Source organism: Peromyscus eremicus, chromosome 5 (genome assembly GCF_949786415.1).
Source record: "Peromyscus eremicus chromosome 5, PerEre_H2_v1, whole genome shotgun sequence".
NCBI lineage: Eukaryota > Metazoa > Chordata > Mammalia > Rodentia > Cricetidae > Peromyscus > Peromyscus eremicus.
Window position 1 is genome coordinate 119,547,800 of NC_081420.1, and position 144,179 is coordinate 119,691,978.

At 44.4% G+C, this 144,179-nt stretch overlaps 1 protein-coding gene and 2 pseudogenes across 4 annotated transcripts; 1 reads left to right on the plus strand and 2 right to left on the minus strand.

Annotated features, from left to right (window-relative positions):
• Positions 1-38,770: 38,770 nt before the first annotated feature.
• On the minus strand, positions 38,771-102,094 carry Smad1 (SMAD family member 1). Of its 4 annotated transcripts, none has more exons than XM_059264304.1 (7): positions 101,994-102,094; positions 76,820-77,401; positions 57,469-57,726; positions 54,784-54,900; positions 51,090-51,311; positions 45,392-45,648; positions 38,771-40,159 (listed from the first exon to the last, which is right to left on the minus strand). In XM_059264304.1, the coding sequence occupies exons 2-7, from the start codon at positions 77,217-77,219 to the stop codon at positions 40,016-40,018; spliced, it is 1,398 nt and encodes a 465-aa protein (XP_059120287.1). In that variant the 5' UTR covers positions 77,220-77,401; positions 101,994-102,094; the 3' UTR covers positions 38,771-40,015. The 4 variants fall into 4 exon arrangements, with proteins under 4 accessions (XP_059120287.1, XP_059120288.1, XP_059120285.1 ...); XM_059264305.1 differs by lacking the exon at positions 101,994-102,094 and adding an exon at positions 101,730-101,807 and having other exon boundaries at positions 54,784-54,897; XM_059264302.1 differs by lacking the exon at positions 101,994-102,094 and adding an exon at positions 101,730-101,807.
• On the minus strand, positions 61,059-61,918 carry LOC131911891 (mitochondrial import inner membrane translocase subunit TIM16-like; annotated as a pseudogene).
• Positions 102,095-142,696: 40,602 nt separating the features above from the next.
• On the plus strand, positions 142,697-143,018 carry LOC131910759 (large ribosomal subunit protein eL42-like; annotated as a pseudogene).
• Positions 143,019-144,179: the final 1,161 nt, after the last annotated feature.

The window sequence follows — 144,179 nt, forward strand, 5'->3', positions numbered from 1 at the left end:
TTCTATTCTCTAATAAAACAAGATCAAAATTAATACAAATGATTAAACGGGATGGCGGTGGTGGTGAACCAATCATTTGGAAATGTGGGGGGATGAATTACTCCATGTCTTAAGACAACACTAAAAAAAAATCAAAAGTATAATTGTAGATCTTGTAGGGTGGTAAAAGAATATGAAATAACCTAATGGAATGTACACAGATGAACCAAAATCCAAATCATTTATTTAAGTATTTCCATTGTATAAAAAAGAAATTGGATGACATATTCAACTCAAAAATTAGAAAAATAACTTTCTCCTTAAAAAAAAAAAATTACCAGAAAAGAAATACTCTCTCCCCACCAAGTCGTGAAAAAAGTAAGTACAGAAGTTGTTGAATTAAGTCTACGTGCAGTGATACATCCTAGCCCTCCATGAGAGATTTAAGGCAGGAGGGCCCTAGTCCATGGCAGCCTGCTGTATGTAACAGGTATCTCAGAAGAAGAACAGCAATGGAAACGTAGGAAACATGAAATCAAAGCCATTGGTGAGAAAGTAGACTTAAGAGTTGTGCCTTTGTAGAAAAGATAATACAAAAGCACTCTGGAGGAAGCATACACACCCTAATACTAACACCAAGATATTTGAAGAGTGAGAAGGGATAGAAATTGCATGTTTTTATTATTATTATTATTATTATTATTATTATTATTATTATTTTATAAAGGAGATTACCATTCAAACAATATGGCAGGCAGGCTAGATTACTCAGACCAGCTATTCCCAAGGGGGTGTGGGGAGGTGAGCACAACTTATAAATGATGGGCAGGTAGCACATCAAAGTTTTTGAAGAAATAAGGACCCAGTGAGACAGTAGCAGTACCAACAAAGCCTAAATGGAGAAGGGACACCAGCAGCAAATTACTGTTGTTCGGGGAACATTTGCTGAACCAGGTAAGCCCTGGCTTTATCCTTGTGGAGGGTCCACAACCGAAATTACAGCCCAGGGCTAATCCAAGGCAAAGACCCAAAAGGTGAATCTTCTGCCACCAAACCAAGTTCATGAGGGTGATTTGCTCAGGGTGAGATTGAGTGGGGAGCACTGGGAGATAAAAACCAACTTGGAGAAACTGTTTCCTTATGGATATTCGGGAGCTTGCATGTGTGCAGCACTAAGGTGGTCTGAGATACCCGGAACCTCACCCTAAGCCTGCGTTGAAGGCATTTCTCAGTTGCTGGAGTGTCTGCACCAGGCAGAAGAAGAGGCATGTCTGCTTTGGCCCTTAGTGGTTCTCAGAAATACTTTGCCAAGGAAACCCAAAAGCAGCTCATGAAAGTGAGCATGCCACAGGGGAGCAAGTCGTGGAGAACCAGGAGAGTAGCAAACAGCAAAACCAAATCTTAAAACACAACCAAAAAACCCTGAGATATGAGAATATTTCAATTACTAGTACCAAGTTTGTGTATTGTAACAAAAAGTAAAGTGCAGGAACTAGGAAATCACAGAAAGCACACCAGCATAACTGTAAGAACTAACAAAACTTCTTGAGATGTGAAACAATGAAAATCCAAGCCTCAGCTTTACCAACACACAGGAAACAGCTGAAAAGAGAGTTACAGCGTTCGAAGACAGACAAGAGGAAATTATTCAGAACGTGGAGACACGGACAGGTAAATACAAACGAGTTTATGTAATGTGGAATTTAGAATAACAAGACTTGCCGGGCGGTGGTGGCGCACGCCTTTAATCCCAGCACTCGGGAGGCAGAGCCAGGCGGATTTCTGTGAGTTCGAGGCCAGCCTGGGCTACCAAGTGAGTTCCAGGAGAGGCACAAAACTACACAGAGAAACCCTGTCTCGAAAAACCAAAAAAAAAAAAGAATAACAAGACTTACCTTACATCTACTTAGAGTTCCAGTTGAAAGGGAAAGAGATGAGTATGAGACAGAGACAATGGGCTGAGAGAATTTCCCAAAATTAGTGAAAAGCACCCAAAATAAACCACCCAGATGCATTCTGTACCTGCGGAAAAGGAGATGTAAGAGAGGTGGTAACCCTGATTGTCTGTTCTTGCACAGCTCCAGGCACTGAACTGATTGTGGAGGCAGGGGAATGAAGAGAAGACAAATGTACAGACACACAGAAACATTGGGATTGGGCCAGCCGGACTCTCAGGAGACATCCCAGCACCGAGGAAGTGCAGCATGTTTATTACATATGGCTGAACAAGGGGGCAGGCCAGGCACTGCCTACAGACTGGGAATAATGGTCTACCAGTCTGGATGACGGCTTCCGGACCTGTTCTACCAAAATTAAACCACACGAAATAGAGATAAGAAAACACACCTTTAATCTCAGCACTTGGGAGGCAGAGGCAAGCAGATCTCTCTGTGAGTCCGAGGCCAGCCTGATCTACAGTAGTTCCAGGGTAGCTAGAGCTATGCAGAGAAATTGTGAAGAAGAATGATCAAGCCAAAACTTGGGTCTTTGAAAGGACTGGTCAGTTCACACATCTATGGTGAGTAGAATCATAAACAGACATGGCACAAATTATCAACGTGAAGAATTAGAATATACCAGGGATGTGGCTCAGTGGTAAAGTGCTTGTCTAGCATGCACCAGAGCCTGGGTTTAATCTCTGAAAAACAAATGAATAAAAACTGGAATATAAAGGATTAAAAATATTACACAAGAGGATATTACATAGTTATTCCCATAAGAAAATAAATTATTTGATTCCAGATGTGATTTTCACCAATGACTCCACTGAAGAAGGGGGAGAAATCTATTTTGCATGAACACACCCAGAGACTAGTAAGAGGTTTTATGCATAAATCCTAATTAAATATGAACATATCAAAATGTGTTTAGAATACATTAAAATGTATAAATGCATAAAATATAGTCATTCAAGACCAGTTGAGGGTTTCCAAGAATGAATAGTTCAGTTAAAAATAATAATAAATTCACACTAGTAAATAACACTAAATACCAACACAAAACTTGTAGCTTGTCCTAGAGATATGACAATATTTTGGTTTTGACCTAGCGTAAGAAAAACAATTTTGATAATGTTAGGGTGATGTGTTTCTTGCTCACAAGGTTTTACTTAAGCAGGAATGGGTGACAGGCATGGTGCTATGTTTCTGTGGTCTGGGATACCTGGGATACTGAGACGGGAGAATTACCGGAATGCAGAAGTCAGAGGCCGTCCTGTGTACCATAGTAAGTCACCATCTAGAAATAAATATTTTATAAAGTAGTAAATTGTATCTAATATCTTTCCTCTTATCCCCCATATACCTGTAGGCGAGCACTCTACACTGAGATCAATCCTCTGCTTCAGATGCCTTCCCTTGCTGATAACCAAATAGTCAGATGGTTTTTTCAGTCATGTGATTTAATGTTTATAAGATTTATAAGATAGTTGAATGTATTCAATGCATACATGTTGAACAGAAGGATCAAATTTCTTATTTCTTTTAATAAAAGATTTTAGTGTGTATCATGCACATGTGTGTCAGCACAGCAAGCACAGAGGTCGAAGGGCAACTGTAGGGTCAGTCATTTCCAAACACCTTACATGTGTTCTGGGGACCAAACTCAGGTCGCCAGGCTTGCATGGCCAGACCTGTACCTGCTGAGTCATCTTACTGACTGTTTTAGTTTCTTGAGAGTATTGTTGTTTAACAAGAAATCTTGTTTTGGAACTATTAGAATGAGGATGGGAAGTTTTCAGACCCCCTTTGGTGATGGGGTTAATCAACTGTAACACTGTTCTTAATTAAGTCAGACAAGATTTGCGTGTCCCTTCCTAGACTATCCCGTGAAAGATTCCGGCGAGGTGATTGTGTTTATTTCCACTACAATTGCTTGAATAATCTCCTGGTAGTCTAAGTGTGTGTCTCTCAACGACCAGATTCCAGTCCCTAAGTAAGACCGGGCCGAAGAACAGGTAGCAGATTTTAAGTCTAAACAGGTGTGTGTGTGTGTGTGTGTGTGTGTGTGTGTGTGTGTGTGTGTGACCAGAGATTGAACCCAGGCCTCGCACACGCTAAGCAAGTGCAAGTGCCCTACCACAACAGTATGTCTAGGCCACTGACAACCTTAAACAGAATGTTCATTCAGGAGGTCAAACACAAAGCAAATTAGTAAACACCAATAATATTCCTTTAAACAGCAAAATCAGTTCGAAATCGCAGTACAGTGCACCTGGTTCGCAGACCAATAAAAAGCTCATGAGAATGGTGGAACCACAAGTCGTGGGAACGGGGCATCACTTAAGCTGTCCTGGAAGACTGGTTCCCGCCGAGGTGGGGAGCAGCAGCGCAGCACCCTTGGGCTGGGATGTTGTCACCGTGCCTCCCTCCGGAGAGCCTTGGTCAAAACAACACGGAGGCCAATCCGAGAGCATTTCAAGTCTTTCAATAGTGTGTGGTCCCTAGGTTGACATCTGATTTTACTTATTTAGAAGTAGAAAGGAAACACACAACGTTAGCTGGAACTGTTTCCCAGTCTCCTAGTTTAGTTAAGCAGACAAGAACACTCTTAATTTTTTGAACAAAAAGTTCACATTGGGACGTGTTCGGATGGACAGCTCTGCAAGTGTGAGGGGCGTTTCTAAGGTCATTACATTCGTTTTCTTGCTGTTGTGCCCAAACACTGACAAGAAACGACTGGAGAAAAATGGTTTACTTCTGCTCACAGTTCCTCATGGAGGAGAGACATAGTGGTAGATGTGGAACCAGAGTGGATAGAGAGTGGGACTGGGGTGGTAACCCTCAAACCCCTCTGTAAGTGACCATCTTCTTCCAGCAAGCTCCACCTCCTAAGGGCTCCACAGCATTCGGAAACAGCACCACCAGGTGGGGATCAGGTGTTAAAATGTACCAGTCTATGGGGGACATTCTCATTCCAACAACAGTCGTCAAAGCAAGGCTAAGACCCCCACGACCTCTCCCACAGCAGTACCACTGCTTGACAAAATCAACATGGATCCACACACCAAGAATATACTTATGGGATGCATGTAACCACACACACAACCATACTAATCTATGTATGTGTAAAATGGGAAAGTTACAAGCACTCATTGGGACTGCTCCTCACCTGTCCAGTGTGCTTTGGAGTGAGAAGCAGAAGAAAAGCCTTGAACACACTTTTTACAGAATGATATGCACTTGCAGACATGAAGAAATGTAGTTAACAAATACAGATGAAAATTAGCATTTAAAAGTGGTAGCAGGTGGGTGTGAGTGACTCACTAAGTAGAGGCACTTGTCCCCCAGCCTGGTGACAGAATTTCAATCCTGGGACCTACATGGTAGAAGGAGAGAACTCACTCTCAGAATTTGTACTCTGATCTCCACATACAAACAAGTAAATTCAACAATCATTAAAATCAGTACAAAGACGGAGTCTGCATAGCCTTGTTTTTTGCTGGTCCCGCTGAAGACAACTGTGACATTTGATTAAGAGGCAAGATACAATCCAAGACAAACACTGAATGTGGGAATTGTATGAGGACTGATTTCAGATCCCAGGATACTCTAACACCTTCATTCAGTCATGACAGCCTATGTTTCTAAGGAGCATCAATAAAACAGTAAGCAAACTAAGAAATTTTGAGTAAAAATATAGAACTTAATTAGAAGTTTCAGATGCTACAAAAACACAGGCTGTCTATGCAACATTTGGGACATATTTGTACTAAAGGAGTTTTTGTTTTTTTATCTGACATCATGCTTAACTAAGCATCTTGTATTTGTTGGCAATGTAATCTAAATCTAAATGCATTCTGAATTTCTAGTACTCTGCTGATTACCTTAAGATAGTGGTTTATATAATCTTGAACTAGGGAGCAAGAATGTAAGAAGGAGAAGTGGGTATCAGTATTTCTTAAAACATTTTTGCATCAGGGTTGGGAGGTTGGAGGGCAGCAGAAGACTGCTTCTCTCCTTTGACCATGGGTGGGTCTCAGGGATCCAGCTCAGATGTCACCCCTCAGAGATGGCTCAGAGCTGTGAAAGCACAAGGATGTGAGTTCAGATCCTCAGTACCCAAGGAAAAGCTGGGTGTGACTACACATGCCAGACCCGCCCTGGGAAACAGATAGGTGGACCCCAGGGACTTGCTGGACAGCCAGCCTAGCCAGAATAGCAAGCTCTGGTTCTCAAAAACAGGATGGAAAGTGACTGAAGAAGACACCATCACCCACCTCTGCCTCCTCCAGAAACTGGTGGGCAAAATGATCACCACAGTCTAACCCAGTCTTTACCAGGCTGTCATGAATCAACCGTAGTTACTTGTAGCATTCCAGGACATGTGACCACAACATATTGTAGGCAGCCTGTGTTTTCAAAACCATGTTTCTTTGAAAATGTTCAGACTGTTTTCAGGAGGAAAACTACTTACTCCACGTTCAGAGACAAAACCACACAAAAGTTCTTCCCCAAGCTGAGGCAAAAAGCAATATGATATATTTTAAAAATCGTATGTAGTGATGGACTTTAATTTCAAAGAGAGCAATACATTTTTTAAAGATCACATTAATAGTCTAAGCTGTTACCTTAAAGGAGAATTCAATATTTATCCAATTCTTTGTGCATTTTTGCTGAACTTGGAAGAGAAGCTTTGGTGTCAGGTAACTATCATTCACTGGCCTGTGACAAATATTCTTTGTGCCTTTGTCTTGTTTTGTTTCTTTTCAGTTTCACAAGAAAAGGAGACAGGACTGGCGTGCTGGCTTTTTTTTTTTTATTGATCTCAGGCACTGTTTCAGCTTTTGGAATAAATGAGAAATGCCTGTTGGTTTAATTAAAAGAACCCCATTGGCTGTGCTCGCCTGCCCTCCTTCCGATGCCCAAGCAAGTGCATTTATAAAGAGATCAAACGTTGCACGGTCCATTGTCCCAGATTTTTCTAGTCTATCTTGACAGCTTTTGAGAAGATGAGTCAATTTCTCTAAAATGGTTTATTGTAAGCCTTGCAATACTCAATTCCTGCCTGATGCCGTAAATCATTATTTTCTCCCTAGTGAGATATTCCTGGTGAGCTATCTCCAAAATATCTCCTTCTTTTCCCTTAACTCAAATAGCTTATTGGGAAGAGGCTAGCGGTCTCCTGGGGGATGCTGGCTGGCCTCCACCAAGGGGGTGCTGGAGCTACTAGTACCCGGGGAAAAATGCACCACCTCAGTGCAGACTCAGGTCCTGTTCACAGGCTCACAGCTCAGGAAAGACTGCTGCCAGTCACAGAGACCAGTGAGTGTGATCAGAAAGCCCACGGCTCAGCCTTGTCAGTCATTCTATGGGCAAATCCCCACTAAGGCCAAACTTCAGGAGAAGAGCGAGGAGAATGAGCGCCCTGAGCTGTCCATCTGTAACACCCGCTCACCAGCACATCTCCATGGCCAATGACAGTTCTCATGACTATAAACCTGCAAGCATGTGATTAAACAGTCAAGTGATATTGGGTAAGCGTACATTTGTTTTTCTAAAAATTCCTGTTATTATTTATTTATGTATATGTGTGTTGTTGGTGTATATGTATGCCACATGTGTGTGAGACCTGAGGAGGCTGAAGAGGGAGCCAGATCCCCTGGAGCTGCAGTTAAAGTCGGTAGCGTGATGTAGGTCCTAGGATTCAAACTTGGGTCATCTAGAAAGATGGCAAGTGCCCTTTTTTGTTCGTTTGTTTGTTTTGGGACAGGGTAGCCCTGGCTATCCTGGAACTAGCTCTGTAGACCAGGCTGGTCTCGAACTCACAGAGATCCACCTGGCTCTGCCTCTCCAGTGCTGGGATTAAAGGCGTGCGCTTGGCGTCAGCAAGTGCTCTTAACTACTGAACCTCTTCTCCCACCCTGCTGGTGTTCCATTTGTGTCTGTGTGTGTTGTGGCAGGGGGGGGGGGGATGATGTGTGTGTGTGGTGCCTTTGGTACACACACATATGCACATGCACAAAGAGGTCAGAGAAGGGCACCTGGTGTCTTCTCTATTGCTGTCTGTGTTGCTGCCTCGAGGCAGCGTCTCTTACAGAATGGAAAGCTGTGTTTTCAGCTAGACTGAATGGCCAGCAGTCTCTTGGGCTCTTCCTGGCCTTCCCCCCAGCTTCTCCCCTCTGCTGGGGATTGAACTCAGGTCCTCAGGCTTGCAGGGCAAGTACTTTACCTACTGAGCCATCTCCCCAGCCCACCTATGATGTTCTTTAGAAGTGATTTTCAATGGCCCAGGATCCAGTTATATTTTCCTCTTTTGTGTTCTGGGAAAGAAATCTCACCTCTAGAATAAAAGCAATATGGGAACAAAAATCCTGTCTGCCTGATTCACGGGGCCTAGAACTCTGCCTGTCACAGAGTGGGAACAAAATACAGACAAAATTTTCACACAAAGAATAGAAAAAAAAAAAAAAAAAAAAAAGAACAACCTATGCCCAGGCATAGGGGTACTGCCTGCCTGTCATTAGGGAAGACCAGGTTGGTACTTAGAGAGTTGTCCCGGAGTTCCAGGGGCAGACCTCACCGCTCACCGAGGGTGCCTTGCCCTGTGAGTTTACGCACACATCCTTTCTTACCTTCCCTGGCATCTTCTTGTTCTTAGGTCTTGGACAATTGGTGTTGATGGTTGGCAACTTATTGGTGTTTCTGAAGTTCTATTATATGCCCCTAGAAGGCAGCAACTGTATCTGGTTTGTACACTCTGCATCAACAGCACCCTTCACGCTGTGGCCTTCATATTAACACTGACTTGAGGCCTGTGGATGATGGAGAACTTCAGAGGATAGGCAGGCGCTCTGACATCCCAAAGTTCTTCCCTCCGGGGATAAATGTGCATCATTGTCGCTCCAGGCTAGAGCAGGGGCCAGGGGGAAGGTTGTGGTTTCGTTCATGCCTGCTCTGTACATTTGAAGTTCTGCTTTGTAAGAATGCAGTCACCTACTTAATAATTACCGTGTTCCCAAAAGATGTTCAACTCAGCTAAGAGCTAACGGGGTGCTTTGCTTTAACTACTAAACGTTATGTATTTAAATGCCATTTACATCTAACCTTACATTTTGCATTGTGTGTTATGACAGCCAATTCACAGCACTAAATCAGTGACTTGAAAGTTTGCAAGTCATGATGGAAATTACAATATAAATAAGAAAACAATGGGAATGTGGGCAGAGAACAGAAGTCTGATGCAAATTTGGACTACCTGGCTGGGTTCACTGGAATGAATACTTGAAAATGGAACTGCATCAGAGTAGCCATCAAAATGCCTGCTGTCTATTACTTTGGTGAAACTTTGCCAAAGAGTGGCAAGAAGCCCCGGACCCTCTCGTCCTTTCCAGAGCACCCGGGCCTTTCTGACAAGCCAACTGAATTTTCCCTGAACTATCACAAAATAGTGCTTCCACACAGGAAGTTGTTAAGTTGTGTCATTTAAAGGAGGAGAAGGACACAGAAACGAAAGCAAGATGATTCCAAACAGGGCACCCCAAAAATGCAGAAGTCACAATGTGGCCCGCGATGCTCAGGAGAGACACATTAGATCCTGGGCACTCCTTGATCCGGACGGACCGCTGTGTGTACATTAGACAGTGTTGATAGCACGGAGCACAGTGTGCAGGGCTGTGTGACTGCTGACCCTCCTTCCCTCCTTCCTCCCCTCCTTCCCTCCTTCCTTCCCCCTCCCTCCCTTCCTTCCCCCTCCCTCCCTTTCTTCCTCCCTCCCTCCATCACTCCCTTCTTCCTTTCTTTCAGACAGGCAGTTTTATCTAGTGGCACATGGCTTGCCTTGGTCTGTCGTGTCAGAGTTCAAGCTTTGTCATTTTTATGACTGTAGTTATTAGGATTTCTTCTGAAAACAAGAGCATGGTATAGCTACTTAGCAAGTTTGATTTCCACACTCAATTTACTTTTTTTTCATTCACCAGAGAAATCAATGACAAGATGCAGCAGTATTCACATTTTAAAAGAGACACCAGTAAAAGGAAATCCAGATGATGCTCTCACACCTCTTCAAAGCCGCGTGGAAAAAGGGTGGAGTAGGACTCTCTTGATCACCCTCTCCGAGGGAGACACAGAACATCCCGTGTATTTCAATTATTTATTTATATGTGTGTGTGCAGATATGCACACCTGAGCGTGCCTAGAGGTCAGAAGGGAGCATCGTGTGTCCCTCTCTGTCACTCTTGTCTTATTCCTTCGAGCCAGGGTCTGTCCGTCAACCTGAGACTCTTGTGTTCTTGGTTGGGCTGGGAGCCAGCAGGCCCCAGCAAACTTCCGGCCCATTGAAGCTGGGGGTATAAGTGTATACGGGATCCAGACAGGGGTTCTCATGATAGTGCAAGAAGTGCTCTTAACTGCTGAGCCATCTTTCCAGCTAGTCCATAACACTACAGAAAAAAATAAGAATCCTACCACATACAGTGAGGTCATGTTGGGACCATGCAGCTAGAAAAGGACCCACGTCAGAGCCAGTCTATGCCTGAACAGCTTCATCTTTGACATTGTTACAAGAACTCTGGGGAAAGGTTACACATAGGACCATGCTTCCCCTATAAGAAATTATTATAACTTTTGACTGTGATTGGATTTATTACAATTATTGTGAACAAAAATGTTACATTTTAAATGAACACCAGGGAAATTATGATAAGTGAATTAAGCCAGGAGCAAAAGGACAATACACACTGCCTGATTCACTTTATATGAGGTGCTAAAATAGTAAATTCACAGAGAAAAGAAGTAAAACAGAAGCTTCTCGAGTTAGCGGGTCCACAGCGTCTTTTGGAACAACGAGGAAGTTACAGATGTGGACTGGCGGTGACAGTACCTGTCTACACACACTCCTGAAAGAGGTGAAAAGAGTACACTTCAGTATGCATGGTTTAGCACTATAAAATTGTCTTACTACTATTTTAAAATTATAACACAACTGCGTTTACATACACCCTAAATTGTTACTCTTGGGAGGGCCAAACCCCCAGGGCCTGGTCTGTGGAGGCCGGAAGCCAGCTCTGGACGTTCTTGGTTTTAGAAAGTGTTGTTTCTGCAGGATGGAGCAAGTGAGAGCAGACGGGAAAAGAGGGAGGGGCCGGATGACCCTGAAGTAGATGCCGAAGCTCCTCCATGCTGGCTGTGGACACTTCTGAGAGGCCTGCTAGCCCCACATGTACTTACTTACACGTGGCCTTGCTGCACACTGCTCTGTGCAGTGGACCTCCCTCCTGTCTGCAGAGCCTGTGACAATGCTCAACAAAGGGCTCTAGTACCCTCCTCACTGAGGAGAGGCCTGTGACAGACCTGGCTGGCTGCTCTTTGGGGCATTTGTGCTGCACTTTACTTCAGTGAGGACCTTGATGTGAGAGTCTGGGTGCAGAGTTTCTTGTGTAAGTAAGGTGCGGGGCCCACAAAGGTTCCTAGTGAGGTCTGAGCTTGCTTTACCCAGCAGAGCTGCATTAGAGGATTGCTTGACCATGTGCATGGTTACAAAGTGATTGGAAGGGTCTACACTTGGCTGAGCCAGGGGGAGGTCTTTGCTCCACCGCTTGGCATTTCTATAAAAAGCCCTTTAGAAGAGACAGGCCCTCCTGTGGCTACCCTGTGTTTCTATCTGTTTTTCTCCCCTCTATCCTTCTATCTAAATATTTCTCACTTCACCCTCCTCAAGAGTATCCTGGGGAAAAGTGAAAGGAGGCTTCCCACAGTAAGGTAGTCAAGACAAGATGCCTTTGCAACTGATTGCCAAGGTAGAGGATCTCCATGGACCTTACCTGAAGATCGCATTTCCTACGGTTCCACCAAAATGGGGTCTGTGGTTAAGTAACTACTGCAACAATTTCCACTGTGGAACTTTTCAGAATATATTTTAGACTGGCAAAGGGGTTTAGAATCCTATCTATCAGTGTTCCTGGAGAAGGATGTTAAGAATCCAAACTAGGGCCTTGTACGTGACAGTGAGATCTTCACCCAAGCCACTTCCCCATCTCATCCCATAAGTGTGAACTGTTTGGGGGAAACACATTTTGGAAAAGGTTGACTTGTATTGTTACAAGTGTCTCGTCATCTAGCTTTTCTGTGATCTCTGCAAATGCTAGAGGCTCTGCTATGGTCAGGTCATCTAAAACAGGGAGACTGATACTTTGTATATTATTCTGAAAGCAATGAAACCTTGAAGAACATAGGTGACAAAGATCTGCAAAGAGTGAAATAACGTGCCCACGACTCACCCCCTACCGAGAGGCGGTCACCGTTAGCCACAGTAGCTACCAATTCATCTCTCCTTTTGCTAAATGTTTGTACACACCAGTGCCACCGTTCGGTGCACACTGTTCCAGCCTGAATTTTAAGTTATCTGTCCCCATAAACTTCTCCCTGCATTAACAGTATAATGTGTTTGTTTCCTTTAAGCCAAAGTCTTGCTATGCCGCCCTGGCTACGTGGCCTGGAACTTGCTGTGTAGACCAGGCTAGCTTTGAACTTGCAGCCATCCTATTAGCTCTTCTTTCCAAGTGCTAGGTTTACAGGTCTGTGGCACCATGCCTAGCCACAGTGTTTTTAATGTTAAAATTTGTATATTTAAAAGCAAACATAACTTTAACATGCAGAGCTGACTGTCTGCTCAGATTCACAGGTTCAGGAAATGCACAAATGTCTATTCACCCTCACCGTGTTGCTCCTGCATGTATATTTCATGAGAGGATCTCATCAACCCTTCCCATCCCTCCATGACTGTATCTTTGCTAATTATATGTGGCCACAGCTGATGGATGCTATACATAGTGATAACACATTGGCTTGTCTTTTTAGTAAGATTTATTCATTTTTATTTTATGTGTATGAGAATTTTGCCTACTTGTATGTCTGTGCATCCCATGTATGCAATAACCTCAGAGGCCAGAGTAAGACATCAGATCTCCTGGAACTGGAATTACATGTGGTTGTGAGCCACCACATGGGCCCTGGGAACTGAACCCAGGTCCTCTAGAAGAGCAGCCAGTGCTCTTAACTGCTGAGCTATCTCTCCAGCCCCACACCTTGGCTTTATAAAATATTTCTTTGAGAAATACTTGAAAAAGACTCATTTGTGAGACATCTCCTAGCAGTTTACATGACTGTATTCAAGCAGATCATTGTCTCATTGTACACTGAACTGCAAATGCTAACTGGCAGCTGTCTTGGTTTGGGTTTCCATTGCTGTGAAGAGACACCATGACCACAGCAACTCGTATACAGAAAACATTTAATTGGGGCTCACTTACAGTTTCAGAGGTTCAGTCCATTATCATCATGTCAGGGAGCATAGCAGTGTGCAGGCAGATGTGGTGCTGGAGTATTAGCTAAAGAATTCTACATCTTGCAGGCAACAGGAAGTCAACTGAGACACTGGGTGGTATCCTGAGCATAGGAAACCTCAAAACCCACCCCTACAGTGACACACTTTCTCCAACAAGGCCATACCCACTTCAGCAAGGCTATATGTCCTAATTGTGCCACTCTCTGTGAGATTATGGGGGCCAATTACATTCAAACTGCCACATCAGCTGACATGCAAAGCTCAAGACAAGGAATTGGAAAAAAAACAAGACACACATTGTAGTGGTTGGGATGAGAATGCCCCCCATAGGCTCAGACATTTGAATACTTGGTCTTCAGTTGGTGGTACTGTCCGGGGAGGTTTAGGTGGTGCATCTTGCTGAAGGAAGTACATTATTGGGGGTGGACTTTGAGATTAAAAGCCTGGAAGCACTTCCAGTGTGCTCTCTCTGTTCAGCACTTATGGTCGAGGGTGTGGACACTCAGCTTCCTGCTCCTGCTGTGGTCGAGGGTGTGGACCCTCAGCTTCCTGCTCCTGCTGTGGTCGAGGGTGTGGACACTCAGCTTCCTGCTCCTGCTGTGGTCGAGGGTGTGAACACTCAGCTTCCTGCTCCTGCTGTGGTCGAGGGTGTGGACCCTCAGCTTCCTGCTCCTTGTGGTCAAGGGTATGGACACTCAGCTTCCTGCTCTTGCTGTGGTCGAGGGTGTGGACACTCAGCTTCCTGCTCCTGTTGTGGTCAAGGGTGTGGACACTCAGCTTCCTGCTCCTGCTGTGGTCGAGGGTGTGGACACTCAGCTTCCTGCTGTGGTCGAGGGTGTGGACACTCAGCTTCCTGCTCCTTGTGGTCGAGGGTGTGGACACTCAGCTTCCTGCTCCTGCTGTGGTCGAGGGTGTGGACACTCAGCTTCCTGCTCCTTGTGGTTGAGGGTGTGGACACTCAGTTTCCTGTTCCTGCTGTGGTCGAGGGTGTGGACACTCAGTTTCCTGTTCCTGCTGTGGTCGAGGGTGTGGACACTCAGCTTCCTGCTCCTGCCACCGCTCTTGCTACTTGCTACTCGCTTCCCTGCCACGATGGACTCACCCATCTAGAACCATGAGCTCAAATAAACCCTTCCTTCTGTAGCTGCCTTAGTCATGGTGTTTCATCATAGCAACAGAAAAGTAACTAATGCACACCAAGGAACTGGGCCTCTAAATTGAGATGTGCAAAGAGCACCATTTTCTAAGGATCATCTTATCTAAATACTTCCATGTACACTTCAAACTCCATTTGCAATTCTGCTCACATGTCAAATGTCCCTGGGAGAGCCAAAGAGATAAAGGACCTCCCTCTACTAGAGGAGCCATTGCTTCCCAGGCAGGAAGGAATGTGGGCTGTAAGAGAGGGAACATCCAGCCCTTGTTCCAGGGCTTGTCCCAGCCACCCCTCAGGGGTGTTTCATCTTTGTTTTCTGCCTCGAAGCCACTTAAAGGAACCAGCAGTCACATCTATGGACTTCTGCTAAAGCACAACGGGTTGTGACAGGTCAGTCGGCCTTGCTGCTTGGGGGAAACAATGGACTCACTTAAAATACATGGCCATGTGAGTCACTAACTTGAAACTCCTGAAGAGAGAGGGTTTAGTACCAGTGAGGAATTAAATTATGAGGGGCTAGGAGCACAGCATTGTGGCAGAATGCTGGCCTAGTAGGCAAGAGGCCCTGGGCTTGATCCCAGTACCACAAATAAAATATTAAGAAAAAACCAAAAGTATGGATATAACCAAAGGCATCTTGAGAATATCTAAGAAGACAAAAGTGCATATCTTCACTTAAAAGTACATGGACAATTAATCTATTCAAAGCTCTGTCTCCAAATGGTGCATATTACTAATGCAGGGTGAGGAAAAAAATTTTTTTTCACTCTTTACTCTTTTGGGGAGCTTGTTACCCAGCTCCCAAATAAATACACACAGAGGTTTATTCTTTCTTATAAATGGCCAACCTTAGCTTGGCTTATTTCTAGCCAGCTTTCCTTAACTTAAATGATCCAGTCTACCTTTTGCCTCTGGGCTTTTACCTTTCTCTTGCTTCTGTAAGTCTTACTTTCACTCTTACTATGTGGCTGGCTGTGTGTTTGGGTAGCTGGCCCCTAGCATCCTCCTCTCCTGTTTTCTTCTTCTTTCTTCTTTCTTCTCCTCCCAGATTTCCCCTTCTATTTATTCTCTCTGCCTTCTAGTCCTGCCTATCCTTTCTTTTGCCTCACTATGGGCTGTTCAGCTCTTTGTTAGACCAATCGGGTGTTTTAGACCAGCACAGTAACACAGCTTCACAGAGTTAAACAAATGCAACATAAAGGAATGCAACACATCTTTGCATCATTAAACAACTATTCCACAGCACAAACATGTGACACATCTTAAAACAATATTCACAACATTTCCCCCTTTTGTCTAAAAAAAGAGAAAGGTTTTAACTTTAACATAGTAAAACTATACACAACAAAAACAGTTATCAAGTAAGAATTACATTTACAATATTCAGTCCATTTGTATTCAGCATATTCAGAGAAAATAATGCATTATCTATCCTATCTTAGTGAATCCAAAGTTTTACACCCAATTTACTTTTTATCATATTTAAGGAGAACTACAACTATAACTATCTAGTCGTCAACTCCATCAAAGACCCTCAGAAGGATGTAATATTACCTAAGTAAACAGGAAGTACATTGTAAGCAACTTCCAATACTCTAGAAATGACAGACATATCTGACTGCCTGGACACTCACCCAAAGTTCCTTTGCAACATTGGGGCATCCATCTTCAGCCTACAGCTCTAGAGTATCTGTCAGACATGTCAGTGAAACAGGAAATTTGAAGGACTGTCCCACCTTGTATTGGCAAAGTTCATCAATCACTTTGCTGTGTGTCCTACATGTCCAGTCTGCACAGCACATTGTCAACAGTCAAAGGCAAGAGCAGTTCCTTTGCCCAAGGATAACCTTGCCACAATGAAAGCAAACCCCATAAGGAGGTTCTTCAGTGCCCATCATCATCTCTGAAGTAAATTGGTGCTGCCAGGAACAGATGTGTTACCTTAGGTTAACAAAACATTTTAAATGTCATATTCTCTAGGTCTTTGAAGTTAGATTATCTTGAAAACATGCCTAATATATCTACAAATTTGATTGTTATAGATGACTAACTACTAACCTATGTTTCTTGGTTATCCTAAATAGTTTATAATAATAGCTTTAAAAAACTAGAATTTTACCTTACATTTTAAAATGAACTGTATCAAACAAGAGTAGAAACATATATATAGTATAACAAAAATAACTTTAAATACATCCATAACTCACCAAATAACCAACAGCCTCCCACACCCCTCTAGGGAATGTGGGCATTGTGTTCTCCAAACTGCTTCCTGCTGTCTGTGAGCGAAAGCATTTTTAGGGGTTCCTGAGAAAAATGGAGATAATGGCCAAGTCCTGAGGAGACCAGCTATAATCTTTGTTGATATATATCACCTGTCAAGATTCAAGAGGTCTCCACCAATCAATCAAACATAATCCATATTAATCTGGAAGGAAACCACAGCCTCTCATTTCCTGTGAAAACAAAAGCAAAACCTCTTCTCCAAAGCAATGAATCTTTTAAGTTCCATTTTACAGATACATTTTTTGACTTCTTCTTTAAAGTTAAGGCATTCCTAAAGTATATAGGCTGGTTTATTTCAATAGTCCCTCTTTCAATTCCATGTCTCTTAGCAGCTGTCCTTTGCTTATCAGCAATCAAAAAATTCAAAATCAACACAGCAACATACAGGCTCCAGACTCCCTGTGTATTTCCCATCATATGTGGCTTTTGTCTTTTATATTAATTTTATTCTGTTTAAAGACTTTATTTTATTATTTTTAAACTACTTATTTCTTTCTACAACTGCCTATATCCATTTTCTTTTCTTTCTTAAGCCTACACACATTGTAAAACACATTGGAACCTGTTTAGAGTTTTTTTTCCATCTGGATGTCATTTACTGCACATCTCTAATCTTTTTTGTCTGCTGAGTGGTGAGGCCAGGACCTTCCCCTTGCTAGATCAAAGCATACTGCACAGCCAAGTGCAGATCCTTCCACACACCTGTTAACCACACTGTGGTCAAATCATCCCCTTATACAGCCTTGCTGGGTAAAGCAAGCTCAGATTCTCAGATCCTGAGTAAGTTCTCACTAGGAAGCCTCTGTGGGTCTCACAGCTGCCCTGCTGGCTGAGCAGCAGCACCTCTTAAAGGAGCCACGTCCTTTCACTTTTTATTTTTTGTCAGCTTTCTCAGGCTCTACATGGAAATTTAAGTGCCTCATGTGAATATGCCAAAATGTAGTTGTTGTTTTTTTTTTCTCTTTACTTTTTTGGGGAGCCCGCCACCCAGCTACCAAATAAATACACACACAGAGGCTATTTTTTCTTATAAATGCCTGGCCTTAGCTTGGCTTATTTCTAGCCTGCTTTCTTTAGCTTAAATTATCCAATCTACCTTTTGCCTCTGGGCTTTTACCTTTCTCTTACTTCTGTAAATCTTACTTTCACTCTTACTCCGTGACTGGCTGTGTGGCTGTGTGGCTGTGTGGCTATGTGGCTATGTGGCTGTGTGGCTGGCCCTTAGTGTCCTCCTCTCCTTGTTCTTACTCCTTGACCCTCTTTCTCTCTTTTTCTCCTCCTATTTATCCTCTCTGTCTGCCAGCCCCACCTGTCCTTTCTCCTGCCTTGCTATTGGCTGTTCAGTTCTTTATTAGACCATCAGGTGTTTTAGACAGGCAAAGTAACATGGCTTCACAGAGTTAAACAAATGCAACATAAAAGAATGCAACACATCTTTGCATCATTAAACAAATGTTCCACAGCATAAACAAATGTAACACATCTTAAAATAATATTCCACAGCAGAAGACCCACCAAAGAACAAAGGGTTAAAAATCATACAGCTGGTCCAGTTCTACAAGTGGATTTTTGTGTTGTTGATTTTGCAGCTCTAGGGTTCAAACCCAGGGTCTGATGCTCCACCTCAGCTTTTGTTGCAGTCTCTTGATCAAGACAAATTTCTTCTTTCAATTTGTCAGATCATCTGGACAACCTAAGTCACCATTTCTGAGGACTGAACAGAAAATCATCTTGTAATTCCCAAAGAGTCTTTTTGTTGCTAAAAGCAGCATGTGCAGACTCATCCAGCAATGTTTCCACAGCAAGAGTTAGCACTGCCATCTTAATATGTTAGACATTTTCAAGTTTGGAATAACCCAGGATCCCAAGTCCTGTGGGAACATTTCATGCTAAACACTAATCAAAATGACTTCTAGAAAGAATGAAATATGTGTTTGCTCGTGTCAAGTCATTTTAAGTGAAAAGGGAAATTATTTTTATTTTATATGTACATGCTTAACTGTTCTCTCTCTTCCCATCTGTGTATAAGGAAATGTGTATACATATGATTAAATAATGGTCAAAATATTTTTCAGAGAAACTGTATTTTAGAACAGAAAGTACATGTATGTGTGTAAACATGGATATATATATATATATATATATATATATATATATATATATATATATATATATATATATACAGAGAGAGAGAGAGAGAGTGCAAATTTGACTTTTAATGCACACATACATATTTTGAAAGGTAGCTTTAAATCTGAAAATTACCTAACAGATCATTCACCCAGCTTCTTTATTTTACAGAAAAAAATAAAAATAAATAAAATACTCCTCCCACCTCTCCAAGGAGCTGAGTGGAACTGCCTGGGGTCACATGGGCTTGGTGTTCAGAGCTGACTGAAAAGACCACCAACCTCCAGGCTTCCTGATTGTGCCTCTGGTATACTCCTGATCAGGCCTACCTTGTGCAACAATGACATGTACACACACATAAAATATACAATAGCATTAATTGATACTATGCTCTTCTTTAGTCCAGTCACACAGATACATTCTTCTCCACTTGAGTCTGGGGAGGCACTCCCTCTCACCCCAGGCTCCTGCAAAGCACTGACCAGTGATGCTATTTTCCAGAGGTTCCTGTGATTGCAGGAGGAGGTACAGGGAATCTGTCTGTTTGCTTTAGAAAATAACGTAAGTGGGTTCCAGAGAACAGGTATAGAAGGCCCAGAAGGTCAGAAACCAAAGGTGCTCTACAGGGGTAGAGGGAAAATGCATCCGGTAAGGTTCACAAAGAAAGAAAGGAACCAATAGGAGATGATGAAAGACTGGGATGGCAAATAGAAAACCAGAAGATAAGTAGACAGACGACAGTCAGACAGACAGATAATAGAGGACAGACACATAAGAATAAGGTAGAAGACCAATGATTGACAGACAGACAGACAGGTTTAAGGCCTGTCTTCAAGAATGGAAACTCATGGCCAGTGAGAAATGACGACACACGCTGGAGCCACTGTTCACAGATGTCCTCTTGTCTCTTAGAGAAGCTTACACTCTTTCTTAAAGGATTGAGTCAGTTTCCTTTATTTAGAATCAGTTGACTAGAGACTTCACAGGCAAAGTCTCTTTGTGTCTGAATAACTGAGGACTCTATATTAGCCAAGTTGACAAATCAAAAGAGCCATCATATGAGAGAGAGAAAGAAAGGGAATCGGAAACTGAGTGTAGTGGCATGCCCTTATAATTCTAGCATTATGGAACCTGAAGCAGAAGGCTTGTGAGTTTGAGGTCAGCCTGGATTACCTACTGAGACTGTCCGAAGCAAACAAAGGAAATGAATTAAAAAAGGAATCTAGAACTGCATGGGGAATCCCATCATCAGTAAGTTACAGTTTATTGATGTTTCATCTAATTTAATAATAAAATTAATTTTATTACATTTATTTGTGTCTCTGTGTTTAAGCATGTGCATGTGTGCACACATGCACTCTACAGTACACATGTGAAGGTTAGGGGATGACTTACAGGGGTCAGTCCCCCTTTCCACTTTGTGGGTCTTTAGGAATTAAAAGCAGGTTGTCAGGCTTGGTGGCAAGCACCCTTACTGAGCCATTTTGCCAGTAGGTTGTGTTTGAGGCAGGGTCTTAAGTAGCCCAGGCCATCTTCCAACTTACTATATAGTCAAAACCAACCTTTGTTGTAGAATATTATTTTCAGATGTGTTACATTTGTTTATGCTGTGGAACATTTGTTTAATGATGCAAAGATGTGTTGCATTCTTTTATGTTGCATTTGTTTAACTCTGTGAAGCTCTGATTCTTTGCCTGCCTAAAACACCTGATGGTCTAACAAGGAGCTGAATGGCCAATAGCAAGGCTAGAGAGAGAAATAGGTGGAGCTGGTAGGCAGAGAGGATAAATAGGAGGAGAAAGAGAGAGAGAAAGGAATCGAGGAGTGAGAAAAGGAGGAAGACTCCAGGGGCCAACCACCCAGCTACTCAGCAAGATGTGGAGTAAGAAGTAAAGAAAGGTATACAGAAATAGAGAAAGGTAAAAGTCCAGAGGCAAAAGATAGAAGGGATAATTTAAGTTAAGAAAAGCTGGCTAGAAATAAGCCAAGCTAAGGCTGGGCATTCATAAGTAAGAATAAGCCTCTGTGTGTGTATTTATTTGGTAGCTGGGTGGTGGGCCCCTCCAAAAGAGCAAAGAGCCAAAAAAGTAAAATAATAGTAATAATAATAATAATAATAATAATAATAATAATAAAATAACCAACAGACCTTGAACTCCAGATCCTCTTGCCTCCACTCTGAAGTGCTAGGGTTACAGGTGTGTCCCTGTCGGGCATTGTGGTCTGAATACAGACTAAACTGAAATGACAATATGAAAAAGTATTTGAACTCAGCTTTGGAAACATTTTCCACTAAAGGGTTCAGTGGGTGGGTCTTGGAGCCAGAGAGGAGAAGGGAGAGTTACCTGGAGCTCACTGCCTGGCCCGATGGGCATTTGACATAACTACGATAACATAAATATTATTTTTTGCCTTGGGAGTCTTAGCGTCCACCTGTGGACAAATAACTGAGAATTGGCGTGATAAAAGGAAGGTGGAGAAAATGCCATCAGCCTGGATACCACTCATGTGGAAGTCCTGGTTCCCGGGCCAGGCGTGAACTTTGTATCTTCGTTGACAGTGGGGCCAGGTAAAAGAAGCCACGTGCAGTGGGTGGTAGGGAAAGGGTGCATTACAGTTGGAAGACAGGAAGGGCAGGAAGGGAAGGAGAATCAAGGAGCAAGCAGGAAGAGGATGTGGGGGAAGTCAGCTAAGTCCCCTGTCACAGAAGGAAATCAGTAAATAAGGGCTGCAGTTAGTAAACCAGAAATAGATAGAGAAGCTTATTATCTAGAGCCGAGGAGTTAGAAACCCAGAGGAAAACAATAACAAGGCTGGCCATGGCTCACCCTTGGGAAGCAAAGTTTAAAGAGGGGGCAATGGAGCCCAGGATTGTACAGAATAATGTCTTTCTGTAATACTTAGTTGCTAATTAGTCAAACGAATGTCACTCCAATACAATTTTTAAATAAATGTATTTTAAAAACTAAAAAGTACTAAACAAAACCAGAGCCACTCGTGATGTGTCAAGGACGAAACGAGGCACAAGAGCAAGCACGTGGGACGATTATCTGATTACCAAGGACGTCCGTGGTGGTCATTCAGCTTCCTTCCTCCTCACTACATCTGCAGCTAACTCCCAAGGGTCGTGCCTGGAGACGGTGGAGCAGGTCAGTCCGGCATGACACGGCAGGCCTGGACCCTGGGAAGGATGCTGGCCAGCTATGCAAGGATCAGGCGACAATAAAAAAGCATTTGACCCCGAGTCGGGGCCTATCTGTGCCCTTCACCACTTCCCCTACAGCTTGACAGATGTGTGAGGAACCCTGAGTGAATGGGATCATTTTACCAGGGACCCTGCTTCTGAATATGACCACACACTGCAGGTGACCGAGGCTTTTGCTGGACTTCTTCCAGGCTTTACTCCCTCCCTGTAATTTCCTGGCAGGCCTGCTCCAACGTTAAATGAAACCTTTCCTCTTGGCAGGGGGTCTTGGTATGGGTGTATCGAAGAAACACTTGTACGTCCAAGAGATAAGGAGAAGAGGCCTCTTCTCATCCTCCCAGGCTTCCCATATCCTCAACCCCCACCCCATTCCCTCCTCCCCCATTTCTTCTGGGTTGGGGTTTTGCCTGACCCTCCCTGGCCAAGTCCTCTGCTCTCTTCTGCATTTGCAATTTGCATGTATTTGTCCCTTATGTATGTATAATGCTAATGTTTTATTTTACCACATTTGCATAATGCTCAGATCCATTTTTCTTCTGGCTTTTGTTTCTTCAAAATCTTTTGCATAAAGAATTCTTGAGAAGGGGAATGAATGCCTCCTCCCCCTGCCCCGGCTCTTTCATAATAACAGAACTCTTTCCCTCCTGCCCCTCGACTTCTTCATAATAACAGAACTCTTCCTCCCCGCCCCCGCCCCCGACCCCTGGCTTTTCATAATAACAGAACTCTTTAGAAGTTGAGCACTTTGTCTCCCTCCCTTGCCCTGTCTGAGTAAGTTTTCAGCAATAAAGCCGGCTGTGAGTAGAACTGAGGCAGGCTGGCCAGAATCACAACATGACCACTCAAACACTGAAAATCAAGACTACCAACCAGCTGGGACCAACAATGCCCCATGAAGATGATCCACAGTGAAATGTTCTTTGCTCCACACTCAGGGCATCTCCATGTTGTCAGAACTGGCCATTTCCATCATGCATCTGAGGCCACAATTACCCAAAAACCCTACACAGGGACAGAGAGGAAAACAAGCTCTGTTCTGTACAGATTTGACTCTTCCCAGAATTCCTCAACCTGTCCTCACTTTAGTTCATAAATAATCCTCTCATCATTAAGACTGCCTGTGAGATAGACGCTCCATTTCCCAGGGAGGGCTACTTTCTCTTAGAATGCCAAATTTTGCCGTCAGCAGACGTACAGCTCTTTTGCAGTTCCACGGTCTCATAGAAGAAAGAATTAAAGAATGGATTCTGAGAAGAACTGAAGGATTTCCTTGGGGGCTGGGGAGAGAAATCAGCAGCACAAGCTGGAGATTCCAGCAGCTTCCTGGATAAGAGAGATGGCAAAGGGAGAGAAAGAAAGCTCTCCGAGCTGGCGGGTACATGAATAAAGTCTGTGAGTCTCACTGCAAGGTGAGACAGCCTTTGGAGGGGGTGAGAGACCCCAGCATGCCAGGAAGCCTCAGGCGAGCAGGCACAGGATATTGGCTAGTGTCAGGAGAAGGGAACAAGGAGGAGGAGAAACGCTTCTAAGCTAGAACTCAGAATTTGAGGTTTCGAAGTCGATTTGCTTGTGATGGCTTGGGGGGGGGCGGTGCTTCTGGAGTGTATAAACCCGTACCTACTTAAGGGGTTACTTTCGCATCCTGTTTTCTTGTCACGTCTGCAGGTGCATCATGTTTCTTTCCAAATTCTGGCTCTAAGCTGGTCATAGGTTGTAAAACAGGATTTGTTTCTTACCAAAAGTCTGGCCAAGGGAAGCACCTGCTGCCCACATCAAAAGGGTATTCTCAGGCCACTAACCAAGCCATTTGGAAAGGGGTTTTCTGATCATCCACTAGGCTATTCAAGCCAGAGGATGTTGATGTTCTACTGTCCCCAAGGGGCCCCAATGTGGGAGGCACTTGCTGCCTACATCAGGAAGGATGTTAACAGCCATGGTTCATGCTGTTTGTACCAGAGGGAGCTGACGTAGATACTCGTGTGTCCCAAATGGTGCTGGGAAGCAGCCGGCTGCAAACGGCCTTCTCATGCTCCTCTCCCTGCCTACGATTCTCTATTGCACTTTCACTCTGATGAAACTTCCTCCCAATTCCTTACTTTGTTTCTGAATTCTTTCTTTGGCAACAGCCTAAAATCTTAGGCAAATATCTCAATCTGAACTACCCCCTCTCTCTCTGTTCCTCCCCCAGCTTTTAGAACAGGCCACAGCTTCACTGTAGAGAGGTGCATACCCTGGGAAGCACTTTCTATTATCCTACAGTATTATTCAAAAGCAAAAGAAATAGGGCGGAGGGATGGTTCAGTCAGGAAAGTGCTTGCTGCATAGCCTGAGGACCTGAGCTCAGATCTCCAGTACCCATGTAAGGAGTTAGGTACTACAGTGCTTGCTTGCAATCCCAGCCCTGGGCAGATGAGGAAGGAAGCTTTGTGGGACTTAGTGGCCAACTGGTCCTGTCAAATCAATAAACAATGAGTTCCAGGTTAAGTGGGGAAACCCGGCACAGGGGGAGGGGGCTGAAAAATTCAAGAAGTTACTGAGAAAGGCATGCAATGTCAACCTCTAGCCTCCACACAATGCATGCACATACACACCAACACATACACACATAAATAAATGCCATGAAGACAGATCATTGGATGGTGGGCCATGTTAGTCACGCTCTTCAGCAAGTGTACCAAGTCATGGCACTAAACAGACCACATTCATCATCAACATAATCACACAGCTTCCTCTTTTCTGTATTAGACTAAAATACAGGACACTTTTATTCCCAAACATAAACATGGGACACTGCAACAAGAATCTTCCAAGAACTTTGGATTGTCATTTTCTACCATGCAAACCAATAATAAAATGCATAGACCCTTTAGGAGTTAAAATGGCTTGGCTGGTGCATAAATAAAGCAAGTCATATTTATTTTGGAAACTAAGAGCCTATGAAACTATGATTTTAAAAGCTCAAACACAGCCCAGTAATTTCATTACGCATTTTGCATTTTGACAATGTAAATGGAATTGGAAAGAGTACCCACAGTATTGTGGGGGAAGAAAAATCAAAGTATTATAGTGCAGTTACATTATCTGGTGTGAAATGGGCATCAAATGTAATAAGCATACTGTTTGCCCCTGTTTTAAATATTATATTTAATTTAAGATACATAGAACATGGCCAACAATTTATGAAGTCGTTGTGATTTGAATATAAACTGTCCTCCACATGATTCATGTGTTTAATGACTTGTCTCCAGCTAGTGGCACTGTTTTTGGAAGTTGTGGAATCGTTGGGAAGTGGGGACCTATCTGGAGGAAGTGAGTCTCTGGGGGTAGAGTCTTAAGATTTACAGCCCCACTCTCTCTGTTGAGATCTAGAAATGCAGCCACGTTCCTGCCACTGCAGCCCCAGCTGCTTCTGCCACACCATCCACTTTCCCTTCATGACAGGCTGCACCCTCCAAGCTGAGCCAATAGAATCCTTCCCACTCACTGTAAGTGCTTTGTCAGGTACATGGTTGCAATGATAGGAAAGTAGCAAACAGAGAATACTAGCACTGAGAAATAGGGCTGTTTCTATGATATGCTGACCATGTTCTACTCAGACCTTTAGAACTAGCTTATGGGAGGAATATGGAACAGTTTGAGGTGTTGTCTTACAGAACGCTATCAGCAAAGCTGAACAGCCAAACCATGGGAATGTGGAAAACCAGACTGCCTATGGTATGTGGATAGTGTCATAGAATATTATTTTAAGGTGTGTTACTTTTATTTATGTTGCATTTGTTTAACTCTGTGAAGCTGTGTTACTGTGCCTGTCTAAAACACCTGATGGTCTAATAAAGAACTGAATGGCCAATTGTAGCTGGAGTTTTCCTGCCTGGCCCACAGTCAGGACAAATCTCTCTCACTTGCCAGTCCCACAGCCACTCAGACCCGACCATGTAAACACAGAGACTTATATTGGTTACAAACTGTATGGCCGTGGCAGGCTTCTTGCTAACTGTTCTTACAACTTAAATTAATCCATTTCCATTAATCTATACCTTGCCACATGGCTCGTGGCTTACCGGCATCTTCACAAGCTGTTTCTCATCGTGGTGGCTGGCAGTGTCTCTCTGACTCAAACTTCCACTTCCCAGCTTTATTCTCCTCCTTGTCCCGCCTACACTTCCTGCCTAGCCAACGGCCAATCAGTGTTTTATTGACTAATCAGCAACACATTTGCCATACAGAACATCCCACAGCACTTCCCCCCCCCTTTTTTTTTTTTCAAAAAGGAAGGTTTTAACCTTAACAAAGTAAAATTACATATAATTTGGGAATTTGGGCATAGCTTCTCTTACTACTTCCTGCTGGAGGGGGGCGCTGTATCTTATGGGGATACAAAGAAAATTTTAGGATTATGGAATAGTCCATGAGGCTGTATCGTCTGAGCCAGTTGCCTTCAAATTGTTCTGGATGTTGGATCATCTGGGCCATGGTGTCATCGGAGACCTTTCAGGGGGTCTTGGCTGGTCAAACCTGACGTATCTTAATCTGGAACAAATCCACAGCCTCTGGATTTCTGTGGAAACAAAAGCAGAGACTCTTTTCCAAAGCAACATATCCTTATATCCAAATTTTGAAGTCAAGGTACCTTTAAAATATACATTTTGGCATAACTCAACAGCTTTTATAATCAAATGTTTTTCTGCAGTTAAAAATCCCAAAGACAACACAATCCAGATTCTCTGTGTAATATTCATCTTTATGTGGCTTATTTTTTATATTAATTTTACTGTCTCTTTAAAGACTTTATTTTTTAAAACTATGTATTTGTTTCTATAACTGTATATATCACCTTTTTTGTCTCTTTCAAGCCTACGTATATTTTACACACATTGTAAATTATTACATCTGAATCTGTCTTATTGTGAATCTATTGCTTTAACCTGCAGCAGCTGTGGCTGCTGGCTCCGCCCACCTCAGCTTTTCAACATGGCGGTGGTCCATGTTTCCACCAGCTCTGGGAGCTATCGTGGGTCTATGCTTTTATCCAAGCAGCGTGTAGCCCAGAAACCTCTTTTTTTTTTTTTTTTTTTTGCTCTGCACCAGCAAAGGCTAAATCCATCATGCAGCTCAAAGTGCCACTTGCAAAGGCCTCATTCCCGCCATACTGCAGGTTGAGCGCGCACGGCTAGGAACCCACCAGTAGCTCAAACTGGCAGCTGCCACTCGTTTGAGAGAGACAATTAGGAAGCTGTTTTTAGCTCCGTTTTATAATCTTTTTTCTCAGTTTTTAGGTGGAAACTCTTGCCACCACGTTGGATGCCAGCCAATGCAAGGCAGGAGAGAGAGATAGGTAGGGCTGGCAGGCAGAGAGAATATATAGAAGGAGAAATCTGGGAGGAAAAAAAAGAAGTAACCAAAGAGGGAGGAGAGGCCAGCCACCCATCTGCACAGCAAGTCATGGAATAAGATTTACAGGAAAAGCCCAGAGGTAGATGGGATGAGTTAAGCTAAGGAAAGCTGGAAAGAAACAAGCCAAGCTAAGGCTGGGCATTTATAATTAAGAATAAGCCTTCATGTGTGATTATTTGGGAGCTGGGTGGCAGGACTCCCAAAAGAGTAAAAAAGAGAAAAAATCCAACAACAGGATAGTAAGCAGGGGACTCATGAGGCTTCAGAGTGAACAGAGCTAGCCGTTCCGTTACTTTCCACTCACATCTTACTAGTGTCCTGAGAACTGTAGTGAGGTTGAATCAGCAGTGACAGACTAATTTGTTTAGCAGAGTAAATTTCCAGACAGCATAGCAAGCAGGCTCTGGCATGGTTGTTTGTCACAGCCTCTAGTCGGTTTTACATATGGATTCTAAGCAGAAAGTAGAGCACAGAAACAGCACAAAAAGATACAAATGTGGTGGGTGAGGCCAGGAGCAGGAGCAGCTTAAAGTTACAGAGAAGATGCTGAGCACAAGGCACCTGTCACTGAAGGGTAATCAACTCACACAAGTGCTGAGGTACTCTGGGGCTCAGGCAAGCACCCTGATTGGTTAATTACATTTGTCCACTAAGGAAGAGGACAACTGTTAGGACAGAGTGTGAGCTTTTCCCAGTCGTAGATGGTTTTGAGAGTCTAATGAAAGCAAGGGGCCCATCTGCCCCACCTTTTCGGGGAAATGCACATTGGTACTTACACAAAACATTGTATAGTCAACTTCTGAGTTGGCTAACACTGCCTGTAGACTATCCAAGGACTGACAGGATGCATCATCTGCCTGGTCCCCCAAGCTTTCCTGTGCCCAAAGCTGAGCTGTCTCAGCTTAATTGTGAACCAGGTGGGGCAACCGCATTACAATTGTATGTTCACAGTTATCTTCAATAAAATCTTGCTGTTTTTAATTGCATGCTCTTCACCTGCCTTCACATCTCCGCGGTTTTATCAGATAGCACTCTGAAGAGGTAGAGCCCAATGATCCAAAGGAAGGATAAAGCTGTGTGTTCAAGCTGCATAAGCCCTCTCTGTGGAAAAGGGAGTAATGCTCATCTTTACAAACAGGCCAGAAGAAGGCACCAGATCCAGGAGCTGGACATCCACGGGGTTATGAACTTCCTGACATATGTTGGTGCTAGGAACTGAACTTGGGTCCTCTGGAAGAGCAGTAAAGCACCCTTAACCACTGAGCCATCTCTCTAGTTCCATGGTCAACTTCTAAAAGATAAAAGACCAACCAGTCTTAAAGTAGTAATGTTCAATTGTCATAGATATTTTCCTCAATGCTATGGCCAAATTCCTGACAAGGAGCAACGTAGGGAAAGAAGGGTCATTGGGCTCCGGCTTTGCAGCTGAAGTTCCCTGTGGCTGGGAAGCAGGGCAGCAGGAACGGTTACAGCCAGCAAGCAGGAGATCGAGGCAGCTGCTCACACTGCTCACAGGTAGGAGGAAGAGTGATGGACGCTGGTGCTCAGCCCCTCCTTTGCTTTTTGCTTTTTCCTTTGGCTGCCCATAGTTTGGGGCTATTCATATTCAGGGAGGGACTTCGTGTCTCAGTTGAACCTCTGGAAATCCCCTCACAGGCTCATCTACAGTTGCATTTTGTAGGGTAGGTGATTCCAAGTCCAGCCGAGCTGACAGAAAGATTAACCATCACAGTGAGTTCCTCTGTGGAAAGCACTGTTAAGCACTGGCGGGTTCATTTGTCTGTTCACACAAGCATTTATGGAGAGGACTTGTCATCTTCAGGCTCTGGATCCCTGATGGGAGTGAGATATGGTCTTTCATTCAAACTATAACTAGTAGAGTTGGGGGCTGGGACTAGGAAATCACACTAGGCATATTTATTTCCTGAGATAGTGTTATGTTCTGTAATGATTAATGTTGGCTGTGACTTGATTGGATCAACTAAGAGATGCACCTCTGGGTGGGTCGGGAAGGGTATGTCCTGGAAGGGTTAACTGAGCGAAGACTCTCCTCCAGAGATGGGGGACACCTTCTAATGAAGGCATAGATATAAAGAGGTCCAAGGCAAAAGCTATTGGTTTTTGCTTGCCTCCCTTTTCTCCCTACTGGTGAGTGCTACTACTCTGCTGCTGATGCTGTCAGTTTCTCTGGCCTTCCAACATGTACTAAAGACCCACAGTTCTCCAGGAATCCTCTTAGGGTTTCTCACCAGATTGAGAATGCTAAGCCATCCGGCCTCATGGACTGAACAGATAACAAGTTTCCCATCTCTCTCCAGCATATGATCAGCCATTTAGGGAGAACCAGTGAGTGTGTGTGTGTGTGTGTGTGTGTGTGTGTGTGTGTGTGTGTGTGTGGAGAGAGAGAGAGAGAGAGAGAGAGAGAGAGAGAGAGAGAGAGAGTGTGTTTGTGTGTGTATATGCATTTTGATAGTGAACAAGACAGTTTGTGGCTTCTGTAAAGGAGGAGTGATTTTCTGAAATGGAAACTACACAGAGTTTAGAACAAAACTAAGTATATCTATTTCTACATGGTCACAGTATTTGAATCCCTGAAGATCCTATGTTAGTGCCTTTGCTATAAAACACTGAGCAGGGCCCAGGCTTTCCCAATGATCAACAGGCAGAAGAGAGGGTCGTCCTGCAGGTGAGGACAACACTCACTCAGCATTCTTTACTGTGCCTGCTAAATGCTAGGAGCACACCTGTCCCCCCCACCCCCCATCTCAATCATGATCCTCCTAGGAAATGCTCCCTAAGATTTTGTTCTCTTCCTAGGAATGAGAAGCTCTGGGGGGAGGCTCTATGCACCTTAGGAAAGAGTCTGAAATTTTGTTCTAAGTGCCCTGGAAAGCCACAGAAAGTTTTTCTTCTGGAAAGCAAAATAGATGATTCGCTTCCCTTTTCTTCACTTTCATGTGTGTGTGTGTGTGTGTGTGTGTGTGTGTGTGTGTGTGTGTGTAGTATGTATGTGTGTATATGTGTGTACACGTATGTGTGTGTTTATGTGTGTGTATATATGTATGTATGTATGTGTAGCAGGCTTTTCCTTTTGGGCCATCAACCAGCTCCCAAATCATGACATGGAGACTTATTCATGGTTATGAATGCTTGGCCTTAGCTTAGGCTCGTTTCTGGCTAGCTCTTTTAACTTGACCTGTTTCTCTTCATCTACATATTTGCCTCAGGGCTTTTTACCTTTCTTTCCTTCTCTGTGTCCTACTTTTCCTGCTTCTCGTGTCTGGCTGGAGGCTGCCTGGCTTCTGGCCCTACGTGTGTCCCTCTCCCCCCCCCTCCTCTCGAGCCTAGATTTCTCCTCCTTAGTCTTTCTGTCCACTAGCCCTGCCTATCCTTTCTCTTCCTAGCTATTGGCTGCTTGGCTTTTTATTAGACTAATCAGGTGCCTTAGGCAGGCAAGGTGAAACAAATGCAACACATCTTTACATAATTAAACACATATTCTTACATTGTTAAATGCAGCAAAACAAACATAACACAGCTTTAGACAGTTAAAGTACTATTCTGCAGCATAAACAAATATAACACATCTTTGCCTAGTCATAGTAATATTCCACATGTGTGTATGTGTACATGTGTATGTTTGTGTGTGTGTATACATGTGTTTGTGTGTGTATGTATATGGTGTGTATGTGATGTGTGTGCACATGTGTGTGTACATTCTCAGTGACCAGAAGCTGACATTTACTCTGAATCACCTCTGAATCTTTTCCATCTCCTTATCAAACTCAAAGCTCACCAAAACACTGATCTCACTAGCTAGCTTGTTTTAGGGAGCCCTTGTCTTCCTACACTGAAGATTCTGGCCAGCTACCTCACACACCCAGCACTGTTATGGGATTGGAGGACATGAACTTCCATCCACACTTTAGAGCTGTAATCACTGCTGAGCCATCCCCAAGCCCCAATTAACACTGTCACATTGCCCAGGAGATTATGTAAAGAGTTTGTTTGTTTTGAGACAGGGTCTTACTGTGTAGCTCTGACTGTCCTGGAATTCACTCTGTAGACCAGGCTGGCCTTGAACTCAGAGATCCGCCTGCCTCTGTGTCCTGAGTGCTGCATTAAAAGTGTGCACCACACACTGGTTTCATGTGAAGATTTAAGTGTAGTTGAGGGAAGCGCACAGGGAGGCAGCCTAGATTCCAGTGAAGATCAGGCCAGGCTTTCAACTGTTCTGTCTACATCCTTAGCACCTGAGAAATTGTCATGGTCCTCTAGGTAAGCAGGTATATGAACTAAGGCCTGCAAATCAAATATTTACTGATAAAAGAAATTCATTTTAAAACCATTCTTCAGTGTCCCTATTTTTACTGTTTATTGATGACAAAAGCAAATTTGCATACTAATGAGAAATGTGCTTATTTATTTTTACATAAAGAATTAAATCTGGCAGAATGTTCGATATTGTTGGGTGTGGAACATCTTCAAAGGTTTTCAATTTTGCTTTTATAATAGCCAAGTCTGGGAACCACTTTGTATATATACGTAGTACAAGATAGAGGAATATATTTAGAGCATTCTGGAATTTGTACATCCTGTCATAATCTCAAGCCAAAATTTATTGAACAATTATTTCTATGGAACTTAGCATCTCAAACAGCCATGTTTAAAATCAAACATTCTTATACAACACACACACACACACACACACACACACACACACACACACACACACTTGTTCAATACTTACATTGGAATGCCAATAGGAAAATGTTTAGTGCTTGTTTTCTGTAATTAAACCATTATGTTTCTCTAAGAGCAGAAAACTGTAGAGTGAAAGCAATGTTAATTAATGACACTGCACAATCGTCTTGAATCTGAGCTTAGGTGTTTCGGGTAGGGTCTGTTGGCAGCAGCACCATGGCATGTACTGTGCGAAGAGTGAGTGTTTTGTGGTCTGAACCAAGAGTGCAGTGAAGTTACACGATGCAGCAGGGGTGAGCATCACCAGAAACGCCTCGGACTCATTACGCATTCCACTTTGAACTAAGTTTTGGTCATTGCACATTTACAAACCCTTTATCGACGCCAATTTTTTGTAACCTCCCCATTCAGTCATGTGACTACCTCTATGGTAGAGACCCACAATTTAAGAAGCTACGGCGGGGGTGCAAGATGCCGCCACCTTTGCCAGGGTGGGAGAGGTAGATCTGAAAAGAAATGGAGGCACTGAGGATGGGTTAAGGGTGGAGGCAGAGGGACTTTCTGATGGTTTTGATGTGGGATGAGTTCCTATATCAACTGGGTAAATGACACTGATTAATAGTGACCGGGAAAGGGAAGATCACGCTGTGGGTGGCAGAGTGATATGGGACTCAAGACTTCACAGTACTCAAGGTAAGTTTGAGGTGACATAGGTCAGGAGAGAAACGTCAAGTTAGAGCTACGAGTTCCTGAAAGGTGCCTGGCTGGAGACGCCGCCAGGGAGCAGCAGTACATGGGAGGCGTTGCAAGCCCCGGGACTGATTGAAGATTACAGGTCACATTGGGAGAGCGGGTGGATGGAGTAGAGAAGGGCAGTCAGGACAGAGCCTTGGGGACCCTGTAATATTAAACAAAGCACTTCTCTATTAATTATTCCATTAAGAGGAACACTGACATTTCACACATTAATTTTAATGGGAATATTTAATGATTGATGACACTAGTTTTGGCTTATGGGTAAAAACTTTGGAACTAATTATACTCATTTATCAAAGCACGAGGATGTATTCCTTTATGTATTTCCAAGTACTTCCCAACGCAGAGTATGGATATCATAATAATAGTATGCTATAAAAGTAGTAATTAATGTTTGCATTAAGGGCAGACTGCAGAAAGGCGGTCTTGGGCTCATGTTCTCCTGAAAAGTGGCAGTTGAGGTTCAGTAATCAATATTTATCGGTCACTTGCAGCACAGGACTGGAGTTTCTCAATTTAAAAGTCACTTTCATATTTTCTAAGGAATTTGATGGATTCCATTTCGTAAGTCAGAGAAAATCCACAAACTTAAATTTAAGTATAACTTCCACACTGTAACACAACCTTAATATCCGAACTTGAAAGCAATTATAGTAAATTTCCAAACACACACACACACACACACACACACACACACAGAGAGAGAGAGAGAGAGAGAGAGAGAGAGAGAGAGAGAGAGAGAGAATCTTTTACCACACCAGCATAACCAAACATAGTAATATAGCTACTATTTAATAGCTATTGAGCAGGTACTAGGCATGGTCAACAGGATTTAATTATTCCTAATCTCTACAACATTCATGAAGGGTAGCTGCCCCCTTCATATAGAAAACACAGCTGCAATAGATCTGGAGAACTTTCCAGACGGTACTCAGGAAGCAGGAGCCGGGATCTGATGCAGGTCTCAGTCCTCAAGCCTTTTCTCCTCCCTTACACATTCTGCTCAGTCTCCTAAGAGATGGAAGCTGGAGTCTGGAATAAATATAGAGCCTTCCCCCACTCTGAAGATAGATTAATGCCACAATTCATTGATACTAGAGTCATGCTGGTTTGAACTTTAAAGCACTTTACTGTCATACACAGATTAGCTTTAAAGAAATGTCTGAGTGATGTTACACTTACTGCTTACACTAAAGTAGAATTACACAGCCTATAAACGTTAAATCCACTTACGTTGTCTCCTTCCTCCGAGAAAGCATGACCTACGCTGACTTAAGTTTCTAACTCTGTTTCCTACGCTGACTTAAGTTTCTAACTCTGTTTAGGCAAGAGCCACATCCACGATGGGATACGAGCATTGGTAGGGACAAGTTAATGGATCTCACTAGGTACACGTGGTTATTTATATATGATGACCGGTGACAGTAGAGTGTGCTGTGTATTTAGGCGCTCACCCATGGCAAAGCGGCTGCCAGATCACCTAGTTACGGATCATACACTTCCAGGAGAAGACTTCCACTTCCTGACCAGAGGAGGTCGGACTGCACAACCAAAATAAACCCTTGCCTACAAAGGGAGAGTGAGAACTTGGGCCGCAGACCTGCAGGGGAATGAATGGCTTAAGGAATGGTGGAGGTGATACACAGGCTGTAAACTGCAAGTCCAGTGAGGCGAGGAAATGCGTGGGAGCCCAAGAGGCTTCGGTTCTGTGAGCGTGGCTGGTTGGCTCTGAAGCTGATAGCGAGGGTTGCGAGTGCAGGATCTAGTGGAGTGCCCACCAAGACGGCACACAGCCCAGGAATCCTCCCCAGCATTCATGAGGCCAGACTTTCATCCCCCAAACCATAAAACAGGGAATTGTGGCACACATCCGTAACCCCAGCATTTGGAAGGTGGAGGAGACAGGAGGATCGGAAGTTCAAGGTCATCTTTAGCCACACAGTGAGTTTGTGGCCAGCCTTCTGCAATATATAACTCACTGTTTAAAAAAAAATTATTTTGGGAGTTGTTAATACTTAATCTTTACTTTCAACTTAATGAGATTTAGAATCACCATGGCAACAAATCTCTGTGCATGCCTGTGAAGGAAGTAGGAAGTCCCACCCTAAACGTGGACAGCAGCATTCCATGGGCTGCAGTCCTCAACTGAACAAGGAGAAAGCCAGCAGAGCTCCGGCATTCATGGCTCTCTGCTTTCTGACGGCAGTGTGAGCAGCCGCCTCAGGGTCCCGCCGCCACACCTCCCATACCACACCGTGGTAGACTCCCGTGGCTGTGTAGATGAGGTCACTCTACCTCAGTTAGCCTTCCACACTCTATCCCTACTCAAGCAGTAACCAAGACCACATGCAACTTGGGCAGAATTGCCTATAGCTGGGAGGAGTGGCTAGATTCTCAGGAGAGGCTCTGAGGACTCTTCACTCCCTAGGAGAGAACAGCACAGACCTGACTTTGAGAGTTTTTTGCAGGCAATCTGGGCTGTTCTGCTTAAGGTGATAACAGCTGTTACCCGACAGCATTTCAGAATGGTCACTTAGTGGTCTATTGTGTCAAAGGCTTAGCTTGCAGAATGGTGCTATCAGGAGATGGGGAGGTCTCTGAGAGGTGGGAATTAGTTGGAGGTCTTTGGGCCATTGGGGCATGCTTTCAAAGGGGATAGTGGGAGACACCAACCTCACATCCCCCTTGCTGCTCAGCCATGAGGTGAGCAGTTAGTTCATTTCTGTCCCATGCTCCTGTAATGATGCACTGCCCCCCTTTGTCCCTTACAGAGGTCTGAAAGCAATGGGTCTGCCTCGCCAAGTCTCGAATTACCTCCACACTGTGAGCTAAGAATAAACTGTTTCTCTTTATACACGGCCATCTCAATCATTTATTTCAGCAAGGGATAACAAGAGCTGGGGATGGAGTAGCGTCTCCTATGTTGTTGTGAGGAAGAGAGAAATGATGTGGGGAAGCCGCTGGCTTGGTGCCTATGGCAGAGACCTGGGCATTCACAAACCACCAGCACCCTGCCTCAGTCCACAAGCTTCTGTGGACAGGATCTGACCGCTTATGCCTTTGAAAGCAAGAGTCTTCTCCAAATGCAGCTGAATCAAAGCCCTGTCCCAGGAAGACTTAACCAGATTTAACCATTTACCGAGGAGTTCTATGTGCTTTGCATCTCTAGATGACCCCTTGAGGTTAGCTTTACCATCTCCATTTCACAGACAAGGGGGCATGTGCAAGAAACGTAGGGAATTTGCTGGTGAGGTCAGGGCTAGAGTTCCAGTTCTGTCAAACGCCAGAGGGTAGGGCCAGGACTCTCCATTTCTAGTCATCCAGCTACTGTCTCAGACAACAGTCCACATCCCCTTTGCCATTTTCTTGAGCTTCGTTTGTTTTCTTGTTATCTAGACAAATAGTTGCTTTGGTTTTTCTCATTCCTTTAACAGAATGGTCCCCAAAGACTTGCTCATTAACCTCCCATAGCAGATGAGAATGCGTTTTCATTAATATTTTACTAGAATCCATATAATTGCCCTTAAGCACAAAAGGCCTTTTTACACACCACGTGGCACACCCCAGGGACTCCATCTAGTAGGTCTCAATGGGTGGGATGATCTTTGTGTTTTATCTAGCACATCTCCAAGGCATTAATAGCGCAATACCCAACTTGCTAACTGCCCAGCAACCAACGAAGAACTCAAGAACAGCAAAAGCGGTTTTCCACCAGGAAAGGGGAGAACGACTGACCTGAGCTTTTTATTTTTAGACAATCTCCAGTTATACGTTATTCTTAATGGTAATTTTATTTATTCCCATTTCCATGGGTGTATGGTGTGTGTGTGTGTGTGTGTGTGTGTGTGTGTGTGTGTGTGTGTGTGTGTGATGAATGCGGAGGCCCAAGGTTGATGTCAGGAATCATTTTTTGATGGCTCCTCTCCCTTATTCTTTGAGGCAGGTTCTCTCAGTCAAACCTAGAGCTCATGTATATGGCTGGTCTCCATAGCCAATGTGCTCAGGGCAATCCTGTCTCTTCTACCTTCTCAGGCTGGAATTGCAGGTGGGCTCCCACACTTATGTGGGTTGTAGGGTGTAAACTCTGATCTCCACACTCACCCTTTACCTGCTGCGCCCTCTCCCCACTCCAGTTTTAGTAATAATAATAAAAACAAACCAAAAAACCTGTCTTACCTGTCACCCACTGATCCTGCTCACTGGCACGAGGAATGATACAGGCTGATGGAAACACGGACTACAGAAGGTTCAAGAAAGGCGGCTCCTGTATCTGTGACACATTTCTAGGGCATTCAAAACCTTAGCTGAATGATCCCCGACAAGTGTGCGAAGACGTCATCTCCACTTACTCAATGAGCATGGAGAGGTCCACGGACTCTAAGTGGCCCAGCAAAGATGGACAGGAGACTGTCACAGTGAAGGTCTCCTGACCCAGGCTTTCTTTGCTGGCCACTGATGTTTCTGGAGGCAACAATACGCAGAAATTTGGGCCTGGTCACTGTTTATATGGGGATACATTTTGTAGTTTCAGTGGGTGGCGAGTAAGACATTGTTTTCTTTTAAAGTGGATTTCAAGTGGTGGGGGGCCGTAGATCCTTAAATTTTGTGGTTGTGTGTAGACAGACGTTTCTCCGGTCCCACCCAGCCCCACGGTCCTGCAGCCACTTGTAAAATAATCAGAGGCTTAATATTAATTGCAAATTCTATAGCCTATCAGGTTTCTTACTAGCTAGCTCTTACAACTTAATTCAGCCCATTTCTACTAATCTATGCATTGCCATGTGGCCACGTGGCTTCGTGGCTTCCCGGTACTTTCACATCTTGGTTCTCCTGGTGGTGGCTCACAGGTCTGCCCCACTCTCCTTTCTTCTCCTCTCTCTCCAGATGGAATGTCCTTCCTAACCTTCTTCTGCCTCACCATTGGCCAAACAGCTTTATTTATCAACCAATGAGAGCAATACATGTTCACAGTGTACACAAAGACATCCCACAGCAGCTGTGTGCCAAGTCCAGGAAAGAATATGAGGCAAAACAGTGGCATTTATGATGACCTCAAATTGTTTCTTTTTCAAACAAATTTTAAAAAATCCCTTGGTGGGAGAGGAGAGATCATCCCCATCCCAATAAAACCCACACAATGGTCATCATTTCCTCCTGGGCGGTCTCAGGTCTCGGCCCACATTGGCTACATTCTCCCATGGTTACCCTATGCATGCAACTTCAGTTTGGGAATCTACGCTTCCGGTTAACTACGGCCATCCACCGGTAACTATGCTGCCAAAGTTCCTCACAGTAAAACGTCTCCGCATCTGAGGGCCAGCGAGATGGCTCAGTGGATAACGGTGCTTGCCGCCAAGCCCGATGACCTGTTTGATCTTGGAAACTCACATCATGGAGGGACCAGCTCCACCAGCGAACCTCTGACCTGTACAGGTACACCATGGTACACGCTCCTCCCTCAAAAAATTGTTTAAGTTTACACATTTAAATTTTACTTTTTTGGCCAGGCAGCGGTGGCACACACCTTTAATCCCAGCACTTGGGAGGCAGAGCCAAGTGGATCTCTATGAGTTCAAGGCCAGCCTGGTCTACAGTGAGATCCAGTACAGGCACCAAAACTACACAGAGAAACCCTGTCTTGAAAAGTCAAAACAAACAAATAAACAAACAAACAACAAACCCTATTTTTTTCTTAATTTCTCCCCCAAGTTTTATGGATCCTTTCTCTTCTGATTTTAAATCACTCTGTTCTTTTAGCAAGTCAGGTTCCATGTCTTCGTTTTACTAATTGAGCTTTTTGTATCTGGTAGAGAGTACTCAAAAGAGCACCATATCTTACTGATCCAAAATTTTAACATGCAAAGAAAGAAAATGACACATTTTTAATCAAAGTAAGCAATGATGACAGGTTTATTTAAAATTTTCCAGTAGAGAAAACCTGCTAGTGTTGGAATAAAAGTACTCAATATATAAGAGCAGAGGAGAATAGAAAAAATTAACAGAAGAAAATAAAAACAAACAGTACAAAAAAACAAAACAAAATAAAAATGTTTGAATGGAGTCCAATCGGGATCTTCTTTAAACCTGTGAACGATGGGCAGAGCTACTAGGTGTGGCAAACAATTTATTTGGAAATTAAAGCCTGTGTCTGTATTGTAAACTCCATAAAAACTGCTCATGAAATTCAAGCTTTCCATATGCTGGGTACTGAAACACAAAGCCAGTCGATTTGCAAGTAAGAGGAATTATTCATTTGCTCTCACAGTTACAGGAATTAACCAGCTGCTTAACTGCCTTGTAGAGTGGATGAGATAGAAGAAAAGAAAGGAAAAAAGTCAGATAAAACTCTAAAAAACTGAAACACAGCAAATTCAGACACCAGCTTGTTCACTTAAGGCAGCAAACTGAACTTTATGGTATAGTCTACGTTAGCGGTTTTCATCTCCTTCCCCCCACCCCACCCCTCAGATACTTCCTAGATCCACTAGCCAGTTAGACTATTCATAACCTCCAAATATTCTGTATATACATATTTAGCAAAGAGCATATGCCTGACATCATTCTGACAGCAGTACAGTCAGCATACAGTTTTAGAAAGATTACTATGTATGTCATAAAGATTAACCTTTACTTTGAAAACAAACAAAAAACCCCATTCATTTCTAAACGAATAGTTTAAAATATTTGAACACCCATGAGAAGATGATTCAGTGTGGGCTCGGAACCTGATGAGAAGCACACTCGGAAAGACTGTTAACGTAACACTCTGCCAGACACTCCAGGCAAAAGGATTGCTTAGGATCGTTCTTTTTCTTTTTTTCTTCTTCTTCTTCTAATAGATAATTTGTCTCTGGCTTGGCCATCTCTTTTTTTAACTATACACAAAAGTCCTGCTAAAAGTCAGCATTTTAGTTGATTATACAACAGAATGTCACAATGTAAACTAAACAGGTTCTTGATATCAACAGCATGTTACCAAGGTTTGTCAATTTCTCAATCCAACAGTTGGTCACAGAGGTCAAGTATTATCAAGACTCCTTTGTCAGACCTCATCTTGTCTGACACATCCATCCTTCAAGTACATGCAAGGCTCAACGGTGTGCAAGAGACCGAAGCCTGGCCCTTTAAGACACCGATGAAATAGGATTGTGGGGAGAACCCATCTGGGTAAGGACTTTATCCAGCCACTGCAGCGGGCCATGCAGATGTATCTCAATCCAGCAGGGGGTGCTAGTAACATCCTGCCTGTGGTACTCAGCTCCCCAGCCCTAGGAAAAAGAAAAAATGGAGTCATTTAATGCCCTCATCTCAGGGACTCAGCCTCCTAAATGAAAAGATCATACCATCAGTTCACATAGTTGTTTGGACTCGTGGCTATGTCCAAACATAGAAAACAAACACACTACAATGCATGGGTAATTTGGTGGGTAACTTTTGGGGATGGACACTGGTCACTGAAAGTCCATCCAAGGACCCCAGATCACCCATTTTGTCCGGTGTGGTGGTACACGTCTTTAATCCTAGCATTTGGGAGGGCAGGAGCAGGCACAATTGTGTGAGTTCCAGGCCAGTAGGTACAGAATGAGACCTTGTTTCAAATAAATAAAAATTACTAGTCTTGGATAATTAAAGTTTTAAAATACATTCAATAGTTGTTTGAATAAAGATATTTTAAATATTCATTTCCTTTTACATTATTGTTATGTTAAAACTTTATTTACATTTTATTTTTTAAGACATCTTCTTACTATGTAGTCCTGGCTGGCCTGAACTCCCTATTTAGACCAAACTAGCCTTGAACTCAGAGCTTACCCGTCTTATCCCTGAACACTGGAATTAAAAGCATGTGCCATCAAGCCTAGCTTTATTTATTTTTTAATATTTTATTTTTAAAAATCATGTATATATGTATGTGTTTGAGTATGGATTTATCTATGAATGTTATGCCTGTAAAGTCTTGAAGGTGTTGGGTCCTGGAGCTGGAGTTACAAGGCTGTTGTGAGCCACCCCAGCTGGATGCTGGGAACTGAACCCAGGACCTCTGTAAGAGCACTAAACCCTTAACTGAGCAATCCCTTGCCCTTTATCTGTGTGCCCATGCCTGGGGAGGACACAGATCAACACTGGCTGTCTTCTTCAATCACACTCCACTGTATTCTTTGAGATGAGGTCTCTTGCTGAACCTGGGGCTTTTTGCCAATCAGGCTAGACTGGCCAGCCAGCAGGCCTAAGGGATCCCACTTGTCCCCAGTCAGGCTAGACTGGCCAGCCAGCAGGCCTAAGGGATCCCACCTGTCCCTATGCAGGAATTACACACAGCACTGTGCCCAGCATTTTGTTGCTGTTGCATTTTTGTGTGTGCATGCATCACAATGTGCATGTGGAGCTCAGAGAACAGCTCTGTGAAGTCAGTTTTCTCTTTTCACCTTTACACATGTTGTGTAGCAATTTCTTCAAAGATAAAACCTTCCATCTTAGAGGGAAGCTCCTTAATTGCCAAATGTTCTATAGGGAGGTGAAACATTCCACCCTATAGGCAAACTTTTTAAAACTCAGGAAGCAAACAACTCAAAAGCTTTAGGAAGTCCCTGAAACTGACAAGATTCACTAGTTCCCTTCCCCCACAAGCTATGATAAGAGCAGTAAGGACAGCTGAGACACTAGACCAGCTAGGCTGCCTGGAAGACAGGCAAGGCAAGCTGCCTAGAAGAGGCTCAGACTGACTGAGCTGGGAAAAGCCATGCTCCAGCCTGTTAAGCTGCCTGCGTATTACGTAATGAGCTCCAGGTTCTCAGCTTCTGTGAGCTGCCATCTGTGCTGGGGTAGGCTTTTGGGGACACAGAGCTGTCTTTGAGTCATTTCTGTTCCTCTAAGTAACCCCAATAAAGCTCAATGGTTCACCAAGCTGGACTTCAGTGGTATCCACACTCTGGTCTGTCACTGGTTCCCTATCTGGGGTGAGTAGACATTTGTCCATGTCGCCCCAAGTACAGTGTCATACAGCATGCCTCACAGGGACTGAACCTGGATTGCCAGGCTGTGCAGTAAGAGCCTTTACCCACTCACTAGCCCTCTTGGCATTTTTTTTTTCCCTATGGAATGGGTACTGGGGATCCAAATTCAGGTCCTTACAGATGCACAGGAGGCATTTCACTGAACAATCTCCTCAGCCCCTGTTTTTTTTTTTTTTATTTTCAGACAGGGTTTTACTCTGTAGCCCAGCTGGCCTGAAATTCACTACATAGTCCCATTTGGCTGCAAAGCTGTGGTAATCCTCTGGCCTCAACCTTCCATGTACTGGGATTACAGGTGTGGGTTATGCTTGCTTCCCTTCTCCCCATTTCTGTGACACTGGGAATGAAACCCAAGGCCTCTCACATGCAAAGCAACACACTCCACCACTGAGTGACATCCCAGCCCTGTTAAAGCTATCTTCAAATTCTCCCTTTCCCCTCAGTAAATACAGTAAAGGTGATGTCAGACGGACTGACATTCTCCTACCCATCAACAACACAGATCTCTTGATCTTTCGGTCTCACGTGAAGCTGACAGGAGAAGAGTTACACATTCTCAAAGTTCTTCCTGACACCTAGTCACTGCCTTGAAAAAATAGGTTCCATCATTCATCAGGCCAAGACGGTGGTTTGCTAGATGGCTTCAGAATGACCAGTTAGGACAACGATGCTTCACAGAAGTCACCATGAAAGCCAGGTGGTAGTATATACCTGTAATCTCAGCACTAGTGGGAGGCTGAGGCAGGAGGATGATGACGACTTCAAGGTCAGTCTGTGCTACACTGAGTTTGAGACTAACCTGGGATATTCAACAGACAGGTTTGTCTCTTTAGACAGTGAGTTCTTTGAAGCTGGAGGCCTAACACCTGACCTCCAGCATCCAGGATGGTCACCAGCATGAGGCAGCAGCTCTAGAAAAACTTTCTGGGCCAAATTTAGGTTTTTCAGATAGGGAAGATTTGTTTTTTTACATTCATAAATTTTATATTAACACCAAAAATCATCTCAAAAATAACACAAGATTGCCTTTTAATGTCAGTAAGATGACCTGTGTCGTTCCTCCGAGACACTGAGGAGGACAGATAAACCGAGGCTCCCTCACAGCAGACAACATTGCTACATTAAGTGTGCAAAACTTTTGTTGCCAAAACGTGACTTCTTGTGTGATGATTGTTATGTTACAGTCACTGAGCTTTAAAAAAGATTTATTATTATGTGTACATGTGTGCATCTATGTGCTTGTGTGTGCAGGTACTCATGGAGGACAAAAGAAGGTGTCAGATTTTGGGGACAGAGTTACAGGCAATTATGACCTGCCCTGTGGGTGCTGAAAACGGATTCCGGTCCTCTGTAAGAGCAGCAAACGCTCTTAACCGCTGAGCCGTCTCTCCAGCCCACCACTTTTCTAGCAGGTTTTGTCTATCCTAAATCCCCAGCCACATCCATCACACCTTGACTAGCCCTCCATGCCAGTGCTTGTTAAATTTTTTATGCTGTGTTAATATTAAACTCATCGGGAGCCACATGCATCTTGAAGCTAGAGACTTTAGATGCATTTTTTTTTCTCTTGTATTGTCTTTTGGAATAGTGGTAAAGTATTTGCTGAAAGAATGATGTCAATACATTGTGAATGTGGCTTGGGGCTGGAGAGATGGCTTATTGGTTAGGAGTACCTGCTGCTGTTCCAGAGGTCCTGAGTTTGGTTCTAGGAACCCACAAGTGCTCACAACTGCTTGTAAATCCTGCTACAAGAGAGCTGACACCCTCTTCTGGCCTCCATGGGCACACACACACACACACACACACACAGACAAGAGTAAAAGAATAAATCTTTAAATACCTTATATTAAAGTGAAGGTTGTTTTTAGCTATACAAAAGTAACAGTTACCTGTTAGTTGTATAATCAATAGGGAACAAAGCGAGGAGAAAGCTTACTGGAGCACAGAGTCAAAGCTGCTCAAAAATCAATAATCACAGCCCCATCAGGGAGCTCGAATTATCAAGGTCCCAATTCCACCTGGCCCCATTTTACAGACCAAGAGCAGAAGGTCTGAGAAAGTCCCTGTACCTCAACCAGTCAACAGCCACTCAGGAGATGTTCTTCCTTCCAAACAAAAAGCACTTGGGCAAGTTGCTGGCCTCATTTTGAAAATTGTCTGAGCCCAAATGCTAAGTCAAAAATTAAATGGCACTTGTGAATAATGAACAAGAAGAAACTCTGTGGTCACATTTGCACACAACAGACAGGCCAACTTCTTTAAGAGGTAAAGAAAGGCCTCCCTTAGTGCTGAAGAGGGGCCACATTCGGCCACAAGGAGGGAAGATACCTTTGATCTGGACGATGATGAACAAGGCTCTGGAATCAGCCCAGTGATGAACACATCACTAAACAGGCCTAACGAGAAGTCAGACATGAAAGATGACTGCCTCACCCAGGTGTGTAATTAGTGCTCTTCCTCAAGGTAAAGCGGGATAGAGAGTTATCTTCGAGACTTCAGAGACAAGCCAGTTACTAGACTGTGCTGTCCCAGATACACATTTAAAAAGTTATTTTTCAAAGGTATCTTCAACACTTTCATTGCTTAGCGGCAGAGGAAGACAGAGATGAGCAACGACTTGGATGTTCTCCCTTCTTTGATACTACAGAACGCTCCGAGAGAACAGCAAAGGCCTTGCTGACTTTTGAATTATACACCGGCACAAGATAGAAATACTTAAAAAAAAATCTAACCAACTAGAAATAATTTCCAGTGTGATTAACTTTTCCACTTACTTATTTTGTTACATTTATCCCCTCCCTTCCCTGTGTGTGACTGTGTATATACACATGGGAGGCAAAGGACAACTTGAGAGACTTGGTTCTGTCTTTCTATCACATGGGTCCCACTGAGCTACCCCACACCCTAAAAGATCATCCAAGGACTGCGGAACTATAACTGACACGTGCTGGCATCTTGACCACACTGAAAATAAAGGAGAAGGACAAAGATGCATTTATTCAGCTCATCTCAGGATGACGATGTATTTAAGCTACATTTAAATACATACCATGTTCTATGGCATTATGGTAGCTACAGGGCCGGGGACAGCGCAGTGGGTGGGACAGTGGCCTAACACACTAGAGACCCTACGAAGGGGTAGTGGAGGCAAATGTAGAGCCGACGCATCAGGATTTCAAGCTCGTCCTCAGCCGGCCAGAGGCCCGACTGGACTGCACTAGACCCTCAGTTTGAGCAGGAACAGCAAGATGGCTCGGGGTGGCAGGGAATAAAGGCATCTGCCACAAGCTGGAGACCTGAGTTCCATCTCTGGGACCTGCACGGTGGGAGGAGAGGACTATAGTCTATGTTCCCATGACAACCTCTTGGACACTGACACCTTTGTTAGATGCTGACAGGAATATATGCCAGGAAGGCACAACTTTACACACTGTGAGAAAGCAGGGGGGTGGGTCTAGCCCGAATGAGATGGTGGGCGTGGCTCACCTTCACGAAGCTCATTCGAATAGTGCACATTTTGGTGAGTTCGTACACTGTCTCGAAACCATGGTTCACAGACTGTGCCAGGAGCTGAGCAAACTCTTGGTTGTTGAAGATTTTCAAGCTGCACCCGCTGGGGATCTTGCAGACAGTGGTGGGGTGGAACCCGTGATGGTAGTTGCAGTTCCGACTCTGCACGAAGATGCTGCTGTCACTGAGGCATTCGGCATACACCTCTCCTCCAACGTAATAAAGGTGGACTCCTGTAGAGGGCAGACCGCGTCAGTCACAGGCGGAGTCAAGGTGGGATACTTACACAGGCCTTCGGACAAACACCTAGGTAACCATGTCACCCCTGTGTCAACCACTACGTTCAGGAAATAACAAAGTCTCTCAAAAATAATAAAGCATAACACTTTCATTTTGGTAAGTATTTAATGTCCCACTTGGCCAGAGTTGAAAGTATATCTGCACTCCAAAAATGGAGTGCAATAAAACCTGTAGTTTACTGGGGTAGCCTCCAGTCTCAAGTCTTCTGCATGTATGCCAGGGCTAAATTGTTCAGAAAACTTCAGAGAGAGAGAAGGGATGACCAATAAACACAGAGGAATGAAAGCCGGGGTGAAGAATTACTGTTGGGAACTGTAAGACATGAGGTCCAGTTAAAAACAAAAGCCTTTTAAATAGGAAAAAAAATGTACTGTGAAATAAGAGCTCGCCAAAATAGCTACTAAAGATAATAATTGAAAACTTCTTATAACTTAGAATGCTTGGAGTCTAGGCAACGCCCTGACTTCACAGGCAGAAGGGGGCAGACCTGGATGCCCTCCTAGTAAAGCTGAAGGAGGAGAGAATCAATTCTGCAAAGCTATCTTCTCATGCCCCGCTATCCACCACAAAATAAACAAAGAGAGAAGGAGGACCCTCTGGCCAAGCCTCACAAGGTGGTAACAAGCGCCCAGCAAACAGGCAGGTGGTGCAGCTTCAAGCCCTGCAGGTGACCCTGGCACGTGACTGTCTGAGGAAACACCATGTGGCATTTCTACAGACACCTAGGGCTAAGGCTCCAGTACCAGCTCTACCCACTAGGACAGAAATCCATTTTGTTTAGAGATATAGAGAAATATATTTACGAGAAAAAATATAGAGAAAACTGTAAGAGGGAAAAACAACAACAAACCCTTTCCCTAATAATAAAAATGATGACTTTTCATTTTAGAAAATTAAGGCAATATATGAAAATATAAAGATGTGGAAAATATTATACCATTTCTTCAGTGATAGAGGAAAACGCTTGTTAATTAATAGTGTGCAGCACTGTGCCTGCTTCCCCAATCATAAAGCTTCGGGTGCACACTTTCACATTTCTGTATGACTGCTGCTGTAACTGTTTAACCAGGCTCCCTCAGCGGACAGTGTTGACACTAATTTTCTATTATTGCATTCATGACAAATGTCACTGAACGGTTTTTACTAATATCCCTAAGAGAGATTCCTGGAACTTAAATGGCTGGATCGAAGGCCTTTGAATCACTTTGCCAAACGACTTTCCAGAATGCTTGCGCTGGTTCACACCCACATCAGCACTGTGTGAGTGCCGTGAGGATCTGACCCACACCAGCCCTGATCCTGAGCTTGAACAAAAGCAGTGTTCACTGCTGGAAAAGAACAGAATTGCTGTAACTAGTACATGGAGCTGGGCAAACGCTCGCGTTAGTGGCCGTCCGGGTGTCTCTTGTGCACTCACTGTCTTGAGGACTCATTCATTTATCGCACTGACTGGATTGTAGGGTTTTAATCATTTTTTATGAGTTGTGCATTTAGGGGTAGATATAAATAATTTATTCTGTATTTTCCAGTTACTCCTTTATCTTTCAATTTTAGTCATTTTATATGTGTATGTGTAGATAGATACACAGATAAACAGATTTAGATATGATTCAACCTAGAGAAGTTTGTATGTGTAGACAGACAGATACACAGACAGACAGATTAATAGATTTAGATGTATGTTTCAACCTAGAGAAGTTTAAAATACTTAACTTCTTATGAATTTTGAATTTCTTATGAATTTTGTTGAGGTAGAAAACTACCTTTCAGATCAAATATATTTTCATCCATCTTTTAAACTGTTTGCTTTTTACGGATACTCACACGTGTGCCGTACACTCAGGCCCTTTAGGAGGAGCTACTGACCTGTTGCCGCCACGAAACTACCCTCTCACGCCAGTAGAGCATGAGTAATTTTACTTCACTGTTTTGTCTACACACTGACTGATTTGCTTGTAGTTTTATAATATCTTTTTAGCCCTGATGTCACAATTTTTTCTTTACTCGTCCATTAAAGTTTTTAACTCTTCTTATTCACCCTTTCAAGTAATACTGGCATCACACTGTACAGCTTCCACCAAACATCACACTGTAACCTAACTTGTTCTAAGTCACAAAATAATACAGAAGGACTTAGTGTCCACTTGAAATGTTTTCACAAAATTATAGGAAGAGTTACCATCTGCTTGAAATGTTCCCACAGAATCAAGGCATCCCTTTAATGAGCAAAAGCTGCCTGTATGTACAATTTTTCTCTCTCTCTCAGTATAGCCCTGTGGAAGGAAATGTCACTAGAGGTGGGCTTTGAGAGTCTAAAGTCCTGAGCCATTACTAGTTCACTCTCTCTGTTTTGTCCTTGTGGTTCAAGGTGTGAGCCCGGCTTCTGCCCCTGCCACCATGCCCCCGCTGCCGCCACGCTGCCCTGCCATGATGGAACCATGAGCAAAAATAAACTCTTTCTTCTTTGAGTTGTTTTGCTTGTGGTGTTTTGTCACAATAACAGGTCAGGGGAAGTGGTTATACAGACGTCTAGGTAAACAGAACGACCTGACAGACGTGAAGTCCATCCATGAGCTGTCCAGAGTGAGGGGAAACAGCACACGTCTGTGTCTAGCGGGAGGTACAAGTTAATAGGAACTTTCTCAAAAGTACGTGACCAAGACTTTCTGACCTACTAGCTTAATTCTGAATATTATCAATTGGTCATGATGTCTCCACGCCGCCTTAGCTTCCTTCACGAGAATCTTGGCTTCTTCATCATCTCTAATTCAACATGGTCCACTAGTCAGGCATCTGGGGCGACTTCAAGTGCTCCCTTCCCTCCTAACTTCTTAAAGAGGAAATTCTAACATTTGGCTTTTTACTACTTTGGGGGAGTGTCCCATTAAAATGTAATGAAATACACACTTCTCCATCCTAAATGTATCGACAGAAAACGTCAGTGGTCTACAGGTGCAGGAACACGCCCATCTGTGCTAGGAACCTAAGTCCATTTCACCTTAGGTTGTCATTTCTATCTTTTCTTGCTTTGGTCATACTAAGAAATGCTTGCTGAGTTCGACAGTTATTAGGTTTCCTCTTTGAATCTAAGAATCTTAAAAATCTTAAATCTTAAAAATCTTTTCAAATCTCTCTCTCTCTCTCTCTCTCTCTCTCTCTCTCTCTCTCTCTCTCTCTCTCTCTCTCTCTCTCTCTGTTTCTCTGTGTAGTTCTGGTGCCTGTCCTAGAACTCACTCTGTAGCCCAGGCTGGCCTCACAGAGATCCTCCTGGCTCTGCCTCTCGTGTGCTGGGATTTAAAGGCGTGTGCCACCACCGCCCGGCTTCAAATGTCTCTTAAGCACCTATTAAAAACTGTTTTACCTGATCCACTGCTGTAGATGTTGATTCTTTTATTTTTATTTTATTTATTTGTTTAGAGACAGGGTCTCATTATGTAGTCCTAGCTGGTCTGGAACTCAAGAGATCTGCCTGCCTCTGCTTCCCCAGCATATGCTATCCACACACCTCTCACTAGTGATGTCAAGATGGGGACTGATAAACTTACTGACCATGCAGACTTATCCACTGTATAATTAATTTTTATTCTGCAACTAATTTTTATTTGCAATTAAAATAGTTTGTGGAGAAACACTTTAAAACATGTAAACACCTCGATTCTCATAAAATCTTTCTTTGTATTTTGCACACATCAATGGTCCTTTGTTTTTATTACATTTACTTGTTCTATGTGTGTGCATGATGGGTGTGTGAGGCGTGTGTGTGTGTGTGTGTGTGTGTGTGTGCGCGCGCGCGCGCGTCAGAGGATAATGTGTAAGAGCTGGCTTTCTCCTACCATGCGGTCCTGGGGATTGAACTAAGCTCATTAGGCATGGTGCAAGCCCCTTTACCCCCTGAGCCATCTCACCAGCCCTAAACAGATGACTCTTATGTGATCCTTACTACAACAGTTACGCAGTGATGACGTCTGTACTTGAGCACTGTCTGTTTAGCTACTGGACTTCCCAATTAACTCATTTCTCTATTAGTATGGCTGTATCACTTAGAATCTACTTATTGGACAGAATCTCACTACGCATGTAGTCCACCCTGGCTGTGCATTCTTGATTTTCTGCTCCAGGCCTCCCCAGTGACGGCATTCCAGGTAATGCTCACCCACACCCAGCAGTATCTTAAGATCCACTACTGCAGTTAATTACAGTTGCTCTTCATTATCTCTGGATCTGGAATCCAGTTTCAACTGTGCACAGATCAAAAATGAGTTTTTAATAGCACCAACATTAACATGCACAGGTTTGCCTTCTCGGGCGTCACTCAACAGTACAACTATTTACATGACGCGGACTCTGCAGAGTGTGACTCAAAGAGCACCTGAAAGGTGAGGTGTGTGAGTTACACGATACACTACAGTTTTAGATGAGGAAACTGAGCACCCACGGATTTTAGTTCCCACCATGGACAGCTGGACTTCGGTACTTAAACTGTCCAGAGCTGTGTGGTGGGAGCTGGATTCTGAGAAACACTGCCACTTCCAGCTTTTCTTGACTTTCGGTCACGTGAGATGCGCCAGGCTCAGCCCGTCCCAGCTTTGGAGGCAGCCACAGTTTCCCTCACTGGAGATAGACAGCAGCAATGATCTGGACACTAGATATGTGTATTGTTATTTTGTCTCTTTGCCTTTTCAGTATGCAGTCTGAGGGTGCATAGATAGGCTTGCATAAGGACATATGCACAAGAGCACATCAACACACGTCATGTCATCAAATTATGATTTTATACTGACATTTTCCAAGGAATGCCATACCCCTTCTTGGTGGCATGTTCCTTACTCCACAGGGAAAACTCAGCTCTGAGCACTTTTAGTCACTGACTTAATCATATAATAAATACATGCAAATGTTACAGAACTGTTTTAATCTACCACTAACAAATAGCTAAGTCTATTAAGAAAGATATTTGGGCCGGCGAGCTGGCTCAGTGGGTAAAGGTGCTTGCCACCAAGCCTGAAGACCTGGGTTTGATTCCTAGTATCCACATGGTGGAAGGCGAGAACTGACTCCCACAAGCTGTCCTCTGATCAAGGTACTTATGCACACATGTGTGCATGAACAAGCATGTAATAAATAACTGTAAAAATTGTTTTAAAAGATATTTCACTTATAACAAAATTTAAGATAGCGTAGTGCCCTACAATAACAAGTCAATGTCAGCTGGTTCCTATCAATATCATGAGAATTGGAAAACCACTAAGATCATCAATTGGAACAATTTCCAGACAGCAGCATCTGAACATTTGGCGTTTGCCACAGGAATGACGGAGTCACTTATGGAGGAACAAGAGATGAACGTTTGCAAGAGGGGTAGAGAGAGGCTCACCTTTCCCAATATGTCGCCTGGTGTTTTCAATCGTGGAGTTCCGGTTAACGTTGGAGAGCAGCCCAAGGCAGAAGCGGTTCTTATTGTTGGAAGGATCGGTGAAACCGTCCACCAACACGCTTGTGGAGGAGGCGTGGAACGCTTCGCCCACGCGGTTGTTGAGCTCATAGTACACAATAGAGCACCAGTGTTTTGGTTCCTCGTAAGCAACAGCTTGCACATCTGTGAGAGGGGGAAAAAAGGTTCTGTTGGCTCACGGGTTGCGCCTGGAGCACCCCCAACCCGAAACCGCATTGTAAACTGGCTGAGCACTGGGGAATGAAGACAGGCAGGGGCAGCTACAGTGATCACGTGGATCACCTTCTGTGAGATCGGAAGTACTTCTTGGTAAGGGTGGCATTCCCCTTTAATTGGGGAGCAGTCTTCTCCAGTGACTGGCAGAAATCCGGAATACCAGCTCAGCAAGCCCAGCAATAGCATTTGCTGAATACTAATGACCTATTACTGGCTCATTAACATACAGAAATAATAGAAATCACTCCTGCTGGCACACTACCTACAAGAAATACAAGTGACCAGTGAAAAAGCAAGTGGTACAGGAACAAGAGGGGCCTGGAGATGTGCCGATGGGGCCGGTGAAGAAAGGAACCGCTTTTGGCAAAGCCTTGGCAGACCTCTGCTTTCTCAAAGCACTGAAAACTAGCTTCTCCCTATCGTGAAGAAGCTGCTTGGCTCCACAGGAGCCAGTGCTGGCCGCAGCTCCAGTTTTGCTATAGCTCAGGAAGAAATCGTGCCAGCTGGCCATTCCCCCCGAATGAATCATATCTCTCTCATCCAGACTCCACGCTAACTTCCTTATATTTGCTTCAAGCGAGCAGGTGTGTTTGTCTCTCCCTTCCCAGAATGGGCCAACAATGGAAACTACCCAGCTTTACTGACAGGATGCAGCTTGTTAGGCCCAATCTCTTAAGACTGATGAATCTCCAAACAGAAAACGCTTCTCAACACTTTCAACCAAAAGGCTGGGAAATGAGCCCTCTGCAGCAAAACCTCTGAGAGCATGCCTTTGAGACCCCAGGGATACAAATCACACCATCGCCAACTTAATTATTACTGAGCTGAGCCTCACGGGGCCTCGGTGTACAAATGTGAGAAATGGAAAGAAAATCCACCAGGCTTGGTGAGGGGAGAAGGACTTTGATGCTCTTAGCATAACCGCCCACTATTTGCTTGACATACTGAAGCAGGCTGGCTGAAAATACACTACTACTTCTCTTGTCTTCTAGACAAGCCTTCCCTGTCACCCCTCTGCTGTTCTTCAAGGAGCAAAACTTCAGTCATTCACAAGCGCCAAATCCCAAAGAAGGCTGTGCCATCGGTCACAGAGGCCTTTCATCAGCCATCAGTGTTGTTAAAAATGCTATTCATCTAGCTTACATGTGGACACGTTCTTTTCCTATAAAAGGCCAGAAAGATTTTGTGGGACATACGGTCTTTATCACAACTATTCCACTCTACCTTTGTAACAACAGAAACAAACAAACAAAAAACCCAGCCATAGACCATATGTAACAAATGGGCACAATTGTGTTCTAATAAAGCTTTATTTACAAAAACAGACAGTGGGCTGATCTGTCTGTGGGTTGTAATTTGCTGACCCATGCTCTGGGAAAACCACCACAGGTAACAACAGGAGAAAAGCCAACATTTTTTTCCTTTGAAAATACTAGGTGGTTTTTAAATTGGCTCTAACGGGAAACATTTTTAAGGCTATTTAAAAAGAAGGAGATCTTAAAAGTAAGTCATGGAGCTAATCTCATCAGTACCATTACAGGGTCCACACAGGGTATCTTGCTCCCCAAATAAAAATTCCAAAAATGGGTCAGATGGGGCTGTTCTCTCAATCAGACGCCTCTACTTTTTGACTCCCAGCATCTAACGATGACCAAGACCCGTAAAATATAGAGAGCCTATAAAGAAAACTCCAAAACAAAATCACTGATTTAAAAGTTATATGTTCTAATTTACCTAATCGTACAACTAAGTTTCTTTTAGATTATTATCATCATTTTTAAAATTTATTTTTGGAGCAGTTAGGGTCACGCAGGGACTTCCCATATGCCCTCTCACCACCGAGATCCCCATCAGAGTGGTACATTCAGTATAACTCAAGAGCTGCTACATCATCACCCCAAGCCCAGAGTCCGCACTAGGGCTTGTTCTTGCTGTACAGTCACAGGTGAGCAGGGCCTGCTGCTGTCGTTATTAACTGGCAGACAGGCAGCATCACAGTGAAATCCTTACAAGCATCAGCAGCTCTGACAACGTCTGAGCTACCGCCCATTCGCTAAAGATGGGGTTAAGAACAAAATAAGACAAATTCAGCAGGCACACTGCTTTTTAATTTCAATTGCTTCGCACCCAGGCTGAGCACTTGGAGGAGGCCTCCTCCAGAAGTTACTGACCAGGAGCCTATCTTGCCAGAGCAGCATGGCACTGTACGGCAGGGCTAGTGTGTGTTTGGTGGTGGGGTGTCAGTATCTGATTCTCTGCTCCCTTAAGCCGACTCAGCTTGCCACTGTGGCCCTGGGAAGCAGGTGGAGTCATCCACACACCAAGTCACTCCCAGGCTGAATGGGCCCGACGGTGAAGACCAGCTCCTCCTCCTCCTCCCCAGAGAGGGAACATGAACTTCAGTTCTATTTGTAAGCTCTTGGAGGGAAGGGAGGTAAAATTTCATCCTTTAATTTTCTTTTTTTTCTTTTCTTTTTTTGTAATGAAGTTAGGCACAAGTCCAGAAAGAAGAAAACAAATGTCATTACTTGTTTCAGTGACAGATAAGGACCATAAAACAGACAAGGCATATGCGAGTCTACTCTGACCCAAAGGTGCTGTTGGGAACCCTTGCTGTACGGATCACCCACGGGAGTCAGCTTTGCACTTCTATAGACGGCCTGCTCCTCTTGGCCCATTTAAAGACACTTCTTGCAGCACGGATCTCAAGTTATTAATTACTGAAGACCTGAACACATGACCATCTAAATAACAGACATATTTGTTATGTAAAACAGGACTCAACTGTCTCCTCCCCACCATCTCTGCATGCTCAAGAGATCTCTACAACCTCATGGATACACAGGAAGTGGAACAGCTATACAAACCCACACTTATGGGTAATGAGTCATAGATAAATGCATTTTAAACAGTTATTTGATATGTATGTATAAATGTATATATGATAATATATATCAGTTAGCCATTTACTGAAGGTGAAAGTGAATTAGCATGCTAATGACATAGACATGCTTGTTTATTTTTACATAAACAAGTCTTGTCTGAATACTCAACATACAGCATCTCCCATTGTCCTCAGAGTTGACTGACAGTTCAGTTTCCTAACCACTAAAGCTGAGGTTAACTTCCCCTAACTAAGAATGCTGCTTAAGGCCATTTCAGAGACCAGTGAAAATCTGAGACCTCCACATTCATTCTGAGATCTCATATGGAATTGTGACAGAGTTTAAGTAAAAAGATGGGTTCTAGAGAATTCTTTCCATTAAGCTTAAAACAACAACAGAAAACCTGTTTTCCATGTTTCTCAAATAACGACCTTTTTAAGGTCTATGTGAGTGAAAGTCACATTTGGACATACGGACAACAAACTAAAAAGGGAGTGAGCAGCAACTTCTCTTACCTCCTCTGTTGACTTCCGAGGGCAGCGAAGGTGCCATCAGATTCGTGTCCATTGGCTGAGAGCCATCCTGGGCCATGGGGTCTTCAGGAGGCAGGTAAGCAGGTGGGGGGGTGTCTGCTACAAAGTTTGAAAAAGAAAATGACATGCTTGGAAATATAAACAGGTGTATGCGTATACCTGTGCACGTATATGCGGATGCATGTGTGTGCACATGTGTGTAGGGGTCAGAGCATAGCTTAGGGAGTTAGGTCTCTCCACCATGTGGGTTCCAGAGACTGACTTCAGGTTTCCACGATGGCAGCAAGTGCCTCTGCCCACTGAGCCATCTGGCCAGCCCTCACTTTTTGGGGGTGGGGTGGGGGAAGCAAGGTCTCTCATGGCCTGCAGCTCTACAGGCAGTCTAGGCTGCCTGGCCAGTGAGCCCCAGGGATCGCCCTGTCCCTGCCTCCCTGTGCTGAGATTACTAATCACTCACGTTGAAGACACCTCCTTACCTCTAGGGTGCACCTGCCTGCTATCCTAGTAGCTAGGAAATGGAGGCAGGAAGATGCAGAGGTCAAGGCCAACCTTGGCTACATCAGGCCCTGCCTCACAAAAAAGGCTAGATGCTAAAGACACTGGACTTAGGGTATAGTTTCTTAAAACAATCGTATCCCCAAACTTTGTTTCCAGTGACATTTTAGTGAGAAGAAAAAAACGTAAGTTGGTCGCAGGAGTCCCCTGCCTACCTAGGAACAGGTCACTTTAGATCCACGAGAAGAGCATGGAGCACACTGTCATGAGCAGACTCTGAGAACCTGGAAGCTTGGTTTCACTGGTGTGAAACTGGCTGACAGGATCGGTGAGGAGAAGCTCTCTCAGGCCCCGGCAGCAAACTACGGGCAGGAATTTGCTCTCTGGGCTTGCTACAACCTACTGATTGTGACTTGGTTTCCCATGGCTTTAAGCAGTCTCTGCCCCAACCATTTGAGCAATAGCTAGCTCAAAAACCCCCAATAACAGAATCCTAGGCACTAAATCAGCTTATCTCAGCTGTCTTCTGTTTCACAATTTACATAGGACTCTTCCGAACAGTTTCCAGCAAATAATATGATTACTTAAACCACACAGACGAATGCAAGCCTGGCATTTTCTTACTGTGAAACACAGGGCATTCGTTTTCCTGCTCTCAAAAACCAAGTTCCTCATTGGCTTGTGAGCCCACCCAGCGTGTACAGCAGAGCCTGGAGAACACAATTTTACCACAGGGAGCCATGAATGCTTGGGTAAATACTCAGAAGCAACCATGGAACCCAAATAACAAACTCTGCTCCTTCAGGCCTCCCTGGCGACTCCTCCCACCTCCGACCCAGCCGAGAGCCAGCGGGCCTCCTGGGACCCTCTCAGACTGTCCCGCCTCACTCCAGCTTCTTGCTGCCGCAGTGAAGTTAACTCTGCTGGCCTGGAGCCAGCAGTGAGGCGTAGCCTCTTCTCAGCAGAACCCACTGAATTTACACCAACAGGCTGGTGAAAATCTCACTAGCAACCCGTGGCACCACCAGGGCTCCCCCGGGCAGATCGTAGCTGATGGTGCTCTGCCATCCCTGCAGAGCACAGCCCTTCTGTTCTCCTCTCCTGGGCTTGTACTTTAATCCCGGGCAGTCAAGGACAAGACAGAATTCGAGTGACAGTCTTTGATTTTTTTACTGGGGTTGCCCCTATCAAAAGTCCTCTGAAACGGACCTTTTCCCTACTAACCCGTCCAGTCCACCAGACCCAATGGGGTTGCCAGGGAATGGGTGGATAGGAAACCACCAAATGTTATTAGTTTGGCTACTCAAATAATCTATCTCCCATCTTTATCCCAAACACAAAAAAATGCAAAATAAACCGGCTGAAAAACAAGTGTTTAAAAAGAAAGGAGAAGAAGCAATAAAGCATGGATCACTTTCCAATTTCTGAAGGTTCAACATGGATGTTGAAGTAAAATTTAATTAAAAGTACTTTCAAGTGGCTCTGTAAACATGCCTGCCCAGTCTTTTCCCTAACAAAAATATTCATAGATTTCATGATGTTTTGTTTATCGTGTCCTTCTTGATGTCAACTAGCATGAGCTCTGGCTTGTTTACTAACCTGTAATTTGAAAAATATAATCTTCTAATTAATCACTTATTTTGATAACTATTACACCATCCGTTATGACTAAGACAGGAAAATAACTGGTTTTTGTCTTTGCTCAGTTCAACAAGCAGATGGTCTCCAGCACCTTCTGTTGCAATTCCTTGTTGTTAAAAGTACATTTCTTGGGATCACATCACGGGCTAACTGCATCTAATTAAATGGGGGTGTGATCCCTCGGGAAGTAACTCTTCTGTGGCCGCAGCGACAGCAAGGAAGATCTTCAACGTCGGAAATGCTGGCCGAAGCCACAGAACAGCACTGTGTGACATGACATTTCCCTTTCAGAGACTGGGACAACCATGCCACTCCCAGAAGGATGCAGCTGTTTCAAAACTTTTGAAAACAAGGGGAAAACATAGCGGGAATCACACAGGCCATCCTCTTCTCCGGCTGCATGACTCCCCCCATACGCTGTTATTCTGAAGCACTGGCTCATAGGGGCTTGTCCAGGGCTCAACCCCCGATCCCCCCGCAGGCCACGCCCACCCACCGCCCCAAGGCAGGGCCCAGAATGCCCCCTCCTACCTGGCATCTGGAAAGGGCTGCCTGGGTCTGAGCTGGTTGGGGAGTGAGGGTAGGTGCTGCTGCTGCTGCCTGGAGAGTTGGGGTAGCTGCTGTTGGGCGAGTGGGGAAATGGGTGGCTGCTGGGCTGCTGGAAGGAATCTGGAAACGTGGCGTTCAGCGGCATGTGAGGCTCGTTTTGTCCCAGGTTGCGGAACTGCGCCAGAAGGCTGTGCTGAGGGTTATACTCGCTGTGCCGGGGCACCAGCACTGGAGGAAGGACTGGGCACGGGAAGAGAACAGAGACAAGTGAGAGAAGTGAAAACCAGTAATTACCTCACGGTAGGTGAGGGCAAATGACCTGACCTCCACTCTGCTGTCCGAGGAAGGTGACTCTCCGCTCCAGAGTACAGCCTAGATCACAGGACCCCAGCCTAAAGGCAGCGCCACTGGGAAGCCTCAAGACAGTTTCAGATTAAAATTAGTTGCTTTATTCCACTTTTAATTTTCCTATTCACAAAAAAGCTAAAGCATAATTAACAATATATATCACCAGCTAGCCAGATGGCTTCATGGGTAAAAGGGTCTGTCATACAGTAAGAGACCGAATTTGATCCCTGGAACTCACGTAAAGGTGGAAGGACAGGACCGATTCCACAGGGTTGGTCTCTGACCTCCACATGTGCACTGTGGCATGTGTACCCCTTCAAACACACACACACACACACACACACACACACATACACACACACACACACACACTGGCGTACACTCACGATCCCAGTACTCAGGAGGGAGGCTAAGGCAAAGGGATCCAAGGTTGGAGTCCAGCCTGGGCCACTCTGTTTACATATGTACATATCGACACTGATACTCTCACGTAACAGTCTGCTCAAATCTGAGTTGATGTGTATTAAATGGTATTATTTAATCGACACATTAACTCCTTTTAAAATAAAAAGCAGTAAACAATGAGCATGTGACACCGAAGCCCAGGGAAGGCAGTCAGTTACACAGCCTCTGAGGTTCGGGGATGTCCTGGCAGCCATACTTAGAAGCATCCTTTCTGTGAGGACTTGGATGAGTGCACCCACTTCTCCGTGGTCCTCAACACCACACAACAGGGCCAAGGAGGATGCAGAAGGTATAGTTACATTTGCCAGCTGAAAACCCAAGACTAAGAGGTCCGTACCTAGACAAAAGCAAAAAGCTGTCTCCGGAAAGCTAAGAGCTTGGGTGATGAAATTAGCCCGGCTAACCGCAGAAAATCCTGACAGAGCCATCACCATATGGCAGGCACCCTAGGAGGGATGGCTGCCTAATGTTGACTTATAGAACCCTACCCTGGGCAATGCCACCAGACCCCAAGGTGTCCTCCAGGGTCACGGGGTGGCTCCGCTTAGTGACAAAGACCTTCGGAAGCCCTCCTGTTCTTGTGGTCTCCAAACGGTAGAGAAAAGCAACATGTGTTAAAACTGCATGAGAGAAGGAAGGGGATTTTAAATTGGTTACTGTGAATGGTGGCCAGGACCCCCGATGCACTTCCCTAAAGGAACGTTTGGTGACATTAGACGTGGAGTTGGCTCTCCAGGAACCTGGTTCCTGCTCTACAGTGCTTCTACTGGAAGGCATGCACAACACATGGGCTGTCACTGACTTAGCTGCCAACTTGGTAAAATAGTTTGGGAAAGTACTAAAATTCCTCACACTACATCTCATTTGTCAATTATTATAAAGTGATAACACTTGTGGATTTCCCTTGCTATTTGAGTATAATAAATATAATTTATTTCTAGTGTAGTGATGGAATCTGCACAAAGCAAGAATTATTTTCTATTTCTACCTTCCAACAGTTAGCTGAGGTGGACACTATGTCAAAGAAACCCCTGGTAAAGGCCGCCTACTGCCAGCAGAGACTCATCTCATACAGCCTAGTATCTTGAATTACTGATGGACACACGAACATTCTTTGTCTTTCAGCTGCTGCAGCCTGAGTTAGCACTTCTGAATTGGCCACCCCAATCACTTGTTCCTTCTCTTCTTTTCTCGCTTTTTCTTTCCTTTGGTGACGAGGCCTCATGGAGCCTGTGCTGCCCTTGAACGAGCTAGGCAGCTGAGAACAACCTGCCAGGTGCTGGGACCCTCCCCGCCTGCCTGGCTTTCCCAGCCTGCCTTTCCTGGCCATCAGCTGGAGGTGATGACTACTTGCAACAAATGCAACATTAGCAGGCTCCCCTTACATTAAGCAGACTCTTCTTCCTAAGGCACCTGTTTTGGCAGCTCTCATTGCCTAACAGCTTCAGGACGGGGAACTTAACTGCTCCTACTGCCAGCAGGTGGCGGTGGCCATGGGGGGTAAAATGGACTTCATGACAGGAAAGGGCACTGTACTTCCGTACCCCAAGCTCCGCACAGTCCTGCTGCCATCTTGTTTGGTGGTGATCGGCATCAAGGCACAGTGCTGAGACAGACCCAGTACATCACAGAGATCAGTGTTTAGATGACTGTGGACATGAACTATCAAGCACAGCGAAGACGCTCTAGATCGATGAATGTGACAAGTGGCCTTTTTCTCATCTCTGACTGTTTTATGTTTTCATGGTGCTGTGGGTCAAACTTGGTGCCTTGTACACTAAGCATGGACATTACCATTGAACTACACTTTAAGAGACTCTGCCTCTGCTGATGGAGGCCCAGGTACCTCTAGTAAACTAAGCTATTCTAAATCTATAGTAAGATGCACAAATCTTCAAATAAATAGATTGTTATAACCGTCTGACTCATCTTTGGCTCAACACTATACTTGTGAGATTCACTTAGTTTTATGAATTATTCTATGTGTCTTTAATTTATCTGATGACACAGTTTTACTTACAGATGACCTGGGATGTTTCTGGGAAGGGATCATTGTATTAAAGCTCTGTGATCATTCTTTTCAGTCACTTCTTATTTTAACATAAACTCCCATAGTAGTTAACTCTAGTATATCCCCTGTAGCCAGATTCACCCACTTTTATTTTTCTCTTTTACCTTTAAAGCTTATCATTATCACCATCATTATGATGATGATTGTGTGTGTGTGTGTGTGTGTGTGTGTGTGTGTGTGTGTGTGTGTGTGCTGTGTGCAGAGCGTGTGGAGGTCACAGGACTTCATGGAGTCAGTTCTGACCTTCTACCTTTACATGGGTTCTGGGGTTGAACTCAGGTCTCCAAGTCTGAACGGCAAGCCCCATTACCCAATGAGCCATCTCACCTGCCTGATCCCCCCATTTTAAGTTTGCCACATTTACTAAGTCATTTACTCTCTTCCCTTCTGCTCCAAACACTTCCCACCCACCCCAAATACTCTGAGAGCAGGTAATGTACACTGTCTGCTCCTTGACTCCACAACAGTCAAGAGTAACTGGTACACAGTCGGACTGACTTCTACACACACCTGAGCCATTACTGACACAGTAACCACTGATGTATTTATCAGTGATTTTACAGACTGCCTTTCAACATGGGTTCCTCTGACAGTTCTTTATAATTAAACCCCGTGGTTCTAGGCTACCATACTATGCAGGTGATGTTACGCCCTCTGTCATAGGTACATACCCAGAAGCCAATCATTTGCTTGGTTAGACTACTGCCCAGTTCACCTACCATCCACAGCTACTGCGTCTTTTTGTAATTACCAGTCGGCAGACCCTCCAGACTGAGTAAACTTTCCGTTTCTCATCAGACTTCATCAACCCTAAATGTAGATTTTTGCTTGAGTCAACCTTTGCTCAGATGGTTGTGACATGACTTTTCTTTCATTCCGTTATCCTTATTTTGGAGTCAGAATTCTACCACGAGGAGGGGCTTCCCCATCTCCTGCCTCTTGCTCATCTCTAATAGCTACTGGCATGCATTTGTGAATTCTTGATAAATGGGCTGAAATGTTCCTATTCTTGTCTATTTTTGTGGATCACTGTGTCCTACAATTGGCTGCTGCTTGCTCTTTATGCCTTCTAAAACATGCTACCACTCTTTAAGCATCCCTGATTTTTTTTTTTTAACATGAAAAAGACATTTATTACCAAGCTATAAATGGGTGGGGTGGGAGTGACCAGCAGTCACGTTTTGGGCATCTGCCCTTTCTCTCTGTCTTCCTGGGCTTGTATTCGGAGTTCCTCATCTAGACGTTCCTTCACATGAGCAACCTGACTCAAGCAGAAAGAGCCTCCCACGGGCGTACCGTTCACCTTAAATAGGTGTTCATAATTCTTCTGGACCCGCTCAGGGTTCAGCTTGGAGATGCTGAGAATCTGCTGAGCCTCTTGAAGGCTGAGGCCAGAGAGGTTGGATGCAGCTGCAGACTGGTGCCCAGCACGACCCCGAGCACCGGCGGCTGCCTGGCTTGCTGCAAACTCCTGCCTCAGGGCCCGGGCAAAGGCTCGCCCACCACCTGCACACCCATCACGATGATCTGGGCCAGGTACTTGGCCATGGCAGCCGCTGGGCCTCAGGGGCACGGGGTCAGCATCTCTCTGATTTTCAAAACCCAGTGCTTCTGGCTTCTGCCTCACTTCCTCCTCTTCATCTCTGGGTCCTTGGTTCCTTTTAATTAGGAACATCATAGACTCTGAAGTCACAACTCTAAGCTGTATGTGTGCACATTGGGGTATGTGCAGAAGCACTTTGTATGCAATGCTTTCCCCAAGTCCAACCCAGCTCATCTACACTGTATTTCCCTTCCTTCATTATTATGTAGTTAATCGTTTGGAACTTTTGAGCGTGTCTCATGTAGACCAGGTTAGCCTCAAACTTGTAGCCAAGGATGACTTTGAACTCGTGATCCTCCTGCCTCCACTTCCCGCACACAGGGATTATTATAGGCATGGGTCAACATGCCTGGCCCAGTTTCAATACATTTATGAATTCCCTTAAATACACTATTTTCTTCAAAACTACTATATTCATACCAGCTTATAAACTACACCTAGTAGAATTTGTTTTCTTTTCAAATTTATTTTTATGTGCAAAATACTTGGGTTCATTTTCATTTGCTCCAAGTTTGTTTGGGTATGACTCCCACCTTCAGTATTAAGCTTACCGGCACAATTTATTGTCAGTCCTCACTCCATTCCCCCATTCCCAAATCCAGAAAACACTAACATGGTTCCGAAGGTCAGAACAATACATCTCCCATCTCTTCTGTTCAGTTCCCTCTTCTAACCTCCTCACAGGGTAGCTGTCCAGCTTCCTGTTTGGTCATCCTTCTTGTGTTGCGTGCATGAGTGCGTGCGTGCGTGAGTGTGTATGTGTGTTAGGAATTTGAAGTTATAAAATCTTGTATGCCCATGCTGAATGGAAGAATTCATCCCTGTACCCTTCTGGGACATGCAGAGTTTCTCGATTTATTTAGGTTTCTGATCCACTGGTTTTATTTGTGGTATGAGGGATGCATCTAATTTTACCTTTTTTCTGAATGGTTAGCCAGCCACCTTAAATGCCACTGATTAAGAGGCTATCTCTGTCCTGGAGACTGAGCTGCTAACTTTCCATAATGTCCTGTGTCTGTTCTGTTTTCAGACATTTCATTCTGCTCTAGTCTGTGGCCACGCCACTGTTTTTGTTGTTGGTGGTGGTTTTTAATTACTTTTGGTTAACTATATGTGTGTGCATTTGGTTTTTCAAGACAGGGTTTCTCTGTGTAACCTTGGCTGTCCTGGAAGTCACTCTGTAGGCCAGGCTGGCCGTGAACTCACAGAGATGCTCCTGCCTCTGCCTCCTGAGTGCTGGGATTACAGGCACGCGCCACCCCCGCCCGGCCCACACCACCGTATTAATAAAGGGTTTCAATGCCTGACAGGCCAGCCCCTGTTGGTTTTCCTCCTGTGTTTAGCTGCACGCTTCTCTTTCCAAAGAGCTTTAGTTACCACCCTAGGCCTTCTGGAAACAAAACAGTTCTTGAGTCTTTATTGAGATGCCATCACATTCACAAGTTAACAGTAAAGATCAGTATCTTGGTGCAGAAATGCCTTCTTTAGAATGAGGAAGAGCTGAACAAGAGGTGGAGGCAGGAGGCTGTTGAGTGCAAAGCTAGTCTGGGCTACAGGATGAGTGCTAGGCCAACTTGGGCAACTCAGTGAGACTTCAACAACAAAAGAAGAGGCTGGAGAGACAGCCCAGTGGTCAGGAGTGCACACTGCTCTTCCAGTTCCTACACTCACATGGATAACTCCAGCTCCAAGCGATCCTTCTCCTGCACTCTGGTCTCCTGCATGCAAGTGCACAGTTAAAGGGGAAGCCATGAGTACAGCTTAGCATGCATGAGAGCCAGCTTCATCCCCAGGATTGGAAAACAAACAAAAGCACTATGAAGGTCTGTTCACGTCGATGGTGGCTTTGTGATCTGTAGACACTGTCTGTATTAGTTTCCTAGGGAGGCTGTAATAAAATCCCAGAGTGGTGACTGAAATAACAGAAATTCATTTTCCTGTGGTCCCTGGGGGGTAAACATCCAAGATGAAGGTAGTGGTGAGCTCGCTTCGGCTGAGACCTCTGTTCTTAGCTCCTAACGGCCTTCTTTCCCAGTGTATCTCGGCACAGCCTAAGCCTGTCTTGTAAGGATGTTAGCACACTACATTAGCACTCCCCACAATGCCTTCATCTCAGTTTATCTTTTCCTTAAAGGCCCTGTCTCTAAAACTCACATTCCGTGGTACTTGGGGTAAACATTCCAACTTGAATTTAGGGACACACAACCTGGTCCATGCAGGTGCAGGTGCATGGGTGCCTTCGGAGTCTCGGATCCCTAACTTCACTTCAGGGCAGCATGCCTGGTTGGGAACTGCTGCAATCCTTGCACTTCTTTCTGCAAGACACCTCTGAGAAGCCAGATTCCAAACTTGCTTCCTAAACATTATCAGTAACCTGTTCTTTTTGCTTCGGCCCTGAGGTTTATCCTTGGATGTGGAGCCGGATGGATTTCCTAAGCTTCGTCTCAAAGCTGATCGGGTCGTGTGTTCTGAGAACTAACACCCTGACCTGCTTGAGCTCTGGGCCCCTCCTGAAACAGGGGCCTGGCTGAGCGGGACTTTTCTCACCTAGCTGACAACCGCCTGAGTGAGTGAGTGAGTGAATGTGTGTGTGTGTGTGGGGGGGGGGGTGTAGGTTCATGTAAACATGTATGTGGAGACCAGAGGTTGACATCAGCGGTTTTCCTCAATCACTTTCCCACTTTACCTTTTGAGACGAGGTCTTACTCAGCCTGGAGCTCACCCATTTGGCTGGACTGGCTGGATCTCAAGCTATAGGAATCTTCCTCGCTCTACCTGCCCAGCGCTGGGGTTCCAGGCACATGCTGCCTGGGAACTCTGCTTTGTGTGGGAGTACTGGGGACCTAAATTCAGGGCTGCAGGCTTGTGCAGGAAGTACTTTGCCATCTCTCTGCCAAGTCTTTAAAGACACAGACGATTTACTTTACGGTTATGTGTGTATCTGTGAACACACCTGTACATGTATGTTAGCGCTGGTGCCCTCTGAGGCCAGAGGCATCAGATCCTCTGAAGCTGGAATTACAGGCAGTCATAAGCCGCCCCATATGGGTGCTGGGAATTGTACGTGGATCCTCTGTAAGAGCAGTGTGTGCTCTTAGCCAATGAACCCTCTCTCCAGCCCCCTGGCCTAAGTCTTAGGATGCTCTCCTCTTGACCTTTTGGAAGGACCGAGTCAGATTCTTCCTTTCCTCACCACTGTTGACTCTGCTTTCCAAACTCTGCATCTCCTTCCATGAAAAATGAAAATCCCTTTCCGCCAACAGGAAACCAAACTAAGGCTAAAGCTGCAGTATGCTGAAGTCTGAAGAGACGTGTGGGATTCTGCCGTGGACTCTGCTTTTCTGTGTCGCCAAGGCACATGGGAAAGGGACAACCAGGAACAGCTAAAATTATACCGCAGCACTCAACAGCATTCCTGTTCACTCCAGACTGCAGCTTTGTCCAGACGCAGGCATGGCCTGAAATTCTACACTGAATGGTCAGTGGCAAAGTGTTCTGGTCTACCCTGACAAGTCTTCAGCTGTGCTGACCCTCCACATGTTCTCCAAAAGGCAGCTGGTTTCTGCTGTAATACACAAGAGAGTTCTCACGATGAGGCTGCTTTGTCTGGGTGTCCACGAAGACAGACTGGCAATCAAGCTACCTAAATGCTTCCTGCTTGGTTCTGCAAGTGCAGGAGGTGTTCAGCTAAGTGACCTGAGCAGAGTGACTACCTTTGGGGCTCTGAGCAAACCGCCAGACTTCTCGGGGTTTCACACTCGTCACCTCCCATAAAAAGGGCACTCTCTGCTCGGGCACCTCCACTCCAGATGCTGTCCGTCTGTGGCCCTGACCTGTGGACACCTAACTCTAGTTCAGCAGTATGCCGTGCAAAGCTCCATCCAGGTAACATCTCAGGACACTGCTCTGGGGTTGCCTAAGAGCAGAGAGGTGGCCCAACCCGCCCTTACCAAAAGTTCTTACCAAAAGGGCAAGTTGTCAGAGCAGCTGCCTAAGACAGATGTCCCTGATAGAGTACACTGGATGACCTTGTGGGCAGAAACCTTTCATGTAAGGGGGGGAGGTGCAAGATAGTTTTTCAAGTTAATAGTATGTATGCTTATAAAATAAAATTCCTTACTTCAAGATATGTCTTGGGGACTGAAGAAATGGTTCTCTAAATCTTAATCAAGGTTAAATTTTAACAGCAATAAACAATAGCGAAAACCCCTTTGTCTCTCTGTTTGCTCACTGGTGGTGAGATGAGGGTGGGCAGGGCTTGAAATAACAGAGAAGGTCCCCTGAGCCGGGCAATAAAAGTCAACGGAGGGCAGGCTCCACCACAGGGCGTTTCCACACCCATTCTTCACATCTGCGATCTGTCTTGCGCAGGTTAGCAGACTCAGCCTGGCTAAGTAGATCACTCTGGACCTAGCGTCTGATCAAAGAGGGGCCACGGTTTGAGTCAAAGCCTGTTCACAGCCAGGTTTGTGGAAGTCGCTTCAAAAATTCTCTTTCCAGTTGTGTGTGTGCACGTGCGTGCGTGCGTGCGTGCGTGCATGCGTGTGTGTAAAAGGGAGAGAAAGACTGGGTCGTTTCCCTCAATTGTTTCTCTATTTTTTTGAGACAGGCTCTTTCACAACCTTCACTGTTTTGGCTAGACTGGCTGGACCAGCGGGCCCCCATGCTTGCCTGTCCCCGCCCCCATCCCCGTCCCCGGTCCCCGCCCCCGTCCCCGGTCCCCGCCCCCATGCTTGCCTGTCCCCGCCCCCGTCCCCGGTCCCCGCCCCCATGCTTGCCTGTCCCCACCTCCGCCCCCACCCCGCCCCCATGCTTGCCTGTCCCCGCCCCCGCCCCGCCCCCATGCTTGCCTGTCCCCGCCCCCATTCTTGCCTGTCCCCGCCCCTGCCCCCCCCCCCCCCCCCCCCGTCCCCATCCCCATGCTTGCCTGTCCCCGCCTCCGCCCCCGCCCCGCCTCCCCAGTACTGGGATTATAGCCATGTGCCATCACGCCAGGTTTTTTCTGTGTGCTGAGGACTGAACTCAGGTCTTCATGTCTGTGCAGCAAACACTTTACTGAACCATCTCTCCACACTCATGGTTTTGAGAACCACATTTTCACCAGACTGTTTTAACCAAGGAAGACACTGTAGCGTTTACCTGTAGGAATGCAGCAATCACTCTGAAGAAGTATATTCACGGAGGGCAAAAATGCAAACACAATTCCAGCACAACTAAAGAAATAAACTGTATTCAATACCAGTATCAAGCTTTAAAAAAAATAAAAATAAAAGCCAAACATTCAATTTACTTTAAAAATGGCCTAAATATAACTGCTGAAAACTCAACTTCCTGGAGAATGGCAGGCCAGTGATTTCTGGCCCACCACTGATGATCCTATGAAATGTGTCTCCACGAGACTGTGCCCACAGATGCTGGCTATGACTGGAGGCCTGAGGTCCCCGCTCTGACCTGTCTTTGGGGTAAGCTCACCCTCTCCACAGAGCTGTCCCAGGCTTCTGCAGTCTCCCAGTTAATTCCACTCCTCTCTCCCTGCTCGCCCTCCACCCCAGCAGGAACCCCTTCCTCCCAGTGCCCCACTGTGGCCACACAGGCTTTCCTGGTGACAACTGCCATGCTTTACTGCTCATCTGACACCCCTACCTGGTAGAGCATCATGCCCCTGAGGGTGGAACTCTTGTCCCTTCTTGTGTATCACCTAGAGTCTGACATACAGAAAGGTCCTTAATGTGTTTTCAGTGAATATGCTTGAGCTTTATTTCAATTCCTGCCCTGTTTAAGTCGATGACTAGAGTGCAGCCTTCTCCAAATGTGCTGCTCCTCCGACTCTTCTCCCTGCTCTTAGCCCAGTGCCCTTTCCTTTTGCTAAACATCTGTTTGCTTCAATTCCACAGACAACAGGTGCTAGGTTATAAGCGACTACAGAGGTGTCTGTGGTAGAAAAAAAATCTTAGTGTACAAGCTAAAACTAACATAGCAGTTAAAAAAAAAAAACCACTGTGGGCAATGCATGAGAGATAACAATATGGTGTTCGTTTTTGATTTCCAAAACTTAGGATTTTGCTTAACTATTTATCAGAACAAGTATCAGGGGCGGTTTGCTTATTAAACCTTCTTTCCTTTTAACAGTGAAACTGGAACAAGGGCACTTCTCTCCGCCACACAGGACATGCTGACACTGTACCATGTGTTAACTCATCAAATCCCCCAACAACTCCGCCCTTCTTACACATTACCATGTTACCCCTGCCTCACAGAAAGGAAAACTGAGGGGCTGGAGAGCTGGCTCAGCAGTTAAGAGTGTGGACTGTCCTTGCAGAAGACTGGAGTTTGGCTCCCAAGCCTCATCTGGTGGCTCACCTAGGGGAGATCCAATGCATTTGGCCTCCGGGGGCATCTGCACTCATATGCACATGCAGACACACATCTGCATACAGGGCATTCCAAAAAGGGTAAAAATAAATCTTAAGATAGCGGAAATGGAGAGACAGGGAGAGTAAGTAACTTGCCTAAGAACCAACATCCAATGGAGTTAGGTTACCTATGGTTATATAGCTAAGATCCAGTGGGTCAGGGTTCAAGCCTGGGCAACCTGGCTCCACAGTGAAGCTCTGGACCACCTTAGTCTTAAGGAAGTTTCTGAGCAGTTGGCTCAGCTACCTAACAGCCCACTGACATGTTCACAACGACCCCCAAATGGCTTTGCTTGATGAACAACCACAGTTCACTTAACTATATTCAGCTTATTCTGAGTTCAAATCGGAGCCCAGCAAATATGCTGTGAAGCTGACACACCGTTTTCTAATGATGAGTACTGATGGATGGGAACTAAACACAGACACAACTTCCTAAGCACCCAAGCTGCCGCTGCAGGTGCCCATGCTCCCAACTCTCCTCTTTCAGCCAATCCACAGGCTGGCTGCCCATGGGCATTTCAGATCACATGCTCTAATGCTTGTAACTGGGTGTGTGGCTCCTTCATTAAAGAGAAGTCAACTGCTTCCTGGTTCATGGGAAGCAGTCCCACACAGTGCTCAGTGGCGGATTTGAACTTGGATTCTAGTTCTCCAGTTTCAGGTTGTTCATTACTCCATCTCAGCAGCCCTTGGCACCTGCTCCTCAGGTCAGCAGTAAAGGAGAATACATGTGTGGTGGTAAACACTGTCATGCAAAATGTGGCTACTGAGAGTCACTGTCACTATTTTTATTGTACTAATTACCACCAGTTTTCTGGGGCATTTGCTTCATGAAGACTTGTTCACATCAAAAATTTCATGTTATTCTACGATGATATGGAGGTTTCTCCTCATCTCACATAGGCGCATTGTTCTCAAGAATGTGCTAATGCAGACGCCTCGTCACACACTGTGATTAAAAACATCATCACACAACCCTGAAGAGATGGTCAATCTCAACCCTCAGGGAAGTCATGAGAGTGGTCCTCGGAAGACGACAAGCCAGTGGCCCATGGCCAAACTGCCCAAGCTGGAAGCCTAAATCTGATCATCCCCTGTCGTGTTTTCACATCCTTACTAAAGGAAATTCGTATCTCTTTACATGGCCTTTTCTGTCCTAATTCCTAAGGGATTCCACTCTACCGTCTACCTGGGCCGATACCCTCTCACTGAAATTACATGTGAGCTTTGAGGATTTCTGACCCCTCACCGCCAACAGTTTACAATCTATTTCTGTTTTAAGGACTTTCTTGATCAAATGGCCTCAAATCTGGGGCAGCTTCTTGTTTCTGCTGTCATGTGGTGTATGCAAGCTTCCGACCAGTTCTCCTAGCTCGCCATGGCACTCCTGGGATTACAGACATGGGCTTTTTATGGCACTCCTGGGATTACAGACATGGGCTTTTTATGGCACTCCTGGGATTACAGACATGGGCTTTTCATGGCACTCCTGGGATTATAGACATGGGCTTTTTTAAGGGCTTCCTGAAGGCATTTGGCTTTAAAGAAGAAACAAAACAAAACAAAACTAAACCCATGGGTTCCAGCTGCAGAAACCATAAGGAAGACTATGACTCAAAAGCAAGGTGGAAGGAGAGAACTAACTCCTGAGATGTCACCCTGACCTCTGCATGGATGCTGGGACATGTGCCAACCCCTCACATTCTCTTCCTATGCCTCCTTCTGACCGAACCTTTCAGAGGCGGGGTGTAGCGGGAGGTCTGTAGGTCATCTCATGGTTTGTTGGGCTTCTTCTGCTAACACAAACTTCACAGAAAATCAGCTGAAAAGGGGGATATTTCTACTTACTTATTTGGGCTCACGGTGTTCGGCGGTTTTAGGTTGGCTGGCTTGGCTCTGCGGGCCTGTGATGACACAGCACGCCACAGCTGGAGCACAGAGCGGAGCTGTGTGTCGGCAGGAACCAGCAAGGAAGGGTGTCAGTCAGTCCCACCACCCTTCAAGAGCACACCTCAGTGACCTGCCTTCCATTAGGCACCACCAGCAGGGGCACAGGGTGCTGTCATCCCCCAGACTGACACAGAGTGCATCTGTGTGACAGACAGCAAGGCCCACAGAGAACACGTTCACTCGTTTCCCTGCTCTTAGCCAATCCTTTACCTTGTTCCCCTTGGCCTGCTTCATTATAACAGTCATTTACTTTATTCTCTCTACCTAAAAACTGACTACAGTCCTTTGTCCAGGGCTGGGAGATCGTTCTGTTGGTAAAAAGTGTGGCTTGCAAGCACGTAGACCTGAATTCCATCCCTAGAATCCACGTAATGCCAGGCACAATGACTCGTACTTATAATCCCCCTCTGGGCACTGGGGAGGAAGGGACAGGAGGAGCCCTGAAGCTCACAGGACAGACAGACAGTCAAGCTGGCGATTATCAGCCTTGGTGAGAGACTGTTACAAAGGAAGTGGACTGTGTTCCTGAGAATGGCAGCCAAGGTGGAGCTCTGGCCTCCAAATGCACAGATACACATAAAAAAGTCCTCGGGACACCAGACACACGTGAACATCTCCGCATCGCACCATGGGCCAGCGTTACTAGAACACGGTGTCCAGGTGTGTCACAATTGAGGAAGTCTTGTCAGTGCTATTCTGAGGTTTATGAGTTATTCAGTTTAGCATACACTACTATAATTACATACCAGTCTTTTTGATGGGCACAGTTCCTGTAGAGCCAGCCCTGTGTTTATTATAAATGTCAGAAGGAAGAGAAATTTAGGTGTACTGGAACACAGTGCATGCTCTCTTAATTTTTACTGTTAGTCTAGTTAATTTACCTCCAATTTTCAAAATCTTTGTAATGAACACATCTTGGTATCTGCCTTATAACCGCAAAACCTTCAAGCAAAGTCAATGCTTGCCCCCAACCCAGCAAACCTACTATACAGGCACTCGGGGATTTAATCATGGGATTACATCCCAATAAACACTGAGGTCCAAACACTCTACGTTGAAATGCACTCTCGCCTAAGCTACCTACCCTAAAGCTCACCCTGCAGCACCCTGGGGATGTCAGCTCCCTTTGCAATGTCAACAGATGGTGTGTCTGACTGGAAGTGGCACTCCAGACTTCCCCCACCATCCCTAGCGCCCACTGCACACTGCTGGCCAGGAAAGAGTCACTAGGTGCAAATCATTTCCACACCATCACATAGGGTCTGGGGATGTCTTAGGGCGGAGCACTAGAGTAACTGAGTTGTGAGACACACTGATGATCTTTCACAGAACACTTTTACTTGTCTGGTTGGATTTTTTGCTTATTTGTTTGTTTTTCGAGACAGGGTTTCTCTGCATAGCCTGGCTGTCCAGGAACTCACTTTGTAGACCAGGTTGGCCTTGAACTCACAGAGCTCTGCCTGCCTCTGCCTCTGGAGTGTTGGGATTAAAGGCATATGCCACCACCGCCTCACTCACAGGACACTTTTTAAGTTGAGATTATTACAGATTCATACGCAGCTTTATGTGACCACCGGAGTCTGACACCAATACTGGCAAATATCCTCAGGAGCCCTGGTTTGCTGCCTTCCTTCCTGTATCCATTCCCCGCCCTATTCCTGCTGGGCAACAACGAATCTTTCTCCAGTTCTATAACGTTTGAAATGTCCTCTTCCAGGTAAAATTTACCAAGCCACAAATTACAGGATGAACAGACAGCTGGGGTTGGAGCCCATATTCAGCCAACAGGTGGGGAAGATTTCCAGCATATTTCAATTTTAAGCAGCCAGCAACATTCTTTAACAGACTTCACTTGTTCAGGGGGTCTTAAGAGACAGGCTGTTACTGTGGCCCCAAACTCTCAACTCCCTGCCTCAGCCTGAGTGCTGGGAATACAGGTATGTGCCGGCACACCTGGCAATCCCAGAATTTTAAGCTCAGGTTTGATAAAGACTTCCATGGTGAAGTTCAAAGTGCAAAAAAATAATTTTAAAGAACCATGTGAGGGAAAAAAAGAGGCCAGCAGCCAGGAAACCCCCAGCAAGGCACATTGGGAGCAGCGGACAGCAGCCGAATGGTCTTCTCAATACCACAATTAGGTGACTTACTCAGCCTCAGTCAGCACTTACTTTGGGAAAAGAAAAAGAGAAGCAATATTGAATCTGACCACTAATAAGCAGATTCGACTCCAAAGGCTAGTAAAGTCCGAGCAAACAGTCAGACTGCTACGTCAGCAGTAAGCTCAGGGTCTCAGATCTCTGAGAACTTTCTGCTTCCTGCAAGTGTCTCCATGTGTGGGGGAGAAAAAGCCAACATGTTCTTGCAAGATGTATGTTTCAATAATGGCCGGAGTACAGCCTTTCCACAGAAAGGTTTCTGCCTCACAGGTGCCACCAAAGCTGTGGGGAACATGGAGTTAATGTTTCTGAAGTGCTGGGGTTTCCCTGCCCCCGTTTTCACACTATTTTATCTGTAACAAAATACATAACACAGGTCAACAAGAAACAGTAGTTACTTAAATTGATGAAATTATTTTGGGGCAAAGAAATAGAAAACAAAGACAGTCAAAGGAATAATGACAAAAACTGCACTGAGCCAAATGAAAACAGAATCAACTGTCTTTCTCTCAATAACCTTGATGACTTCCTGAAGGAAAAATCTAGAAAGAGCAGGCCAATTTTCTATCTGTATCAGAACAAGAAAACTTCCAAATGCTGAATGACTTGAAAGACTAATCCACTAGCACTTTGTGAATGGAGAACCTCACCAGGACAGTGGGCCTCGACCGGCCTGGATATTCAACCAGGGTCAGCAATCTTAGCATGAATATCAATCAGAGTCCCAGCAACACATGGCTGTCACGTGATCACACACGGACTCTGAGAGGACACAATACCACTTCACAGCATGAAAGACAAGCGTCAAAACTCTGGTATATTTAGACCACATATATCTCAGCCTTGCCCTCAAGGGAGCTCCAGAACTGTCCCGTGGATGCCTCGTAAGATTCTTGGCTGAAGAGGAGAAAGAACATGAAGCTTGGAGTCATACTTCGCCTCTCCACCTTATCAAACCTTTACGTTAGAACTGCACTGGGAATGGCGTCCCTTTCATCTTACATCAGCAAGGAAATGACCAAAGAGGGGAAGACGGTTTTCAAAGGCTTCAGACACGCTGAAAATTCATTGCTAGAGAGCAGATGGCCATATGAATAAACTCGCTAGTCACAGCATTTTCAGTGATCAGCAATAATCCCTGTCGTGTGGTAGCTGCCGAGACAGAGATGTTAGATGTAGGGTGCCTGCCCTACACTTTCTTCCCTCAGAGATTAGCTGGACAGCACCTGACTGTGAAGCACATTATGAAGAAGCTCGAGTTGCTATGGGAAATCTCTCTGGGGTAGGAAAAAGGTGGGATTGAGGATGAGTCCCAACTACACAGATCTCTAAGTTTAGACTTGAAGTAGAAAGAGAAGTGAGCTGGACCATGGGAGAGGAGGTGGGAGTTACAGAGGAAAAGGCCTTGAGTGCCTGCAGAGAACTCAAGCACAGAGCCATGGAGAAAATGAAAAAGGAAGTGGGAAAAGCGCCAGAGCTCTACTAATGAGCAACGAACGGACCTTTCTATCAGGGACACATTTAACAGGTCACGAGCTGTAGAGGTCACAGCACCCACCAGACGGGGGCTGCAGCAGCGCAGGGCAAATGCTGGCCGCCTGGGGCAGAGGGAGAGCGAGGTGGCTGGAAAGGACACATACCCACAGCATCTGAACAGTGGTCTCAGGTGTGAGAGCAGTTCTCATGTTCAAACCCTCTGCTTTCCAGATGTCTGACACCTAAGTCCCTTGACACGGAGGAGTTGCTTTCATTACCTGAGTGACATTAAAACTTTCCCTGTGGACTGAAACATATGTACCCAGAGTCTAATTTGAATGTATTTCTTGCACAGTTCTTTTCATTCTCTGAGACTCCCATCTCCATTTCTGTTTCGGGCTAAAAGAAAACCATGTGTCTGTATATGAGCTGTTCCTAAAAGTAAAGAACAACAAAAACCTACAAACAGTAAAGAATGTTAATACTGAAGCTAGTAAGAACCCAGCAAGGTCGCTAGGGAAAGGGGAAAATGTAGTCTTAGCCCAGAGCAACCTGTGACAGCGTCCTTTTCAAAGGGGCCAATAAAAAGTCACCTAGAAATAAAGCCGTGTAAGACGTGTACAGTGAAAACTTATAGAATACTAAATAATACGTGTGATGGCCTAATTCTACCCATCCTTCCCAAATGAAATTCCAACAGAGAGGGCCCTTCACAGCACTAGACAAGGGAATCATAAAAATGTACATTCTAGAATCACACAGCATGATACGGAATGAACATGACAATCGGGTCCAGGAAAATCTAATGTCATTACACAATATTTGAAAATACACAAAATGATATGTATTCTTATGGACAAATGTATTAGTATAAAATATGCATGGAGATAAATGTCAAATTCAGAATGGTGGTTACGAACAGAAATGTAATCAGAAGGAAACACATGATTTTAGTTTATATGCTCTCTTTCTTAAATTAGGCAGTGGACACTAATATTAGCAAATTATTACCTAGTCTTTACTTTTTACTTGACTTGAATATTCCACAAATATACAAAATGCCTTTGGCAACAAAAACGTTACTGCATGTCAAGCTGGAAGTTTGCCCTCACTGAAACAACACCTCTACCCCCGGGGCCTGAAGTTCCTGAGGGAGGAGGATCACCTGGCCATCCAGGAGCAGGGACAGGGAGGGAGAGAAGCCACGTGAAACTGACACCATCCGTATTTGGGGACCCTCAGAAACCACCAGCTAAGTGAACCAATCCACCAGCAAAATCATCCTGAACCACAGTGCCGCATTTCATGCTTCAATACAGAAACACCTGCCAATTGATCAGCCTGTCCAGACGTGGAGTCAAACTCAAGGGCAAACTATGTAAATTCAAAATGGAGTGGTTTATATCCACGGAAGACTGGCACTAGAGCTCCCTTGGACGCCCTCATCTGCAGATGTTCAAGTCCTTATATAACATGGCACGGGACTTGTGTGGGGCCTGTATCTGTCTGTCCTCCACTTTAAATCCGCTCTGAACGATGCCTAACATGATAGAAATGCTGTGCAGACAGTCACTCGGTTGCTCAGAGAATGAGAGGCTTCTGTCTTCCGCTAGCTGCTGTCACCGAGCCTAGGCACCTGCCATGGTTAGTCACGTGGGCTGCACTGCTCCAGGTTCCTGATCAAGAGGATAAGTGGCCATACAGCACCTCGCCCAGTCACCTCTCAAGGCCCTCGACTCCTTCCAGCACAATGGGCGGATTCACCTCGAGACTATGGGAGTGGAGCCCATTACTGAGGCAGAGCTATGGTGGCCACAAAGCTGAGATCAGGCCAACGCAAGCCGACCTGTCTGAGGACCTCAGCATCTCTACGTGGTGGCCCTCGTATGTAGTCAGAGGCCTGGGGTGGTGAAGAGGAAGCAGATCCACCCCACCAAGAGCTGCTGAACCTTGAGCCCCAGGAAGAATGGAGTCCAAAGAGAAAGTATCAGGAAGGAAGAGTCGGTCTGCTCAAAAGAGACAGAGTTCCTTTTCTAAATATTTTCATCGGCAGCTGATTCTATGTATGGATGCAGAATCCACAGATGTGAGAGGCCGGTTACAGCCTCTCCCACAGCCCAAGACTGTACACATAAAGACAGATATCTAAAGTAACAGCATCAAGTCCTCCCACGGCAGAACCAAGTCCCACGGGAACACAGCACAGCACACTTGAACACAGGTGACAAAAGGCGCTGCCGTGAAGCATGAAGTGGCACTATTCGCGGCTGCCCCCCCCACGCAAGAGCCTGTACATCAGCTGTCCGCTGACGCACTGCACAACTAAACTTGCTGGAAAGATATACAGAACCAATGTGGACCGTACGAAGCAAAGTCAGACACAAAACTCGATCTTCAGAAGCCAATTCTAAGAAATAAGGTCACTCAGAGAGGGAGACTGTTAACATGTATGAAATACTCCAGGGCTGCTGAAATTTGGACCGGAATGCACCCCCAAACGTTCAGGTGCCTAGTGGGCAGTTTCCCAGTGACTGGAGGGGACAGTGGGGCCCCAGCTCCGCCACCACTGCACCCCAGGATGCTGAGGTGCCACGGGACAGAGGACTGACACTTTCAAAATCATAACCAAAGGAAACCTTTCTCTTTATCAAGTGACTGCTACAGGTACTTGTGACAGTGAGCAAAGGCTGACCAACACACAAGTGTTCCTATGCTTTTTCTCTTTACACACGCATGTACGAACACACACAAAATTCCCCCAAATATTTGGAATTACAGCCCACGACAGAAAGGTGTTTTGTTCTGATCTCACAGGACTCACGGGCATACCAAGTGCACCTCCACTCACCAGGGCTCTCCACTCGCTTATAGTGGTAGGGGTTGATGCAGACCTCCTTCTGCTTGGAGCCGAAAGGAAACTCACAACACTCCAGAGGCTTCAGTTCATGGTGGCTCTGCAGGTCGGGCCAGCGCCACACGCGGCAATAAATGACATGAGGCAATCCCTTCCGGTGGGACACCTGCAGCCGGCCATCCAGGGAGCGGGGGATGGTGACACAGTTACTCGGCTGCCCCGGGCAGCTCAGGGCCTTCTCCAGCTCCTCCATGGCCCCTTTCTTTTTCTTCAGCTTTTTCACCAAAGCGTCCACGGCTTTCTCTGCCCATTTCTCTTCTTCGTCGCCCTGTTTCCACCCTAGCAGTCTCTTCACAGCTGGACTTGTGAAGGAAAACAAACTGGTCACATTCATAGTGACTGCCGTAGTTCTTCTTCACACTCCTCAGACACAGTGCGGTGGTGAGGTCGTCTCCAGAGAGGGCGAGGCCAGAAGATCTCAGCTTATTTACATAGATTCTCTTGAGTTCCTCGGTCAGTTCTGAAAAGTAGAAAACACTGTTCCTCCTGTTCCAAACGGGGACCCAAAGTTAGCACCTGCAAAAGAAAGGAGAGGGAACTGGCTTCACAATCACCTCTAGACACGTCACAGTGAACTAATTATTAGGTGCCAGGCACTAATCACTTAAGTCTTTCTCTGTACAGGTGGTCCCGACTCACACTGTTCTGCTTCACAATCCCGTGGCTTTGACAGATGCAAGCCTTTGCGGCTAAGCTCCTGAGTCTTTGTACTCTAGGATGTCAACCGAACTGTTCTCCTAAAACCCATACATTAAAGCCGAAGTGCCCATGGAGACCCTCTGCACTCCGGCTTGGAGCCGCTAAGGAACTCACTAGGGCTAAATTAGATTATGAGGGTGGGGCCTTAAGGCAACAGGATTGGCGGTTTTACAGGAGGAAGAGAACCAGCTGCTAGAGCAGCACCATGCCCTGGACAAAGGTCATGTCAGTGTTTCGGGCACAGCCATCCACTCAGGCAATCTGCATATCGCCACCTCAAATGTATATGCTCATGTTGAGTGACAAGCCTCAACAGACACGAGCAGAAAACTGCCGAGAAGCAAAGCAAGGATTCCAAGCCACAACCCTGGCGGGAGACGGCCACGTTAACTGGTAAGTAAGAGCGGACAGATTCAAAGTGTGAAAGTGTGACCCAACTCACAGGAAAACCAGCCTGGAAAGGGGTACAGTACAGTCCCTGGGAATTTGAGATACTTGGGGCAAAGGCACTGGCTGAATGCCTAAAGGACCTGCCTTGCAGAAGCCAGAGGCCTGTGCTCAGAGCCCACACTCAAAGCCAGGAGTGGTGGTGCATGCTTTTAACCCCAGCCCCAGGAGGGGACGGGTGGGTCTCTGAACTTGCTGCCTGGCCAGCCTAGACCAGCTGGCGAGCTCCACGTCTCGAAAATGAACAAAACAAGCAAGGTGGACAGCACTTGACGGCCGCAGTGCTTGCGCACAACCACACGCACAACCACACGCAACGACAATGGTTAAGATCTCTGTCTTAGTATAGCTAAGACATCAACAATAATTTGTGATTAGAAATAACCACATTTTAGCCACGAGTCATGAAGAAATTACAGAGGAGACCAAGTATTTTTTAACTACATGATTATAAAAATATGACATCAAAAATAGTAAGATGTAGCTGGGCAGTGGTGTCACACACCTTTAATCCCAGGCAGAAGGAGGCAAATCTCTGAGTTCGAGGCCAGCCTGGTCTACAGAGGATAGCCAGGGTTACACAGAGAAACCCTGCCTTGAAAAACCAAAAATAAATAAATAAAACGTAAGACGTGACAAGCCGTAATCATATGGAAATTTATAGCTAAAATGCACTTACTGGGAGAAAAAAAAGTCTGGGTAGGTGGACAATGATTTAAGCCCAAAGAAATACAAGGAATTGAGAAATTATTTTTTAAAGTATACTAGAGAAAACATATATAATCAAAACACTAATAAAATTGGATAATCTCTCAGCAAGACTAATCAGTAAACTAGAAAAGGCACAAATGACCAATAGGAATAAATTGGGGACAATCTTCCTGATCATCAATCTTAAAATAAAAATGATTATGAATGGTTACTGTAGCAAACTGGGATAATCTGAATTTCCGTCTTCCTGACTAGAGGAGATGATCTGGCCACTCCATCACAGAATGTTTGTGTCTTTGGAGCATAGCATGGTACCTGGTACAGACAGATTCTCATGTTTGATGACTGGGCTCCAGAAGGACTTACACTAAGATGAAAAGACTGTGCACTCCCCAAGTTCCTCCCAGGGTAAAGGCTCAGCTTCACTCAACAGAGAGCTATTTGTCCTTTCAGAAGGAGCTTCACCCTAATTTACTAGTTATTTTGAAGTTTTCACTTAAGAGAATAGAAAAGAGAAAACAAAGTTAAGCCATTACCAGAAGTCACACTTGCTTAGCACGCACCTATTGATATGGTAATTCACTCTTCTTTTCCCCCCAGAACTGGAAAGACTGCTTCCTTCCAGACCCCCAGAAGCAAATTAGAGCGGCCCTGAGTTTCTTCCAGCCCTTTTCTTTTACCCCCAAAATACCTTTTTAATATTTTAACCACTGACTTTCAAATAGGAGGGCTTATTTATCTCAAAATCAGTTGAGGGTTATTTTCTGATGAGGGTTACCATAGGGAGTGAGTGTGTTGGGGTGGAAGGCAATGCCTAAGAACCAGGATTCTGGATCTTTATTCCCCTCAAAACAGCTATCCCAAGTGCCTGGAACCAGGGCATTGGGGTGGGGGTGACCAGCACCCTGAAGGGAAGAACCAGGGTGCAAACATCCAAGTTGCTCCATGGAGCAGATGGCTAACCCAATGCCAGCCCCCCAGGACTGGCTGTCCTCTTCTGCTACTCCAGGGCCTTATCCAGAGGAATGCTGACCAAGTCCCAAGGATAACAGTGTGGTGACTGTTGTCAAACACACAGAAGCAAGGGTACAGGCTGGTACTTGCCTGTGTGTCCCCAAAGTCTCACATTGAAACCCCAACTCCTTATAGTATTAGGTGTGGCCCCTGGGAGGGGTTGGTCACGGGAACGAAGGTTCCCTACCTTCTCCCTTCTTGGGGTGCTGTGGGAAGATGCTGCACTGGAGGAAGCCCCCCAAACGTCAGGCTTGGTCTTGGGGTATCACTGGCTACAGTACTGCATGGTACACATGCTGTGGGATGGTCTGTATGTCAAATTGCTCTGATTGGTCAATAAATAAAACACTGATTGGCCAGTGGCCAGGCAGGAAGTATAGGCGGGACTAACAGAGAGGAGAATTGAGAGGACAGGAAGGCGGAGGGAGACACTGCCAGCTGCCGCCATGACAAACAGCATGTGAAGATGCCGGTAAGCCACGAGCAACGTGGCAAGGTATAGATTTATAGAAATGGACTAATTTAAGATGTAAGAACTAGATAGCTAGAAGCCTGAGCCATTAGGCCAAACAGTTTAAACAATATAAGTCTCTGTGTTTACTTGGTTGGGTCTGAGCTGCTGTGGGACTGGCAGGTGACAGAGATTTGTCCTGACTGTGGGCCAGGCAGGAAAACTCTAGTTACATACACACGCTTGAATAGAGTCAAATACCAATACAGAGTAGAAAAGGCAAAAAGAAGTGAAGGGTTAACTCCAGGGATTTCAGGAAGCTTTTCCAGAGTACGCCTTAGACAGCCCCTGACGGATATGTGGAACTGGCAAAAACAGACGTTCTGAGCACTTCCTATCACCCAGTTTAATCTTACCAACGAACTCTGAAAAGGGCTTCCATTTTCTTCACTTTAGACACGAGAAGGCAGAGCTGTGAAAAGTTAAATGTCTTGTTCCACTCCATGTCTGTGAGAGGCAGAGCCAAGGTCGGAACCCCTTCCCTGACTCTACTGCAGACTGTTAAAGCAGGGTCCTAAACGGCTGTACGCAGACACGGGACAGGAATCCGGAAGGTCAACCCACGTGGAGGTGACAACAGCCACAGCAGCAGTGGAGACAGGGCGGGACAGCACCGCCTGCCTCTTCTCGGCCGTGGACTGCGGGAGGCTGAACGGAAGGAAGCAAAGCCCTTCATGACCGCAGGGCCTCTGCACACACCATGGGGGCAACAGTGGGCATGGGCAGTCTAGGTCTGGATGACACTCACGATAATTAAACCAAAAAGATCACAAGCCTTGGGATATAAGGATAAGAGCCATAAAAAATACAGACTGACAACTGACATTTGCCTCCGAGAGTAGAGGCTTTTCCAGGTGCTCGTCAGAAAGGGAACCCACCTCACGTGAGGAACTCAAAAATGAGTCCCACAGACTCAGCAACACAACCAAATTTTTTTCTGTCCCTTTTTGTACTTCCTGCCTTAGTTTATGTCAGAAGCTAAGTGGCTTTATCAATTTTAAATGCAACATAAAAACATGAGTCAGCATACAGATTCCCTTCCCTCCTGTGCAAATACAAACATTTCACACTGACCAAAAAAAAAAAAAAAAAAAAAAAAATCATCCAGTGAGGAACACCCCCAGTCAGCCGCTCAGCCACCTCATCAGAAGTTTAAATTTACTTGCATAGAATATTCCTAAGCTGGAAAGGAAAAAAAGTTCACACCAAGATTTTCATCAGAATTATTTATAATAGGAAAATAATTAACTATACACACATCCACTGTGTGGACTGTATCAGCTCTGAAGCTATGCTCACAAACCCCTGCTGAGAAACAGACACTATGAGGGCAAGAGGGGTCCAGAGCGCACACTGTGTGAGTGTGTGTGCCCAACAGTAACAGCAGCAGCCGTCGGGGTTACAGACTAGAAATGTCCCCCTTCCCCAAGCTTTCCAAGCAGTCTCTACTGAAAAAATTATAAACAAAAAGGGCTTGAAACTTCACTGTGCAAATATTTGCCAATTAAACAATGATAGACACCACGCACACGCACACGTACACACACGCACACGCACACGCACACACGCACACGCACACGCACACGCACACGCACACGCACACACCAGGAGCTGATGATGCCTGCATTATGTACTCAGAAGTCAGATGATGTGAGGGGCAGGAAACAGCTCAGCAGTTAAGAGCTGGTACCATTTTTGCAGAACCCAGAGTTCGGTTCCCAACACCCACATTCAGTGGTTCACAACTGACAACTCCAGTTCCAGGGGATCCAATGTCTCTAGCCTCAAGCCTCTGTGGGTACCCGTAATACATGCATCCCCACACACATAACTGGACTGACAGTGTGACCCAGCTCCAGAAATAATAAAAGGATAATTTAAAAATGGTTCTCAATTCATACCTTCTCTTACAAACTCTCAGTCACAGGACTTCCAATTCAGACATTAGCATATTCAACTTTAAATGGCTAACTCTGAAATTTATGGGGTATTCTTTATCATTAAAGGGGTGAAATTTAAGCTGCTCTTAACTGCTGCATAATTTGCTTTGTATTAGAGGAAACAGAACCAGCCGATTGTACGATGAACAGTTCCTTTATCTCCACCTCACCTAGTAAAGAAACACATCATTACCCAAATGTGTAAATATCGGCAAACTAGTCTCTGTGTTCAATGCCCCGAATTCCTTCAGAAAGTTTTAACAGTCATACTGGCTTATATCTGAAGTCACAGTTAATCCTCCACATCTCTGAGTTCTGTATCTGTGAACTCAGCCAACAGCTGATGTTTGAAGAAAATGGATCTTGGGCAGGCAAGATAGCCCACAATCCTGGCAATCCGTCCTCTGACCTACACACACACACACACACACACACAAACACACTCATCCTTAAAACGCACCGGCGTGTATCATTTACACTCTCCTTAAACCTCAGGGCAGAACTCTTTTCTAAGCAGCCCCACTGAGTTGGGCGCTGCAGGTACCCCAAGACTGAGCAGCACCGGAAGAAGACATGTAGCTTATGGAGGTCCGCAGGTTTCCTCAGAGCCCCGGAGTCCATCTCCACAGGAAGGAAGGCCTGATGGACTTTTAATGAGAGGAAGAGAAATGAGACACTCAGCCTTGGCTTGGACAGTTCTAACCCTGGAAACCAGTGGACTAGATGGAAAGCATGACTCCACATGTACTGAGGGACAACTGTATTTCCTAGTAAGAATGTTTCAGAAAATGACTGAGGAAATTGGAGGCTCACACTACCTTTAAAGAGTAACCGACAGGTAAGTGCTCAGCTATGCAGGAGGCAGACCGCCCATCTCTGACCCATTCCTTAACTAATGGCACACTATCAGGGCCTAGCGATCAGGAGGACTGGGCTGAACAAAAAGCACAGGGTATTAATTAACTTTACTTTGAAACTGCATAACAGCTGAGCAGGTTATTCATGAAAAAAACTTCACAAAGATGTTGTTTGAGCCATACCTTTTTTGTTGTTGTTGTTGTTTTTGTTTTTCGAGACAGGGTTTCTCTGTGTAGTTTTGGTGCCTGTCCTGGAACTCACTCTGTAGACCAGGCTGGCCTCGAACTCACAGAGATCCGCCTGCCTCTGCTGGGATTAAAGGCATGCGCCACCACTGCCTGGCTTGATCTAATAACTCAATAAATCAACTGGGGCCTGTTTCCAGACTACACCATGGCCACTGTTTTACACAGATGGACAGATCCTGTGGACACAGGGAATAAGCAAAATCTGCGGAGAGGCTGGTAGGCCTGCGTCGTTTGTTATTTTTAGTATAGAAAACTATCTTGCCATAGACCCTGGACGTCACAGCAGCATACGTGACCGGTGGCTCTCAGCCTTCCTAATGCTGTGACCCTCTAACACAGTTCCTCACGTGTGGTGACACCAACCATAAAGCTACTTCGCTGCTACTTCATAGCTGTCATTTTGCTACTGTTATGAATTGTAATGCAAATATGTGTTTTCTGGTGGTCTCCTGTGAAAGGGTCATTCGCCCCGGGGTCCTGACCCACAGGCTGAGAACCACTGGTCTGGGGTCAACAGTGGAGTTCTGAATCGGCATCAGAGAAAGGCACAGCTAGCCTACCCCAGCATCCAATTCACCAGCCCAGGAGGAGAATTCTTGCCTCCTCCGAAATATGTAAACTGGAACATCCAGAAGGAAACAAAGAGGAGCATACCAGGGCCTCTGATCTAACTTCCATTACTCTAAGATGGATTTACAAATATTTAATTCCTCAAACTTCACGGAGACAATGTGCTAACAAAAGACTAGATGCTGCGGAGTCGAAGGACAATTTCTCCTTCACAAGCTTACTGACAGTAATATCTTACAAAACAAAAAATCCTGTAATTCAGTAAAGAAGTACAATGAGGTTTTTTTGGGGGTTTTTTTTGTTTGTTTGTTTGTTTGTTTGTTTTGGTAAGAGTAAGATGGGGAAGTAAAAAAAAATGGGTACAAAAAAAACCCATCGTTATAATCATTAGGTCTACGTGAAATTAGGCTACTGGATTAACCAGGACTTCTGAAGGCCAAGAGCTCAAACCTTTCAATAAAGTCAGCCAGACAGCAGACTTCTCAATTTTCATGGAATGGCCCCGCACAGGGGTTCCCAGAAATGGCTACCCCCCCATAGCCTGACAGACACCGGCTTTGGTAAATTAATCTTGTCAACGTGATTGGGTTAAGAAGTACCTAAATTAGTTACCCACACCTCTGGGCCTATCTGTCAGGGAGTTTTCCAGGGAAGATAAACTGAGCCCTGTCCTGATTGTGGGCAGCCCTTCCTATAGGTTGGGGCCCAAGACAGATCAAAAGGGTGAGGGGAATGGCTAGGCAGAGTGATGTACCGCTTTCACCTCAGCACTCTGGTAGGCCGGAAGTGTGTGAATCTCTGAGTTCGAAGCAGCCTAATCTACATACTGAGTTTGAACTAAGGCTACATATTATCTCAAACAAGGGGTGGAGTCTATTAAGTCTGGCGTATTTGTCCCCTCCCCCAACAAGCAGAAGAAAGCTGTCGGGTGGGGAAAGTTAGTACTCTCCTTAAGGAAAACGGTAAGGCAGGAGAAAGGACAAGTTAAAACTGCTATACAACTCAAGGTCATTACACGAACTTGAAAATGAAGGTGGGCCTCACTGTTCTCAAAAAATACCTTCTAACTGAAATGCTGTGACCTGGTCCACGTGATCGGAGGGTCCGTTCTGCGGGCAGAAACAGGTGAACTACCTGCTCACTGCTCTGACTTTAATCAGCAATCAGCTCTCAGCATTCCCCATCAATGGTGAGGGGAAAACAGGGGTAAGTCAGACTTCCTGTCATCCAAAATGAGAAAGAAAAATCCTAGAACAGGAGGAAACTGGAGGTTATACAACCTCCCAATAGTCTTCTATTTTTTGAAGTTACATTTATTTGTTGTACACACACACACACACACACACGCACGCACGCACGCACGCACGCACGCGCCACCTTGCTCATGCAGAGGTCAGAGTCAGACCCTCCTTTCAGAAGTCAGTTCCCTCCTTCCACCATGGGCTGGGACTCTGGCGGTCGGGCTTGGCGGCCAGCACTTCTACCTACTGGCCCCCGATCCATATTAAAAAGACTTTATTTCATTGCTAGAAAGTTAGGCTAAAATGAACTTGTAGTCAAGTCCCAGGGAAAAATATTTTTATAAAATTCCTATGTAAGAAAACAATATGAAGATGCTCAGAGATCACAGGACTCTCCGCTGGTCCGGGTCACTCATGGACTGATGAGGTAGAGTATCTAGTTTGCCTTGTTTTCATTAAAAAATAAAAAATAAAAAAATGCACCTTTCCAGAGTTTGGATTTTCCCGAGTGGGGGAGGGGAAGCAGGCGACGAAAGAAGAGGGAGCCCAGGAGGGAGAGAGAGCTCAGCTGGACCCGGAGCCTTTGAGGGGCGAGCATCAACGCCCTTTCCAGTGTGACAGGCTGGGGCGCTGGCTGCCATATGGTCCCTGAGGAGTGCTGATTAGGTGGGAGACCTGGAGGTCAGCAGGGTGTGAATCCCAGATCGCCACTTACAAGCCTACGAGGGCCACGACACTGCAGATGTCGTCAAAAGTAACGTCCCCTTGATGAAAAGGAACCAAAGAATTGGTCACAGCGACAGGGTCTTGCGGGATGCAGCTGCAGTTTAGACACTTAGGTGCTCAGGTATGTGTCTCGGGGTGGCTCGTCTGTGTTAGAAAACAGCTCCTCCTCCTGTGCACACACAAATCCTCTTCCCGACGGGGCGCTGGGTCGTGTCAATAGACTCCCTGAGGAACTGCAAGTTTCAGGATTTTTTTTTTCTTAGATAATTACTCCTTTGGTTGAGGAAATTATCCCAATTCAAAGTTTCCTTACTGTCCCCAACTTCAACCACCAGACTTGGAATTTCTTTATCTCCTTAACATTTCCCCGAAACTCTACTGGGTTCTTTAATCAGCATAAAGGGATGCTGGGCAGATCCAGGTCCCCACAACCTCCTGAAAAAGCCCACCAGGGTCCTCACTCCTGAAATACAGGAGAGCCTTAGTCATCTCAACAACAACAAAAAAATAAAAATAATAAAAATAAAACACTATTCTCTTTGAATTGTTATCTTGAACAGCAATTTTACATAGTGAGACCCTGTCTCAAGAAACAAAACAAAAAAGCGCAAGAAAGGGGGAAAAAAGTTTATGAATCAGGTTTTTAAAAAACAAGTAATCCAAACAGCAAACCCCCAGATGCAGTGGGATTTGAGCCCAGGAGGAAAAGCCATCCCCTCCCCTCCAACTCCCGCTGCCTAGCAGCGTTCGGAACGGGCTCGGCTGTTTCTCTGAACTTGCAGGTGCTGTTTGTGAGAGCGGCCACATCTGTAGGGCGTGCTGGTGTACCCAGAGCAGGACAGCATGAACTCTCTCCCTATATTTAGATCCTTCAGCTCCGTTCTTAATTGCTTAATTTAATCAGGACCCTCTAGAAGGGAAACACATCCATGTCCATCACGGGATCAAAGGAAACATCTTTACGAGTTATATCCTTTTGCAAACCAACATACGGTCTCACGCCTCTCTCCCGATTGTTGAACCCCTCCTGTGGGAAGAGCATGGAATTTTATTTCTTTTTATCACTTGAAAAAATCACTTCCCTCCTAATTCAGTCAAGCTGGGCGGAGGCCACTTCCTCCACAGGTGAGAGAAATAAAACTTGTTGCTTTGACACTGTCAGGAATTTTAACATTAACCGTTTACTTTATGTTTTCAAAATGGAAACAAAAGGCAGACTAAAACCAAAGTTAGCCAGGGCCTGTTTTTCAGGCTTTCAAATGAAGTCTTTTTTTTTTTTTTAACCGTTTTATGATTGTTTTTAAATAAAAAATAAGAGTCCTTAACTTGAAAGGGCCTCAGCTGCTGCTCCTCACTGGGGCGTTGCTGTGTCTTCGGACCCTGGTTACTCTGCCACCACCTGACTGGGTTGTTACAAGGACTGAATGTGAATACATAACAAGATTGGTCTGGAAACAGCAGCACTTGAACATATTCCGTTAATGGAGCCATTGGCCAAGTGATGCTCTTCGGATACTGCTTATATATGTAAAATGAAACTTGCTCATTTCCTTTCTGCTTAATTAAGTTTTAACATTATTTTTTAATACTTAAAAAAAAAGAAGATAACTACCACAGTTATTTAATTCACTCAACAAACACCGAGGATGTGCCAAGAATTATTGTAAGTACCGAGACAAGGACAGTGTTCGGAAACCTATGGACCTGTATTCTGGTGTCAAGGAAACCTCATGGAGAACACGCCCTGAAAGGAGGCCCAGGAAGTCGGCAAACAGGAACAAGTGCAAAGGCCAGCTTGCTGTCAAGAACTGCCTGCCATGTTCCAGGAGAGCCAGGAGTCCAGTATGGCTGGAGTGGGGATTGGACGGAGGGCAGAGTCAAGCAGGGACCAGCCTGAGTGGGAACTCCTGAAGATCTGGGCTCAATGGAGACACATCTGACTTGCAGTTTAACAGGACTACTGCAGGCTGCTGGGCTGTGACAGACTGAAGGTGGCATCCGTTAAGACGCAGGTGTTAAAGGGAGGGAAGGAAGCGTGAGCCCCACGGGGGGGGAAACTGGAGATGGCACAGGCACTACTTATCTATAAGGAGCACACGCGTGCGAGTGGAATGGCCAAGGCCGGCTCTCTCTGCAGCCACACCTCTCCTGCGTATCTAAGCTATACGGCTCCCTTACAATGGAAATCCGAAAGAAGTCAAGGAACGCTGAAGCAGCCACAGGCACCAATTCCCTTCGCCCCAGTGGGAATCCTGTAAGGTCTGCATTACTTTAGAGGCTGTAAAACCAAGACCCAAATGGCCAGCGGGCCGAGGGAACTTGCTGAGGCCACCCCGCCACCCCCCTGCTTCCTGAACACCACCCACTCTGTTTGCTGCATAAAGCGTAAGGATTTGTTTAGTATTTCGTTTTAATTCCTCCGACTCCTTCCCTTCCTAACTTACTTCTGTTGCTACTGTTCTCCTCGGTACGTCCCCATCTTAGAACAAGGACAAATCACGGGTTTTGTCAGGATGGCCATGACAAAATTCAATTCACTTTAACCTACAGAGTTTTGACTAAAGTGGAGCAGGACGGGAGCTTCACACCAGCAGCCCGCACGGAAGCTCCACTCCTGGTGTCCCTCTTAGCTGTCTGTGGAATACTGAACTCCCTTTTAGAAATTCATTTTCTGGGCTGACAATACGAGCTGGCAGGTGGAGGCGCTTGCTGCCAATTATGACAATCTGAGTTGCATCCCTGGGACCCACATGCTAGAAGGAGAAAAGTGACTCCTGAAAGTTGTCCTCTGACCTCCAAATGTGCACCACGGCACACATGCACTTACCCACCGACACACATATACATATGTAAATGAATAAACAGAATTAAAATTTTGTATTTTCAAGACCTTTTATTAAAAATATAAAACTGCATAAACAAACTACGAGGCTCATTTCCTGATCTTGGGATAATAACTTGTCCAACTGAGCAAGCATAGAGGTGAGGAAAATTTAGTCAAGAACAAAATACTACAACAGTCATTGTACAGCCTAGCACACAGCTGCAAGTCCCAGGCTGTCTGGACTCTGAAGAGTGGAGGGAAAGGCAAAGCCGGTATGGCAGACCTACCCCCTTGGTGATGTCACTTCCCTTATCCTCCTGCCTCCTGATCCCCCTTCCATGCTCTGTTCCAAGACTTTCCCACCTCAGCATGACAACAGTTTAGATGCATCCCTGGCCTCGGTTCCCACAAGCCAAATGCAGTCCCCATGCCCGGCCTCCAGACTGTGAGGACTAAACAACCTCCCAGACACGGCCAGGGGACCATGCTCGGTTCCACCACACCTCGCCTCCTTTTCTCTTCACCATCTAAGCACCTCAGGCCTCAGTGGCTTTACTTCGTGGCATTGCTAACTCTTCAACTTGAGGGGTTTCTGGTTCCTGCTAGGATAGAGGGAATGATGTCCAAAACACACACCCTTTCTCTTTAAATTATGGGTATGTGTGTGTGCACACGAGTGCAATCCCTGAAAAGGCCTATAGAGGGCATTGGATCCCCTGGAGTAGAAGTTACGCGTGACTGGCTTGTCTGAGGCAGGTGCTAGGAACCAAATGTGGGTCCTCTGCAAGAGCAGTAAGTGCTCTTAACAGATGGGCAATCATCTCTCCTGCCCCATATCCTTTCTAGTTCTTCCCTCCAAGAAAAACAGAGCAACAGTCCTCAGCATCTAACTGATGTGCTTCAACACTTACAACAGCCCTGCACCCTACCACGGGCTCCCAAGCATGAAAGCCACCCAAACAGAAAAGCCACTCATGGTCCATACCCACAAGGCACTTACAACACAACATGGTAGATTTCCTAACACGTTTTCAAAAACATCAACGTGGAAAAATGCACTCAGTACATGGCCAGCGTGCCAGGCCGACACCTGACTGTAACCGGGATCCCTGGACAGCCAGGTGTCCTGTGCTGCTGGTGTTGATGGACTCTGAGGAGCAGGCCAGGTGGGAACCACTGTGCTTCTGCACAGAGATCATGAAGACACCCTGCATACCCTCAAGGAACTCAGGCTAACATGATAACTGAAATGAAAGGTATTACAACAGAGGCTAGACTCGACAAGCAGGTTTGTGCTGTTCCTCAGAGCCACAAGCTCCTTAGTCCAAGTCCTATATTTATGGTCCTTTATCCCAACTTTATCAAACTGTATAAGATATGTATTAAGTATAAATATACATTTTAGGCATTCAGAAGCTTGCTAGAGAATTAGCTAAGGGGAAAGGTAGGCTGGCAGGAATCACTTTCCCAGACAGGCAAGCGAGCTCAAATGGGTCAGGTGCCTGCCTCCACACCTGATGACCCGAGTTCAATCCCCTGGAGCCAGACAGTTGAAGGAGAAAACCAACTCTTTCATGTTGTCCTCTGACCTCCATAGGTACAGCATGGTATACACACATGCATGAAAATACACATGCAATAAATAATCAATCTAGAACACCCTACCAATTGCATCAAACTTCCTTCCCAACCCCTTGCTTATGAGAGACAACCCCAAGCATACATGAACTGCTTTTAAACTCAGCTCCATAATATTAACAGCAGCCTGTTACACAGCCGTTCATATCGTACCAACTAGATTGCCTCCTCAGGTAGAAACTACACACTTTTCTGTCCCTCCCAAACCACAGTCTTGTGCAGGATGCCAAGGAGAAATGCAGTGTTTGTTGAGTTGGTTAATACTGACTTAAAACCCAAAATCACAACACGTGCCCTCTGAGAAGGAGGCTTTCCTGGAACACAGAACATCTCATCCCATACAATCTGATGACTCCCTGTTTAAGCACAAATAAAGGTCATCTAGTTTTTGTGCCAATCATCTAGATGATAAGTTCTTTTTTTTTTTTTTCAGTTAGCAAAAAAAAAAAAAAAAAAATTAAAACCTATCAAACATTCTCTGAAGCTTGAACAAACTAAACAGAAATTAACTAAAGACAACAGGGAAAACAAGGAGGTTCTTATTAATCCCTCCAGACTGCAAAGCCAGCAAGAGCTGTCCACAAAACAGGAAGCCGGAACAGAGGAGACTGCAAGTACACACTACCAACTGTCCTGAGCTCTTAAAAGGGGCCATGCCGAATTTCTACAGAGCTATTTTATTTCCCATCAGGAAAAGCTACCGGGCCAGGGAGACGGTGCAGCGGGTAAAAATGCTCACCTCGCAAGCTTGATGATTTGAGTTCGATCCCCAGAACCAAGTAAGAAGCCAGCTGTGGTCGTGCGCATCTGTAATCCCGGCACTCCAGTGGTGAGCTGAGAGGTGGAGACACAATCTCCTGGAAGCTCACAGACCAACCGTATGGGAGTAAGCAGTGCAAAGACAGGAACATCAATGCCTCAAACAAGGAAACAAGGAGGACTGGTCCCCAAAAGCTGTGCACAGACCCCCCCCACACACACACACACAGTCACTACATTTACCAAAATTAACAGCTCAACATTCACTCTTCCTGTCCACTCAGCTCCCAGTGTTTGGGTGGCACACCAATTCGGCGTCCCCCCTCCTATCACTCCGCAAGCCTCTTGAAGGACGGAGGGAAGGCTGCAGGCGGAGCCAGGAGCCCACGGGTGAGATAGGAAGCCTTCCTCTCCACCTGGAAATATTTCCAGGCAATTTACAGGAAAGGCGATGGTGAGGAGATAGACAAGTTCTGTCTAGCAGCTATGCAAGAGCCTCATACCAAATGCTGAGGCAGGACAGAATTTGACTCAGTTGGTTCAGGATCTCACCTATCATCATCAGACCTCCTTCTGGGCAGTGTATGAAAAGTCTTTTAGAACCCCTGACCACTAACTATTATCCGTAACAGGAAATCGGGACTAAATCTGGATGCCCTTTTAACTTCAGAAGAGGTTTTACTCCACGGGGCCACTTCCCTCACTGTGATTCTTCATAAACCAGTCCGTCTCCATAATCAAAGCCATATTCCAAGACATCACTGTATCTCATATAAATGAGTAAATGCCACTGTGAAACCTAACGCTACGGCACAGGCAGGAGACAGGGGTGGGTATTTCAAAATGTCCTAGGGAAGATGAGTATCTTCAAGGCTCATTAATCTTGCCAGCTGACTAAGCAACGTGCATGTGCAGGAGCCCTAACAGGGCCAGAAATGTTAAATTCTAGGTAGGTGACCCCTGACCCCAAGGCCTGTCATGGAGGAAGCAGGCTACTGTGGAGGAAACGTGTGTTCACATGTAGCTTACACCCCCTGCAACTCCTGATTCCAGCAGGTTGCTCTGACATACTGGGCCCCTTTGTTCCGAGTGTTCCCAGACACACACATTCTGATTCACAATGAGAAACTCACTAAGGTCTAAGGCAAGACACTGCTCCTCTGCCTCCCAGTGACGAGCTGGTGCAGGGCACCCTCATCAGGCCGTGTTTCATCCGTTAGTGAATTGCTGGCTCTTCTCTCCAGGCATTGCTTCTCGCTGCGTTTGGAAGGTGCTTACAGGCCACAGTAACACTGTGGAGACCTGCTGTCAGGTTATCTGCATATCTGGTGCATACCCACTGACATGACATTTGTCATATCCAAAGTTTTTCTGCTCTGGTTTTGTCCTTTGGAGCCACATCCAGAGGGCTCTGCAGTTCCCTCAGACTGCCATACGCCAACCTTCTTGCCAGGAAGATTCTGTTCTGTCAGAGTGGACAACAATTTAACACTAATGAATGATGCAAACAGACCAAAGACTCACATATTTAATCCCAGTACTGGGGTGGGAGGCCAATTAAAAAGGGCATGGATAAACTCAGAATACTAATTTTTAAAGGCTTTGAGCAATTTAAATAACTTAATTTAGCTCTTTAAAGGGATTCATCCCTGAGTTCAGTTACCATACTTTCTAAAAACCGTCATCAGCAACTGTCCAGGAAATGCTTTACAAATTCCCAGACTTGGTTCTCACCACTTCTTTCTCCAAGATTCCTGTCTATTCTTGCTATCCTGCAATCATTTAGTACTTTAGATTCCTCATCCTGGCACCCCTTTATCTGGACTGGATGCAATACTGTCCTCATTAACATTCTCTACTGCAAAAAACACTGATTTGTATAAACAGTTACCACAGCTAAATGCTCAGGAGGTGGCCGGTCCCACGCCGAACCTTTCATGTGCTCAGCACTTGCCGCTGAAAGACGCAACTCCTACATTTTAACACTACTTTAATATCTCTAAAGCCGCAAAGAGTATGATTCCTAGACCACCGTGTTTAACGCGACAGGTGCTTTTCCTCGGTAGAACATGAAGTAACGCCTTAAACTAGATGAAATACAAAAACGTGAACTTCATGTTCACAGCAATCCCTGGGCTGGACTGTCGTCTCTTCCTTTTCTCTTCTAGCGGGGCAGAACCACAAGCTCACAGCAGTTTTCCAAAAGTTACAATGTGAGCAAGTCTGGGGCATGATCTTACACCCAGGCAACCAGCTCCCTGCCACGCGGGGAGAGTCAGCAGACGTGTGCACGCTGCTGTGGTGCTTTCTCCTGTGACCTGAGTCCCACTCAGACATTACAGGGTCGGGATTTTGTCGTCTGTGCTTTAGATCGCAATCACACTGTCTTGAATCGCTGTCCCTGGTCTCTTCCACCTCTCTACACAAAGTCTCATATTATAAAAAATAAGGGACTAGCAGGAGTCCAAGAACCTAGTTCTCACTTCTCAATACGCTATTCTCTCCACAGCTAGTCACTTTACGCCTTTTCCCCTTTAACCCAAGCGACAGGCGCGCCCTCTCTCTGACCCTCCTTTGGACTCTAGCATGGAGTCCTGGTTTCTTCGCTCCTCTGACGCTACGTCTTTCTTACAGTCACTCTGACTACTTCAGACATGCTTCTTCCTAGGTGTGAGCTTGGATGGAAAACTGAACCTATGTGCTCTGCCTCCCCACCTGGTTCCCTCTGGGCGCACAGCAGGTGGCTGGAGGCACCAGCACTCCCCTCATCCTGCACAAAGACCCCACACAAAGCGCTGAGCTCTGCATGTCTAACTTACCTACACAACCTAACTAGTCATCCCACTGGAAATCCAACACATCAGTTCTAACTTACCACCTGCACAAGCCTCAGCCTCACTAACACGTAGTGGTGCATCGGTTTCCCAGCCAGAGGTTCGTGGTCACCTCTGGCATCTTTCTCATAATTCCACAGCCATGTAATGGCCAAGTCTTCGTTAGTTTGTTGTTGTTCTTTATCAATTTCATCAAAGATTAATCATCACATGAAAGAAAGCTTAAAAAAATAAGAAAAAAAAAGCTGCATCCAGCATCTACTGACCCCGGTTCCAAACTCAAGTCCCAGTTTCTGCAGTGACTCCCCGACGCTTCTGCATTCTGGCACACAAGCCCTCAAGATGTTCGTCTTGACTTTTGCACATCTCCATCCTGTCTCAGGCTCCATCAGGAATGCCCACCAAGGTCAGGCGGGTCAGCTCACTAGTGGGTAAGTCTGTGCTACTCACTTTGAAAGCCACACACTGCTAATGCAAACAGTAAAGCACAAATCAGCTGACCCGAATAAAGGCCACATTCAGCGCTGGATAGTCACCTGTGGCTATGGCTCTGGTGGCAGACAGAGGACACTTGCCCCATGGCAGTATTTCCACTGGGCAGGACTGCTGCGGGATCACTCCTGCTCATCCACTGTGCTCCCTACGGATCCAAGCCCCACGTACTTCTACCCCACAGGAGTCCTCCATGAGTTGTGAGACTAAACCCTAGATTGCTCTGTAACAATTCTTACAGTGTTACTGATTTTTTTCTTTCATTGTTATGTGTCTTCTCATGAATTACTGTAACTCTTAAAACCAAAAAAAATTCATGGGTGAATAAAGCATACACTGACTACAATACTACACCAAAAATCACCAAATAAGGGGCTTATTTAAATATCCTCTTCCATTAAAAAAAGTTTTCTTCCAATCTAAACAAATAAAAGCCCTTGCATTTAACTAAATGAATAACTTAATTTAATGCCTAATTACAGTCGTTGAAGATAATTAGCTAACCTTTTTTTCTTGTGGTGTTTGAAACTGAAAGGAAAAACAGCTGTACAGTACTCTGCACAGAGAAAGCACAGACAGACAGACAGACAGGAAGAATGAACAGTTTGGATGACTATACCCTGAAACTATCTGAGATTGTAAGAAAAGGAGCCGAGCACAGGAGCCCTCAAATTAAAGAAAGCTGTAAATAAAGCATCAAAATGTGGTATCATAGCATGTGGTATCATTCTCTCTCTCTCTTTCCCAAACATGACCATGACCATTCTCTGACACCCGAGCTAAGGACGTACGGACATTTAAGTGATGGTTCTGTGTTGTGTTCTCTCCTTCCACACAGGCGTGTCTCTAATAACAACAACAATAGTGGGAAGAAGAGGAGGAGGAGGAGGAGGAGGAGGAGGAAACCAACCACCACCAAGTTCCCACACCACACATGTGGGTTCTTCAAAGAGAAACACAGGCTTCTTCTAAGACACTTGGAACCACACAGAGATGAGATGTAGGAGAGTCAACAGGCAAGGACTCCCGGAGCCTGAGAGGGCTGATGCTCTCTTATCAGGAGGGAATCCTTTCTCAATTCTGTTTTCAGTTTATAATGAAATTGCAAAGCTGTCCAAATATGGCAGTTCCCAGTGCCTCCTCCAAACTGATGTACTCGCTGAGGTTGAACTGTTCAGGAAAGTTTTCGCTCTTCCCAAGGGAAAGAGAGAGTCCCCTATGCAACTGAACGCCCTGGACATCCTGCTCAGTTTTGCAAACAGGCCAGCAAGAGCCTCCAATGCTCTTTTGTGGACCAGCTGTGCCTCATCTCAGCACACGCCTAAATGAGCGGTTTGGATCTGAATGGTTACAGTAATATGCTTCTTAGCTCCATCGCTTTCCTTAGAGAAGTAACCGGCGGAATTGAGTGCTGAAAACACTTCATGTGTTTTTCCTACAGATCAGATCACTGATGACCAGATTAGAGTATTTCTACTACCAGATAATGGCAAAAGTGAAATGACCAAAAACAGCCTACAATCTTGGCACCAAAATCACAAGACCACACATAAAAATACCAAGATATTTCACCAATCTCAACATCATTTTGACTTAAATTTCCTCCATCCTTCTATAGCTGAACTACCCTCTTTCTTCCCAGACCTTCCAACTCTCTCCCTACTACCCACGTAGCTCCCCAGAGACCCTAAACTTCAGCTGGTGAGGAAGGATGCTGTTCTAGAGGGTCCAAAGAAGGATTGCATGTATTTCTTAGTATGTCATAACTGTCTGATTTAATTTGAACTTTGGCCACCCATTTCTAATAAGATCTCGTTGATTAAATCAGACATGGGTTTTTCTTTTCAATTTCTAGAATGAAAAAAAATCAATTTTAATCTGTAGAAAGCAAACATTTCTCTATGGTTGTCAGATTTAATTGCTACTTAGCTCAAAATATGTTAGGTATAAAAACATCAATATCATGACCCCCCCTCCAAAAAAAATTCTTTCTTCCCCTTCCCAAGTGATCAAAGATGTGCTTAGTCCAATACCTCAGGAGCACTGAGTATAACAGGAAAAAAACAAATCAATACTCAAGAGGATCCAGGTCTAGCTTTCGGTTTCAATCAGACAGATGGGAAACATCACCAAGCCAGGTAACTTCTCTTGGCCTCAGATTGCCCAACTTGGTAGAAACCGATTGGATTAGAAACCTTTTAAAGTAATGTTTAACAATAAGCATCTTTAGTCTCTGATGCCCTTGGTGAAACAGTCTCAATGGTGGACTTCGCCTGAGCACATAGACTTATGCACACAAACTCACAACTACACATCAGCATTTCTGGATCAGAAGAAGGGAGTCAGAAAAAGATGTCAGAACCATGCTTCCATCAGATTTGCAAACAGCTCTGACCCTTCCTCAAAAAGAAAGGAGCAAGTGAGTTGTGAGACTTTCTAGAAAAGCTGACACCATCCTTAAAAAAAAGTCCCCAAGGAATCTGCAGTGAACCATTCTTACCTCAGCTGCTGGGTTTCACTGCTCAGGGGGAGCAGAGCGGTTCTGAGGAGACAGAGGAACTAGACTCTTCCACAGCACGGTCAGCTTGGGCTTGGCCACAGACACTCAGAGGACAAGCGGCGGGAATTACAGAAACGCAGGGACACCACTGACTGGACTTGAAGAGGCTTTACTGTCAAACCCGTCTTCAAGTCATGTGCTGGCTTAGAGAAGCATGAACTTCAGTTTCTCTCTTTTAAACAGGGGTGATAGGAGAAAGCACCCCCAAAACAGCAGGACACAGAGTGAATTTGTCGAAAGTAGAGTCATGTCCACACTGACAAAGCCTATTGGGTATCCAAATCCCAGCTTAACTGAAGCCGAGGGTCTCCAAAAGAAACAGGCAGCATGTCGCGTAGCCAAACTCAAAATCAAAGGCATAAGGGATCCAAGGTGTTTCTGGCAGCCTCTGCGAAGAACATCGAAGCTTTGAATTGGAACACCAACAGCTCTGCCTGTTCCTGCTCTCACGCCACACGGTAATGCAGAGGACAACACGTCAGCAGGTCGGAGACTAGCATATGCTAAGAACTGCAGTGGGTTTTTGTTTTGTTTTGCTTTTTTTACTACAGACACCAAATTTTCAACTCTTACAGGACTGCAAAGCCTGGGTACAGCAGGAAGGTTCAGCGGGTAAAGGTGCCTACAGCCTGATCAACCTGAGTTTGGTTCCTGGAGCCCATAAAGTGAAGAAGACTCAGCGGGTTGTCCTTAACCCTCACGGGTTGAGCACCCCTACACACACACAAATAAATGGTTTTTCGAAAGTGATAGTTTAGTTAGGGAAAACAAAGATTTTCAGTGTTTTCTTATACCACCTCTCAGCATATATTAAAACAGTATCCCTGGAATGTGTTGTGTTAGAATGTTTGATTCTAAAAGTCGATGTTTGAGTGGCTGACTTGGGTTTTATAAAACATTCAATGAATCTGACTTGGGATTAGGCTAGAATTTCCAATAATTTCTAAAATAGCCCTAAACACACTTCTGCCATTTTATACCACATATTTAGGTTGAAGTGGCACTCTCTTGCATTGACAATATAAAATCAAAGTATCGATCCACTGAAAAAATCTAAAGAGGCTCCATGTCCTGTACTATCAAATATCCAGCCAATTTTAATGCAAAATAAACAAGCACATTCATCTGATTAGAAAATTCAGTTTCCTCTTTAGTTAAGTGGTAAAATTATATGTATACCTAAGGATTATCTTTAAATAAATTTAAATTGTTTATATTTAATTTATTTAAGGAGGGTGGGGGTCAGGGGCAATTTGTGAGAGTGAGTTTTCTCCTTCCTTCTAGCACGTTAGGTTCTAGGCTCAAACTCAGGCCACCAGCTTTACTGACATGCTGAACCATCCTGCCGACCTTTAATAATGCACATCTCTCTATGACTTACTGTCAGTAAGTATTTGATTTGTAGACTTATTTCATATACCTGTATACTCAGGGTCACAGATAAACGTCTTGGGCAAGAAGGGAGTTTGAGAGGAAGATTTAAGAAGCCCTGTTCTAAACAGAGAACAGACAAAACAGTGAAGAAGGGAGCTCAGGGTGGAGGCAGGTAGCTTGGTTCATACCCCTGCCGAGACATTAATCACAACTTGTTAGCTGTGCAGCCTGAAGCAACACAATCACTCTGCCTCAGTTTCTTTACCTCTAAGATGGGAGGTGGGCGGAGGTCCCAGGCTTAAATAATTTAGAACCACTAACTATAAACACTGCTGACACACAGTAAAAGTTCAGAAAGAAAGGGAGAAAAAACCCTACAATAATATCCATCTACTTAGGACTCTCAATCATGGACACGATGACAAATAAGATCTACCTGTCTGAAGAGCAGTTATTTGTACAAAGGAAGGTCCTGGGTCACTCTTTAGATTCTAGGAGTCTAGAAATTTCTGTGAGGATAAAGTCGTCCCATACACATTCCATTCAACATGGCAGTCACATAAGGTTACCTGAAATATGGGTGGTGCAGACAACATGGTATCTTAAGTGATGACTCATTATACAGACAAGGCTATTCCTACCTTGTTGGACAGCATGTCTAAATTGAATATGTTTTAGAAAAACTTAGCAAAAGTGAGCATCTTTCCCCCTTGAGTTGCTATTATGTTTTCAGTAGAAACCTGGTAACTAAGACCTGTTAAAGCAATAACATGTTGACTCACATATCAATACAGTGAAAGCTCAGAGCTAATAAATGATCAGAAACAAAGTGTGTGATCCTCTGGTATTTTAGACGATCCAGAAGTCCAGGTTAAATTCACACTGACATAAGCATGCTCTGATACACAGATCAGAACTGCAAAGGTCCCTATCCCCACCCCAAAGCATCAACTGAAAAGCCACATCTTCTTCACCAAGATGCAACATCTCTGCCATTTGCTTTGTCTCCTCTCCCTCAGAAATCACAGTTCTGAATGCTGCTTCCGCTTTCAGAAACACTAGGGTCCTTGACCACTCCCCTTTCCATTATAAACAAAATCCATGTACCACCCATATCTGAACCATAACGCCAGACTCCTGCTTAGCTGCCCCTGTAATACGGTTTAATTATGATGACTGAACTAACAGGCTGACATCATAGACTTTTACAGGCTGACCCCATGTCATCCTGATGTATCATTTTGCACCAGTTCAGTGCTGTAAATCAATTTAAGATCTCAAGCAGGTTGAAAAGGCTGGTAATGACGCTCTCTCTCTGCCTCCCTCGAGACTCTACATTATACACAACTTACATTATTTATAAAGTCTCAGCGATGCCTCCATTAGCCTTGTAAGACCACACAGATGAGATCTTTTATACACACACAGCTTGGCCTTGATTATGGAGGCGACCGAGGCTTAAATATGCTCATCTAATTACCTCAGGGTTTACTCTTCTTCCAATCTACCACATTACTGCATTTTATCTTGAGGCCAGTATCGCTGGAAATCAAGATTAAAAGCCAAAATTTTGTTTTTTAACTAGTATGTGTAGCTGGGACTAAGATTTACTTCCTCTTAATGCGCACATGAACTTACCAGAAAAAAAGGAAAATTAAATGACAAGATGAACAAGAGGTTCACATTTTTAGTTGCAAAAAAAAAACAAAAACAAAAAAAAACCAAAAAAAAAAAACCTGTTATTCCTCCAAAACGTGAAGTCCATCATCTCGCTACGGGTACAAAGCTGGGGATACTGCGAAGGAAGAATGTATTTGGTTACTACCTACAGTTGCAAGGGTCAAAACTAAACCAAGGACAAATCCCTAGCCTCCGAAGAAACCTGATCTTCCTTGGGAGCCTCTCGAATCCCACCCCCAGAAAACCATCTCTCAAGACTCGGGGTTACAGCTTCCTAAAAAATGCAAAATTACACACACAGCACACCACCTTCACAGAAATATCATATAACTGAAAATGAGAAATGCGGGGAAGGGGAGGGTAAACACGTTAAGTCAGGACAGCCGATTTCGGCCTGGCACCTACATCATAGTAACGCTGGTGGGAAAAAAAAAAAAGATTTGCACTAATTGGAAACACCGAGGCAGTGAACATCAGCTCTGCCTCGACTCTGTGAATTGTTCCAGCACAGCTCATCTGCTTCCGGTACAACTTAAAGTGGTAATTATAAACAAGATGAAAAATGAACCTGTCAGGGAACAGTTTTCTCATTGTGCTGAGGTGTGGGCACGTTATCCACCACAGGCCCTTGGAGGGAGAGATGTTGTAAAGGGCACGCTGTGATTTCGCTCCAGCAACAGAAAGACATTACACAGACCAAGCAACTCCTTCCAGCCGTGCTCTGAAAACTTCAGATGTCACCCAAGAGCCCAGGAGAGGGGGACGAGAGAGGCCGGGTGACAACACGATGCTCTCTTACACGGCTGTGGCCGGGGCTGGGGTTTGCAGACGGAAGGCTCTGGGCTGGATTCTGTTGTGCCGGGCATTTAGGAAAACTGCATGCGCCTCCGAATAAACAAAAGCCGCGACTACCACAGAACCGAGATGTGGCCGCCGCTGGTCCCTCCCGGCTCCCCAGAGCACCTCGGGGAGACGCTGTCCCCGCAGCCCTGGCTCGCTCGCAGTCCGCAGCGCGGCCGCACAGGCCCGCGCTCTCACGCCCACCGCCCCCACCCCGGACAGAAACACTAACAAAGACGCTCGGGACGAGAACAGTTGTTCCCGGCTCTCGGAACGCGCAGTGAAGCAATCGAATCCGGTAAAGGGAAAGGAATGAGGCGACACTGGGCGACGCAGGGGGTGTAGGCGGAAGGAGGAGGGGGGGGAACGACGCGAGGCCGCCAGACCTTTGAATAAATCAGAGGGAACTGTGCAGCGAACTTTCCTTCACCCCGACCCCCAAAACAGGCTGCGTGGGGACCCCGAGGGGCGCGCGCACCCATCCAGGGAGACCCGAGCGGAGCGCAGCGCTGTCCCAGCCAGGGGCTGCAGGCCGGGGCGGGGACACAATGGGGCTGCGGCCCGGTGCGGAACGGGGTCCCCGGAGAGCTGGGCACGCCCGACAAAGACGCGGGGAGACGGGAGAGGAGGTCGGGCGGCAGGTTCGCGGCCGCAAGGCGCCATCATGGGGGGTGGGGGGGTGGAACCGCGTCCAGGAGCTCGTCCCAGATTCCCCCAGAGCGGGTCCCCAAGTCTGTCCCGGATCCTCCCCGGAGCCCGTCCCGGATCGCCCCCCGGAGCCCGTCCCGGATCCCCCTGGAGCTGGTCCCTGTCCCGGTGCGCCCCGCGCGGCGCAGGACTAGTCCCTCTCGAGTCAGCTCGGGTACGCTCTGCTTTACCGGCTCGGCGGCGCGCCCATCGGCGGGGACGCACGAGACCGGGCGCCGGGTCCCGCGCTCCGCTCCGCTCCTCTCCGCTCCTCTCCGCTCCCGGCCGCCGTCCCCAGCCTCGGCCCTGGCCTCGCCGCGGTGCGCCCGCTCGCTCCCAGAGCCTGGATTGATCTGGTCGCGCTGGCGTCAGGCAGTCGGAACCGCCCAGCCTCCACAGCCCGCCTGCCAATACCCGGCTCACAACCCGCCCGCCCGCCGCTCGCCCTCGCTCACACGCGCACCGCGCGCGCCCGCTGCCGCCTAGGGATCCTCTCCAAATTCCCGGCCCGCGCCTGCCTCCGACTCTGCGGTCCCTGCCTAGCTGCCAGTCAAGTTCCAAAGCCTGTGTTTATTTTCCGAAATGTTCTTGAACACGACTACCGAACCCACCCAATCGTCCTACAAACGCCTTTTAATGGCCCTACAAGCACTGACCCAGTGATTTACAGGCCCTCCAGTGGCATGTGCCCCAGATTGGGTGACCAGTTAACTCCTGCTATGGCTTACACCAACCTCGCACTGGGTAGATGCATTTGTTGCTAGTACATACCCTTGCTGCGTCAAATGACAGAAGCCATTTGTATGTTTAATACAAGGTCTCTCGTAGCCCAGAATGACCTCGAACTCCCTTTGTAGGAGAAGACCTTGAACTTCTGCCCCTCGTCCTGAGTGCCACACGACCACAAGCTTTTATTTATAAGGTTCTGGGATCACACCCATGGCCTCATACCTGCCTGGCAAGCACCTTACAGCTGAGCTTCACCCTAGCCGTTTTGTTTGCTTGCTTACTTGCTTGCTTGCTGTGCGACAGACAGGGTTTCTCTGCATAGCCCAGGCTGGCCTTGAAGTGGGAAGTATCCTCTTAGTGCTGCAAATTTTTGGTGCAATCTTTTAGATGACATAGAGTATTGCCTCTGCTCCCCACAAACAGCACAAAGGAGCTCACATCTTCCTGGTCTGTTCAGACACCAAAAATACATTCTTTAAACAATCCACTTCTCTCTCGGTCAATTTCTGGAAGCTGGCATGAAGTCTTGGACATTTATCATAATGTTGAGTTATGTTCAGAGAAGAACTATTGTAGGAGTAAATGCCCCACAAACCAAAAAAAGAAAAAAATCATTGCCAGCAATATAAAGAAAATACCAAAGGCCACTACAAATTAACGGTACTCTCCAATTATTCCTGTACCTTTACATGCTTAGCATTCCACTTAAAATTCTTATTAATTATTTAAGTATTATATCTGTATTCCATATTTAATTATTCAAAGGAAATGCAACAAATCCCATAAACCCATAAAATGCCATTTATAAATTATACATAAGAATATTTCTGCTAATTAAATTTCTTCCTTCATTAAACTATTTGAGCACTTACTGGTCAATTCTTGGATCTCATCTTATTTTCCTTAAAAGCAGCGTTTGACGTAGTTGGTTGTTCTCTAGTCCCTTGTGCGACAGCTGTGTGAGCCTGGTTAATGCCACTCCGTCGTTCCCCACCTCCTACAGAACCTCTTTTGATGAAAAGAATGAGGTATATCCATACACAGGAACATTATTCAGCCACAGAAAAGGAATGGAGTACTCAGCACCAATTCAGCCAGGTGTGATAGAGCTTACTTGCTATCTCAGCAAAAAGATGAACAGTTCAAGGTCATCCTTGGCTGTATAGTAACTTCAAGGCCATCTTGGCTTGCGTGAGACTGTCTCAAAAACAAAACAAAAGCAACCAAACAACAAGGCATTCTACCAGACGGAGAAGGAAAGACCATACTTTATTTGCTCCATTTGTGTGAGATGTTCATAGTAGACAAATCCACAGGGACTAAAAGTTGCCTGGGATTAGGTGTTGGGGTGCAGAATTGAAGGACCTGGGATGATCACTAAAGGTTATAGGGTAGTAAAAGGATTCTAAAATAATAAAAATCTGATGGTTATGTAACTGTATGGATATAGTAAAAGTCATAGAATTTTATATTTTGAATGACTGCGTTATATGATTGTGAATTTTATCCCTATGAAAAGCGGGGGGGGGGTTGTTTTTTGTTTTTTGGTTTTTTTTAAAGGCATAGAACCAAAGGCAGTGAATGGTTCTTGATTAAATCCTAAAGGGAGGGGTGGAGAGACAGCTGAGCAGTTAAGAGTACTGGCTGCTCTTCCAAAGAACCTGGGTTCAATTCCCAGCACCCACAGGGCAGCTCAAAACTATAATTCCAGTTCCAGGAGATCCAACACTCTCTTCTGGCCTCCAAGTGCGCCAGACATGCACGTGATACACAGACACACATGTCAGCAAAAACACCTATACACATATAATAAAAATGAATTAAAAAATCTTAGAAGAGAGATATACAGTGGCATTATATAATTGTCCATTAAAATAATTTGTAATATTACAGATAGCCTTTCTTAGTGTAGTTCTGGTATTCCTAAATGATAATTATTAATATTTTATACACTATTAATTTTTATCTGACCCTGTACAAGTTATTTCTTTAAGTGGTAATAAAAATTTGGATAGTCTTTCAAAAAGGTAATTTTTGAGACAGTTGTAAATTCTGACTAACCTCACTATTAAAGTCATTTCATTTATTAAAAAAACAAAAAACAACAACAAAAACCACTTGGATTCACGTTTCACTCAGAATAAAAGCTCATAGCACGTGTAGAGGCCCTGTCTGATCTACCTTCTCTACCATCCTTTCCCCTCCAACCTGGTTTTCTCTCTTCCTCACATCATCCTGGCCACCTCCATCTTCCCGATGGACAGGGCTCTATCTCAGTTCTAATATAGTGCCATTACCACCCTGGAAGGCCCTGCCCAGAGATGTCCATAAAGCTTTCCCCACGCTGTGTGCCTCCCCGGCTCCGTGCCTGAACCTCCTGCTGCTCTCAACTCCACACTCACACATTGCTTATCACTATCTGGAGCTGGCATCCCTCTGTCCTGTAATAAATATCTTAGCTAACCAGAGACTGGGGGGGGCTCTTGTTTGTTTATTTTGCCTGCTTCCGCTATTCAATGCCATCAGAATCTAGCTGCTTTGGCCTTCCAGTGTGGACTGAAAGCCAGCATCCTTCGGGTCCTCAGCAGCAGACTGACCGTGCTGAGGCATCCAGCCTCATGAACCGGCAGCTACTGGACTGTTGTGCTGATGACCACGGTTGGATTACCCAAGCCCTTCATGTAAGCCAATCTAATACATTCCTTTCATAACGCATATTCATCCTATTCCTTACTGCTAGAAAACCTTGACTAATATGGTTTCCAACCCTCCCAGCAGAGGAAAGGGCACGTCTGCTCCATAGACTCTTGGAAGATCAGAAGCTAGAGCAGTGGTACAGGTAGAAACCAGGGCCAGGAGGGACGGCGGGGAGGCTTGGATGCACCCAAGCTGGTAGCTGCAGGGATGTGAGCCCCAGGGAGGTCTCTTTGTGCTGTTTTCTACTCTCTATGAACTGTCCCAGGAATGCTTCCTGAGAATGGGAGAGGGTAGCCAGAGGCTAGAGGGTAGAAGAGAGAAGAGTATTCTAAACACTCATCTTCTGAGAGTCAGGAAGCATCCAAAGTATGGAAATGTGGTAGGAGTGCCAGGCCACACTGCTAAGTACCCATTTGAGGTTAGCAATCATAACTTTGAAGCAAACCCAGTCAGCCAGGTTCAGTTGACCAAAGGAGGCTGAGCTGGGCTTCACAGAAGCAGGGGCTCTGCAGGTGAGTGTGATGGAGAGGATAGAAGAGCCAGACACTAGAAGGCATAGACAAGGGAGTGGCCACATGGAACCGGGTGGTGAGGGTCGAGGAGAGATCACCAGATGTTGGGAAGATGGTAGGGTCAGAGGACTGGCAGAGTCCAGTGGGCTTTTCTAGAGTTGAGGAGCATTCTCAATGCTGGAAAGGGCTGCTTGAGACTCACAGTCGACAGAGCTTACTAAGCATGGGGCGCAGGACTGAGCTCTGAAAGCATCCCGCATGAGGTGCAAGCCATCCTCATCATCTTTAGATGACATCAGAACCCATTTGATTAGGGTTTGTGAGAGGGGGAGGGGGAGGAGGAGGAGGAGGAGGAGGAGGAGGATAGCTTGTGTTTGCTGGCTGCCTGCCCTTGTTCTGAGCCCTCCACACAGTTATTAACCCCTTAGCCCCTCAAAACAACACAATAAGGAGCCGGAAAGTTGGCTCACAGTTAGGAGCACGTCCTACCTTGCAGAGGACCTGTGTGGGGTTCCCAGCACTCACATTGGTAGTTTATAGCTTCCTGTATGTAATTCCAACTCCAGGGAATTAGATACCCTCTTGTGGCCTCCACAGGCATCTATGTGCAAGTCTATGTACCCTCCCACCTCCACACATGTAATTAACAATAAAAATAAATCTTTTTTAGTATGGATGACATTATTTCTGTTTTTCATATGAGACACTAAGGTGCCAACTGCTAAGTGACTAGCTGCTGCTCACACAAGTGTGTTGATGCCTCTGGTATTCAGCATACCCTCTACCTATAGCAGATGCACTACAGGTAGGCCATGTTCTTTCCCCCAAATATTCACAGTTTCTGTCTCCAGGCTAAGAGTTTTAAGCGAATTCACATCAAAGGAACAATGAATTTTTAAAAGTAACTGTATGATTTTTAAAAAATTTTTTCAATAGTTTTACTTCTAATAGCAATCTGCTTTTGGTAGGTTTGTATCCACACACCAGCAGAATGACTTTGCCTGCTTTTAACATAAAACCTAAATAAGCCATGGCTTAAAGAAGACCGCAGGGAGGATTCTAGGACTGCAGGACAACTCAAGGCATTAAAACAAAGTCCTCTGCCATTTTTCTTGGCTTTTCCTTCGCGGCTAGTTACAAATTAGCTGCTGCAGCCTCTGTGGAAGAGCTGATCTGAGCCTGAAGCCCCTTTAAGCAGGACACTGCTTACCAGTACCGCAGGCAGCAGGTGACTGACGTCACCACTTAGAGCCTCGGCGAGCACTCACTGATGACAGTTCCCCTATGGTCTTTCCTATCTGCAAGCAAGGCTGGAGAATGTCCTTTTTAATCTGGCTACATGTCCCTGTGAGGAAGAAGGTAAGGGTGAAGGCAGCAAGCTCGGATGGCTTGCACTGGCTCATGAGCCCTGGAGGACGTTATGGGGAAGGGGTGGCTGTGTATGATGTGTGCACACGTTTGTGTTCAAATGTGCTTCCAGGAAACTCACTGTTAGCCGTCTTTATCACTCTCGGCCTTGTGTTTTGAGAGTTTTTCTCACTGAACGTTTCAGCTGTGTTGGCTGGCCAGCAAGCTCTTGGGCTCCACCTGGTTCTGCATCTCACCACCACCCCTAGTGCTGTGGTCACCTGTATGTACAGCCATGCCCTGCTTTAAATGGATACCGGAATTCAAACTCGAATCCTCCTGTACAGCAAGCACCCTTACCCACCAATGCATCTCCCAGGCCCAGTTTTCAAGGGTTTTTTGCAGACTTATTTAACACGTGCATGTGGAAGTTACTCATGGTGGGAGTATCTGCAACAACTACAGCAAAACTGGACGAACACCACGAGCTGAGGCCCTTCCCTCTCTCTGTGGAAAGCCAGTTGTTAAACATTTACCAGTCCACCAGAATCGGGCGAGCAACCAGGACTTCCTGCTACAAGAGGCCTTTCCCCCTCCTTACCTTCCTCAGTTATTTCTGACTCATGAGTCAGATTTATTAATGATTAAGCAGGTACAATTTTCAATGCTCGCCATAATAACTTCCCACTTCTTCCTTCCACAGTGGTTCTAGGCTCACCCATTTACAGTCGCTCCTACCCTTCCCTTAGAGGGTGTGCAGTATTCTCTGCTAGTGGGTTGGAAAGCTGTTGACATTTCTGTTCAAGTCTTATTTTTAAATATTCTGACTTTAAATATTAGTCTAGTAAGATTTGGACATGTTCAGAAACAGTCTCTGATTTTTATATTCCAGCTGTCACTAAGACAATCCACTTTTCTAAGGGATAATCTGACTCAAACATGCCACTCGCTGTAAAATAATTCCTGCTTTCAAAATTAGTCCCGTGCTGTGCACTGGAGCAGAGGCAGGCAGAGCTCTGTGAGTTCAAGGCCAACCAGAGCCACATAGTGAGACCCCGTCACACACACATACATACACACACACATACATACACACACTCATACACACTCACACATACACATACACACACACTCACACACACACACTCATAGACACTCACACATACACATACACACACTCACACATACACACACCCACACACACTTACACACATACACACACACACATACACATAAATTTGTGTGGAAAAAGAAGTTGTTTGAAGTGCTATTGTTTCATCTTGGTCATAAGAAAAAGACAACAGCTGCTGCTGTTGTTTGTTTGTTTGTTTGTTTTCTGGCTCCATGAAAGTTAGTGTTCAGGGAGGAGGCGTTCAGGTCAGTTCCAGCTCAGGGCCTCTGGGCCCACGTCAGAAGTGCATGCTGTCTTCCGCATAAGGACTTACCTTTCACCTCTGGGAGCAACTAAGGGCAACAGCAATAGTCTATCATGTTTGGGGAATCTGTTGGACAATCCTGACCAAAACCTCAAAAGGAGACTTGTCACGCCTGCTGTTGGGGTCTTTGATAGACAGCCCTTGGTGGGAACATTTTCAGCACAGATGGGAAAACTTCATTTAAACTATACATGTATATCTATATACTGGTTTACAGGTAGTATTGGTATTTTTAGGTAGCTAGTTAATAGTTTGATTCCTCCTGACTTTTTCAGACATCCTTACTGTTATCTTATCCCCACCCTCACCCTGTCCCTAATTAGAGCTCTAATCTGTTGTTCCCATTTTCTACTTCAGATTACATGTGCTCTGCTACCCCCTTTTGCCCCCTAACCCCCACAATGGTCCCCCTAGCCCCCTCGATGGCCCCCATTGCTCCCCTAGCCCTCACAATGGTCCCCCTAGCCCCCTCAATGGCCCCCATTGCTCCCCTAGCCCCCTCGATGGCCCCCATTGCTCCCCTAGCCCCCACAATGGTCCCCCTAGACCCCTCGATGGCCCCATTGCCCCCTAGCCCCCACAATGGTCTCCCTAGCCCCCACAATGGCCCCCATTGCTCCCCTAGCCCCCACAATGGTCCCCCTAGCCCCCACAATGGTCCCCCTAGCCCCCACAATGGTCCCCCTAGCCCCCACAATGGTCCCCCTAGCCCCCACAATGGTCCCCCTAGCCCCCACAATGGTCCCCCTAGCCCCACAATGGTCCCCCAGCCCCCACAATGGTCCCCCCAGCCCCACAATGGTCCCCCCAGCCCCCACAATGGTCCCCCCAGCCCCCACAATGGTCCCCCCAGCCCCCACAATGGCCCTTTTTACTTTCCTGGCTTCTATAGCTACTCCAGGTTAAAGATGTAAGGCTTAATGTGAGGTTCCACGGCTGCCATTCCAAATGCCAGCTCTGTTAATTTCCATGCACGATATGATTATTATATTAGCAAGGTTTTCATAATAAAATTTAAAAAAAGCAAACATGCATACATACATTTGCTTGCTCTCCTAAGTGTAAAGTCAAATCAGAAAGCTAAGGTGGACGTCTAAATGAGACTGTCACCTATGTGGTGTCTTGAAGATGTGGCCTTAGCTCTGTGGCCAACTTGGCCCACCTGTCATGCCCCCCAGGTACAGTCAGCAGAGCTCCATCTCCAGCAGTTCCCCTGCAGTAGGTTAGAGGCAGAGGGACAGGCTACTTCCTGTGTGGCTGGAAAAGCAGGACCTCCCTCACAGGATAGTGTCCTTCTCTTGTCTTCCTCCAGGATTTCCCACTGAGTGCCTCATTTCCCTGGAGGAAGGCTAGCATAGGCTGGTACAGGCTAGCACAGGCTAGCACAGGCTAGCACAGGCTACCACTGCACTTTTCCATCTGAGACAAACTTAACAGGTTAGTTTAGTTGTGTTTTTCCCCCAGATGAAGCGAGGGATGAACTCTCTAAAGTTTGGATTTTTAGAAGCTCAAACATTAAACGTACTATAGTTGTATCACCACAATAGCCATCTATATTAAATTAGAGAAAGAACAGATGGAAAAGTTATTATAGGAAATCCTGGTAAGAGAGAGAGGAAAAGATCTGTCTAGTGAGCACTTGCTGAGTGTCTGCTGCCCGCTGGACACACGGCCTTGGACTGTCGATGACGTACAGAGGCTTCATTTTGGACTGGGAGTTGTGTCACCTCTGGGGACACATGAACAAAGGACACAGGTTAAGATGTGGTCATTTAAATATCAAGAAAAATCACACAGTGAGGAATAGGGCTGTCAGAGGCTGGGTGGGGGTCTGTTTTAGCAGATGGTGAGAAAGACCTCTCTGAGGCCTCTGAGCTGAGGTACGGACAATGCAGATACCGAACAAGCTACAGATCCTGCCTGAACCCTTACCAGGACTTTCGGATGTTACTCTAAGCATGATGGGAAATTATCATACCAGGGAAAGAAGGACTGGGATTACTTCTCCAGGATCCTTAATAGAAAAATAAGAACTACCAAAAAATTGCATTGACCCCCAAAGGCCATGGCTGTTAAATTTGAATGCTTTATGTAAGCCCACATGAGAGACAGTGGATAGACAGGCTACCACAGAGAGACAGTGGATAGACAGGCTACCACAGAGAGCAATGCATGTCTCACCAGTCCCTTTTGTCATCTGTGTGATTAACACTGTTGAAGCTACAGAAGGGAGAGAAGGTTTGTGCTGCTCACAGTTTGAGGGTACATTCCGTGAAGGTGAGGAAGGCCTGGAGGCCAGAGAGTGAGGCAACGGGTCACGTGACGTCTGCGATCAGGAAGCCCTGAGAGGTGATGCTGGTGCTCAGCCCCATTCTCCTGATCACTCATCACTGACACCCCGCCTTGCATGATGCCCCTACACTTCAAGTGTTTCTTCCCCCCCAGTTAACCTAATCTAGATAGACACTGGACATTACCTCCTCGTCTCTAGATTCTATCCAGTTCCCCATCTTAGCCGTCACACTCGGGTGGGCCAGTGCTTGGTGGTCGCAAACAGGAGGTGCTTTGGGCAGGGGCTGTGGAGACCGGTGGGTCGAAACAGTAGGGCACTGCGAGTAGATTAATGAGAACTCCAGCTGGACTGCAGCTAGGCAAGGTCGTTTTTATTATTTTATTTTCATTATTATTTAGAGTACTCCCATGCTGTGGCAAGTGTGTGAAGGTCAGAGGTTGAGGTACTGGATTGAGTCTGTTCTCTCCAACCACGTAGGTTCTTCCCAAGGTCAAGCCCAGGTTGTCAGACTCAGCAGCAAACACTTTAATCCACTGAGTCATCTCACTGGCCCCAGGAAAGGTAGCATCGAGAGATGCTCATCTCACATTTCACATTTCCCAGCCATTCTTTCCACAACTGGAAAATGAAGAATAAACAGTAAACATGCTCCAATATCTTCCATATTAAAAATACAGACATGAAACATTATAAAAATACAGTCTGCACCTCGAGGCTCCCACTTACCTCCTGCTCGCTGTTTTCTTCCTGCACACTGTCATGTGACAAGGCTTTTCCTGGGGGGACACCACACACACATCTGTTCATCCCAGTTAAGGATCCCACCACAGATCAAAGTACAGATACCACCAGAGTCCAACCTGGTGAACCAGTGAGTTTTCTTGGGGTTACTTTCAGGAATATGGATGAGGGGTGACTTACATGAGGAAATAACTCAAAGGCATCTGTGTCACCAAAGCCCACTCCAGCATGGATGACAGACAGCTCACAGAGCTGAGAACCTCGTGCACACTGTACACCCTGCAGGCAGCTCCACAGGCTGGAGAGTGTCTGCTCCACGTGCCTCAGTTGGTCTAAACCTCTTCCAGGCAGCTGGTCTGGTCTCAGAGTTTTCTTGTGCACTCTGTTTGTCTGAGAATGTCAGCTTTTATTGCTTACTCTGACAGGGAGGGGGTCTAGTGAATCTGGTCACTTTCAGGGACTTCCTTAAGCTGTTTTGAGCTGTTTACCTTCCTGCTTAAGGAGCTTCCTACAAGATGGAATGTTTTAATCTCTGAGGACACTGTTACACAGCAAACAGACGCCACATGCCCTTCCCCACCATGATGAACCACAACCCTTCTTGTACTGTGAGTCAAGATAGACCTTGATTTCCTCAAGCTGCTTCTGCCAGGCATTTCATCACAGCAAGAAAACTAAGGAAGACACCCATCTCCTCAGCACCATTGATAACCCAGCTTCTGTTTATACCATGCTGCTTGAGTACTCTTAAGGAGCCATGCACTGCACCCCGCTGGATGGACTCTGTGTACAGTTATCCTTGGCTACAATGTCCTAGGCCTCCATACTGCCAAATCTGAATTCAGACTTTTAAGTCTTCGTTTTGCTGAATGGCCCAGATTCTCTATACATTAATCCTTCTTTCACAGTCAGAAAGTTTGGCTTTTTAAAACACTGGAATTAAATCATCTGTTCATTCCTAGAGGACTAGTTAACAAATGGGAGTATTTTGGAGGCATGATAAGGAATTAAAATTGTTTCTATGCTACAGGGTATATCAAGTGAAGAAAGTAAAGTAGGAAAAATGTGTATACGATGAGATGGTTTGTCTTTAAAAGGTGGAGGGCTGGAGTTGAGAAGATGGTTCAGTGGGTAGGAGCGCTTGCTCCTCTTTCAGAGGCACCACGTCCCGCTCTCAGCTCCCGTGTTGGGCGGTTCACGACAACCTGTAACTCCAGCTCTAGGGAGTCAGACTCTCTCCTCTGGTCTCTGCTGTTACACACATGCTTGCGTGCTTGCACACATGCATGCATGCACAGATACACATGCAAATAAAACAAATCTTCACAAAAGCTTGTGGCCTGTGAAGATATAAACATTTGCCCTCATTTAAAGGATAGTGAAAGAATAAACCAGAACATATTTAAAAGTTGCATAGGTTTGAAAAAGAGAGAAATAGAATGGAAACTGGACTTTTCTGACTATAACATGTTCTGTGAATGTAATATTGAACCATGGTTATAGTTTACACAATCATAAAGCAAAAGTATTCTTTTGAAGAAGTAAAAAATAAAAATAAAAATGAAACAAATCAACCTGTGGATGCAGCCTGTGACACAGAGGGGAATTATTTTAAGTGTCTTATGAAAATACAGTCACCTTGCTAGGCATGGAAGCACACACTTTTAGTCCCATCACTTGGGAGACTGAAGCTGGCAGATCTCTGTGAGTTTGAGGCCAGCCTGGTCTACACATAAAGTTCCAGGACAGACAAGGCTATGAGACCATGTCTCAAAAAACCAAAAACCAAGCAACAACAAAAAAGATATAGTTACCTGATTTAATTCTTTAGTAGGATATAATCTAAGGACAAAGAGAACTGAAAAAAAAGGAAAGAAAAGGAAGAAAGAGGAAGGAAGAAAGACCATTTTCCATAGTCATGTCATTAATAATACTTGACATTTTGAATTTTAAATTGTAATAAAATATAAGACAAAACTAATTATTTTAACATTGTTACAAACCATGATTGGGACATTTCCAGGACTCTGGAGCCAGAGGAGCCGTGGGAGTTTCATCCACAAACTTGCACCCTTTGCTTCATCTGTAGAATTCTTAGCCCCCACGTCACAAGCTTCTGAGAAGTTAGGAGATTTACATATGCCGGGCTGGGTTGTCATGAGTGGAAAAGTAGAAACAACACTTAGCAGGTAATGATGTTTACAATTTATATGGATTTCCTTGTTAGTGGAAGACCATTTGGATGTCTGAAAAGCACTGTGCCAAAAGGAAGAGTTTTACATAACAGCATAGTTAATATGGAGGAAATGTAGACAGAATAAAGTCAACCAAATTATGATATGTATTCAACATACTCTTGTGTATGTGTAATATATCTATATATTACACACACACACTACATTAACAATAAGTTACATAATTTGCAACAAAAACCTGAGTCCTACTCATTTGAATTTTATTTGAATTTAAACCAACAACAAAGACATTGATTCATTCACAAATATTTACTGAGCACTGTCTTTAACTGTCAACTTGACATAGCCTAGAGTCACCTGAGCAGGAAATCTCAGTTGAGGGATTGTCCAGGTCTGATTGGTGTGTAGGCATGTCTGTCTGTCTGTCTGTCTGTCTGTCTGCCTGTGTGTGTTGGGGGGTGATTTCTGTTTAATGTAGGAGGGCACAGTCCACTGTGGGCAGCACCATCCCCTGGACAGGTGGGCTTAAGCTGCCTTAGAAAGTTAACTATTAGGCAGTCTGCAGGGGAACCAGCAAGCACTATTCCTCCACGGTTTCTGCTTCAGGTTCCTCCTTGAGTTTCTGCCCCGGCTTCCCGCAATGATGGACTGTGACCTGTATGCTAAAATAAGCCCTTTCCTCTGCTAACTTGCTTTTGGTCAGAGTGTCTTATCACAGCAGCAGAAAGGAAACCAGAGCAACTCTAACTGTGCATGGTGTTTTGAACACGTTGCTACCCTCCAGCAGCTCACAGGGAGGAGTCTCACACACAGGACAATTCATACAGATGGGTAACACCGGGAGCCAACGCCAAACTAGCACGTATGTAATTCCCAGACACCCCTTGCCATTGTTTTGAATTGCCTTTGTGTGTCGTGTCTCCTCCCTATGAGCTACCTGAGGACAGCAATGTATTCAAAACATCTTAGCACAAGATCTTTGCAGGGTATCATTTTTCTCAGCTTCCCAAATGCCTGTGCTTTGAAATCCCCCTACTTAAAGGCCTCCAGTTGATTTTTTGTTGTTGTTGTTGTTTTTCGTTTTTTCTTTCCTGAATTAGATATAAATGTTTTTGCCTTTTAAGAATTAGATATAAATGTTTTTGTCTTTTAAATATGGTCTCCTATGCATCCCAGGCTGGCCTCAAACCTGTGATCCTCCTGCCTCGGGTTCCAAAGTACTGGAATATAGGTATGCACCATCTCAAGGTATAAACATTTTAGCCAAGAGAGGTCCTGTGGCTTTTCAAAATTCCACTCTTTCAAAACTCTTCCACATACCAAATAGCAAGAACTATTTCTGGCTACTTTATTTATTTATTTATGTTTATTATATGATGATAAATGTCAAAATAAGAAAATGTGATAAGGAGTCCCAGAAAACCCCTATCAACATGCTTTCCCACAATACAACAATCTTTTTTTTTTTTTTTAAATCAAATAAAATGCATTCCTTCACACAGGCAAAATGACTCAGCAGGTAGAGGCACTTGCTTCTATACCTGATGACCCAAGTTCGATTCCCAGGTGAGACTCAAGGGTAGAAGGAGAGAATTGACTCCTAAACATTGTCCTCTGGCCTCCACAGATATGTTACTGTGTGAGCCCTTCTCTCCATCTCTAATAAATATTCTTCCTTCTCAGTAAGTACGGACAACCCTGCCTCTTTCAGTTACTCTTTGGTGAAATAAAACCGATAGTGAATTTTCAGCGCAGGCTTCCTGAGATCAGCAGCACCCTTGGCCGCTTCCTTTACCTGGAGCCTCCCATTCCTCCCTCCTCAGCAGCAGGTAGACTAACTCAAGTGTCTCTCCCAGTGCTGGCCTACAACTATAGAGTGCTGGGCTTAGGTAAGTCAACACTGGCTAACCCACAAATGAAGGGCAACGTGGTCTGGAATGAGTCTTAGGACGCCTCTTCTGTTGCACGTCGTGGTTAATGTGCTAGAATATCTGGCATCAGGCCCAGAAAATCAAGATCGACTTCCTCTCCTTCGAAAGTTTCACTTCCTCTCTGTGGGGATACTCCTCCGTGGGAGAATTCTCTTTGCTTCAGTTTAGCTCAAGGGACCTGGACGGAAGCCCTCTGCCACACAGGCCTTCTTCCCAGAGCATGTGTACCAATGTGCTCCTGCTTCTCACTCCCCAGGGAGATTCTTAGTGAGCAGAAATGAAGCAGTATTCATCTTCAGTCCCCTCTGTCCTGATGGATGCTTTCACATCCACTAACTCAGTGGATCACTTTTTCGTCCAGTGAATACTTACAGCATCTATGAAGCCTGCTGTAGGTGAACAAGCCACGCAAGACTCCTGCTTCTGTGGAAGTGATGTCCTGTGGATCCCAGGAGTACCCGGGGAGGTGGCTCCCAAGAGGCAGCCTGCTAGTGTTGGAAAAAGCACCTTGAAGAGCCAGATTGCACAAGACTGCTTCTTCCAAGGACTCCCACGCCTCTCCTCTGGGGCCACTTTTCTCACAGATGAATGGTGTGCTTTCTTTTCGTCACCTCCTCCCCACGTGCAGGAAATATGCACAGAATGAACTGCATGCAGGTGTTGAGAGAGTACATCTAAGAAAACTCAGCGGAGACCGTGAGGGGATGACTCACTCTGCAGAGATTCATGTCACCCATGTGTCTGGAATGATCTTTACTAGCTTTCAATGCAAACACAGTACTCCACTTTTAAGTGTTTGAGCATCCACCTGCCCTGAGTAACAGGAAGTCCCCTCATCTACCACCCTACAGCTTACTGAGTTCGAAGGATCCCAGTCTTGTTACAGAGAGCCAGGAAGAGAGAGAAAACGGAAGTATCTTTGCCACCAGAAGTTAAAGATGGACCCCGAACATTCCAATGCTAAGGGCATTTGCTCCTGGGTACTGGTCTCAGTTTGTTTTCTCCCATGCCTCCCATGCCATCACTTGAGCTCTGAGGCCACATCCGTTTTAGATTGTACGTGCTCGGTCATTCTCCATAATGCTTAGCACTTTACCAGTTGGGCCAAGGCTAGAAAAGAACCAGCTACAGTATGTCATGCTGGAAAACACCACTCCCACAAAAACTGGTTTCATCTGTCTTAGCATCTTGGGCCACACAGGCACATCCTGCCAGGAGTCATACAAATGCACACATACACGGGGGAAAGGTGACATTTTTTACCAACAAGAACAGTCAGGAACACGGACACCTACACACAAATGCTCACAGGGAAGGATTGTCTCTCTGCCGATGTTTTCAGGGCATGGAGGGCTCTTAACTGTCTCGCTTCAATGAAGCACTATTCTTAAGAGAACTTGCCCTCCCTCCCAAGCCTCTGCTAACAACTATTCTACTGTTGACTCCTGGACAACCAATGTTTCAAGATTTCATGTTGGTGAGATCACGGACTGTTTGTCCTTCTGTGTAAGGCTTATTTCACTTAACACAGCATCTTCCAATTCCATTCATGTTCTCACAAACTCAAGGATTTCATCCTTTCTTGTAGCTGAACAGATTTTCGTCGTGTTTATTACTGGATTCTCTTTACCCCATCCATCACTTGACACTTACATTGTTTTTATTGAAAGCCTTACATGCTTAAAGATTATGAAAGAAGTTTGTCACAGTAAGAAACTCTAGGAAGCTAGAGAAATGCTCAGTGGCTAAGAGAGTATACTGCCAATGCAGAGGACTCAGACTTGCTTGCCAGAAGCCATGTTGGGCGACTCATAACTAGGGGATGTGAAACCCTGTTCTGACCTCCAAGGGCACTCACATGTGCACGTACCCACACAATACAGATCACTTAAAAAGAAAATAAGTCTTGCCAGGCAGTGGTGGCACACGCCTTTAATCCCAGCACCCAGAAAGCAGAGCCAGGTGGATCTCTGTGAGTTCGAGGCCAGCCTGGTCTACATAGCAAGATCCAGGACAGGCACCAAAAACTACACAGAGAAATCCCGTCTCAAAAATAAAATAAAATAAAATAAAATAAAATAAAATAAAAAATAAATAAAATAAATAAATCTTTAAAAAAGTAATTCCAAAGTACAAAGATATTCTACTCACCTACCACTTAGTGTCTTTTTGGAGTTACTGAGCCACACTCATTCCTTAGCCCTGTGGCCTGACTCATCCTCCACTAGGATAGAAAACCCTCTGAGGTCCTGAGGCAAACCTTCCACACAGACGTTCTATCAGCCTCTCACTCTGCAGCCTTCTGGCTACAATGACCTCCTCTTTGACAAACATTCTTGCTCTCTTGAGCTGTTGCAACATCCTGGTCCTTCCTCTGCCTTCAGGAGTCTTCTTTATCCCAGGGCTGCCCAGGGGGCTTTTGTCCTTCCCTTCCTTCTATCTGCTCCGGGATCTCCCTGGAGGATGTCTTCAGCTCCCAGGACTGTAAACATGTTGACTTCACCTGTCTGACATGAACTCACCTCTGGAGTTTCGAAATGCCGGCTAGCTGGCTGCTTGTCATGGCTGCGATTTTATTTCAAAGTCAGCTTGTCACAGCCACAGCCTCCTCCTTACATCTATTTCTACTAGTGTTGGTGCACTTGGGGGCCAGAGAGGTGACATGCTGGTCATTTTTCCTCCAGTGCCCTGTGGATTCCTCCAAGGATCTGTCCCCGCCTCCTCCTTCTCTGTTCTGAGCTCATTCATCGCCCTGCTGTTTGACTGCGGGATTTATTTATGTTTTCTTGTTTGTGTTAAACCAAAGGACAGAGCATTAACTTTCATGATGGCCTTTTCAAACAGAACGTTCTTAGTCGATTTTCCTAGGCCTCTCTTTTTCCACGTTCACATCACACGGCTTTTGTCCCCTTCCCTCCCCAGCACCTTTTTCCTTCTTGACCACCTTTTTATCTCTTTTGTTTTTCAGCCTTTCCCCACGACTCAGTGGTCTGCAGATGGGAACGAACATTCAGTTCTTATCTTTCTGGCTTTGGATAACTCTGCTTAAGATACAATTTTCCTTCAAATTTCATAATTTATTTTTCTTTATAGCTAAATAAATACAAGCTTTTCATTATCTATTCATCTGTTGACGTACATCCAGGCTGTTCCATTTTCTTGCCACTGCGAACAGAGCAGCAATAGGCACGGCCAGGCAAGCACCTCTGCGGCAGGATGCAAGTCCTTTGGGTATGTGCCCGGAAACGGGGCAGCTGGGCCATACTGTCGTTCTCATTTAAATTTTTGTGGAAACTTCATAATGATTTTTTAAAATGATTTCTATTATATTTCAAAATTGTGTGTGCATGTGTGTGCAGGTGTCCACAGAGGCCAGAGGCATCAGATGCCCCAGAGTTGGAGCTACACATATTTGTGATATGGGTGCTGGGAACTGAACATGGGTCCTCTGGAAGAGCATGAGGTGCTTTTAAGCACCGAGCCGTCTCTCCAGCTCTCTCAGTACTGGTTCCTGTAATGGGTATTAGTTTACAATCCCACCAGTAGTGATAAATGTTTCCAGATCTCAACAGCACTTGCTGTTAGAGTTCTGGATGCTAGCTAGCTATTTGACTGGCATGATATGAAATTGCAAAGTATTTTAATTTGCATTTTCTTTTTTTTAACTTTCTTCTTATTTATTCAATGTGTCACATCATGCACCTTAATCCCATTCATTTCCCTGTTCCTTTGCGTCTGCCCTCTGCCCCTGCAACACTCCCCCCCAAAAAATTAAAGAAAATGTAAGAGAAAAAAAGAAAAGGAAAAAATTAAAAATCTCGTCATGGGAGCTGCAGTGTGACACAGTGAGTCACACAGTAAACCCCTTTGTCCATGTATCTTTACTTGCAAGTGTTCATTGCAAAGAGTCATTGGTCTCATTTGAGGTCTCTGGATTTGCATTTTCTAATGTTGAACACTTTTTAAAACACTTATTGGCCATTTGTATTTATTCTTTTGAAAAACTGTTCATTTTATTAGCCCGTTGATGATTGGCAGTTTTAGTGGAAGAGTGATGTTTAAATTTGCGGTTCTTTATATAAATATTCTATATATTAGTCACCTCTCTGATTTTCTTCCACATTGTGAGACGTCTGTTCACCTTGCTGATAGTTCCTTTTGCTGTGCACAAAGGTTTTCATTTCATGTAGTCTCATTTGCTGATTTTGAGGTATTTCCTGTGCCACTGGAATCCTGTTCAGAGAGGTCTTGCCTGTTTTCTATGCTTATCTGTAGCAATTTCAGTGTTTCAGGTTTTAAATCAAGGTCCTTGGTCCACTTTGAATTGATTGTTGTGCAGGATTAAAGATGTGGACCTAATTTCATTCTTTGGTAGGTAGATATCTAGTTTTGCTGAAACAATTTGTTGAACAGGGTCTTTTCCCACTACCTATTTTTGACACCTTTGTGAAAAAATTAGGTGACGAAAGCTGCATGGGTTATGTATTAGTCTGTGTGTATGTGTGTGTGTATGTGTGTGTGTGTGTGTGTGTGAGAGAGAGAGAGAGAGAGAGAGACAGAGACAGAGACAGAGACAGAGACAGACAGAGACAGAGAGAGGCATTCGTACCGTGCAAATTTTGTCACTGTAGCTCTGTAGTATAATTTGAAGTCAGGTGTTATGATAATTGCAACAGTATTCTGCCTGCTTAGTTGTTCCAGCTGTTTGTGATCTTCTGTGTTTTTACATGTTCTGTGATCTTCTGTGTTTTTATATGTTCCCTTTTCTTCTCCTCTTCAAGTCAGCCTCACATCATTCTCCTTCACTTGTGTTTCTTTTTTAACAGTTTCTGCTCCTACGTTTTAAATTTATGAGTTTTTTTTTAGTTTCCACTCTTCTTTCAATCTCAGGAATGCATTTTTCATCTCAGTCTTTTTATTTCTTATCTTTGCTCTGTTTGGATCTTTACTGTTCATGTCTGTTCTAAAAATGCTTTTTGGTTTTGTTCGCTGTTTTTTACCTTCTAGAATATATGGAGAGAATTGCTGTGCCACCCTGACACCCTCAGCCTCCAATTCTCCTCCACATTGTAGGTCATACTTGTCTTTGAGCTATTTTCTTCTGGAAATTTTGATAGTATATGAGGCATTATGAATTTTCTGTTGCTGTAACCTGGGTATTTCTTCAAATGTTCTCAGACACTGTTCTACAATTCATTTAAGCACCAGGAGACAGGCTGACAGTTTCCAGAGCTTAATGTTAAGATTTCTTAGGTAAGGCCAAAACAGACTTTAGGGCCAGTTTGGCCCTGTTACCGAAGCTTTTTCAAATACTCTATTGAGTGCCTTGTGCAGGTTGTACCACTGTGTGTGATCTGTGGGGAATTCTCTGTTCCTTTCTAGTGACTTTAAAAAATTATTTATTTATTTACTCACACACATGTGTAGTTGGACTTTTTCTGTCCTGTCAGCCAGCTCCCAAATAACCACACGGAGACTTATTATTAATTATGAAAGCTTGGCCAATAGCCTAGGACTGTTTCTAACTAGTTATTATAACTTAAATCAACCCATTTTTGTTGATCTACATTCTCCCACATGGCTTTTACCTCTATCCCATCTGTGTGTCTAACTCATTTTGCCTCTGGGTGGCTTCTCTCTGTGTCTCTGTATGGTGATATTTTATTTGTATTAAAATGTTATTTGTATGTTAATAAATAAAGTTGCCCGGGGGTCAGAGCTATTAGCAAGCCATAGGAAAGCAGGGCAGTGGTGGTGTATACTTGTAATCCCAGCACTTGGTATGCAGAGCTGGGTAAGTCTCTGTGTGTTCAGGGATACAGCCATTATTGGACACACATACCTTTAATCTCAATACCAAGCAAGGAAAACCTGGAGGCCTATACAGACAGGCCGTGACGAGGTGGTCATGTGGTTGGGTTTACAACCAATGAGAAGGCAGAACAGGAACACTATATAAAGACATTAACACAGGGGTAGTGAGTTCGGAGAGGTAGGACCACTGCAGGAGGAAGGGTAAGGTTTTAGCTCTTAGCTCTGACCTCTTGGCTTTCTTCTTTGCATTGGTTCTGTGTCTCTTATTTAATAAGAAGGTTGGTTGCATCTACATTTGGCGCCCAACGTGACAAGAATCCATTAAAAACCGCTTGGCTTGGCTTGGCGGCAGGTCCGGTTTCCGGCCTGGGCGGCCCGGCTGCCTAGCTCGGGCCCAGGCCTGACTGACCCGCAGCTGGAGCTACTTGCAACTGCTACAAACAACTCAGGCCTGCCCTGCCGAATAGGGCCCATACCCGTAAAGCCAAGGCTTGACTCGGCTCAAGTGGCTACTCAGATAATAATTGAATCTTTGGCCTTTGAGAATGCAAATGCAGCATGCAAAAGAATAATCAGGCCGTTAAAGGCAAGATCTGCACCTTTGGAAGATTGGATTAGAGATACAGTTAATGTTGAGGCTTATGACCATGATGATATGTGGGTAGGAAAAGCAATTTCAAAAGGTTTGAGCAATGTTAGATGTTTTGGATGTGGAAAGCAAGGACATTTGAAAAGGGACTGTAAACAGGTCATTCCTAGAAATAATGTTTCTTCAAGGAACACTGGCAACAGAATGCCCCTTCCTTCTGGAGTATGCAGAAGGTGTGGTAAGGGAAAACACTGGACCAACGAATGTAGATCAACAAGGGACAGACAGGGTAATCCTCTGCCTCGAGCTTCGGGAAACTCCCAGAGGGGCCTCAGGCAGGCCCCCACAGTAAATCCAGTTCAAACCTTTCCTGCAGTTGTAGAGGAAACCCCTACTCAAAGCAACTAAATAACTAAATGTCTATAGGAATAAATCATGTTAGTTGAGATGATGAAACAGAGAAAATAGGGAATTCAGGAAAAAACATAAAGAAAATTTTTTGGCAAACTTCTATTAATGAACAAAGACCAAAACTAACAATAAAAATAAATGGTGTTTTGTTGTCTGGTCTGGTAGACACAGGTGCTGACATTACCATAATTGCACCAGAATTTTGGCATCCAACTTGGCCTCTTCAGGAGGTAAACGTTCAACTGTTAGGAATTGGGACATTATCTCGAGTGAAACAAAGTGCAAGATGGCTTGAATGTATAGGTCCAGAAGGACAGAAAGGAAAATTAAAACCATATATGGCTAACATAGCTATGAACCTGTGGGGTCGAGATTTGTTACAACAATGGAATACTCAGATTAATATCCCTCCAATCTCAGAAACAAATCATAAATTAGTACATGTTTCTGAGAGAAATATTAAAAGATATTATTCTAATGAGTGCTCACCAGCCATCCATGTCATACAAGAACAGGGCACAACTGATAATTTTCCAAAAACACCAACAGCTCTACCTTTAAAATGGTCAACAGATAAGCCTGTATGGGTTCAGCAATGGCCTTTAACAACAGAGAAACTCCAGGCTTTACAAGAGCTGGTGGAAGAACAGTTAAATGCTCATCATATTGAAGAATCAACCAGCCCTTGGAATTCTCCTGTATTTGTTGTTAAAAAGAAATCTGGTAAATGGAGAATGGTAACAGACCTTAGAGCAATTAACAAAGTAATTCAGCCAATGGGCTCTTTACAATCTGGAATTCCTTTGCCTACTCTGTTACCAAAAGGATGGCCTCTCATAGTTATTGATTTAAAAGACTGTTTCTTTTCAATACCATTACAAGAAAAAGACAGAGAAAGATTTGCTTTCACAGTGCCTACTTATAATAATTCTCAACCGGCTAAAAGATTTCAATGGAGGGTTCTCCCACAGGGAATGTTGAATAGCCCAACTTTGTGCCAATATTTTGTAAAACAGCCATTAGAAGTGGTACGTAAAAAATTTCCTAAATCTATAATTTATCATTATATGGATGATATTTTATTAGCTGACTCAAATGCAGATACTTTAGAAAGAATGTTTGAAGAAGTAAAGAAAATTTTGCCTTGCTGGGGTTTACAAATTGCCCCTGAAAAGATACAAAGAGGAGATTCTATTAATTATTTAGGATATAAAATAGAACTTCAAAAAATTAGACCTCAAAAGGTGCAAATTAGGAGAGATAGACTACAGACTCTTAATGACTTTCAAAGATTATTTGGAGACATTTCTCATCTAAGAACTATTGTTGGGGTAAAAAATGATGAACTGAATAATTTGTTTAAAACCTCAGAAGGTAATAAGGACTTGAACAGTCCAAGAGAATTATCACCTGAAGCTGAGAAAGAATTGGCCTTGGTAGAAAAGAAAGTACATGAAGGGCATGTAGATCGTATTGATCCAAAGCTGGATTGCATTTTGGTTATTTTACCTTCTAGGCATTCTCCAACAGGAATATTAATGCAAAAGGAAGATATTATATTAGAATGGATATTTTTACCAAATAAACCAAATAAAAAATTAAAAACTTATGTAGAAAAAATCTCTGACTTGATTTGGAAAGGAAAATTGAGACTTCGTCAGTTAGCAGGAATAGACCCAACAGAAATTGTTGTACCTTTAACTAAGGAGGATATTGGAAAATTATGGATAGAAAATGAAGTTTGGCAAAAAGCTTGTAGTAATTTTTTGGGAGAAATTAACAGCAAATATCCCAAAAGCAATAGAATTTATCTTATAAAGAGAGCTGATTGGATCTTGCCTCGAATTGTGAGGAAAAAACCCATATCTGGAGTTCGTACATTTTATACAGATGCCAACAAACAAGGAAAGGCAGGTTACAAATCAGAAAATTTAAGTGAAGTGGTTCAAAGTCCTTATAATTCAGTTCAAAAATCAGAATTGTATGCTATTCTGTTGGTATTAATGGATTTTTCAGAACCTCTCAATGTAGTAACTGACTCTCAGTATGCTGAAAGAGTAGTATTACATATTGAGACTGCAGAATTTATCCACGATACTTCAGAATTAACTTTATTATTTATTCAATTACAAGATACAATCAGAAAAAGGAGTCATCCTTTATATATAACTCACATCCGATCCCATACTGGTCTGCCAGGCCCTCTAGCACAAGGCAATGATGAGATTGATAAATTATTGATAGGAAATGTGCTGGAGGCCTCAGAATTTCATAAAAAACATCATGTAAATAGTAAAGGTTTAAAAAAGGATTTTTCCATAACCTGGCAACAAGCCAAAGAAATAGTAAAGAAATGTCCTACTTGTTCCTTCTACAATTAAACGCCATTACCAGCAGGATGTAACCCAAAGGGTACTCAGAGGAATGAAATCTGGCAGATGGACGTGTTTCACTTTGCAGAATTTGGAAAATTGAAATATGTACACCACACTATTGATACTTATTCAGGATTTCAATGGGCAACTGCTTTGAGTTCTGAAAAAGCTGATTCTGTAATCACTCATTTGCTAGAAGTTATGGCCATTATGGGTATACCTGCACAAATCAAAACTGATAATGCTCCATCATATGTCTCTGTTAAAATGAAACAGTTTTTTGCTTATTATAATATAAACCATATTACAGGTATACCACATAATCCTACAGGTCAAGCAGTTATAGAAAGATCAAACAGAACTCTAAAGGATATGCTAAATAAACAGAAAGGAGTAACAAAAACCCCCAGAAATAGACTACATAATGCTCTATTAACTTTGAATTTTCTCAATGCCAATGAGAAAGGAACAACAGCTGCAGAGAGACATTGGATAATAGAAAAAACTACAGAATTAAATCAACCTACATACTTTAAGGATGTGCTGACCTCAGGATGGAAACCAGGATATGTATTACATTGGGGATGAGGTTTTGCTTTTATTTCTACAGGAGAAGATAAGCTGTGGGTACCATCAAAATTGATAAAGGTTCGATTTAAACAAGAGAGACCTCTTAATTAGAGGAGGTGATAGTTCATCAACTATCATGAACATCCAATTTAAACTAACTTACACCAGTAACATATATCTTTTCATTTAATCAGATAGTAACTTGCCAAAAAGGAACATCCCCAAAAAACCTTGGGGAAAGGTTTTTGTTTTTGTCTTTTAGGAGAATGAAGATTAAGGAATTTGAAGAACACTGGACAAATGAGACAACTGAAGAAAAGGGACAAATCGTCTATCCTAAGAAACAGAGTGAAATGGCGATGGGTATGTTATCTAAAAAATTTTATGTCTTCCTAAATGTTTGTTTCTGCTTTTCTTTAAAGATTTAACACTATTTAACTTCTAATAGTCCCAGTTCAATTAAAATTTAAAGCTGACTTTGGAGTTGGAGAATGGCTCGCTCCTTCTTTAAACTCAAGCATGTTGTTAAAAGGAAAATGCAAACTCCCTGTATCATGCCAGAGGAAAAGAGCCATCTTCTGCTATGGGACAGGAGAAAAGCCAAATTAATTAAGGGACTATTCTATTACTAATCTCAAATCTTTGATTCTATTCTGATTCTTTAAACTTTTCTTAAAGTATGAAATTTATATCAAAATTTACAAGATTAATATATATAGATATATATACATTTTAAACTTTGTTAAGATATGAATGGTCATATAGAGTACTAACTAATTCTAAAAAGCCGCATATATAGTCTTTGTGTTCGAGTCTCTTATCAGTTTTTTGCAGGAAATCACGGTCAGGCCTAACATCAACTGAAGTCTCCAGGAAGAAGATGGGGCCCCACAACAACAACAATTCCACGTGGACAATAATAACATCACTAAGCTGACAAACATCATCTACAGATCAGCTTTGAACTACAAAGTGCTCAGAGCAATTTTGAGAGCGCTAGCTGAGATGATCCAGTCTCAAAGACTACTTGAATAAGGATTTGAGATAAACCCTGAACTTTGGCATTATACACAGACTGGATAACGAAGGATATAGTTACCTTTCCTAGAATTTGACAATTAACCTAAAATTTTTCTTTCAGGATAAAGATAACTTCGCCCATACCCAGCAGGAAGCAATTTCAAGAATACGACGCCCACATTCCTAAAGAGGTGGTGTGGGGTGGTTGGTTTTTTTGGTCTTTTAGGTCTTTTAATGGGTTTTGGGTCTGGGATAATTTTCATTGATTAGGGGGGTTGGTTACAAGTTGTTGTAAAGGGTGAGGAAAAGGGCTAAGCAAAGGAGATTAGATTTAAGGTTCTTATTAAAAAAAAAAGAGAGAGAAAGAAAGAAAGAAAAAAATGTAAATACTTTACATTGGATTGGATTGTTTTATATTGTATACAAATTATATATATTGAAATTGATATTATTAGAAAATGCTATATGTATATTTCTAATTGTACCGTTCATTTAACAATGTAATGCAATTTTCTAATCCTTGAATGTTGTTATTACCAACTATTAGGATATAAAGAAATGAAAGTTAGTAGTTAGACATTATAATAGAACTTGTAGTTATATTAGGTATGTTTTCAAGATTGAGCAGATATATTTTAGATAGACAGGTTATCTTCAAACCCTTCAGAGATCTACAGAATATGGCATTTAAAATGTTTTAATAACTTAGAAAATTTTTCTTTTTTGTTATGACTATGAGACATGTCGGCTCCTGACAGTACAAATCTACTTCAGAGAAAATATGGGCATTGAAAAAACTGTAATTGGAGTTAACTTTCATTGTAGCAAAAGTTAGCCACTGGACAACAAAGTATCCTCGAATCAACTGATGACGAACAGGACAGACAAGACACGAAACAAAGGACTACTGATTCTTGTCAAAACAAGTGTGGTTATGGCTTTATCAAAAGGCATCTTCTGAGGCCAGGACAATATGGCACCATCCCTGAAGTGGCCTTCGTAATCCGGGAAAGGTACAGTGCCCTTTTCTTCGAAGGCAGCTGAACAGGCAGTGGGCCGATGGCTTCTGATGTGCAATGGGGAGGTAGCTGAAACAGTTATTCTTGAAGAGTAATTAAGCTCACACCTCTCAACAGAAGAATGGCATTTAATAGAGGGATGTGGAGAAGAACGGGATGCTGAAATGAAGCCACATACACACATAGCCAAGAAGAATGGACAGCTGAATTAAAAAAACATCAACAATTTCCAGAATTTAAAATCCTGAATCATGACATGAAACTAGTGGAATTCAGGTATTTCTGGTATATAGACTGCTCTCACCCAATGTGAGGTTGAACTGTTGACCTTGTGTACATTCTACTTCACAAATGAGTCTGTCAGATACGCTAAGCCTATAGGCTGAAGATGATGCCCCAACACTGCGGAGAAACCTCAGATGATTGTCCAGGCAGCTGGCTGTTTCTGTCAACTCACAAGTTTTTGGAAGTTGCTTGCATATACTTCCTGTTTTTATTTTTTTTGTTAGCTAATACTATTTCCTTCTTGGGTCTCTGAGGGAGTTGAAGATTAGTTAGTTATAGTTGACGATTAATTAGGATAGAAAGTGAATTAGATACAATAGAATAGATAATGGAATTATTTTCTCTGAATTTGTCAAATACAAATGAACTAGACATTGTTTAGGTATTTATTACTTGTATATATTGTATATAGTTATTGTACTTTTGTATATAGTTTTTCTTATGTTAGTTATAAGCTTTTTCTTTTTTCCTTTTTATTAAAATAGAAAAGGGGAAATATGGTGATATTTTATTTGTATTAAAATGTTAACTTTTATAATAAATAAACTTTAATAAATAAAGTTGCCCGGGGGTCAGAGCTATTAGCAAGCCATAGGAAAGCAGGGCAGTGGTGGTGTATACTTGTAATCCCAGCACTTGGTATGCAGAGCTGGGTAAGTCTCTGTGTGTTCAGGGATACAGCCATTATTGGACACACATGCCTTTAATCTCAATACCAAGCAAGGAAAACCTGGAGGCCTATACAGACAGGCCGTGACGAGGTGGTCATGTGGTTGGGTTTACAACCAATGAGAAGGCAGAACAGGAACACTATATAAAGACATTAACACAGGGGTAGTGAGTTCGGAGAGGTAGGACCACTGCAGGAGGAAGGGTAAGGTTTTAGCTCTTAGCTCTGACCTCTTGGCTTTCTTCTTTGCATTGGTTCTGTGTCTCTTATTTAATAAGAAGGTTGGTTGCATCTACATCTCTGCTCTTCTTCTTCTCAGCATCCTCTCTGCCCTAAAAGTCATATCTAGCTATTGGCCATTCAGCTTTTTGTTAAACCAATCCAAATGACAAATCTTCATAGTGTACAAAAAGATTATTCCATGACACATATGTGTATGTGTGAGTGCATATCCCTCTCTCTCTCTCTCTCTCTCTCTCTCTCTCTCTCTCTCTCTCTCTCTCTCTCTCTCTCTCTCTCTCTCTCTGTGTGTGTGTGTGTGTGTGTGTGTGTGTGTGTGTGTGTGTGTGTATGTGTGTGTGTGTGTGTATGCACCTTGGTACATGTTTGGAGGTCAGAGGACAGCTTGCAAAAGTCATTTCTCTCCTTCCACCATGTGGGTCCTGAAGATCAAGCTCAAATCATCAGGCTCAGCAGGTGCCCTTAAAACCACCCAAACCATTTCATCAGAGCTCTGGTGGCCCTTTCTGTGGCTCTCAGCATAAGCATGAACAGATCAGTAATTCGCTGAAAACTCATGGGATCCCCTCTGCAGATATCTCAAACTCTGTCTGAGTAACCACCTGTCTGGTACGTGAGCCTACAGATTCTGGCTGCCTGCATATGCGTCTGTGTCTCCTCAACTCCAGGAGCCACCAGGCTGTGACTCGTTCATCTGGTACTCCAGCCTGGCAACTAAACTGTGATCATCCTGGGACTTACCCTGATAATTTCTCTTAGAGATTGCTGTCCCATGTCACCTTATGTTCAGTGTCTTAAAGTGTTGTGTTTAACACTGAATCCTTGGGTGATCTGGAATGCATTTTTCCTTTGAATTGGTACACAATAGGGGTTATGAATGGGACTATGTCTTCTCTTCCATTGTGACTGGATTTGGACCTCGGCATAAAGAGGAAACTAAGGTCAAATGAGGTCATCAGGGCAGGTACCTGATCCAGGGAGGCTTGGCCTTTAAGAAGAAAGTAACACATCACTGATGCATGTGTGCAGAGGCAAGGGGCTTTGAGCTCAATGGCCATCTGCAAGCCGAGGCTGGACGGGTCTCTGGAAATGGACCCTGCTAGTACCTGGATCTTGCACTTCTAGCTTCCAGAACTGTGAGAAAATAAATGCATAACATTTAAGAAATCTGGCTTATAATACAGAATTATTGCAGCTCTAGAATATTTATGCAGCAATACTCCAACTTTATTGGTGGATAACCAGTATACTAATTGATTTTGTTTTTGTTTTGAGACAGGCTCTGAATATGTAGCTCTTGCTGGCCTGGAATTCACTTTATGGATCAGGCTACTTTCCGACTCACAGAGATCCATCTGCCTCTGTCTCCAGAATGCTGGTATTAAAGGTGTGTGCCACCAAGTCCAGCTGAATCAATGGTCTTATTTTTCTGCAATGCAGCCTCTGCCATACCTCACTTCTCTGGTTTCTGAGCTCTCTATTCTAGCCCACTGATCAATACGTTGACTCTTACACTAAAACGACACTATCCCAGTTGCTAGAATCTTCAATGCTTTAGCACCAAATGGGAAATGTATCTGATTTATTCTTTATCAATACTACTGATGGCTCTTGGTTCTGGGGAGATGGCTCCATGGGTGAAGTGTTTGATGCACAAACATTGGGACCTGAGACCAGATCCCCAGAACCCATGTAAAACCCAGGGGCATCATTACACGTCTACAACCCCAGTGTTGTGGAGGCAGAGACAGGTAGATGCCAGGGCTCACTGGCTAGCCATTGGAGTCAAATCAGTGAGTTCTAGGTTCAGTGAGAGACCCTGTCTCAAAACATACGATGGACAATAGAGGAAGACACTCAGTGGTAACCTCTGATATCCACTCTTGCGCACACACGTGTGCTGATTCATGCCTCCCCCATCATACCCATGTACAAATATGCAACACAGACACACATACAACACACACGGGGCAGAGAGCATACTGGTGATTCTTCTGAACAGGTATTGGAATTAGTTGCCAAGAACCACCAAAAGCATCATGGGGGTTTCAATTATGCTACACTGAAACTGTAGATCAATTTGGAGAGTGTTAATATATTTAAACCATTGTTGTCTTGTGTTAGCCTGGCTTTTTGTCTCTGTAACCCAACACCAAGGATAACAGTTTCAGGGAAGAAAGATTAATTTCAGCTCACGTTTACGGAGATCTGTTCATGGACGTCTGGCTTTATTGTTTGAGGCAAAACAGTGGAGTGTTTGATTTGGAGCACATGGAGAGACGTTCTCTTGCTGGGTCTCTGGCCAAAAGGAAGGTCAAGTGGTTGCTTCTCAGCCCTTCTGAGTTATCAGGTTTTCACCCCAACATCTGATTGCAGAGCAATAGTTAAAATATCAGTAGATTCAGGTGTAGCCACTAAGCCAACAGAAAAACATTTGTATGTTAATTTTGTATCCTGTCAGTTTGCTGAAAGTTCTAGGAGTTTTCTGGTGGAGTTTTTAGGGTTTCTTATGATCGTATCATCTGCAAACAAAGATAATTTGACTTATATTCTTATTTGTATCCCTTTTATGTCCTTCTCTTGTCTTACATGGAAAAGAGGGGGCAATGTTACTTCTTTGAGTTTTTCTTCATTTAGCATGATATTGGCCATGAGTTGGTTGTACATAGCCTTTACTGTGTTGAAGTATGTTTCCTCCAACACTAGTCTTTCTAGGACTTTTATTATGAAGGGATGCTAGATTTTTGTCAAAGGTTGTTTTTGCATCTATTAAGATGATCATGTGATTTTTGTCTTTATTTCCATCTATATGATTTATTATTTTTAGCCACTTGGACAGGCTGAACTATTCTTGCTTCTCTGGAATAAAGTTAACTTGATTATGGTGAATGATATTTTCATGTGTTCTTGTATTTGGTTTGCAATTATTTTGTTGAGAATTTTTGGATTTTTGTTTATGAGGGGTATTGGTCTATAGCTCTCTCTTGTTTTGTTGTGTGTTTATCTATTTTTAGTGTTGGGGTAGTAATGGCTTCATAGAAGGAGTTTAGAGTTTAGTTTCTATTTTGTAGGGCACTTTCAGAAGCTCTGGTGTAGCTCTTCTCTAAAGGTCTGGTAGAATTTTGCTGTGAATCTACCTGTATCTAAGCTTTTTGAGTTAGTAGGGTTTTTTTTTTTTAAGATTTTGAAACTTTATTTTATATGTATGAATGTTTTGCCTGCTTATATGTATATGCATCACTTGCACACTTTATGTTCTCAGAGGCCAGAAAAGGGGGTTGGATCCCCTGGAACTGAAGTAACAGATGGTTGTGAGCCACTGTACAGGTGCTAAGAATCAAACCTGGATCCTCTACAAGAGCAGAGAGTGCTCTAAACCATTAAGCCATCTCTCCAGCCCCAGTAGATTCTTTTATGATTGCTTCAATTCCCTCTCTTGTTGTAGGTCTGTTTGAACTGTTGATGTCATCTTGATTTAACTTTCATGAGTCAGGCAGATGAATCTAGAAATTAATCTATTTCTTTCAGGTTTAGCAACTTATTGAAATATAGATTTTTAAAGTATGCCCTTGGGATTTTTCTGCATTTCCTTGGTATCTGTTGTGATGTCTCCCTATTCATCTCTAATTTTATTAGCCTGAATCTTCCTTTCCTTTCTTTGGTTAATTTGATTAAGGGTTTGACAGTCTTGTATATAGTTTCAAAGAGCTAATTCTTCGTTTTATTAATTCTTTGTATTATCTTGTTTGCTTTCATTTCATTAATTTTCACTCATGGTTTGATTATTTCTTCCCATCCTCTGTTTTAGGTTGAGATTCTTCTTGAAGCACATCATTAGGTTGTTTATTTGTACTCTTTCTGGTATTTTTAAATGTAGAAATGTAGAAGTAAACGTTCCCTTATAGGACTGTTTACACTGTATCCAAGAGGTTTGTATATTGTGTACATTTTTAAAATTTCTTTCTTGATTTCTTCAATGTCCCATTTAGTAGTGTGTTGTTTATCTCCATGAGTTTGTGTACTTCATGGAGTTTCTTTTTCTGTTTATTTTAAGCTTTATTACACAGTCATCAGATAGAATACATGAAGTCATCTCAATTTTTCTAATTTGGGGAGGTTTTCTTTGTGTCCCAGTGTGTAGTCTACTTTAGAGAAACTTCCATGGGTTTTTCAGATGTGCCTTCTGTAGTGTTTGGGTAGAATACTCTGTAGGTATCTTTTGAGTTTGTTGTCTATGATTTATCTAGCTCCAATGTTTCTCTATTAATTATTTTCTGGATGATCTACTCATTGACAAAAGTAGAATATTTAAGTCACCATTTGAGTTTAGTGAGTATATGTTTAGAATTGTAATGTTCTCTTGATGAAATGTTTTCTTGATCAGAATAAAGTAAACTTTTTATTTCTTCTGATTAGTTTTATCTATTTTACCAAATGTTAGATTGATGCTGCCTGCTTATTTCCTGGCCACATTTGCTTGGAATACTTTTTCTATCCCTTTATTCTAAGGTAGTGCTTAAGGTATCCTTGACAGTGATGTGTGGTTTTTGCAAATGACAAACAAACAAACAAAAAAAAGGAGCCTGTTTCCTTTTTTTTGATTACAGTTATTTATTTACTTGTGCATACGTATGTGCATGTGTGCATATGAATGTGTGCCATTTGTGTGTGCACGCACATGCTGCAGCACATCTGTGGAAGTCGGAGAAGAAAGCATAGGAAGTAGATGCTCCCTTCAGGCTTGACCGCAAGCCCTCTTAGCTGCTCAGCCACCTTGCCAGCCCTCCAGCCTGTTTCCTAAGCTATCAGCTAGCTTTGTCTTTAGGAAACTGAAGCCACTAACAGTCGGCATTCGTATTGAGAGGAGTCTGTTCACTCTGTCCTGTTGTTGATTTTGTGGTGTTTGCTTTCTCAGCCTGCTTTGCATTACAGCTCTTCCACCAACACCTATGGCTTTTTCTACAGCCTCTTCAGAGTGCTTATTCTTTTCTCCTGTGTGAACTATTCCTTCCAGGATTCTCTGTAGAGCTGGCTTCGCACTCATAAACTCTCTTAGCCTGTGTCTATCATGAAAGCCTTTCCTTGTCCTTCAGTGATGGTGGATAGTTCTGTCAGGTAATGTACGTTGGGTTCAGATCTATGGTCTCTTAGATCCTGAACCATGTTGTTCCAGACTTCTGGCTTTTAAGCTTTTCACTGAGAAACCAGACATATTCCGATGGATCTGCCTTCTGTGTGACTTGAGTCTTCTCCATTGCCGCTTTCAATCCCATCTCTTTGTTCTGCATTGTTTAGTCTTTTTTTTTTTTTTTGGTTTTTCGAGACAGAGTTTCTCTGTGTAGCTTTGCGCCTTTCCTGGGACTCACTTGGTAGCCCAGGCTGGCCTCGAACTCACAGAGATCCTTCTGGCTCTGCCTCCTGAGTGCTGGGATTAAAGGCGTGCGCCACCACCGCCCGGCCATTGTTTAGTCTTTTAACTATAGTGTAATGTGGTCACTTATTTTCTAGACCTGTCTATTTGGTGTTTGGTGTACTTCATATATATATGTGAATGGGCATCTTTTTCTTTAGACTTAGGAAGTTTATTCTATGATTTTACTGGAAATATTTCCTATGCTTTTGATCTGGAATCCTTCTCCTTCTTTTATGCCCATAACTCATAGATTTGGTCTTTCCCTGATGTACTAAAGTTCTTATATACCCCATATGCAGGTTTTAAAAAAACGTATCATTTTCTTCAATTGAGTGAGCCAGTTCTTCTACTTTACCTTCGGGCTCTAAAGTTGTGGGGTTTTTTGTTTTTTTGGTTTTTTGGTTTTGTTAATGTTGCTGGTTTTTAGTTTTTGTTTTTTTCGAGACAGGGTTTCTCTGTGTAGCTTTGGAACCTGTCCTGGAACTCACTCCATAGACCAGGCTGTCCTCAAACTCAGAGAGATCTGCCTGCCTCTGCCTCCTAAATGCTGGGATTAAAGGCGGGCACCACCACTACCCGGCATGTTCTGTTTTTTATGTGATCCATTCTGTTGGGGAGGCTTCCCCTGAGCTTTTTATTAGACTTACTGAATTTTTCATTTTCAGCTTAATTTTAGTCTGAGTTTTCTTCAGTATTTCTCTCTCTTCATTGAGTTGAGTGTTCAATGAAGATCTCTTATTTCATTTAGCTGTTCATTTCTTTTCTTGGACTTCAACCAGCTTTTTGTTCCTGTCCTTAAAGAAGTTGTTTATATCCCGTTTGAGTTCTTTAATATTTTTATAATTGTTCTTTTGAATTCCGTGTCTTGAATTTTACCTAAGTCGTTCCCATCAGAGATCATTGCTATGGAAATAGACATTTCGGTGGAGACATATCATCTTCTTTTTGTGTCTCTTTTGAGACGGCATCATGACATCTTTTTTAGGTCGTTGATTGGATCTTTTGCTGTGAGTTCTTAGCCTCCAAGGTCAGAGTTGCTAAGCAGGGCAGTGGGCTGGGTGTTCAGGGAATCCTGAAGGTGCTGAGCCAAAGTGAATTGTTCTTTTACTAGGACCTGGAGGAGAGTCCTGAGATGGGGTATGACACCGGGTGAACTCGGGACAAAGCTGAAGAGAACAGATCATCACATGCCGAGAGAAAGTCTCAGGGTGTGGCAGAGAGTTAGGCACCTGGGGAAGGTTGAGGGAAGACAGGGCAGAGCCAAGCAGGTAGTAGATCATTTCCAGGTCTGGCCACAGGGGCTGCATGCCCTGAGAGGTATAAATGGCCATCGAGTGGGCATCTTCCCTTAGTGGTTGGTCTATATGAATAAGTAAGACTTTTGTGTTTTACCACCTTGCCGAATTATTGATTTCAGTAATTTCAGTATGGCTTTTCTTTTTCAGAGTTTTTATGTATGTACGTCATTTATGAAAATGACGTTGGTCCTTTCCATCCTGATCTCAGTTACTCTTTACTCTTGGTTTATTGTGTTGGCTTTGGATGAATAGGAGGGAATATTTTTGTATTGTTCCTAATTTTGAAAGAGGTATTTTCAATATTCTCCATTTAAAATGATATTTTAGGAAGCCTGGTGAGATGGCTCAGTGGGAAAAAATGCTTGTTGTGTAAGCATGAAGATCTACATAATTTATTAATAAGTTTTTATTCGACATCTGTTGAAATGATCACATTGTTTCCCTCCTTAATACATTTTTGGGTAATTTATATTTATGTATTTTCTAATAATAGTTAATGCATTCCTGGGATAAGCATACAACTCAGTCATGATGTATTTTTTTGGACATGTTAGATTTGGTTTGCTAATATTTTATTTAGAAATTTGCATCATATTTCTAAATTTGATTGCCTTTTCTTTTGATGATCTCTTTTCTTGAATCTTTCTGTTTTTGGTTCAGTGTCAAAGTTGAACTGCCCCATAGGATGTATTCCCAAGTTTTTCATTTCCTAACATTTGGTAAAGGTTGGGCATGTATAGATAGATACATTTTGAGTTACATTTAACATGTTACTATTTTTTCTAATTTTAATTTAAAAAATACACTTTCTATTTTCAAATGTGTCAGCTGTGCTGTTTATACCCTCCTTTCTACTGGAACAACTTTGTTCATTAACCCACCACTTCCTGCTCAGTGTTATGAGATTTGTTTCTTAGTGTTTTCAAATTAAGCCTTGGTTCTATGACCCTTTCTGCTCTTGTGCTTATGATCTCCATCTGCAGCCTTGCTCTGCTCTGCTTCTGGATTATTAGTTGGACGTTCTCCGGATTCGTTTCCACTCTGCACTTTTTTCTATTGTACTTCCCCACATGCTCATTTCATTCTCATTCCCCAAACTATTTCTGTTTTGTTTTGTTTTTCTGAGAAGGGTTTCATATAACCAAGGATCAAGCTGGCTATGTAGTTAAGAATGACCTCCTGCGTCCAGCTCCTGGGGCTGGGGTTACAGGTATACACAAACGTACCTGGTTTTTATTCTACGAGTTTTGAAATGTACATGTTTTGATAGTATAATCAATTCTGCGTTTTTACTTTAATTTTAACTTTTGACTGTGCTTTGGTTGTCTAATTTTAATTTATTTAATTTCTAAACTACTAATAATATCCCACAATCCAATCCACATGAGTGTGTATTTTTTTTCCCCTACAAAACCTAAATAACTTGGAGTGGAATTAGTCTCAAAATAATGTTCAGCAAGAAAAACTGTCTGATGTGACTATTGTCCATTTTGTTGAAAGAGTTAACAAAACAGAATATATCATTTTTTAGGTTGAAGCAAGCAAGGCTCTCATGATTCTTTCCCTCACATGGTCAATTATTCTAGCCATGACACTGACATCTCCCATCAGTCCATATTCACTAGAAGTCACCAGGAGTCACTAGGAGAGCCGTGGAGCAGTCAAGGCTTAGGATCCCCTAGTGACTATGCTGTTTGTCCTGAAAAGAGTGGGGCCTTGAGTCTATGGGGCCCAGAGCTAGAGAAGAGAGAAACATGTTGTCAATGAGAATAACAATAGATCGGACTACTGGTTTTCACGTGCTCCACCTACTGCAAAAATACTATAGCTCCCTGACTGAACGCATTTTCTATATCTGAAAAGAAGTCCCCAATTCCTCCATATTAGTGCCTCATTGCTAGCACTGAAGTTGTTCCTATAAGGAGTTATTCCAGTGTTCCATTACTTCTAGACAATGGCATGGCCCCATGTCACAGGGCTAGTCTCACATCTCCTTCACTATGGAGACCTGCTGACTACTGTCTTCTATGGGATTCCCTAATGGTCTGTATCATTGTTCTGCACATTTGTTGGACATTACCTAGGTCTTTTTTTTAAAAAAAAAAAAAAAAAAAAAAGATCCTGTTTTTGGTGTGGATATGTGTGTGATGTCACATGTGTGCAGGTGCTTGTGGAGTCCAGAAGGGGCATCAGATTCCTAAGAGATGGAGTTATGGGCAGTTGTGAGCCACCTGATGTGGGTACGGGGAGCCAAACGGGTCCTTAGGAAGAGCAGCCAGTGTGCTTAACCACTGATCGTCTCTCCAAGTCTAATCACTGGAAGACTTTTAACAACTGAGCTATGGCACTGTGCCAAGCATGCTGGCTAGCACTCAGTTGTGATGTCTCCTTCACCTACTGAGCAGGAAGAGTCATTCTCAATCTTCATCCTAACTTCCTTGTTTTGGGGTTGCTCTCAGTACCACATACAGAACTTCAGGAACTCTGAGAGGTGGATGCCATGGTGGATCTTGGTGCATACAGATGGACTGGAAGAGGAATGTTGTTCTTCTAGTGGAACTCTCAGCCCTCCGACTGGGGCTCAAACTCTTTCAGAGTCTCTCCTGAGCCTAACCGTTCGGCTGCTTTTCTCATGCCAGTTCAAAACACACCCTCGTGCGAGTTCTAACCTACACTCCTCTACCGTGCACTGTCAATGCCTTCTTTTGAAAGTCGGCTCAGCAGTCCCTTTTTAGACTCTCAGCACATTCGCCTTGAGACCCTTCATGCTGCCATTCCTGTAGAGAACAGTGGAGCTGTGCACTGTAGGAGCTTTCTTCAAACGCGCTCTCACCAATTTCACTCTCCTCGCAGCTCCTGCCAGCTTCCTTCTCTAGCCCCCCACTTCCTGCCACCATTTGGACCCATCACCTGAGGCTCCCGTCAAGAGCCCCAGCCACTGTTCTGAGGTGGATTTAGAGGAAGACGGTGTAGGGAGTTGTAGTTCACCTGGACTTGAAAGCAATGTTTCTTAAGCCTTTCTGATCTTAAGACTAAACCCAGGCTGTTAAAGACAGGCTCCTAAAGGCCAGCGCCCCCAGGCTCCCTGAGGGAGAAAGGCAGAAGTCTGCTACTGTTGTTGCTGCTGCCCCTGGAACAGGACGGTGTTAACAGCTACGGTGGCTGGGCTGGAGGGCTAGCTCAGGCAATGATCCCACTTACACGTCTGTCCTCTCATCCCGGTACACCTAACTTTGCCTTCTCTTGTCCATTTCCTTTTACATTTTTCTCCTTTTTTAAATAATATTTTATCTTTGAGATTATGATAAAATTACATCATTTCTCCTCCTTTCTTCCCTCAAAGCTCTACCATGTATTACCCTACCCACCCCCGCTCTTTCAAATTTTCGCCTCTTTTTAATTAATTATTGCTGTTAGAAACGTATGTGTATATATGTATATATATTCTTAAGTATATAAGTATCACCCCCTTAGTCCGTGGTACTTCCATGCGTGCTCTCAGGGCTGACCACTGGGTATCTGATAGGTAGGCTCTTCGCCGGGGAAGCTATTCCTCCCACTCTTCGCTCTCCTTGGTTACCTGTAGTTCTTTATGTGGGGTTGAAGCTTCGGTTGTCCACTGGTGTCCTTGTTTAGGTCATGCCTAGGTAGCCATGTGATGAGACTTCATGGGTGTAGTTTCTGACATTTCTGAGAGACACACTCTCAATCTTCCTGTTCTCTCTCTTACAGTCTCTCCGCCCCCTCTTCTGCCATGATCCCTGAGTCTTGGCTGTGGTTATGTTGCACTTTTGATTTGTTTACTGCAGGCCTGGGGACTGAGCCCTTGACCAGGCAAACATTCTGTCACTGAGTTTGGCCTTGTTTCTAAGCCGTTGTTTCTATCTACTGAATAAGATTCCTTGATCTACGTCCACTATCAATAAGAGAATCTGTGCTTATCCGCAGCTCCCACCCTAACAAGCACTTCAGAGAAGGTTTTAAAAAAAAGGAAAGAAAGGAAGGAGGAAGAGAGGGAGGGAGGGAGGGGAAGAGGGAGGGAGGGAGGGAGAGATCAACGTAATTTGTCTTTTCTAGGAACCTAGATCATCCTTCTCATTTGTTGAGAATATTACTTATTCAGTGAACTTTCAGTAAATGAGGACAGATAAGAGAGATCCAAATCCTGTGCTTTCCAAACAGCTGTTGGTAACAACCCTGAAGAAGAGTTAGAGATGTAGTTGTTTTCTTACCAACGATGGTGACAGCAAGACCCAGCATTTGTCCCAGCAATCCTCAGATGACTTACAACCAGGCTTGGGAAGACTCTCACTTATCTGGATCCACTCCCGGGAACACCCTGCAGACAATCCTGATTCAAAAGAAAGTTTTGCAACAAGCAGGCTCTCCCGTGCATGCTCCCGGGGACAGTCCGGCCAGAATATGAACCAGACACAGTTTAGAGGCCTCAATGCACGTATGTAAAGGCCAGCTGTCATGCTCTGCGCTGCAGGTATTATTCGAGCCAGGCACAGGCTCTCCAGTCATTTCTGGCTGGCCCCAATTTGTTGCCTGAAGGTGGATTGCAGAATCTCTGATGTATTGCCAGAGGGGTCACTGGAGGGTTGTGTTTTTCTCAAAGGTACTGTCACCTTCCTGTCTCTGCCCATAAGTCATAGCTCTGAAATGCAGGTACTGGCAAAAATGACTCCAGCTGCCCAGGGCTTCTTATGACAAGTCCCTCAGATCTTCTGCCATCTATCTAATAATATGTGGGGAAACTGTGTGTGTGTGTGTGTGTGTGTGTGTGTGTGTGTGTGTGTGTGTGTAAATACTGAGTGCAGCACCAACACTGGAATCTAGATTCGTCAGGGGTTTTGTTAGAAAGTCATAGTCACAGCTTGACCCAGTGGAGCCCTGCTTCCACCAATGGGGGGAAAATCCTATTGGTTAACATTAGAATGTTCTTGCAGGACAGAGGCAAGAACAAGCTTCAGATTCTGTGTGTAGATGTTCCACTCGGGTGCAAGTAAAAGCCAAATTCTAGTCTTCCCTTTGCTTGCCTGGGGATCCAAATACCCGGCCTAGAGAAGGCATCTTTTCTTAATTGGTCAGTCAAAAGGAGAGGCAGCTTTGCAAACAGTCAGGGATTTGCATGGGTGTCCCCTTCGCTGATAGGGGCACTCTGTGTGCTGACTGTGGCCTATAGGAAGAGGGAAGTTGTGCTGTTATATCTAAGCCTCGTGACCATCCCAGTGAATTTCTTGGTGATGGGAGGGAGACAAGCACAAGTTTGCTGAACTTATTCTCTGAGATTTTCACACATGCATACATCACGTCTTGATTCACTCCCAATTCCAGTTCTCCAATCCCTGCCGTCAGCCCCTACCATCACATCTCCAACTTAATGAGCTTTTAATTTTTTAATGACCCATTGGGTCCAGTTAGTGCTACCTGTGTGTGCACAAGTGTGGGGCCATCCCTAGGACCTGGGAGACCCTCCAGCTGCCATCCCCCAGAGAAAAGCGACTCTCCCTTCCCCGGCAGCCATTGACTGCCAATGTCTCCTTAGCAATTATGCTGCACACACATTTAAATGCTTAGCATTCATCACAGGTTCCGGCCTCTCTCTTAACTTTTGACACAGAAGAACCTTTGGAATCCCTGGAGGCAAATTTTAATTTGTACCAAGTGTTCAGAAAGAGACTGCCCCGCAGGTAGACAGGTGTTTCCTAACGCAGGTGAGCCAAGCCTCGTAGTGGGAGCAAGGCAATTTGTGGCTCTCAGAAGAGGCCATATTTCTCAAAGAGTACAGGCCAAGAGGTGAAATTGTTCTCTTTCTTCATTTTCTAGTGTTTAACTAAAATGTCAGCTTTTTGTATCTGTGAGCAAATCATAGGCCGATTGTTTTCCGATGCCATCTAACCTTGCTCTGGGTGTCTGCAAGCCACGTAGACATGGGACAGCTGAGTCTCCTCCTGCTTTCCTGGAGAAGTCGTCCATAAACAGAGATGTTTCTAAAACAGCAACACTGCATTTCTATGAATCCAGTGTTCTTTTCTTTTCTTTCTTTTTTTTTAAATTTATATAACATTTTTACTTTTTTTTTTTTCTGATTTTGGTTTTTCAAGGCAGAGTTTCTATGTATAGCCTTGGCTGTCCTGGAACTCACTCTGTAGACCAGGTTGGCCTCGAACTCACAGAGATCCACCTGCCTCTGCCTGGTGAGTGCTGGGATTGAAGACATGTGCCACCACTGTCTGGCAACATTTTTACTTATAAAAAATGACACATCTTAGGGCTGGAGAGATCTGACTGCTCTTCCAGAGGATCTGGGTTCGATTCCCAGCACCTGCATGGCAGCTCACAACTGTCTATAACTCTAGTTGCAGGAGGTCCGGCGTCCTTTTCTGGCCTCCACAGGTACCAGGCACACACATGGTGCGCAGATAGATATGCAGGCAAAATACCCACATACATAAATTAAATAAATATAATTTTTTAAAAAACGACACATCTTAACAGAAAAACACTCTGCTAAGAAAGTAGCGCACACTGTTACCTGTATTACCGACCTAGCTCTCAGCTGGGCTGATAGAGTCTTTCTCTACAGTGTATCCACTTAGACCTGGGGAGAAAGCCTCATCCAGGAGTCACACACACAAGAGGTGTGAAGTACTGTTGCTTAGGAAAATCTCTCCTGGGCTATGGAGAAATCTTGGGCACACACACACACACACACACACACACACACACACACGCACGTAAAAGTAAATGGTCTCTTAAAATCAGTTAACATATTGCATAGAAAAACATTTTAAAGAATTCTACATAAATTTCTGATTACAAAACAGTTCTAAGCAAACAGAAATAGGAGTACATTTTCTCAGTTTGATAAAGAAAATCTATAAAAAAACAAACAAACAGGGTTTCTCTGTGTAACTATGGCTATCCTGGAATTCACTCTGTAGACCAGGCTGGCCTTGAACTAGGAGATCTGCCTGCCTCTGCCTCCTGAGTGCTGGGATTAAAGGTGTGGGCCACCACTGTCCAGCTAGTATAATTCTTAATTGTAAAATTATTAATACTTTCCCCCTTAAAATCATGAATAAGTCAAGGACACCTGCTCTCACTAATTAACATTGTATTGAATGTTTAAAATCAATTTCATAAATTGATTTTTAAAAAGGTATCTAGATTGTAAAGGAAGAAGCTGATGTGTCCCCATTTGAAGAAGACATTGTTTACACAGAACTAATGAGTGATTTAACAAACTTGAAAGATGTGATATGAATGTAAATAACTTAACTTTCTTTCCACATACTATAAATGAACAATTAGATATTAAAATTTGTAAAGTATTGTTCATTACAGCCTTAAACAATGTGAACACTTAGGGTTCCATATCAAACAACTCATCTAAGTCCTATACACTATAAAACATTAGGTGCCAGTCATGGTGGCATACGCCTGTATTCCCAGAAGCAGGTGGATCTCTGTGAGTTCAAGGCCAGCCTTGTCTATATAAAGAGTTCCAGGCTAGTCAGAGCTACACCTTATGTTAAAAACTTAGGCCGATATTGCTCCCGCCAACATGGTGAATGTTCCTAAGACCCGCCGGATGTTCTGCACGAAATGTGACAAGCACCGACCCCACAAAGTGACCCAGGACAAGAAGGGCAAGGGCTCTTTGTCTGCCCAGGGAAAGCGGCGCTGTGACAGGAGGACAGAGCGGCTGTGGTGGGCAGACTAAGCCTATTTTCCACAAAAAGGCTAAAACTACAAAGAAGACTGTGCTGAGACTTGAGTGTGTTGAGCCCAACTGCAGGTGGAAGAGGATGCTGGCTAGTAAGAGATGCAAGCACTTTGAACTGGGAGGCAACGACAAGAGAAAGGGCCGGGTGATCCAGTTCTAAGCTGATCTTGTTATGAAGACAATAAAATCATGAGCTTGTAAAAAAACAAACAAAAACAAACAAACAAACAAAAACCTTGTAAAACAATCCTGAACAATAAAACTGTATAACACTTACAAACTAGAAGGAATGTTCAGAAATAAAAAAAAACCTCAATATTTTAGGGCTGGAGAGATGGCTCAGCAGTTAAGAGCACTGGCTGCCCTTCCAGAGGTCCTGAGTTCAATTCCCAGCACCCACATGGTAGCTCACAACCATCTGCAATGAGATCTGGTGCCCTCTTCTGGCATGCAGGCAGAACACTGTATACATAATAGATAAATAAATAAATAAACAAATCTTTAAAAAAAACCAACTCAATATTTTAAAGATGTCAGTTCTGAAATTTCTCTATTGATTCAATCAACGCCAATCAAAATCTTACCAGACTTTTAAAAATTAGAATTGTCAGGATGTGGAGGATACAGCTCAGTGATAGTGAGTTTTCTTAACATCTGGGAAACTCCAAGTCCCATTCCCAGGACCAAAATACAATATGTGCACACAAGCAAAGTCCCTTTTGCCATGAAAGATAACATGGGCACTGGTTCTCGGGAATAAGTTGTAGACATCTCTGTGTGCTCTGACATCTGATGAAGGACTTGCATAGAATGAATAGAAAGCTATCAAATCAAGTAGAAAAAAACCCTGCCACAACCAAATGAAAGAGGAGGCAGAGGATTTTAATAAACTTGAGGTATACAACCGAAAAAGTACACGGATGACAAAACAGAAACAAACATGAAAAGATGGTCACCCGCCGCGACCCTCGCAGCCTTGACCTGCGCAGCCTCGACCTGCGCAGCCTTGACCTGCGCAGCCGCGACCCGCACAACCGCCACCCGCACAGCCTTGACCTGCGCAGCCGCGACCCACACAGCCATGACCCACCCCGTGACCCGCACAGCCACGACGCACACACCGTGGGGGTTGACCTCGCTGGGGCAGTGGGGATGAACGTCTTCACATCTGCACACCAGGCACGTTACAGAATCATCTCTACAGCCTCTAAGTTCATTGTCTTGATTGTGCTCATGATTCCACAGATGGAAGTATGTCCATTTATCAAATTTTATACTTTAAGCAGGTGTGGGTAATTGTATGTTAAGTACACTTCCATAA

Coding starts and splice junctions, on each gene's coding strand:
- Smad1 (XM_059264304.1), bottom strand. CDS start 77,219: ATGAATGTGACCAGTTTGTTTTCCTTCACAAGTCCAGCTGTGAAGAGA. Junction 51,312..54,783: donor CTCGGAAGTCAACAGAGGAG/GTAAGAGAAGTT, acceptor CCCCTCTCACAG/ATGTGCAAGCTGTTGCTTAC. Junction 45,649..51,089: donor CAGGCGACATATTGGGAAAG/GTGAGCCTCTCT, acceptor TGCCCTCTACAG/GAGTCCACCTTTATTACGTT.